Source organism: Euphorbia lathyris, chromosome 5 (assembly GCF_963576675.1).
Source record: "Euphorbia lathyris chromosome 5, ddEupLath1.1, whole genome shotgun sequence".
NCBI classification, from domain to species: domain Eukaryota; kingdom Viridiplantae; phylum Streptophyta; class Magnoliopsida; order Malpighiales; family Euphorbiaceae; genus Euphorbia; species Euphorbia lathyris.
Genome location: NC_088914.1, coordinates 59,451,877 through 59,596,055, shown reverse-complemented (window position 1 = coordinate 59,596,055; position 144,179 = coordinate 59,451,877). Strand labels below are relative to the sequence as shown.

Sequence of the window (144,179 nt, the reverse complement as noted above, 5' to 3'; positions counted from 1 at the left end):
TCAACAACTTGTCAGCTGTGAACTCAATGTATGCAACCTCCGCTGAGGTTCATCAACTCCTTACCCAGCTAAACGCTGAGCAGACCAGAACGCGTGAGTTAATCTCCTCCTCTTCCCAGTGTTCCATTGAGGAAATAAGTGAGGCAGTCCGCCTACTCAACTTGAGTAAGGAAGAAATGGAAACTGACCAAGTCAAGACGAATGAACTTTTGCAATACTCCCGAGCCACCTTCAAACATGTGCGCCACACGAATTCTCAACGTCAGTTCTATGATTCAGCTTTGCTCAAGATGTATCATCAAGCTTATGTCATGCTGACTGACACTATCACTTGGGTAGGAAAATCCCAAGAATATATTTTGAGTATGCTCAGTGCCTCTATCAGGATTCTCGGTTCTGTCTTAGACGATGGTGTTCCTATTTTCGATGGTCTAAGTGAAAGCACGAAAAGGCTTAAGGCGTATTCCGTGAGATTAACTCGTGCTGCTCTCAATGACACTTTCGTTCCTCCTCCGCCCGATGCTGGCAAAATAGGGGAGAAAGAACAAGCTGGTAGAACTCAGCACCACTCAAGGGAAACATGAGGAGCATCTAGTAGTCAGCAACAACAAAAGGGAAAAGGTAAAGTTAATCCTGCCCAAGTCAATAGGAAGAAATAGTTTGGCTAGATTTGCTAGTTTTTATTCTTGACTTGTAATCTTTTTTGTGTTTTCCTTATCTGACGTATTTTGTCTTGCTGACTATCTATAAACTTATGCATCTCTTATTCAAATTGACTAATCTTATGTGATGCTTACTTACAATGCTGATCTGTCTTAAATTAAACAAACAAAGAAGGAAAATACTCAGTACACATTAGCTTTGATACATTTTTTTTCTCTCTATAACTCTGATACCGAAACTGACCATGTATCAAACTAAGTAAAACATGTACTGAATTTTTCTGAAAAGCTGACCTAGGCTCATCTGAAATAGATCTTGGAAGGTCTAGAATTGAACTAAGTCTGCATAAGCATATCTTAATTTTACTCAATTAAATCTTAGAAGGTTTAGAGTTAAGTTAAGTCAATAGATGCAACCTTTACGGGGGAGTAATTTCAGAAGCATAAAAAGAATTTCAATCGTGGGGAATCTCGTACTGAGTTCCATCAATTAAATATTTTGCCAACATCAAAATGGGGGAGTTTGTTGAAACACCTTTCCACATGATTTTGATTTGACAAAATTATTTAAGTTAATCCATGATTAAGGGACAATTAAATTTAAGTGCTTTGATTTAATTGTACTAATATGTTTGTTCAATGTTGAGTGTAAATATAAATGCAAATGGAAATAAAAAGTAAGACAGGACGAAGTCAGTATGAGAAAACAGCACAAGCTGAGTGGAGTATAACTCAACGTGATAGAAGATCTTGAGAACAGAAGCTTAAAGATCAAACAAATCAACGAAGCTGAGTGGAACGCAACTCAGTGTCAAAAGTAGAGAAGTCTTCTTGAGAACTGTGTCTTGCAGAACGAAGTTGTCCATGGAAGTTGAGTAAAAGAGAACTCAGTATTTGTATTAGCAACAATCGAAGACAACGGCTATCAAAGACAAGCTGAGTGATCTCCAGGATAGCGCGAATGATCCGTTTGCTAAAAGACAAGATCCGACAACTGTCTGCACCAATAATAAAAACCTTGGAATTACGCAAAAGCCAATTTCAAGATGCATGGGTCAACTGTTCTTTTGCTAAAAGACAAACTGGCATAAAAAGACGAAACCTGCGAGAAGAAGACAAACCTGACGTCTGCGGAATTCAAACAATAGGATTGGCCTGCAAATCTGAAGCTGACCAGAGCCTTGTCGCAAAAAGGAGCCGTTTGGATTCAACGGACAAATCCAGAATTCAAATGAACAAGTCTTCAGAATACAACTATAAAAGGACAAGTATACTTCTTGGATCCTTTACCGATTGCCGAAATACAAGAGAACAAAAAGCATACATACAAAGCACACCAAAACAAGAAAAAGATCTTACACCAAACTTCCATATCTGTGTAAATGCTAGAGTGATTTTCTTTCTAATCATCTAAAGTGTTCTTTGTCTGAAAAAGGACAATTTTGTATCAATCGTAGTATTGAGAGAGTGTGCTGAGTGCTCGGTGTTAAGTACTCAGTGGTAGAGAAATCTAGGTGTTCGGTATAGCACTTAGTAGGAGTTGAGTAGACGAATAGAGGATGGTACTCTTGCATATTCAACTGCCTTATAAACAGTTTGTGCTCTACCTTTAAAGAGCTCAGTATTGGATTTAAAAAGCCTGGAGGGATTCTGGGGACTGGACGTAGGCGGAGAGGCCGAACCAGGATAAGTCGTGCTGAGTAATCTCTAACTCTCTTTCATATATATATATATATGTATGTGTTGCTTGCTATATTTGCTCAGTATATAAATTGCTTAAGCTGACACTGAGTAAATCAGAGTGCTGAGTTGGAAACTGACTACAAAAGTGTCATTTCCCAACTCACAAGTAAAACAGTTCTAGTCAATATCTGACTAAAGCCGTTTTACGCCTCACTCGGCCGCGCTGACCAAAGCTGAGTTGCGAAACTCAAAGAATTGAATTAAGTCAGCGTAATTAAAGCAGAAAAGTTACATTAGTTCCTAACCCCCCCTGGAACTAATCACACGGGACCAACACATATAACCTTATGCCTAAGGATTTGATCTTTAGTATGGACCTCTCCATTTGAGTGGGAGGAATTTTGAGGAAGAACGAGGATCTGATTCAGTTCAAGACCTTGGTCAAGTACAGGAACTTTATGTCAAACCTCAAAATGTTTCGAAGTAGATAGATCCTAACTCGAGTGGGAATGTGATTCCCGACTTTAACAAGAATATAGAACAAAGAGAAAGGATTTCAGGCTATGATGACATATGCGATATGTTCATCAAGACTCGAAACTGTGTCAAACTAAAAGATAAAAAGTTGGATGTTAATGGTATAGTATCAAAGGCACAACTTTTTTAGTTACTCAAGATAACGCAGAGCCCAAAAATGTTAAAGACTCTTTTGCCCCGAGAAAGACAAGTGGATTATATGCAAGAGAAATAAGCTCTATAAGATCGAACCAAGTTTAACAGTTGATTGGTCTATGATGCACCCCGAGTTGACGCTCAAATACTCACTAAGGGATAAGTGTACCCCGTCGTTATCAAGTAATAAATCTGGAAATTCCAAGTATCGAATCCACATGATTTATACCACAATTACCAAACTACTAGGCTTCAAATGTTATCTAGGCGGTGGAAAGTTGAATTTGGGTTTTGTTGTCCTCCGAATAGACTCTAGCAAGTGCACTAGATACAAGTAATAAAATGATAAGTAGAGTATCGTCTCCACAGGGATTGATGACCAAATTTTACTAGAAAAACCTTGCAGAATAGGGTGTTTGTGGTGTGTGATTTCCTTTAATTGAGAAATATTGTGATGTGGTAACAACAATACTAATCAAGAGATTCGGTGTAATAAAATGAGTTTTGATAATGATAAAAAAGATAAAATAGGCTAGGCCACATCGGAACAGGTTACTTTCAGTCTCTAAACATCCTATTTATTCATGAATGACATAAAGTGAAGTCAAGGTCTCTACTTTAAGGCTCACTTAAGTCAACTCTCGTGTGTTCTTAAGATTCTAAGATGTACTACAACGTTAAGCGTCCTTAATGTTGGTTCTTTCTTGCATTACGATCGAAACATCATTTCTGTTAAGAAAACCCTTGATACAACCCCCTAACATTCCTGTGTCGGGGTTTGGACGTTTGATAAAAGGTTCCGTGAAGATGAAAGCAGTTCTCTATCATTCATCTAACACTAAGATACATGCATTTAGCAATGGAGTGAAAGCTTTATCAAGCACAACAAAATTTAGCATCATTCATTCATAAAAAGAAAATAGAAGACTTACATAACCAACCCTTGTTGGCCGAACCCATTCAAAATGACTACTCACTCATACTACCGAGTGAGCAGTCTGCATTGTATCTACCAGACTCCATCAATGGAGTCATCTTCTTCTTAGAGAGCTTTTCTCTCTACCAAAAACTTCTATCTTTCGTTCTCCAAAAAGGTATATGTCCTTTCCCCCCATTACGTCTATAAATAGGAGGGAAAAACAAACGGTACCGAAAGTATTTGATAAAATATTACAAAACCAAATAAATTGTTCATTGATCCTAGATTACTTAGAAGTGGTTAAGATATTTTGACCCTTGAACACTCAAGGGTCGATCACTCATTTCATCTTGTTACTTTTGGCTGCTCTTTTCCTGCTGCTCCTTCTTGCTCTGTCACATCGCTATCCATCATCAGACACGCAGCGTTTGACCGCTGGATCATAGGTTGCTCATCTCCTCATGGTTTGTGCAAAACAGGCTACTTACAGTCTGTTTGACTTAATCTTTCCCAATCTGCATAAAAACACTTATAAGACTTCTTTTACGTAACTTTACCCTAAAAACACCATTAATTCATCACAAATAATGTGTTAAATTGTAGTCAAATTCATGCCTAACAGGTTTTTGTTTTAGTTATTCTACTTCTAGGTTGATCCAAAGCAAAACATATACTCTGAGAAAAGAATGGAATGATACGATAAAATAACTTTCAATCTAATTAATCAATTTAATCAAAGAACTAATTTGAATTTGCATAAACTTAAGGCAATTAAACCAACTTATCTTTATAGGGTCCCTAGCATGCAATTCCTTTGTTACAAGTCGTAACTAGCTCTAAGGTTCACGAATTTAGGTCCTTTTACTGTGATGTTGTCAATATCACAAGTTTCGATATGGATAGACGAATTAGACTCGCAATATGAACCAAGTTTATATTTGGACTTTTGAATGATTTAATTCAAATTAAGCAAAGTGTAAATAGACAGCTAAGAAACTCAATTGAAATCAAAACTGAAATTTAGATTAAAGGTGAAGAACAATGTGTCACAGATACAACCAACTCAGCATTCATGGGAAGGACCTCAAAGTAAAGAGAGACTAAAGGGGATAGAAATCCCTTTTTGGAACCTGTTGACTCAACCAGTCGTCTTTCTGAAATTGGAGGATGGAACTTGAGAATCCTTGAAGCTGGAGATAAAAAGAGCTTTGATGCTTCAATGGAAGATGGAGGATTTGAGGGATGAATTCTCAAGGGGATACAGAGTAATTGCAATGACAATAGATGAATTTACAATTGAAATACAGTCTATTTATAGGCTAAAATAGACCCTAAACACTCAAGTTAATGTTACAATTCAAATAAGAAAGAGACAGAGTGAATCCCACTAAAATGGGGAAAAGAATTAGTCTTTTTAGACTAATTCACGAGTCCAGTATGTCGAGCTGCCCCCAAGAGTGGTGCCAGCCCCACCTAATTGGCCAGCTCACTGAGTTGCCCCCCAAAGGTCTCGGAGTGCATTTTCCTTCCCCATTTCATGCGTGACTGATGTGCCTCAGGTGAGGCTCACTAAGGGATAAGTGTGCCCCGTCGTTATCAAGTAATAAAATCTAGACAAGTCCAGGTATCGAATCCACAGGATTTATTCCTGCAAGTATCGAGCTACTCGGGTTCTAGTGTTATCTAGGCTTTGGGGGGTTTAGACTTTGGTTTTGATTAAGTTAAACTACTCCTAACTAAGTTATTCTACTCCTAAGTGATCTTTCACTAATGTAATTACCCGAAGGGATATGGAATGATACGATAATGATGAAAATAGGTTGTTTAGACAACTGATTAAAAACCTAATCTAGTCACTTGTGTTCGAGGCAATTAACCCTACTTACCTTCTATGGTTCCTAGTTCGTGATTCCCTTGTAAGGCCGAAACTAGCTCTAAGGCTCATCAATTTGGGCTTAATCATCTATAAGGTCGTCAATCTTATAGGCTCTGACTAGGTCAGATTCAGCTCGCAATATGTGCCAACTTAATATTTGGATTTATGAATGAGTTAAACCAATCAAACAAAGCGTAAGACAAAGATTAAATAGATAAATCAATTGAACAAAACAAAAACTATATTATCATTAAAGATGAAGAAAATTGTCACAGAGATACAATAAGCCTAGGATTCATAGAATGTATCAAGAGCTAAACAACTTATGAAAAGAGTAAGAAAATCCCTTTCAGGGAACCTGTCTACCACTGTAGGCGTCTTCCTAGGACTTAAGGAGGAACCTTGAATAATCCTCGGTGAGCGGAGCTTCGAATGTTCTTCAATGGAGGTTGAAAGAGATGGAGGAGGTGGAGAGGATTCTTCAAGGGGGAAAGCTAGGGTTTTTACAATGAATGAAAGATATCTAATTTACATAATGAAAGTCCTATTTATAGTTGCGGTTTGAGTCTCAAATCTGACCGAATTCGTTTCCTATTATAGGTGGGAAGAGTGGGGTCAAAACATGATGTCGTGGGGCCGGGAATTAGTCAAAAGACTGATTCCCATAGGCCAGCTCGTCGAGCTGGCTTCTAAAGGCCAGCTTGCTGAGCTGGCAACTGCCAACTCGCCGAGTTGGCCTAAAAAGGCCAGTTTTGATGAGCGGTGATGCCCAAATGCCCCGCGTGACTGTTGGGTGTCCCCAAGACGTGATTTTCGCCCAAACTTGTTCATGTTTTGACCTGCACATGCACGTAAACTCCAAATGACATTAGTTCCAAGGCTAAATTGATCCACCAATCGCTTGTTTTGAGTAAACACTCTGTTTGGTGCGACTTTTGGTGGATCATTTAGCCATAATAGATAATTGAAAGTTAACATACATGCTAGTTTGGCAATATTTGCCCAAAAATGATCAGAAAACGAACTTAAACCACAAAACCCCATTTTTGCCTACCACAAGTCAGAATTTTCCAAGATCAATTCCGCTCGTGCCAATCGACCGCCGTGCTCCGAAGACTTCAAGCCGAGATAGCTATTGTGGCTCCGAGTTTGTCGTTGAATTTCAATTTATTTTTATTGCATTTTAATTCCTTGTATTGATTTGTTTTCCCCAATTCAATTGATTATCTATATGTTTACTATAGAAATTTTTCAATTGTAATTAATTTCATTTTTATTCTTGCTTTGAACATATGTATTCAAACCTTGATTCCTATCAATAAAATACCAATTTTTCACCAAATCTTGTGTCAATTTCGCACCTTTAATTACTTTATTTTACCCGTCTTCAATTTATTCGCAATTGCTTAAATAAGAATAATTATCTAGCAAAGTTTCTATAACGGCGCTAGAGACCCAAGAGAGACTTTTTCAATTCTTGCGTCCCTCGCCAATCGCTTCGTTTACATTTCAAGTTTTAGCACGCAAATCTATAAACTTAACGTCTTTAATAATTGAGAAATAATTTCTCTAGCATGCTCGCACCCTAACCACGCATGACAAGGTTGAAAATTAGCATATTCGTATCGCTAACAATTTTTCGCACGCCCAGTGGGACCTTTTGTGTTAAAAAATGTTAAAAAAACAAAAATAAATGTTTAGTAATTCTTTACTTTTACCTATGGAAAATGGAAAAGAAAAGTGTCAAATATGACAGTCTTTTTTATAAACATAATGAAAAACAATAACTCCGTTCAAAAATGTACTTTTATCAACTTAGCCAAAAAATTTAAGACCTGTTTTTATACCATGCACATATTTTTCGCACTCAGTTTTTAAATAACTTGTTATTCATGCTTTGCTTTTTATTCCATTAATAAGTATTTATTTATTTTTTTGTTCTTTCTTGTTCAAACTCGATTACTAACTTAATTTCATCATTTTCACCTATCAATACTCACGGAGGATGCCTCCTAAGAAGAACACCGGGAAAGATCCAACTCCATCAGACTCCGAAGAGAGTCAAAATCATAACCGAGATCATAACAATGAATCCGGAGTACCCGAAGGCTTCGTAGCCAAAACGGTGAGCAATTTCGAAGGTGCGAACCAGCAACCACCTTGATAACTCGGGGAAAAATCCTTGATCGGAGCACTTCCCTGTGAGGCGCCGTTGGGATCGGCCGGGGACACTCCGATGCCAAAGTCAGTAAGGAAGATCAAGAGAGCAAACTGAATTGACAAAGAGTAAGTGAATGTGTACCTTGATAGCCTGATGTATAGGCTATATATATAGTCATGAAGTTGTAACTTGCAGTAACTAGAAAGTCTCCATTAATGTCCCATTAATGGCGGTTACTGGTTACCTTTAAGCTGGCGGTTAGCTAATTGATAGCTCATTAATGGCCTTTACTGCCGGGGCGGCTCAGCCATTTCTAATGGCGAATCGAGGGTTCATGGAGATTCGCCTCATAGGTTCGCCCGCGGGTCTCTTGTGGTAGGTCCTTGGCGAATATCCCTTTTGATCCTTGGGATAATATCACAATGTTATCAGAAGCCCCCCTAAAATGTCGAGAATGCCTTTTAAGGCGTTTGATCTCCCAGGCGTGCTTTTATCACCTTGAATCAGGAGATTTTGATGATGCGAGTGACAAAGCTGATACTGCTGTGATTGACAGCACGGTCCCTGCTATGGTAACCTCGACTAAGGAGAATGAAGCTCCTCCAGAAGGCGTATCTAAGAATGTGAACCTTTTATGAAGGTTTGAACCTTTGTGAAGGCTTGAACCTTTGTGAAGGCTTGAACCTTGGTGAAGGTTTGTATGCTTGGTATTCCTTTTGAGGGAATCAAGCTACCGTAAGCGTTTGATCTGCTTCCTATCTTTGAGGTGGATCAATCTGCCATAGGTATAGAAAACTCCTCTTTTTGAGACAAGTTTTGAAGGATGTAAAGATCTCACCTCTGAGAAATGTTTTAATCCTGGCGGTGATCAGGGCTTGATCCGTCGTGTTTTTGAAGGATGTAAAGATCTCACGTCTGAGAAATGTTTTATTTTTCTATCTTGGAGGAAAGTGGACCTGCCCTAGATGGGGGATCATATATGGAAATGATGCGCCTTTTGGGGCTTCCTTATGCGGGATCTTATGAACAAGATCCGCCCTATGTGGGATCATATATGGATATGATGCACTTTTAGGGGCTTTTGCTTCCTTGTGGATAGGTGGCCAACTGTATCCATTGTTATCCTCTAGGGGCTTCTTGAGAGTTATATTTCCTTTAGAAAGGGAATAACCCGCCCTTTATGGGACCATTTGTTCCTACCGCATAGGATTATGATTCGCCTTAGGGACTTCTTTTCTTCAGTTCTGCCATATTGAGGAGAATGACCCGCCCTTAGGGATCAGTAAGAATGATCAGCCATTTAGGGACTTTTGTGCATTTTATGGAGGGTTTTGGCACTCTAGGCACTTGCCTTTTTAGCCTTTACTCATTTTCCAAAGTGTTTTTACTTTGCATTTGTGAAGGCGAGACTTCGTTATTTCTATGATGAAGACGTGAATTCATTACTTTGATGAAGACGATGCTTCATTGTTTGGAGATGAAGACGAGGCTTTATTACTTGGATGAAGACGAGGCTTCATTACTTGGATGAAGACGAGGCTTCATTATTTGGAGATGAAGACGAGGCTTCATTATTTGGATGAAGACGAGGCTTCATTATTTGGAGATGAAGACGAGGCTTCATTATTTGGAGATGAAGACTAGGCTTCATTATTTGGATGAAGACGAGGCTTCATTATTTGGAGATGAAGACGATGCTTCATTATTTGGATGAAGACGAGGCTTCATTATTTGGAGATGAAGACTAGGCTTCATTATTTGGATGAACCCTTTGCTTTCCAGAACTATTTTTACTAATGCATTATATCTTTTAGCAAGTAATTTTCTAGAATCTGGTTTAGGATTTCTCTGATTGTTTAGGGTAGGTGGCCAGCCGTACCCCAATGTGTGAACCTTTGTGAAGGTTTGAAGCTGTTCTATTCCTTCTAGAGGAAGTAAAGCTGCCTAGGGGATCAACTTGCTACCTATCTTTGAGGTGAAGCGATCCGCCCGTAGGACTTGTGAACCCTTCTTTGGGAAGGGAGTGAGAGAGTGTAAAGTCCTTGCGTCCAAGGAATGTTTTAACTCTTTCTCGAATGGTGATCATCTAAAGATGGATCCGCCCATGAGAGTGTTCTCCTATCTTTGAGGAGAAAGTTGAGGGTGTAATGATCTCATGTTTGAGACGATTTTAACCCGCTTTTGATGGTGGTCAATCCTTTTCCTGTCTTTGAGGAGAGAGTTGAGCTCATTTGAAAGCTCCTGAGGGTTTGTGCTTCTTATCTTTATGGAAAGGGGATCCGCCCGTGATGGGATCAATTGTCCTATCTTTGAGGTAATTGATCCACCTATGGAACTTTTCATTCGCCAGCCACTGGGCGTATATCAGCACTAAAAGCTAGGCAAATGAATATAAGAAGTATGGCGAGAAAGAATAAATTATAAAATATAGGATACTATAACAGTTTAATGCACATATAAGAATATGTAAAAATACTGATTTTTAGGCCCATGGTTCCGTCTTTTCTGAGCAACTAGAACCGCATCCTCAATGATGTTTAACTTATGAGTAATCACATCTAGGCTTACTCCTGTGGGGATCTCATTCTCCTATGTAAATACGCTTTCAGACTCAATGAGAACTTTTTTAACATCCTCTTTGATCTCAAGTTTTAATCCTTTGGCGATCCGCACCCGCTTTCCATCAGCAATAAGGAGTGTTTCTGTGTCGCCCAAAGCTGTAATGACAAGTTAATATTTCTCACCTTCGTCCTCTTTGGATTGTGGGCGGATTGATAGTGACGCCGAGTATAAGTCTCTTTAGCCACCTTTTGGTTCCCGCTAATCATTACTCCTCCTTTGCTGGTGGGAATGTACATTGTCAAACGACAGATGGAAATTAGGGCTACAACCTCTGGCCCTTGGTCTGGATAGTGTGACCCGTCACTCCAATGATGTCAACAATGGTTGTTTCTATTTGGATCGGATCAACCTTTAGTTTGGCGAATGCACCTTTGGTGATGACATTGCGAGAACTGCCCGTGTCTTTACTCGCTTTATTTTATCTCCCATCCTTGAATTGCCATTGTTACTACCAATGCATCTGCATGTGGAGAGATTACTGGACCTGTTTCTGCAAAAGGAGCAATGGAGGGATGTTTTATCCAGAGCGGATATTTTTGCTTTTTCCACGGGTGGCTGATACACTGGTCCATCTGTTATGACATTAATGACACTTTTGAATTTATTTTTGGGATCTGTCTTCTGCTTGTCATCTTGTTATTTGTTATTCTAGACAAAGCTATCTAGTTTGCCAGCTCCCAGCAAGCTTCAGTGTGGTGGCCAACCAATATGGTGGCCAACCTGTAGTACGCTTTGGCGTTTCTTCCAATGGTTACATGCTCCCCTCCTTTGGGTTCGGGATATGTAATGTCCCGCTTATATTGAATCTTTTCTTTTATATTGTGGCAAGTTGGAAGCTTTAAACATTCTGTCTGCTTCGTACCCCAGGATCCGTGCTGTGAATGGCGAATTCATGTTAACTTGATGGCGTACCTTTCTGCATTGTTCTCTTGTCTATATAGAGCGGTATGCCCTCGTCTTTCAATCTCATCATCCGTGTGTTCAATGTTGAATCGTGATGGTAAATCCGACTCTTGATCTTGATATCGATCATGTTGAGGTTATGCTTGGAGCTATGGTTTAACACGGATGGATGTTGTCACAACCGTGGGAGCCATTTTATCTAGCTTCGAATATCTTGTCTCCGCATCCTTCAATATTTTGCTAACATAATAGATGGAGAACTGCTGACCTTCTTCTTCTTGAATAACCACGGTGCATATAGCTTTATCCATGACAGATTGATACAAATGCAGGTCTCCCCTTCAGATTGGTCTGCTCATCAAGGGTGGTTCTGCTAGGAATTGTTTTATACCTTGATATGCTTGTTGACAATCTTTATAGTACGATGATCCGCCCGTTCAACCTCTGGATCTTTCTCACCCATAGTGGGGCTTTCATTTAGGCGCTCTTTTCACCTTTTTCCTCGCATGGCTTTTATTTAGGCGCTCTTTTCACCTTTTTCCTCGCAAGGCTTTTATTTTATCTGGATTTGCTCTAACTCCTTTTTGGCCAATGACATAGTCAAGGAATTTTTCTGAAGTGACTCTGCATATACACTTCTTTGGATTGAGCTTTATTTTTCATATCAGTGTTTGCACTGGTTGTAGTATTAGCAACTCCCTTGTACCTGTGGGTTAGCACTGAAAGAACTCCAGAAGTGGGGCATATTCTGTCCATTATTAAAATATTGTGGTAAGTCATAAAAGCTATATTCACTTACCTTGGGGATCAATGGCTTGATCCATGGAACATACTTCATAGCAAAAGAATGTTCGCATTTGCCTTGTTAGCAAATATCATGTATGATGCAATTCTCTTTATGGAATTTTTAGTTCATCTTGGAATCAACTTAATAATTCCTTCACGTTGGTCCCTGACTCTAGAATGAGCTTAGTTAAAGGATAAAACCGAAGAATTTTAATCGTGCTTGTTTTAATAATAATATCACGTATAACGGTCATAACCATAAAGATTGTTACTGCACATGAATATCATAATGAATTCTTAATAAGTAACCATAATGAGAATGGTTTAAGAATAATGTCCTTTTGTATTTCAATGCGCATTAATATCCGAGATAGCATATTTATTTTAAACGTCATAAAAGTTATGACATTCTATATTGGGTAAGATATCTTACATAGTTGCTATTTACTTGCAATTAATATTGTGCATTCATACATTAATGGCATTCAGAGATCATTAAAGCCTCATTTGAATGAGGTATAATTAAAGAAAGGTAAGTGATAATATAGTTATATATAAAATTACTCTTATATTATTTCATTTGTACGAATAAAATAAAAGAGAAAGGGTAATTTTGGAAGAAAAATACATGTACCATGATTCTCCTCCAATTTGGAGTGTAAGGAAAATTACTCAAAATCCACTCTCACCTACCTTCACATACAATCCTCCAATTTTTAAGGAATTCTCATGTATATCTTAAGAATTTCGCATAAATTAATGTTCTGATCCGAAACCGACACTTGCACTATTTTGTAGTTAGCTCAAGACATGAAAGTTTTGTTTATCCAATTTGGTAATTCATCAACCCATAATGGCCTTAATAGTTAGGGACAATTACAGGATAATTACAAATAGACTCAATATTTTCAAGTCTCTTGTGTTGGTAACAGAAATTCTAACAATGTCAAATAAACAGTTTTTATATGAATAGACACATCCTTGTAAAAAAAGGGAATGAAATAACTGTTTGACAAAACAATATTCAAAAATATGAATTTCTGATATTAAAAGTACTATATAGGAGAAAAGCCATATATAGATGGTGAATTGTACAAAAAACCAAATATGATTTTTTTGTAATTTCTTCTAATAGTTATATGCATGTTCATCCAAAAGACTGATCAGACCTAAATCATATGTAAGTGATAAAATCACCTTGAATGGATGAATTTTTTATAAAATTCCAAGATTACTGATCTTATACATGCATCTTGTACTAATTCAATGATAATGACATATTATACTCGTCATGCATAAAAATATAAGGCATATTGAGCATGCAAGATTTAATGAAAGATTTGTGTCTATTACTTTATCTTTCACAATTTATTAGATTTATCATAATAACATGTAATGATATTCATAGCACTTTATAAGAGTGAGGGATCTCAATTTTCTTTAATTAAAAATGGAATAAGAAAGGGGAGGAAACTTATCTTTTTCATCATAAAATTCCAGATTTAATGTAGAAAACTCTTTCCCACCAATATATGGAGAACTGTATCTTTGGATAGATTTGTTATACTGATTGAGCCAAAGTTTGAGATTGTGATTTCTATTCTGTTGACTCCATTGTTTTGTTCTTTGTGAAACTCTATACAATCAAGATTTTGTGATCTTCTGTTTGTTAGAGCTCCACGCTCACCGCACCAATTGATAACTCGGGGAAAAATCCTTGATCGGAGCACTTCCCTGTGAGGTGCCGTTGGGATCGGCCGGGGACACTCCGATGCCAAAGTCAGTAAGGAAGATCAAGAGAGCAAACTGAATTGACAAAGAGTAAGTGAATGTGTACCTTGATAGCCTGATGTATAGGCTATATATATAGTCATGAAGTTGTAACTTGCAGTAACTAGAAAGTCTCCATTAATGTCCCATTAATGGCGGTTACTGGTTACCTTTAAGCTGGCGGTTAGCTAATTGATAGCTCATTAATGGCCTTTATTTCGGGGCGGCTCAGCCGTTTCTAATGGCGAATCGAGGGTTCATGGAGATTCGCCTCATAGGTTCGCCCGCGGGTCTCTTGTGGTAGGTCCTTGGCGAATATCCCTTTTGATCCTTGGGATAATATCACAATGTTATCACACCTCAAGCATCACCCCTACTCGACATGACTGCGATCTTTGCGAGCATGGAGAAACATATGAACCAATTCCTAAATGGGTTCTACAAACCATTAAAGACTAGTCATGAGGCTATGTGCAATTCGACCAAAGCTAGCAACGAAGCGATTCTTAAGGCTAACAATGAGACTATAGCCAATTCAAGCAAGGTCCCAACCCTAGAGGAGAGAATTGTCGATTTAACCGGAGAAATCGGTAAAATCCGAGAAAAATGTGCCGAGCTTTTCTCACAAAAGTCAATATCTCAAGGACCGGCAGATAATGAAAAGGGAACACCGGTCTCAGGTGCCGGTGAAAGGTACATCCTGCCACCAGCTCGAGAAGAGAATCTCAGGTTCAATGAGCACGGCGATAGAATCAGCCCAGAACCCGTTCAAGTGCCACCACCTCAACAACATTTTAGGTCTCATATCGGGCCTAGTAACCATACCGAATATTACGAGGAAAGCTATACTCGTAATATGGGGGGCAATAGGAGAGGAACTAGCTTTCACCCACAACGGATGATGCACACACATATGGAGCCAACTAACAACTTAGGAGAGGCTCGGCAAACAAAAAACATCGTCCAAAAGATTTATAGGCCAACCGTGAGGGAGGTGTATCGACCCGAGTTCCAAAAACCGTATCCACGGTAGTATGATCAACTATATCCTTTACCTCATAATTTTAGAGTCCCTGCTTTCACTTTGTTTTCAGGAGAAGAAGGGCAATCCACTGTAGAGCATGTGGCACGCTTCACCTTTCAATGCAGTGGTTTGAGCATGGACATGAATTTTGACATGTTGCGCTTATGCTTATTCCCAGGATCACTAACAGGATCGGCATTCTCTTGGTACACCACTTTGCCAGTAGGGTCGATTCATGGATGGGAACAAATGGAAAGGCTTTTCCATAACCAATTCTATCGAACGGAGCCCGAGGTTTGTGTTGCGGAGCTTTCCCGAATGACGCAGCGACATGGGGAATCAATTAAATTTTTTATCAGCCGATTTAAAAAGATGCGACATCGATGTCGAATCAATATCCCCGAGGTCGAATTCGTAAAGATTGCCCAACATGGAATAGAATTCGAAAACTGGAAGAAATTTCAAGGAATCGATTTTCATGACTACTATGAATTGGTGGCCAAGGTTTCAGAGTACGAGGAATTGATGAGGGAAGATCATCGACGCAAGAAGAACTCTATAGGAAGCTATCAAGGGGATGTATAAACATATGAGGTAGCCATCGCCGACTTAACGAACATCGGATCTCGAACATGTCCTGTGTTGTTAAAAAATCCTAAAACACCAGAGGTAGTCAAAAGGATTCCAACCACTCAATATACTTTTGACGTCTCAAAGACGGAAGAGATTTTTTATTACTTGTTAAAAGAGCAGTTCATCACATTACCTCCTAGACATGTGATCCCATCCAAAGAGGAAATACGTGGACGAGATTACTGTAAGTATCATCACAACTGGAGCCATAATACTCAAGCTTGTTTTGGTTTTAGAAATGTCGTGAATGATAGGATTAACCGAGGGATACTCCAATTCCCAGAAAAGAAGGAAAGCATGCTGATCGATGATGACCCATTCCCAGTAGCCAACATGATCAATGCCACTTCACTAGTGTGGGGGGCAAAGGAAAGCAACATTGCAACCTGAGGACTAGGCAGATATAGGTACCAAAGGCGATGCCATCTAAGTTGGAGGAGAGTTTAAGGCAATCACAAAATGCAAAGAAAAGAGATGTGCAACAATAACGACCGTGTTTCGTGACACCTTCGAGCACGTCGCCCATCGATCAATGGCAATTAAATAGCCACAAGAAGTTCCCAAGGCCTCTCTCAAAAAATGCGAAAAGAAGATTAAGGAAAAGAGAGCAGAAAAAAGAAATAGTCGAAAGGAATCACCCAGCGTTAACTCTAATAATGTGAAAGGAGGAGGGAAAAACCAAAAACCTCCAGATTCGGGTTGGAGATTTCATCATACGGATAGATTGTGCAGCTACCTCTTTAATCTTACCTTCGGATTTTAGAGGTGAAGACACCAAGAAGGAAGTCCCCAAACTCGAGGAGCAAGAAGACATAGTACCGAAGGCATCGGGTGAAGAGGGTATGAAGAGGGTTTACTTTGACAAGCCCACTCCAAGGATGACTTGCCATATTAAACCTTTATATGTCAAGGCTCATGTAGATGGCAAACTGATCTCTAGAGTGCTCATCGACAATGGATCAGCCATTAACATCATACCGATGAAGATGGTCTTAGCCCTAGGAAAATCGGAGGAAGATATAATCTCGTTAGAGGTGTCGGTTTCAGCCTTCACGGGAGAAATCACGAAGACATATGGTGTCCTACCTTTGGAGCTCACTGTTGGCTCTCACACTTCCATGGCTGCTTTCTTTGTGGTAAATTCAACTGCAAGCTATCAGGCGCTTTTGGGAAGAGATTGGATTCACTCCAACTCATGCATCCCCTCGTCATTGCACCAACTTCTTCTATTTTGGAAGGGAGACGATGTGGAAGTTATCTGGGTGAACGAGAAGCCATTCGAAACCTATTCAGATGTAATCAAAGCCAGACTTTATGAAGAATCTATTGGCCCAATCCGAGTTGGATCCAACTACAAAGAGCAATCATGCGGTGAAGAGATTAAGAATATCTTAAAGCCAACGGTAATCGTGCCTTGCTGAAGGCCATTCCGTAATGAACCGATAATTGAAGAGATTCCATGATTAAAACAACATCGGGAAAAGAAGCGGTAGCTTCAGCCGCTATATCAAAACTGAATGCACAACAACTAACGGAGAAACTGTACCAAGAAAATGACATGAGGGTCTCAGAAGTCGAAACCCCCAAAGGAACAACAAAACTAAATCCTCAAGGAGAAGAAATCCAACTACAAGATCTGAAAAGGGCAAACCCAAAGTTAGAAGACAAAGGTTCCATGGCAGTCGACCCTCTAGACGAAGTAAATCTAGGAACGGAAGAGGAACCTTGGGTTACCTTTGTTAGTAGCTTACTACGCCCATCATTAAAAGAAGCCATTATCAGTTTGCTTCATGAGTTCAAAGACTGTTTCGCTTGGAATTTATGATGAGATGCTCGGGTTGAGTAAAGATGTGGTGGAGCATAGGTTGCCGATCAAGCCAAAATTCAAACCCTTCAAGCAACCAACGAGGAGGATGAGCAAAGAGGTTGAAGGCAAGGTGAAGGAAGAGATAGAAAAGCTTTTCAAAGCTAAATTCATCAGACCAGCAAAGTATGCAGTATGGCTATCTAACGTCGTGCCTGTAGTGAAAAAAGAACGGTAAATTACGCGTATGCATAGATTTCCATGATTTAAATCTAGCTATGCCAAAAGACATCTATGTGATGCCTATAGCCGATATATTAGTAGATGTCGTGTCTACAAATGAATTGATATCTCTTTGTGATTGCTATGCGGGATATAACCAAATCCCCATTGCTGAAGAAGACATTGAAAAAATGGCATTTCGATGCCCAGGGTTAATTGGCACGTTCGAATGGGTTGTCATGCCATTCAGTTTAAAAAATGTTGGCGCCACATACCAAAGGGAAATGAATGCCATTTTTCACGATCTACTCGGCACCTCCATGGAAGTATACGTAAACGACATCATTATTAACTCCAAGCGAGAAGTGGAACATGTCGACCATTTGAGGAAAAGTTTCGAACGAATGCGAAAGTATAACCTGAAGCTCAACCCTCTGAAGTGCGCCTTCGGGGTCAAAGCAGGGAACTTCCTCGGATTCTTAGTCCATCAAAGAGGAATCGAGATCGACGATAATAAGGCAAAAGCAATCAAAGAAGCGCAACCTCCAAAGAATAAAAAAGAGTTGCAACGATTCTTGGGCCAAGTAAACTATTTGAGACGCTTCATATCGAACTTGGCTGGAAAATCCAGAGCATTCTCAAATCTGTTGAGGCTCAAAGATGAAGAAAGCTTCAAATGGGACGACAAGCATCAAGCAGCGTTCGAGGATATCAAAACTTACTTGTGTAATCCACCTGTGTTGATGCCACCAAGGGAGGGCACTCCACTCAAGCTCTATATTTCAGCAACCAATGAGTCAATTAGGTGCCTACTTGCCCAAGAAAATGCAAACCACCATGAACAAGCCATCTACTACCTAAGCCGAACGTTAGGGGTGAGCAAAATAACCGGTAACCGATTACCAAACCGATAACCGAACCGAACTTGGTATATAAATATAAAAAATATAATTTTATTTTTACATATATAAATAACTTATAAAATATAAAATCTAACCCATAAAAATATACTTTTATGTTTATATATATAAATTTTGGTTCATTAGTCTTTAATTTCATCAATTGTAACTTTTATATAAATGCATTATTTGAAAACCAATTAAATAAAAATATACAAAAATTAAATATTATGAATTTTCGGTTATTCGGTCGATAACCAAACCGAATCGAAACTTATTGGTTAAACAAAATTCGGTTACTAATCTTATTCGGTTCGGTTCGGTTATGAAAATAACACAAATTTCGGTTTGGTTAATCGAAAGTTCGGTTTGGTTACTAACCAAACCGAACCGATGCTCACCCCTACCGAATGTTGCTATCAGCAGAGACGAGATACATCCCAGTTGAGAAGACGTGCTTAGACCTCTACTTCGCTTGCACGAAGTTGAGACATTACTTGCTCAAAGCGAGAGTTTATGTGATCGCCAGCACAAATTTGATCAAGTACATGCTAAACCAGCCTATCCTCTCGGGAAGAATAGGGAAATGGTCACTAGCATTGGCCGAGTTCACCTTGACGTATCTCCCACAATCCTCAGTAAAAGGGAAAGGAATTGCAGATTTTGTAACCGATCACCCAACCAACTTCCAATATCCCGAAGAGGCGGAACTTCCAATCCATCTGACACACAAAGAACCTTGGCAGTTGAAGTTCGATGGTTCAAGCACATACAGTTCCAACAGAGCAGGAGTGATCATCACAGCTCCATCCGGGACTAAAACGATATTAGCTGTAAACTTGGATTTCGAATGCATGAACAACCAAGCTGAGTATGAAGCTCTGATCATTGGTTTGGAAATCTTAATCGACCTAGGAGCAAAAGAGGTCAAGATTTTTGGTGATTCACAATTGGTCATCCGGCACCTAATAGGAGAATACAAATGCTTAAGTTTATCTTTATTACCTTACTTCGCATTTGCAATCCAACTTCTAGAAATGTTTGATGAGGTCAGTTTGGAGCATATTCCAAGAAATGACAACTAGGAAGCTGACGAGTTAGCCCAAATCGCTTCTAGAATGAAGATCTCCAAAGAGACAACATACAAAGTCGTCATTATCAGAAGACAGGGTCATCCTTTTGTGGCGGACAGAGGCGTCCAGTTTGAGTCATTCGACATTGATATTAACTTAGCTCAGGATTGGAGGAAACCATTTATTGATTACCTCAATGACCCATCCAAAAAAGTAAAATATTCACTAACGTTCAATCTCGAAATTACATGTTGATGGCAGGTGATTTGTACCAGAAGAGCTACGACGAGATGCTGCTTAAATGCCTCAGCTTTCCAAAAGCAATGGAGGTCATAAAGCAAGTCCATGATTGCACGTGCGGAGCTCACCAGTCCGGAAGAAGAATGTGGTGGCTCATTAATCGTCATGGGTACTTCTGGCCAATGATCCTACGAGATTGCATCACATATGCGAATGGTTGCAAGAAGTGTCAACTGTATGGCCAATACAACGAGTTCCCTCAGAAGAATTACACTCAGTTGTGAAACCATGGCCTTTTAGAGGATGGGCTATTGATCTAATTGGGAAAATATTTCCAGCTTCGTCAAAGGGCCATTGTTTCATCATAGTTGCCACAGATTACTTTTCTAAATGGGTAGAAGCAGCACCGATGAAGCAAGTCGGCTAAGCGCAAGTAATCCAGTTCATCAAGGATAACTTAATTCACAGATTCAGAATTCTAAAATCCATTACCACAGATCAAGGAACCATGTTCACAGGTGAAGATATGAACGAATTCGTGGAACAGTACGGGATCAAATTGATTCATTCCACTCCATTTTACGCACAAGCAAATGGTCAAGCTGAGGCGTCCAATAAGATTTTGATCCAAATCTTGGAGAAGATGCTAGAAGACAATCCTAGAGAATGGCACAAAGTTCTCTCAGAAACACTTTGGGCTATGCGATCGTATAAGACACGGGCGACTAGAGTAAGTCCATTTTTCCTAACCTTTGGCCATGATGCAATAATACCATTAGAAGTCATCGTGGCTTCACTACGAGTGATGCGTCAAAACGACTTAGAACCGGATAATTATGTGCAAGCCATGACCATGGAACTCGAAGACTTGGATTACAAAAGGCAGAAGGCGCTCGATTACATGATGATTAGAAAAAGAAAGTGGAAGACGTATACAACAAGAAAGTAAAAAATAAAAACTTTCGAGAAGGCGAGCTAGTATGGAAGCTAATTCTACCAATCGGGACAAAGGATCGTGAGCTTGGGAAATGGTCGCCCAATTGGGAAGGACCATTTCAAATCTACAAGGTGCTTCTCAGGAACGCGTATTGGTTAAAGAGCTTGGGTGGAGAACCACATATGAGGTACATTAACGGTAAATATTTAAAGAAATATTTTCAAAGTACGTGGGATGTAATTGACGTAGGAACTGATAATCAATAAATCATCTCAATTTTCAAAAATAAAAATAAGAAATTACATATGCTGGAGAAACCCCCAGCTCAGCGAGCTGGAGCTCAGAGCCCAGCTCGGCGAGCTGGAGCTCAGGGACCAGCTTATGAGCTGGAAACTTCTAGCTCGGCGAGCTGAAGCTTAGAGGCCATCTCACACACACACAAAAAATGTATCTCTATGCTCTCGGTTTCTAGGTCTAAGTACATTAATAAAGCACGTTTGGGGGGCAATCATGTATAAATCATTTTTCTCTCGTGTGTTCTCCAACCTTGAACAATTCATGTATTGCAAAAATGCCTTATGAGGCTGCTACTTTATTTCTAAAATCAATGAAAGAATAAGTGTACATAGTCATGAGTAGGGGTGTGCAAAAAAACCGGTAAGCGATTACCGAACCGATAACCGAACCGAAAAGTTACTTTGGTTCGGTTATTTTAACATTCTGGTTCGGTTTGGTTGTAGTTTTGATTTTATTTGGTTATCGGTTATCGGTTCGGTTAGTAAAAAAAATTATTGGTATAACCGATAACCGAACCGAACTAATATAAATATAAAAACTATAATTTATCTTTATAAATATATAAACATACAAAAAATTAAAGCCCAACCCAACCAAGAATAAAACCTTGATAACATAAAAAAAACAATGGCCCATTATCTTACCTCATTCAACCATTTACGATTTTGAAACCTAATTTTTCAGCATATATATAGCAGTCACAACATAATTCCTCTCCTAAAACCCTAATCTTTAAGGCAGTCACAGCCGCACTTCTCTCCACTCAAAACGTCCGTTTTTTCTTTCCCCTTCAATGGCGTCACTGCAGCAGTTGCGCCATTGAAGACATTTACTTCGGTCATCTCTTGCTCAGTCTCGCCTTTCTCGGTCTCTCTTCCTCCTCCATCGCTATTTTTGTTATTTCCTCAGTCTATTACGATTCTGTCGATTCTGTCTCTTTTGAGATCAAAAAAAGGTTAGATTTTGATTCCCTTTTTATTCTCTAATTTCTGACTTTGTTTTATTTTAATAAAATCATGTAATCTAAGTTCTTATGCATATTTTATTTGTTTGGTTTTGTTCTTGTATAAGAGTGACTATGAAGCATGTATTTGATTTGGTTCTATTTTTGTCTGAGATTTCATTGTTTTATTTTTGTATAAGACTATTGGTTCTGTTTTGTATAACTTTATTCTCAAATTATAAGTTTAAGTTTAAGTTGTTTTTAACTTTTGGTAGTTTGTTAAGTGATAATTATAAGTTTGCTGGTATTTGATTATTGATTTGCACTGATCACTATATCTATGTTATATATTTTATTTGTTAAAGTTTGTAATAGTTTGTTCTCTTTATCAGAGTATTAATCTTTTTTTTTGCGTGTTTTTTTATCATCAGAATGTCTGCTATTGGAACTGTTGGGAATCAAAATCAAGAGCAGCCCCCACTTGTTATTCTTGCAAGTGATGTTCCTATAGGAGATGTTGCTGGAAATGTTGATGCCACTCAAAATGCTACTGGAAATGAGAAGCAGCCATCTGAATCTACCCAAACTGATGGAAATTCCAAGGCAAAGAGTAAGAAGAGGAAGCAAGTCAAGTCTAGATCCATAGTTTGGAAGCACTTCACTAAGTATGAAGATAAAGAAGGCCGTGTCAGAGGTAAATGTATCTATTGTGAAAAGGTGCTAGCTTGTGATACTAAGATAAATGGAACAACTTCTTTGCATAATCATGCCAATTCTTGTCTAAAAAATCCTAGTAGTATAGAAGCTCGTCAAAAGCAACTGTCATTACAATCAATTATGACTTCTGGGGCAGCAGATAATGATAATGTTGGGAATTTAAGTTGTTGGAAGTTTGATCCTGAATTGATTAGGGAGTCTATTGTCAAAATGATTATTATTGATGAACTACCTTTTAGATTTGTTGAAGGGGAAGGGTTTAGAAAGTTTATGGCCATTACTTGTCCTAGGTACAAGGTTCCATCTCGTTATACATTTAGTAGGGATTGCTATCAAATGTACATGGATGAAAAGTTGAAATTGAAAACCTACTTTAAGAGGAATGGTCAAAGAATTAGCATTACCACTGACACATGGACATCTGTGCAAAGATTAAATTACATGTGCATTACTGCTCACTACATTGATAATGATTGGAAATTGAATAAGAAAATTCTGAATTTTTGTCCAATCTCATGTCATAAGGGTGAGTCAATTGGGAGGGAAATTGAAGAATGTCTACTTGAATGGGGTGTTAAAAAGGTGTTTGCAATTACTGTGGATAATGCTAGTTCTAACGATGTTGCTGTTGCTTATTTGAAAAGAAAGTTTGTGAATTGGGGGAGTGCAATTGCTAGTGGGAACTATTTGCATATGAGGTGTCTTGCTCATATTACTAATCTTGTTGTTGTTGAAGGTTTAAAAGAAGTTAATTTGTCTGTGAAAAGGGTGAGAAATGCAGTTAGATACATTAGGGCGTCTCCTGCTAGATTGAAGAGGTTTAAAGAGTGCATTGAGTCTAAAAAAATTGAATGTAAAAGAACACTCTGTTTGGATGTTCCTACTAGGTGGAACTCCACATACCTAATGTTATCTACTGCTGAACAATTTGAAAGGGCGTTTGATAGATATGAATATGTTGACCCTTGTTTCAAAATTGATTTGAGGTGTGAAGATGGCACTCCATCTTGTGTTGATTGGGATGTTATTAGGAAATTATCACTCACTTTGCAGTTTTTTTATCATAGCACATTGTGCATTTCTGGTTCATCATATGTTACATGTAATACCATTTGGACAGAGATTAGTGATTTATATGGTGCATTGCTTGAATGGATTAAGAGTGATGATGTTGATTTGAGTCTTATGGGGGATAGGATGAAGGGAAAATTTGACAAGTATTGGGGGGATCCAGATAAAATGAATAAGTTGATATGGTTTGCTGCTGTTTTAGATCCTAGAGAGAAATTTGAAGTTATGGAAATAGCCTTTTCTCATATTTATGGTATGGAAAAAGGGAAAGTTCTGTTTCTTACTATCAAGACTTCAATGTTCAATTTGTTTCAAGAGTACAAAAATCAGCTCAATCCACCACAAATTGAAAATTTAAGTGTGAAAGAGGTAGGTAGTGGTGGGAATAAAGTGCCAAGGAATTTTTATAAAAGCATATACAAGAAGCAAAGAATTGAGGGTGGTGGTAGTGATACTAGAAAATCTGAGTTGGAATTGTACTTGAATGAAGAGTTACAAGATGATTCTTCCGACTTTGATATTTTGATATGGTGGAAGGTCAATTCAGCTAGGTTTCCCATTCTTTCTCAAATGGCACGAGATATATTGGCTGTCCCAATTTCAACTGTTGCTTCTGAGTCCGCCTTTAGCACCGGTGGAAGAGTACTTGATCCATATAGGAGTTCTCTATCTCCTAAAGTTGTGGAGGCTTTGATATGCACCCAAGATTGGCTCAAAATTTCAAAACAACATATATTTGTGGAAGAAGACCTAAGTGAGATGGAAAAACTTGAATCTAGTATTTTTCTACATTCTATTCTATCTAGTTATTTTAATAATTCTCTTATATAGATTGTATTTTACTAGAATTTACTAACAATTCTTTGTTTTTTTTTCAGAGTTTGCAAAAGCTAACATTGGTACTGATGGTGCGTGTTCGCCTGCTTTAAGTAGTAACAAGAAGAATATTTAAACTTTAAATTTTGTTGTTTCGTTTTTTTATCTTGCATTTATTGATTATGTTCTAATAATGTTTTATTGCTTTATTTGATTTGTATTAGATTCTGATTTATCTTTATATTTCATTACTTTGTTGAAGTTTAATGAACTTTGTATTAATACATTTTTATAAATTTTTCAGGTCCAAGTCGAGTCAACTAGGACGGGTCAATGGTCTTTTTTGAGATTGCAAATGCAGGAAAATGTTTTTTGGCTGCAAATTTTTGTTAATATCACACTCTTGAATATTAATTTTTGTGGATGAAAATGTCCAATGATACTATATGGGCTGCATATTATTTTTTTGTGGATGATAATGTCAACATCCATATGTAGTTAACAGGTGCTAAATATTAACTTTTGTGGATGAAAATATCTATAGTATAGAAACTAGAAGTATTTAGTTCAGTGACATTGAACTTTGGATATGGATCACTTATTTTGGTTGATGTGTGACTTTTGTTGAATGAAAAGTTTGGTAATTAATTTGACTTCATCAGTACATGCTTTTTTATGTTTTTTGGTTGTTTGGTCACTGCAGTGGCTTTTCATTTTTTATAAAAATATAGAAGAGAGTTTTTTGGTTATTTGGTTGGTAACCGAACCGAACCAAAAAATTTTGGTTTGGTAAATTTCGGTTACTACTCTTATTTGGTTCGGTTCGGTTATCAAAACAAGTGATATTTCGGTTCGGTTAACCGATAGTTCGGTTCGGTTAGTAACCGAACTGAACCGATGCACACCCCTAGTCATGAGCTCAAAAAAAGGGGCTCCAAATAAAAAAAGGAAAAAAAATATAGGCGACCCGTGAATGTACCTCACGGAAATAAATAGAAATCAAGCTTCGGATATTGGGCCCAAGACTCACAAAGCTTGAGGGCAGCCTTCTTGTGTTGCTCGCTTTGTCGGTGCCATTCCAATATCTCATCATAGTTTTTGGCCAATCGATCTTTCTCACGGCCCAACTCTTCCTCCATCCGTGGGAAACAAGCTCTAAAGCCAGAACTGGCTCTAACCATTTCTTCTTTAGACGCTCGAGCTTCAGCCACTTCCTTCTCCAATGCCACAAGACGCTCCTCTACATCTGCAATTTTGGCTAATCGTTGCCTATCCGCTTCCTCAGCATCAACCAAAGTATTGAACTTCTTGCTATAGGCCTCAAGCTCTGCCATGTTTGATCTCTCTCGAGTTGCAAGACCCGCTGCCACGTTTTTCTCAGTAACATAGGACTGATAGCAAAATAATACGTGGTTCTTGGCAGATTTCAATGGCTCAGTCTTGAAAGGATGAGCACACGCACCCATCATAAGGTCAAAATCAAGCATTGCTTTTTCAATACGGGTGGGAGTCCAAGAGTCAAGAGGAGAGGCGATAAGCTTACTAAGATTGGCACGAGCATCACTCAACGAGTCATCACTAGGCAAGGACGAATCAATTGTAGCAGTAGACGGTCCTTTCAAAAATGAAAAATCCAATCCGGTAAAAGGATTATCAGCCTTAAGACCGATAGGAACCAACAAAGGACGCACAAGAGTTGATTCCTGCCATATTTGAATAAAAATAGAAATTCAATCAATCAATCCGACTAAAGCATCTCAAGCATGGTTCATAAATAACAAATTAGCAAAATCATACAAACCTGAGACAATGGCGCAATAATCATCCGGTTTAGAGAAGATGCAGAAGGAAGATGGGCTCGTGCTGGAAGTTGCAATGGAGTCATACCCACCTCAGTCGAGCCAGCAACAAGGGACAAGGTTCCAATCGAGGAAGTCACGTTCCATCGGTCCCCTAGTTGATCCAGCTTATCATCCTCAAAACCAAAATATAGGTCTTCATTAGAGTCCTCTTCCTCTCATTGTCTCACGGAAGGCCCTACAGCAGTAGCCACCAGCTTTCCCTCATCCAGTATAATTGCCTTTCCTTTACCCTTTTCGTTTGCGTTAAGCACATTTGGGGCTAGGAGAGTCAGATTATTGTCCTTTCCTGAGCTACCGCTTGAATCTGAAAAAAATAAAGCAAAATAGCTTACCAACAGGTGGGATACAATGCTGAAAAATGGTCTCCAACAAGCATCGAATGAAAGTTGATCCGACCCAAGCAGAACTGGTCCCTGATCATATCCCGCATCCAGAACCACAACAACTATGTCTTTATTACTAGCCCCACACCGCTGAGAAGAGGTAGGAAATGGGAGTTGCCCCGGGATAGATTGGAAAAAGCCTAATTGGCGTGCCCAAAGACAAGGTGCATATAAGGTCAGACCAGTGTTTGATGATCGAGAAATTCTAATTCGGTTCACCCCATGGTATAACCAACTTGTTGCACATACCGTCATCCACCGTTCAGCACCTTCATAGGGGGCAGTAGACAAGTAAAAGAGGGCCCAAGACGGTAGACATGAGTTATCTTTTTCCCAAAAAAGAAACAACTTGTTATGAGTAGATGACACTAAAGTACGAAGAAACCTCACAACCACACTAACAGCTAGACTCGAAGAACTATAGTAAAGGTCTACACTAAGATGGCCTGAGGTCCCCGTTGATGAATCAGTGGCCAAATGAGGAAAGTAGATGAAAAGCCAAAGCTGCAACAACCACAAACCACCCCGAGGCTTTATGAATGGCCTGTCCTCAATAGTAAGAGCTAGACGGTGGAATGTTTTCAGGGAGCAGAATCAGGTGGCAAATCGGCTTACTGCTGAGGGCCATGAGAGGGCTTTGGGCGTCTCTGTTTTCTATTCTCCTCCTGATTTCCTGTTATCTTTGCTTTCTGAAGATATTATGGGGGTTAGCTTTCCTAGGCTAATCCCGGGTAATTTGTTGTGGTGCTTGTTTTGTCTTTACTTTCTTTTCCCTACTAATATATATATATATATATATATATATATATATATATATATATATATATATATATATATATATATATTTGTTTTTATGATAGCAATTGGACACATGTCCTATTGCATGTCTTGTTTCCCACATAAACAGACATATGTAATAAACATTTGATTGTCATATGAGGGATATAGATTATTTTTTTCATATGGCTTTCTCATTTCTAAGAATTGATTCAACTCATTATATTCTTTCTTCATAATTTATCCAGTTGTGTAATTGTTCTTGATGCTCGGAGATCCGGTTTAGAGAGTCTTAGAATAGGCTCGTACGCGACAATTCTAGACAGATTTTGAGACTCGGGTTGTGTCTTTCTTCGTTTAATTGCCGAAGTAAGTAATTTATCAACTGCCTTTTATGATTTTAAGTATATATACATATATGTTAAGTGATCCTTAATTAGGGAACGAACTACAGTGATCCGAGCTGCCTCCGCGGGATCTTTATGGTCCTCGGGCTTCATCTCTGTGCGGGGAACGGTCCCTGCAAACACTCTGATGGTCAAGACAATTAGTTATTCGAGATATCTTACAAAGGAAAATAATCGGACAGCTTTGGGGATACCCGATTGAGTGAAATGAGAGATCCAAAAAATGCCCCATTTACCTTTCCTATGCTTGGGATATTTATACTTAGTGAGCCTAGTTGCGTGGGCCTTCCTGGGTCTTGCCTTCATTGGGCCCTGCATTTCATATCCCGAATCAAGTAGTCCCCCCCCGAGGACATCATACGAGTATTGTATGTGAGTTGTGGAAAAACTAGCATGTTTCGTGCGATCGACCTCTTTGTTTGAGGGTCCGCCCAAGTGCTTGCTCGCTGGAAAGACTGTTGGGCTTCTGCTTTTTGTTGTTGCCCAACCATACCATTAAATGCTTATCATAAATGCTCTATGCATGCACCGTTGTCTGCCTCGATTGGAATGTTGCGCCGCTCTGCTATAAAAATGGATGTGAGAGATTGAGTCCCATTTTCTTGCATTTTTTGCGATTTGCAAATCTTGTTCCTCTTCTTCCTGCTCTACCATGTTTGTCCACTGCTTGCTTTTCCTAGTCACGGTGAGGCGCCTTTTGTTCGGGTTTTCGGTTGACCGGAGCCGACGTGGAGTGTTTGTGGGGAGTATTCTGTCTGCTTTGAGCGAGGTCAGTTACTCGCCACTTTCGTCTTTTGATTTTCATTGATTTTTGTTTGTGGGGGGGAGTTTATTATGTCAGAGGGTTCTTCTCGGAGAGCCTTGAAAAGACTGCCGCCTGTCATTCTGGGTGATTTCGTGCTTCGCGATACCTCTCGCGCCCGATCTTCAAGACCAAAAAGGCGGGTTGATTTGGAAGGGGAGAGTGGGTCTCAATAGTGAACAATGGTAAAGAGGAGGCAGGCGGCGGTGCCACGTTCTGAGCCGAGCGTAAGCTGTCCTAGTGGCAGAGTTGCGCCGGGTGTCTATGAGATTATTGTGGTGGTTCCCGATGGTTTGATAGGGACAGACGAGAACCTCGAGAGCTTGTATGATAGAATGAGGAGTAAGGTGTGGTCGAGATTACCGGGTGCCGTGGGGTCTGATGGTGTGCATTTTGGGAGATCCCATCGACCGAAGAGGCCAGAATCATATGGGGTGGAAGATGCTCATAGTATCATCGTGTCGAACGACTTGACTTCCATATCAGTGGCCTATCATATAGGAGAGTCGTATGAACTAATAGTGTTGCGTGAAGAAGATCGTGCCTGTTATATCGGCGAACCTAATGAAGTGGTGCTATACGAGGAGCAGTTTGAATCTGGGATGTGGCTGCCTCTGCTGCCGTTTTTCATAGAGGTACTAAAGGAGTATGATCTGTGTCCTGGGCAAATCCACCCGAATGGTTGGAGGATGATGGTAGCGTTTTACTCCTTGTGCCGATCAACTGGATTTCGAGCTACCGGGCTGGTATTTTGCCAATTTTTTCGCACAAACAAAGGTCCTCGCTCTCAACATGTGACGTTTTCTCACCAAAAGTTTAAGGTGTTAGGTGGGCTGAAAGATAAGATCAATGAGTACCGTCATAGATTTTTTATGGTTCGGAAGCTGGATGGCAACTTCCCATTCCAAGTTGTATGGAACGATGACCCAATGGAAGCTAGTCGCTGGTTGGTTCCTCGGGAAATGCTGGCATCGGAGGAGCAATTGGTAAAATATCTTAAAGGTTTGCCCTGCGACAAGGATCATAAACAGGATGTTGACCGGTTGATCGGTCATTTTTTGGCCTCCGGCTATTACATATGGAATCGGTGGCGGATGGCGCAGATTTCGGGGTGGTCCGGCGAGGACTTTGAAAAGTGAAAAAAAGGTTATCGATTTACCACTGGTGAGCTGGCGGAGTTGGAATCGATCACCGTGAGTTTTGCGATAGTAGGTGAGGTGCCTGGGTCACTTGTTCGGGAGTTTTAGCGTCTAACTTATGTTGTTTGTAACCATGTTTTATCTGTCTTTGTTTGCTGCAGAAGCCGGGGACCCTAGAGTGAGTATGGACTTCGATCCTGATGAGTTCGGAGTTGGGATAGAGACTCCACTGGAAGCCTTTGCTGGTGCGTCAGCTTCTCTGGCCTCATTTTCGTCACTTGAGGATGCGAACCAAGTTGTTCAGAGCATTGGAGGGGTCCTAGGAGCTTGCGAGGAAGGGGAGATTGCGGTGAACATCCCGCAGGGGGTGCCAGTGCAAGAGTTAGTGAACAGGGGCGTCAAGGAGGATGTAGAAGTAGTTGACATCGAGGGAGTCGATGAGCCTGGCGTTCAGATAGATGCTGCCGAGATCCGAAAACGGAAAGCTGCTAAGGGGAAGATGTTAGAGGGTATCGAGAAAGAGACGGGGAATAACGAGGTGGTCGCTGGCGAGGGGGATGGTGAAGGTTCAAAGTGAGCCCGAACTGACATTGTCACCGATCTGGCCACTGATGTGGTAGACATGATCGGGGACCATCCGAAGATGATGAAGAAGATGGAAGCCAAGGTGGCTAAGTTTTTGGAATTCATCTACCAGTTGCCAATGGATGCTGATATGGTGACATCCGATCTTCCCCGTGCCATGGCTCGAGTTGCGAAGATCCCTAGGGAGTCTCGTCGGATGTCGGGAGCTTCTAAGATTGATTTGGGTGTAAAGACTCTGGCTGCAATTGGCTTGGTAAGTTCTTTTAATATCCATCCTTTACCTGATTTGTGTGGACTATTCTGTGTAAACTGCATTCTCAATCGTCCTACCCATCCAGGTTACGTCAAATGCGAAGAGGATTTTTGACATGTGCTTGAACGACGAACGTTCCTTTCATAAGATGGAAGCTGCTCTGGAAATTCGGTTGGTTAATTGGAGGATGCAAATGCGAAGATTATCAAAGCTAGCCAGATGCTGGAGACAAAGGAGGCTGAAAATGTGGGTTTGCACGACCGGCTGAAGATGTCAAGGGAAGAGCATGCGGTGCTTCAGCGGAAAGCAAATGAAGATGCAAAAGAGCTTAGAGTTTAGAGAGTTCTTCTGAGGAGTGCCGTGTTGTAGGTGCGCCGTGTTAGGGCCACTCTTCATGAGAGGAAAGAAAAGTTGACAGAGGCTATCGCTGATCGGGCAACTCTGGTGTCAGAGAATGAAGAACTGCGGAGGGAGCTCGAAGTGGCTTGGAAGGAGGCTTCTAACTTGCGAGCACTCGCGGAGAAACGTGAGGAGAGGCTTGTGAAGATGGACCGAATAATGGTCATCACGGCTGTGCACGAGGCCGGTTACACTGTCCCGCCGGAGGTGGTGTTCGGACAGAAGATCTATGATAAATGGGCACAGGCCAAAGCTGTGGAATTCTGCGGGTGTTTTAAGAAGTAGATGGACGGTCGATGATAGCTTGCCTTAATTATGTTGTTTTGTTGTTTTGTAATCATAAACGTCGTACCTTATGTATCAACTTCAAGATTTCTTGGTCACTTCCCTGCCCTTATCTTCTTATTTTGCCAATGTGACTTGTTTGATGTGATTGTTACTTTTCATCTAGAGGTGCCTTTCATGTCGTGTCGTTGCTTTATACTATAAATGATGGCTTTCTCTACTTTTGGAAGTGTGCTTTTATCCATTTGTGTCTGTGTTATTTTGTATAATGTCTCTTCGGGATGTCGTAGACTCGGCGAAGGTGCTTGAGGTTCAACGAGCTATCTCGGCGATGCCTCATTGATGCGAGTAAAAAGAGCAATCATTTGAGGGAGATCAATCATGGAAAAGAGCCTTAAAGTCTTAGTTTTCAACCAGAAATGGAAGAAACAGGCAGAAATTACAGTTCAAAGCAGGAATCCTCACGAACAGCCTTTCAGTAGAACAGAACAGCTTAAACAATGGTATTAACGGGTCATTTGGAAGGAAACGGATAAACGCGCGGGTCGAGCAAGCTACAGGAGAGAGAAAGAGAGATTAACGTGGAAAGCAAGACAGCTTTCCATCTTGCGCCAAGTGTAGGAGGATTGTTTACTTGTCCTTGTTTTTACCTTTTTGTGACTTTTTACCCTTGTAATTAGGGTTGATGTAAGGGGAGTATAAATAGGAGGAATATTATTGTAATAGGTACCTCGGCATTACCGCCACCACTAGTTTTATTCTCTGTTTTTATTTTCTGTTTTGAAGAATGTTTTTGGGAAGAACAGGCTGTTCACTCATGACAATGAGTGAGTAGTTCTTCTGCAGGCCTAGCCAGCCATTTAGACGGCGACTGTAAGTATCTTTTATCAATGAATGAAGTATTTTTATCCATGATTAAGTGTTATTAGCATGCTTAAAGAATAGATTAAGATCGAGTCTATTTTATGGTTAATGCTTGTTTGTATGTTAGCACAAGGACACTTGGTTAATATTACTTACTTAGTATCTTTGGAAATGGGACACCGGACCTTAGTGACCGATGAGGGAGAGACCCAACTCAGGAATATAGATCTACTTCACTTAGCGATAAAAGGTAGGCACAGTTGTTCGTTAGGCGTATGGCTAGATCTGTGCTTGTTCATCTTGGATTCATTTATCTTATTATTTCGTTGTTTTTATTTATGTTAAAAGCTCACACTATTCACCCACTCAAGAATTGTTTCTAACACTTAAGGTAACTTATTCTTCTCACTAAAGTCCAATCCCTATGGAATACGACACTTGGTCTTACCAAATACTACACATGACCTAGTACACTTGATAGCGCCCACATTTAATACACCACTCATCCTTACATCTATTGTCCGCTGGTGACGGACCATGCGGTCGACAGGAAAGCTCGCTATGCTTCCCCGGTATGGTGGAATCGGGGAGTGAATTCAAGAAGCCGTAATGTTGATAGTGAAAGTTCAGTGCTGTATACTGGCTCGACGACCGATTCTTGTGAGGTCATTGTCAGCGCGTTGTCTACTACTGAGAAGCAAGTGTGGTCACAGGATGGGATTGGGTTTCTTAATCCGGATGAGATCATTGTACCTGTTTGGAATCCACATCCCGCTTGGATCAGGAGACTGCTGGCGGATGAAACAGATCGAGTGATGAACCTGCCTAAAAAAGTGGAGTTTCATCGTGGGGGTCGGATGCTTCGTCGTCCCGTCCCTATGGGCCGACATTCGTCGATCCCGAGAAACCCCGTAGTTTAGTTTTCTTGGAGTTTGCTAGCCAAGGCTTCCTGGGGCCGATCCCGACGGATCCCAGTCATCGCGTGACTCATATGGGGAAAGCCTGTTTGTACCACCGTTAGAATGGTCATAACACTGATGAGTGCTCTGATTGGCGAACAGTCCATCAGGCGTTGATGGATGACGAGGCGATTTCAAACCCAGACTATATCTCATTCCGTCTTGAATAGGTGTTTTTGCGCTTAGTAACCTCTACCGTAATTTTACTTAGTACTGCTTTTTTCTCTTGTCGTAAATTTAGGCAAGGTTTGTATTTTTCGTGCTTTCTGTCAACTCGCTGTTATAACTGTGCTTGTTTATGAATGTATTCGTATGGTCTATGTTTGTCTCATGTTCTTCATATCGCGAGTTATCAGGATGCTCGATGAACCGTGAGTGTTATATTGACAATAATCTGGGATTATAGGATTTTAGTCGTATGAGTGAAGCGAGTAGCGTGTGAGACGCCCCGCGAAGTGATCACTGGTCATAACCCGGTGCTATAAATACCGTGATCCATCGAGAAGCTCTCCGACACATCAGAATTGAGATGCTCGATGAACTTTGAGAATATTAAATTGACAATAATGTTGTTATTGAATTTTATTCATGAGTGAAGTGAGCAGCGTGTGAGACGTCTCGCAATGTGATTGTTGGTCATAATACCACGATCTATCGAGATGCTCGATGAACCTTGAGAATATTAAATTGAAAATAATATGTGATTATTGAATTTTATTCATATGCGAAGCGAGTAGCGTGTGAGACGTCTCGCAATATGATCGCTGGTCGTAATACCACGATCTATCGAGATGCTCGATGAACTTTGAGAATATTAAATTGACAATAATATGTGATTATTGAATTTTATTCATATGCGAAGCGAGTAGCGTGTGAGACGTCTCGCAATGTGATCGCTGGTCGTAATACCGCGATCTATAACGTCTCGCAATATGATCGCTGGTCGTAATAACGCGATCTATCGAGAAGCTCGATGAACTTTGAGAATATTAAATTGACAATAATATGTGATTATTGAATTTTATTCCTATGTGAAGCGAGTAGCGTGTGAGACGTCTCGCAATGTGATCGCTGGTCGTAATACCGCGATCTATCAAGATGCTCGATGAACTTTGAGAATCTTAAATTGACAATAATATGTGATTATTGAATTTTATTCATATGCGAAGCGAGTAGCGTGTGAGACGTCTCGCAATGTGATCGCTGGTCGTCATACCGCGATCTATCGAGATGCTCGATGAACTTTGAGAATATTAAATTGACAATAATATGTGCTTATTGAATTTTATTCATATGCATAACTCGGATAGAGTGTTACAATAGTTATTGGTAGTATTTTCGCAATGTCTGGACATCCCAGCTGTTATCGAACACCGCGCCCTCCAGGGAAGCCAATCCGTTGAGCAGTACTGTATGGATTTTGTAAGGTCCCTCCCATGACTGGCCCAATTTTCCTTTTGCTAGTGGGGACTGAGCGGCTGCGGCGTCTCGGAGAACGAGGTCTCCGACCTGGAAATCTCGGGGGCACATTCGTTTATCATGGTATCGAGCCAAGCTCTGCTTGTGGGTCGTTATGTGGAGTAAAGCGTTGAGATGCTCTTCTTCGAGCCTGTCTCCGGCCTCTATGAGAGCCTCACCGTTGTCTTCGCTGCCGTAATTTTTGGTTCGTGGCGATCAGAGGATTACTTCGGTTGGTGCCATGGCTTCCGTTCCGTAGGTAAGGAAAAAAAGGGTCTTTCCTGTGCCAGAATGCGGAGTTGTGCGTTAAGACCGTAACACAGAGGGGATATGATCTGGCCATGCTAGTCCTTTGTCAAATAACTGAGCCTTGATTCCTCTAAGAATAGTCCAGTTGCTGACTTCGGCGAGACCGTTGATTTGCGGGTGAGCTACAGATGTGTATCGTCCTTTAATATTCCATGCGGAGCAGAAGTCTCGGAACTGAGCACAGTCGAATTGTCTCCCATTGTCAGTGATAAAAGAGTGTGGGATTATGAAACGGTGGATTATCGCCCGTTTTAGGAAACAAATGACATTGTCGGTAGTGATCTTGGCGATGGCTTCCATTTCTATCCACTTGGTAAAATGATCAACCCCTACCACTATGAATCGCTTCTGTGCGGGCGCTATCGGGAAAGGGCCGAGTAGGTTGATCCCCCATACGGCGAAAGGCCATGGTGTTATGATGCCTTTGAATGGTGCCGCCGGGGTGTGGTATGTATTTGCGTGCACCTGGCATGCCTGACAATTGCGGACTATCCGGACTGCGTCGGAATTTATAGTTTGCCAATAGAGTCCCTGAAGACGAGCTTTCTTCGCAATAGATCTGGCACCTTGGTGCGAGCTACAAACTCCTTGGTGTATTTCTTTTAGGCAATGGTCGCCTTCTTCTTCCGATATGCACTTCAACCAAGGCTGGCAGGCTGCCTTTCTATACAAAGTGCCGTTGCACACGGTGTATCGCCAGGATCGCCGAACAACGAGGGATGCCTGAGTTCTATCTTCTAGTAGAGCTCCATTCTCCAGATAATTTATTATATCGCCCCGCCACCCTTCGATTACTGCGTTGGCCGTGTCAATGTGTAATAAGCAGTGCCTACCAATCGCTGGGGTGGTTGACGTTTCTATGAGGGTATTCGGGTCAGTAGACTGTTCGCCCGCAGGGAGGGCGGCAGTGTTCTAAAAGTCGTAAGGCGCTAGTCGGGCGGACAAGACCTCAAAAGATTAATCGGGGATTAATCGGATATGTACTTTTCTATTTTTTTCTATTTATAATTAAATAAATATAAAATATAAACACATTTAAAATATAAATTATCACATCTAAAAATAATATTAATAAATATTATAAATATTTGCTTTAAATAAATAATAAAATATCCATAAATATTCATAAAAAAATGTGTCTACTACCTTCTCCATATTTATCAAATAATTCTTTATTTTCTTCCTCAAAATATTTAATATTCGTAACTTAATATCGGTACAAAAATAAAAAAATAAAGTGTCCACAAAATAAAATAACCTTGGCATCCATAAAAGTGCACAAAATAAAATAATACTAACATCCATAAAATTCCACAAATATACTCCAATATATGTTGAAATTAGTTTAGTTTGGGTTTTTTTTTTAATTTCCAATATATGTTGAAATTAGTTTTATTTTTTTTAGTTGTTGTTGTGATCATTAATTATTTGTATTATTTATTTTGTAGCAAATTTTTTATAATTTTATGATTTGATCCGATTTTTAGCCGCCTAACCCGACTTGACCCGATTTTTAGCCGCCTAACCCGACTTACCTGCTTAACCCGACTTGCCCGCCTAGGCCGACTTGCCCCGATTTACCCCGACTTGAACCGCCTAGGCGGAAATATATCGGACCCCCGATTTAACCCGCCCAGTTATAAAAAATCGGACAGTGTTCTGAATTTCGCCGACTAGTCGGTCGATTAGTCGGTGACTTGGCCGACTTTTAGAACACTGGAGGGCGGCGATGCCATCTGCCTCTTCGTTCTCTTTGCATGGGATCAGGACCAGGGTGGTTGTTACTCCCTTGTTTTTGAGATCTTGAAGCAAGGACTGGGCGAGCTCTAGGTATAGGCACATGATGGGGTCCTTGGCCTTATAAGGGCCATTGACATGACACACGACGAGCTTTGAGTCGGAATATATCATTAGGTGTCCTGTGACCAATGTTTTGGCCAATCGAAGAGCCGCGATCAAGGCCAGGGCCGGTCCTGACAATTTAGGGGCCCTAGGCAAAACAAGTAGTAAGGGCCCCTTTAATATATATAAAATTTACTAATTGATTTTGGCTTAAGGTGTAAAAATACCCCTAACGTTTTGGATCAGTAGCAATTTTACTCCTAATGTCTAAAGTGGTGCAATTTTACCCCTAACGTTGGAAGCCAAGAGCAATTTTACCCCTAACATTGATAAATTGGTTAATTTGATAAATATTTCATCAAACTGTTTCTCGATTATGAATCTTGTCATAAACTATACTATCTTTTGTATGAATTGGACAAAAAAATTCAAAAAATTATTAATCTCCAGTTCTATTATTAAATTATAAAACACATGAAATCTTTTTTTAGAACGGATTGATATGCAATTGGTGCAAAATGAGAGACAAAAATATCTGTGTTTTATAATTGTGTCTGAAATTGACCTAAATTATCAACGTTAGGGATAAATTTGCTCTTGGCTACTAACGTTAGGGGTAAATTTGCACCATTTTAGAAGTTAGGGGTAAAATTGCTCCTCACCCAAAACGTTATGAGTAATTTTACACCTTAACCCATTGATTTTTATTCATATCATTGTATAAATTAATTTTTAATTTTCAAATTTAATCAAGGTAATAAAATGAAACTTGTCTTCTTACTCTTGACTACCAATAACATTTATATATTAAAAATACATCAAAAAAATATTAAAAAAAATGACAAAGATGAGAATTGAACCCATACCCTCTTAAGTGGAAAGTCAATGCATTACCATTATGCTAATTTGAATTTATGTATAATACTCAAAACATATGCACTTTATTTACAAAGATAAATTTTTGTTAGGCCCCCTTCCTGCCTTGGGCCCTAGGCCGGCGCACCCCGGGCCTAGGCCCAGGACCGGCCCTGATCAAGGCCTCATATTCTGCCTGATTATTCGTGGTTGGAAAAGTTAGTTGCATGGCGTAGCGTAAGCAGATGTCGTTTGGGCCATGAATGGCGATGCTAGCGCCTGCTCGCCCTGGGCCACATAACCCGTCCACACTCATAGTCCACTGGTCTCCTTCGCTATCCCCACTTGGTGGTGTGCTGCTCATTGTTGGCCCTGTGAATTCTACGAGAAAATCGGAAAGGACTTGAGCTTTGATCGTTGTGCGGGCTTCGAAACGTACATCGAATTGGGATAGTCGGATAGACCAGTTGGTTATGCGCCCGGAGACTTCGGGTTTCTGGACCGCCTTCTTGAGTGGGTAATTAGTTTTGACTATGACGGTGTGAGCTTGGAAATATGGCCATAGGCGCTTGGATGCCTGTGTGATGGCGAATAGAGCCTTTTCGACCGCCGAGTACCGGATTTCTGCTCCTTTGAGCACTTTGCTCATAAAATAAATGGGGTAAAGCTCGGTACCCTCTGTTTGGGTGAGAACCACGACTACCGTCTCTTCGACAATGGTGAAGTACAAATGGATGTCCCTGCCCTGTCTGGGTGCCGACAGCAATGGTGGAGTGGCGAGAAACGTTTTAATGGCATCGAACGCCGCCTGACAGTCAGTCGACCAGGCGAAGGGATGCTCCTTTTTATGGCCTTGTAAAAAGGGAGACAATGCTGTGCTGAGCAAGAGATAAAACGTCGCAAAGCGATGATCCGTCTGTTGAGTCTCTGCACGCCCTGGAGATCGAGGGGCGCTTTCATCGCTAGGATTGCCTCGATCTTCACAGAATTTGGTTCGATACCCTTCTCCGACACCACACAACCAATGAATTTGCCTGAGCGAATTCCGAAGAAGCATTTCTCCGGGTTGAGTTTGAGGTTGTATGTCCAGAAGATTTCGAACACCTCCGCCAGGTCTCGCGGGTGATCGCTTTCCTCGGCGCTGAAGACAACCATGTCGTCTATGTACACTTGTACTATTTCGCCTATGAGATGAGAAAACATTTTATCGATTAACCTCTGATAGGTGGCTCCTACATTATTTAGGCCAAAAGGCATCACGTTGTAGCAATACGTGCCCTCATACGTTATGAAAGATGTGTTCTCGGCGTTGGCGGGGTCTAGCGGGATCTGCTAAAAACCGACGATGGCGTCGAACTGGGATAGAATTTTCCATCCCACCGTTTGATTGATGAGCTGATCTATGTTAGGGAGCGGGTAGCAATCTTTAGGGCACGCCTTATTCACATCAGTAAAGTCTACGCACATGCGGTACTTCCCGCTGTCTTTCTTTACAAGCACAATGTTGGAAAGCCAGTGTAACACTCTGGTCCAATACCATGTAGATATTGTCCGGTTTGGCCCAAATCCAACACCTTGGGCCTCACGGCTTTAAAACGCGTCTATATGTATTGGATTCACATCTTACTAATAAGCCCCAATCACTCCCTCTCCATTTCCTATATGGGATTCAGTTCATTCCTGCCCCCATCGCCATCCCTTAAGGCCGCTCCTTGCTCAGGCCTTCTTACCCCGGCGCCACCCACTCCAGACCGGGTCATTACAGGCCCACCAGGTTCCGCCTGGTTCGTCCCCGAACCACACATCGTACGTGGAGAACCTGGCTTTGATACCAATTGTAACACCCTGGTCTAATACCATGTAGATATTGTCCACTTTGGCCTAAATCCAACACCTTGGGCCTCACGACTTTAAAACGCGTCTACATGTATTGGATTCACATCTTACTAATAAGCCCCAATCACTCCCTCTCCATTTCCGATGTGGGATTCAGTTCATTCCTGCCCCCATCGCCATCCCTTAGGGCCGCTCCTTGCTCAGGCCTTCTTACCCCGGCGCCACCCACTCCGGACCGGGTCGTTACAGGGTGTAACACCCTAGTCCAATACCATGTAGATATTGTCCACTTTGGCCCAAATCCAACACCTTGGGCCTCACGGTTTTAAAACGCGTCTACATGTATTGGATTGACATCTTACTAATAAGCCCCAATCACTCCCTCTCCATTTCCGATGTGGGATTCAGTTCATTCCTGCCCCCATCGCCATCCCTTAGGGCCGCTCCTTGCTCAAGCCTTCTTACCCCGACGCCACCCACTCCGGACCGGGTCGTTACAGGCCCACCAGCTTCCGCCTGGTTCGTCCCCGAACCACACATCGTACGTGGAGAGTCGGCTCTGATACCAATTGTAACACCCTGGTCCAATACCATGTAGATATTGTCCGCTTTGGCCCAAATCCAACACCTTGGGCCTCACGGCTTTAAAACGCGTCTACATGTATTGGATTCACATCTTACTAATAAGCCCCAATCATTCCCTCTCCATTGTCGATGTGGGATTCAGTTCATTCCTGCCCCCATCGCCATCCCTTAGGGCCGCTCCTTGCTCAAGCCTTCTTACCCCGATGCCACCCACTCCGGACCGGGTCGTTACAGCCAGTCCGGGTAATGGACCTCTCGAATGAACTTCACTGCTAGCAGTTTCTGGATCTCGGCCTTGACTGCCATTTGCTTGTCTCGTGCCTGCACGCGCTTCTTCTGCTTTGGTGGTTCGATTGAAGGGTCAATGTTTAGCTTGTGTGTCGCCTGATCGGGTGATACACCGGTAATGTCTTCAGTGCTCCAGGCGATACGGCCTTTACCTCGTCGACCAGCTGGGTTGGCATTTTGGTGCCAATCTTTAGCGCCCTGCTTGGTCCGACCAAGCAGTCTTCGACCGGCTCAATGGGAGTGGGATTGTACCCCCCTCATATCCATCAAGTCGTCTTCTAGGTACAGAGCTGCTGGCGGTTGGGTTGCCTGCCATTACAGCTTTTTGGCTAGCAATCGGTCCTCGTGAATCGTGATTTCATCATTCTGATGCGGTAGGGTCAGGGAAAGGTCGAAGACATTGATTGTAGCTTTGAGATCCGCTAGCAGTGGCCTGCCAATGATAGCGTTGTACGCCAGTGGTATATCCACTACCACCCACTCGGCGACGCGCTCCACTTCCCTGCCGTCCTAGCTCAGAATCGTCGGGAAAGAGATGATCCCTCTGACGGGGACCTCAATTTCGGATAGACCCACCAAAGGGAAAGCTCCTGCGCGGAGGGCAGTGCGGGAGCTCTTCATGGCACGGAGCGCCGTCTAGGTTAGCAGGTTAACCGAGCTTCCTGTGTCGACTAACACGCGATGTACGTTAAAGCTAGCCATACTAATTGTGATAACGAGAGCTTCCGAGTGGCTGGCTATAATGTTAAAATCTGGTCTGTTGCTTTTCTTTTGCGGGAGGTCCCCGGAGGGCCGCAGTGCGCCGGTGCCCCTTCCCTAATGACGTGGATCTCTCCTTGAAAATGTGGTCTCTTCAGGTCCTCGGTTCGGCCGGCCTCTCGCTGCTTCAGGCTATGCTCCCTTTGCCTGAGGAGCCTTGGCGGGGCTCCCTGCTCTGTGATTCGGTCGATTTCCTTCTGCAGCTGATGGTAGTTTTCCGTGGAGTGACCGGAGGATTTATGATACTTGCAATATTCTTTCTCGATGTGGGTCTTTCCTTTATCTGCTTGCGGGGCCTGGTGCGTGTATCTGCGTGCGGGGTTCTGAGTGACGAAGTGCACATCCTTACCTCGGGATTTGTCACCTCTTCGATCCAGATTAGTTGCTTCGGCCCGCGAGGGGTAGGGAAAAGGGGCTTCCTCTTTGCGGCTCTACCCTCCGTCACGGACGTCACCCGTCGCTTTGCTCTTCTCCTCCTTTCGAGAGTCTCCTCTGGCCTTATCTTTCTCTAACTCCTCATAGCCTGCGGGATGGTCGCAGTCGTCGTATCGGACAAATGTTTGTGCCATGGTTATGAGCTCCTCGAATGATCAGGGTATTTTTCGGAAACACTTCTGTTTGAGGGGCTCGCAAGACGTGCCCTTTGCGAGAGCATCGTGCACAACTTCCAGGTTGAGGCCTTTGACCTGAGAGGCCATGTGGTGGAACCTGGAGAGGAAATTGCACAGTGGCTCAGTTGTCCGTTGTTTTAGACCCTTGAGGTCTGAGCTGATTTTTCTCACATTGGCGGCCGCGATGAATCTGGAGAGGAAAAGATCCTTCAGTAGGTCAAAAGAGTCAATGGACTCAGGAGCTAGTCCCTGATACCACTCATGTGCACTCACGGACAGCGTAGTGGGGAAGACCTTACACATGATGTCCTCATCTTTGGAATAAAGGTTGATGGTGCTCATAAAAGATGCTACGTGGTCGTTTGGGTCCTCAGTTCCCGAGTACTGTGACAGGCGAGGAGCCTTCCAGTCGTGGGGAAACCTCGTCTCAATGATCCGTTGCACTAACGGGGTTTTGCTGGATGTGATGCTTCCCCCCATCACCCCTCCGAGTGCGCGCTTATCCAGGAAACGCTGAATTTTTAGTTCCAGCAGATCCTCGCCACTAGGGGCAGGCTGAACCTCGAGGTTCAGGGTTCTTCCTGCGGACGCCACATTTATGCTGCCTCAGGGGCCCTTCGAGGCCCATTTTTAGGGAAGTGGGTTCCCGTGCCGCCACAGACGCTGGAGGTGGCCCCGCGGCCTCCTTAAGGTATTGCCAGATTTTGGCGTTTTCCTCCTGCAGATTTCTTTGTTGTTCCATGATCTTCGTTTGTGCCGCCGTGTGAACGGCCTGAGTAGTCTGGAAACCTCGTATCGCGTTGAGGAGCTGCGAGGTGTTATAAGCTTCTTCCTCTACCGGGTCAACCTCCTCCATTAGAGGGCCCAGGTTTAGCGGGGAGATCGGGATGGTCGGCGTGCCATGGAGCTAGTTGTCCTAGAGTCTTAGAATAGGCCCGTACGCGACAATTCTAGACAGATTTTGAGACTCGGGTTGTGTCTTTCTTCGTTTAATTGCTGAAGTAATTTATCAACTACCTTTTATGATTTTGAGTATATATACATATATGTTAAGTGATCCTTATAAGTTTTATTTTTTTTAAGGTGAATATTTGATTTTAATTTTAAGGTGAATATTTGATTTTAAGATGGTTAAATTAGTGTTTTTTGATAGCTTATAATTTATGAAATAAAGTTTATATATGATGATTTATGTGTTTATTTTTAAGAAATTGAAGTTAGTATTGATAAGTATATTTTTAAATTATTTATTAGTGATTTTAGTTCAATAATGATTTATGATTTGAATATTTTGGAAATTGATTGAGAAAGGTGCTTGAGAAATTTTATGATGTTGATTTATGAGTTATATATATATTTTTACATATATATCTCTGATTTTAAGTTACATTATGAAATTATAATATTTTTAGTATCCATCAAGAATAATCTGGATAAGTGGCTTTAATTAAAGTCCGTATTTAGTGAGAAATACGGCCCGTGTACACAGTTGAAAGACCTAATAGGGTATGCCAAAGAAGTGTTGAGTAAGACCATGCAGGGTTAGGCAAAATTATGAGATATCTCAATTCTATTATATTGTGGAGATTGATACATACGGGGATTATCTCTCGGATGGATACGATTTGTGAAATATTTATTGAGATACGATTTGTGAAGTATTTATTGATATACGGTTTATGAAGTATTTATTGATATACGGCTTATGAAGTATTTATTGATTTATGGTTGATTTGGGTAAACGATTAATTGCAAACTTATTTATTTTGTATAGTTGAGATTTTAAAGAAATAAATATATATAGTTATTTTGAACACAAGTTTTGGTATTAAATATTTTAATACAATGATTTACGTTTTGACAATGCGGGATAATTTGAGAAATAATGTTTATAACAAGCTTATGATATTTTAAATTGCATATTTGGTTAAAAGTACTATTTTGAGTATTTTATTATGGTTTAATCCATAAAATGTTCATTTTTAAGAATATGAATTTTATATGATGCATTTTGAATATTTAAACTATAGATATAGTTATTTTGAGTATAAGTATTTTATGTGGTTGATAATTGCTTACTAAGATTTTTGTCTCATGTTTTTAAGTGTTTTAATGTTTTAGGCGAGAAAGAGCAAGACATGGGAGAAGTTACGGGTTGATAAACAAGGTTGAAGTATCAAGTCATCGGTTTTATCTTTAGTTAGGACATTTTACTTTCATTTGGAGATTTGATTTATTTGGGTAATACTTTGGGACTTGAATAGAGTAGAAATATGAATTTATTTTATAATATATCTAAGAGAAATTCTTGAAAAGTATGATATTTATGATATTTGGATAATTTGGAGATTACTAAGTGTTGATTGCGATCTTTCTATTTCACGCCTGATGCCGATTAGGGTCATCTAGGGTCGGGTGTGACAGTTTGGTATCAGAGCCTAGGTTAAATTTTTCGGACCTAAGGTTGATAGTAATTGAGGAATATCGATATTTGGTGATAGCTAAGAAATAATTGATAGTAATTTAGGAATATGGATAGTTAGTGATAGTTAATAAATAATTTGGAATTTTTTGAGGATTTAGTAACTAGTTAGTGAGTTGTGAAAATAAGAATTGATTGTTAGCAATATCTAGGTGTATGAAAAATAATAAATTATTTGATATTTGGTGATATGGGTTACATACTTGATATTAAATATGACTTGGAATTAATATTTGAGAGCTTAATAGTTAGCTTACAGGCATGTATATATCTCAGATTTGCAATAAGGATTAAGAGACTTTGGAATGACATGATAAGTTGGTCTTCTTTAGGAATATAGGAAATTGATAAAATGATAAATCGAAGATAATAGATATGGGATTGAGAAAGATAAAATATGGAGATTTTTTTTTGAGAATAAAATACGGAGATTTCAATGGTTTTGGTTGATTAATAATATGGGGATCAAAAGGGAAATTGAATGACATTATAGATTTTATTGACTTTTATGTGTGTAAAGATATCGTTTGGAGTTTGTAAAAACATTGATTATCATAATTTAGGTACTCTATATTCCTTGTTTACATGGTTTGGAGAAAAGATTGAAGTTTATTTAGATTGATAAATGGTATACTCAGTGGTGATTAAAAAAAATAGCATATTAGCTCAATTGATTTTAAGGAATTAAATTGAGAATTATACGAGTGATATTGATATTAAGATTTATGAAATGAGTCTTATTGATATGAAATTGTATTATAACAATAAGATTTACATTTGATTGATAATGATGATTGAAGTTAAATCATGATTGGAGTGAAAAATTATAGATACAAGTTTTGTTATTATGATGAAATAAGATTATATATTGATGCAAATCATTGATTCGGGTTATTTGAAAGATGTAAGAAAATATAATATCATACATATTAGTGGTTCAAAAGTGATTTTTTTTTTCCTTATAGAAAAATCTATAGAACTTGGAGATAGGTGAAATATATTTGATATATATGCAATGGATGAATCAATTGTGATTTAAATTTATTAAAGTGATATTTGGTGTAATACTAGGAAGATATGAATATAAAGTGTATCATATTATATAAAATTGAATAAATGATATTTGAAGTTTTGTTGTAGATTTATTGGTGATGGAATTAAATTAGACTGAAGTTTAGAGTTACTAAGAGTTATACTTAAATGATTGTTACAAAGATGTCGATATTAATAAATGATGAAGTTAATGGAATGAAACATTAGAATTTGTGGTCTCATTATAATTATGACGAATCTTCGTAATTTGAAATAACTTCGTGATCTTGAAAAAGGTTTCGGAAGAAAATTAAGATAGATTAAAGAATATGAATTTCGATGACGAAATTCTTTAAGGTGGGGAGAATTATCACATCCGTGTCCTTAATTTTAGTTATGATACAATAATATTAGGTTAAATTATAGTTATTTATTGATTAGTGAGTTAATTTGCTTTAAGTATAAAATTAAACGTTTACAGTAAGTTTTAAAAGAAGTTAATTTTTAGAGGGACCAAACGAATTATTTCCAATAACACAAACCAAGATTTGTGTTTTGTAGTTAATTTATATGGTTAAAAAAAAGATTAAAATAAATTAATTTAAACTTTTTCATTTACATTGTGTTAAGTGTCAAGTTGCATGATTATTAGATATTGCATGTTTAACACATGTAATTAGTTTAATAAATGTTTTATTTATTAAATTAGTTAAAATACTTAAATATTACATGTTTGACACATGTAATCATTTTGATAAATATTTTATTTATTTATTTATTATTTAAATTTTTATACTATTAAAGTTAACTCAATATTTTTATATTAATTCAATATTTTATGTAAAAATTAAGAATTTAGAAAGAAATGGTTTAAAATTAAGAATATCTTACTATAATTATTAAATGATATATGGTATATAAATGCATTAGTAATCAAATTTCATTTTAGTGTTATATAGTTTATCTTGAAAAAAAATATATAATAACAACTAAACAATGATACTTGAAGTTTAATATATATATATAAAGTTTAATATATATATATAGAATAGATCTAATGTGACAGATTTTTTTTATGGTGAAACAAGTTTTATGGTGTGACAAGGACCAATTTTGTAATTAAATAGGGTAAAATGACAAATTTGTAAATAAAAGGAAAGAGAAGATTGCTTTATTTCTTTTTTTAAAATGCATTTTTCTGACTTTTCCAACCTCGTTTTTCAAAAATTTTATACCGTTGGACTCGTCTTAATTAGACGGTCATTTTAAGATCCCAGAAGCTCAGATAAAAAAAATTTCGGTGAACAGAATTCGGCGATCCGTTTTTCTGTGAGAAAACAAATATCCAAAACATTTTCAAAAAATTCCAAAAAATGCAAAACATCATTCTGAGAAATTTTAATTCACTCAAAGTGAGTTTCCTTACGGTTTAGTCCCAAATCAACGGGATCCGACGATTAGGTGGACGTTTTCCGTCGAAAAAAAAGTGCTCAGAAAATTCTCAAAACATTACAAAAAATGTAAAACATTATTCTGAGAAACTTTAATTCTTGGATCGAAGTGAGATTTCTTACGGTTTAGTCCCAATAAATTATTGAAATATGTAAAATGGATAAAATTAAGGAAAATGATTTATTGATTTTTAAGGGTATTTTTTTTATTTTCAATAAATTTTAAGGATTAAAATTATTTTCTAAATAATATAACTAATTTAAATTTAAAGATACTATGTTAAATACTAAAAAAACAACAATGAAATTGAAGACGATAGATAATAAAATTGATTTGGAACAATTGGTTGATTTATTATATTGGAACAATATAAGTATTATGATGGAACAATATAACTATTTTGTTGGAACAATTGATACACTGATTTATTCTGTTGGAACAATATAAGTATTATGTTGGAACAAATGGTACACTGATTTGGAACAATTTTGTACACCGTCGGAACAATATAAGTATTCTGTTGGAATATTTTAAGAATTCTGTTGAAACAATATAATTATTTTGTTGGAACAATTGATACACTGATTTGAAACAATTGGTACACTAATTAGATCAATTTGTACACTGATTTAAAACAACGTGATGACGTCCAACAGTATGTGCTGGTTGTTCCAACACTTCCTTCTAACCGTATAAATAGAGATAATTATAGGGATATGGTATCAAAATAGATCTAAGTTATTTGGGAAGTATGAAATAGTATAAAATAGTATAAATTTAGATTTAACGTTTAAAAAAGAGTACAAATTTAGACATTAATAACGGAACGTAACACGTCATTCATATTAGTTCGTTAAATTTTGTTAATTATATGTGAAGAAAATCACAACTTAAAAGAGTAATATGAATGACATGTCATATTTCGTTATGGAGACCTAAATTGATACTCTTTTTTAAACGTTAAATTTACATTAATACTATTTTGTACGTAAAATCTAAATTGATACTTCCAAAACCTTTAGACTTATTTGAGTACCTTATCCCTTAATTTTATATATTTTTTTTGGTAGGAAAAAGTTTAGCCCTAATTTTATATTTAAATTTTAATATGGAGGATTTTTTAAACGTTTGTTAACTTGTTTTTTTTTTGAAGAATTTTTTTATTAACTTGTTTATTGCTATATTTAAGTAATAAAAAATAATAATATTTATATTCCACATATCACAAGTCTACTTTTAGGAAATTGGCAAGTGGCTGACAAAATAAATGTTTATTTTTAATAAAAATAAACCTTTTCCTAGAAAAATAAAAAAACAGCAGTAAAAATACGGAATCTTTTCTTAATGTCGCCAGCATCAACGGTCGTGATTTTTTTGATGAATTAAACGGTCGTGATTTTATAACCTACTATTTTCTAATAATCGAATCTTAATAATATATAAAATAAAATTCATCCCATTCAGCAGCCTCCATTGTCTTCTTTCGCTCTCTTCTGCTTCTTCCTGCTCCTCCCCTTCCACAGATACCGAGGGACTAAGCACTGACTCATACAGAGACACCTTCCTCCTTCCGATCAGCCATGTGTGGAATACTCGCCGTCTTAGGCTGCCTAGACAAGTCTCAAGCTAAACGCTCCCGTATTATTGAACTGTCTCGAAGGTAGCGAATTTCTTCATTTTCACTGATTACTCGTATTCTCCATCTATCACTCAGCATTTCTTCATTTCCCTTGCATTAAGCTCGATTTGTCGACAGTAATAGGGGCTTACGTTTCCATTTCTCTGGCATTTCATTTCTGCTGTTCAATTTTTTTTTGACATCGTAACAACATCGCATGAATAACTGGTTTTATCTGACAGCGAGTAGTTGGAAATCTTATCTATTGTATTGATTTTGGATAAGTATAGGTTGCAGCATAGAGGTCCCGATTGGAGTGGCTTGCATTGCCATGAAGATTGTTATCTTGCTCATCAACGATTGGCTATTGTGGATCCTACTTCTGGTGATCAGCCACTTTATAATGAAGATAAGACAGTTATTGTTACGGTACTTTTCTCTCTTTGTCCGGCATTGGCTTAAGTTGATTCTTACTGTTGTATTCAGAACATGGGAGAATAGAAGGAGATAAGAATGTTATATGCATATTATATGTTAATAGATAATATGATTGATTAAAAGTTACTACAAGTCAATCCAAAAGAGGCCAGAGAGAAAATATTTTCTGTAAAAATTGTTGTCATTTTGAAGACATGGCCATGCCCCCAAAAAAATACTTGAAATTTCCAGAATAAATGCTCAAGGATAGAATTATATGGAGTTTTTCTAAAATTTGGTTTGCAAAACTTAAATTTTCAGGTCAACGGAGAGATTTACAATCATAAGCAATTGCGGGAACAGTTGAAGTCTCATAAATTCCGCACTGGTAGTGACTGTGAAGTGATTACCCATCTTGTAAGTACTTTAATACTTATGTAAATTAGGTTGTGTATTTTATATTATTGGCATGATTATGCACTCCTAGGATCACACAAGCAACCTAGACATAGCTGCACAACCTAATATGTAAGATCCAAGCTGCCTAAGCTACATATTGGATGTTTATTTATATTACTTCATGCTTTTATGTACTTCCTCTTTTCTTCTTGAAATGAGTCGCATTTATGCAAAATGTAAGAGCTTTGGGAGAAGGAAGTTGAATCATAGATGTTCTCATATCCTTTTATGTTATTAGCTGCCCCATAAAAATTTGGATTGTGTTATCCCTTACTTCTGTTCATAAATTCCTCCTTTCTTTGCTCCAGCATTGACTTTATTTATCTTTGCTAGTATGAAGAATATGGAGAAAATTTTGTGCACATGTTGGATGGCATGTTCTCCTTTGTCCTTCTTGACACCCGTGACAAAAGTTTCATTGCAGCTCGGGATGCCATTGGTATTACTCCACTTTATATGGGTTGGGGTCTCGATGGTACGTGTGGTTCTCCTGTTCAATGTGCTTTATACTTGTTTTGATTGGTAATCTAAGAAACTCTAGGGAGATTTCTGTCGTTTTGCAATATTCTTGCGTGCTATTTAAGCTTTAATGTATGGTATAAAATGGAATTGAGAAAGTAATAGTGACAAGAGATACTAATCCACCAACTGGACAGTTCCCTTGTTTCATAATTGTTGACATAGTCGGAATTTTCTTTTACTTCTTTTGCTTTCTGCTTTCTCTAAATTTTTAATATTTTATATTCCTTGAGATGTTAGGACCATTAAAATGCTAGTTCATTATTCCTATTTTAGTATCAATGTCTATTTTATCTTTAGATGAATGTTTACATTTTCTTTTCCATTTCTCCAATTCCCTATGTATATAAATGTTATTTGACGTTTTGAGCACTTTAAACCATTTGGTTGATTAGATTATATGGATTATCCATATATAAGGCAAGATTTAGGTGCCCTGGAATGTCTCTTCATAAACACAATGATATTTTAATTGTAGCAATGGACAAAGCTTCTATTTATTGAAGATTCTATGATTTTTGATCATTATGTTGCTTCATTGAAAATTTTAGTCAATGGTGCTCGTGCTTTAGAATAATTGGGAATTCAGGATTTGTACTTGAGAACAAAAGATAAAAATGCAGTAGTTTGAATAGAAGTTGAGGTATATTTAATGGGAAGAACAAAGATTTTGTGGCTTGAGTTCTAGAAAAACCAGTTGCAGGTATCTTTGCACAATTTTAGTGGTTCAGTTAGTAGACACAATTTTATAAATATGTGCAAACATGCATGCGTTTCCAGTGCTAATTTAACTCTTCTTTATTTTTCAGGGTCAGTATGGTTTGCTTCAGAAATGAAAGCGTTGAGTGATGATTGTGAACGATTCATGTCTTTCCCGCCTGGGCACTTGTATTCGAGCAAACAAGGTAAAATATGTGGTAGTTGCAATACTTCGCTTGCTGTTTAACTAAAGAGTCCTATTATAGCTTGGTCCTCACTCATAGATCTGTTCGAGGCATTTGTGAAATTTACATTTTATTTTGGTAAAAGAACTTCCTTTTACTGCTTTACATTTAGGCTTCTTTTTTAAAGTTGTCCCCTGTTTTCATGTAATTGATTATAGATTGAGTTGTATCATAATTAAATTACAAGGAAAAATCGGTGAAAAATGTCATATATAGAGCAAAATATGCATGTTAAATTCCTTGTTCCTTCTATCATGCTCTAGGATAGGAAAGTTTAAATTGGAAAGGCTTTGGGAATTTCTATTCTTTCATGTCATATCAGAGTAAAAATCCCTTGTAGCGTTAAGATGGGACTATGCTGTTTTAGAGTATTGCATTTCTTCGGCTTCTAGATTCTTTTAATCTCCACTTAATTTATACATGAAATTGCTGTTATCAGCCTTTGTCTGATGTCCGTGCAGGTAGTCTTAGAAGATGGTATAACCCACCATGGTATTCAGAGCAAATACCTTCAACTCCATATGATCCCCTGGTTCTACGGGAGGCCTTTGAGAAGGTCTGCTGCGAACTCTCTTTCTGATTTTTGTTTTCATTTGTTATCATGTCTTTACACAATCCTAAAACTGCGCACCCTATAATGAGGGGTATGTAGGATCCATCTTTCACAACGAATATGTTCAACAGAAAAGATAAAAAAAAGGCCTAACATGTGACCATGCACCTTTTATATGTTCCAATAATCTTAGACACTGCCATGTCACTAGTTCAATCCATGGTGTTGTAGCAGTGAACTAGGGTGATTTAATAGCTCTAGGTTCTGCTTGGATGAGTGAAAAGGAAATAAATAGGAGAGCTTTTGAGGGCAATTTTTTTTTTATTTTCCATGCTTAAGGAGAGATGATCATGATTAGTGTTTTTGCATTTTTTTGCCAACTGGTTTATATACAATGACTAGGCCATTCAGCATGGGATGGACGTTAATTAGTTATGCTTATGACAAATTTCTCAAACTGCAAGTACTGTTTCTTGTATGGCTTGGAAGTTTTTGCTGCCTTTATTTATTACTCCCTCCATTCTCAAATAAGTGTCGATTTAGATAATTGTTTTTATTCTTTTTTAAGTGTCGTTTTCGTTTTTCAATAAAATTTAGTATAGTTTTTTGGTCTAAGCATTTAAATCTTGTCTTGATTTATGTGTTTTTTAAGCTTTCAAAGTTTTTTCTCCAACCATTATAGGAGAGAGAATTTTTATTTAGTTAATCCATGTAAATTTATTAATTTAAGTGCATATTAATTGTATTTCTTAATTTGTGTGAAAAACTCTAAAACGACACTTATTTGAGAATGGAGGGAGTAGTATTTAAAAAAAAAAACTTGTTTCTCACTTGGGTTGGCACAATTTGACTACTAGTTAAATAAAAAAAGAAAGAAAAAGATTTATCTTCTTCGTGGTTTTATTTATTTATTTCATTTTCTCCTTGTCTCTTCTGTTCTTTGTATGAACATTGAATGGAGAATTTGTAAGTAAGGTGTAGCCCTTTCCTCCATAGTTGTTAAAGGCGCCCTTCGGGCCCGCCTCAGGCGATGCTCAAGGTCCTGCGCCTAATAAGTCGTAGGCAAGGCTCTGTTTAAAAGACTCTCGTCTTGTGCGCGTTGTCTGGGCTTCACAGGCTCTCCGAAAGCGTGCCTCTTCTGAGTTTTGATTAATGATTAGGTTTTTAATTCTTTTTACTGCTCTCATTAAAAATAAAAGGTTGATTAATCTCAACTACTTATCCTATTTAGGAAACTTGAATCTAAACTGTTGATTAAGTAAAAAAGAATAAGAAGAGACTAAAAATAGAAAGGAAGAAGAGTAAGAGCTCGTAAAGGAGAGGAGCTCCTTCTGCAGTGCGACACAGGAAACCAGCAGAGGTCTGCTGCAGTCCTAGTATCTTAGTCTCTCTTGTCAACACTTAACTTGGTGTTTTTTATGTTTAATGTTATTATGTTTTTGTGGTTGTCTTTGTTTGTGTGGTTACAAGTGTGTCTTTTGATTCATCATAAATTGTGCCTGAACTACTAATATAGTATTAGTGACAGTAGTATGAAATATTGATAATTAGATTTTTTATCTTTCTTTTTCTCATTTTCATAGTCTTTGTTCATCCGGCTAGGCTCTAGGACTCCTAGCGTTTTGAACAAAGTTTCCTTTTTAAATTCAGCTTCATGAAAAACAGATTTTTGTTTTGCAAAAAGTTTCATGCCCTCACCCTATCTGGTCATTTAAAAGTTCCATTTTGGAGAGTTCAGAAAAAGGGAAAAAAAAAAAAAATTCTAGCTCATTGATTTAGTGATTTCTGCTGTTTCTTTAACTAAATTTTATTGTTATCTTATCTGATTACACCGGTAAGTGATCAATCGCTGCCTATTTCTATGATTTCATTCTAATGCCTATTATGATTAAGATTATAACTTGGTAAAAACTTTCTTCTTTCCAATTCCGTGCAGGCTGTGGTGAAGAGACTTATGACAGATGTACCTTTTGGTGTACTTTTATCTGGAGGACTAGACTCGTCACTTGTTGCTGCTGTGACTTCCCGTCAATTGGCTGATTCAGAAGCTGCTCTCCAGTGGGGATCACAATTACACACCTTCTGCATTGGTTTGAAGGTCTTCACTCCAACTCTAATCTTATCCTTACCTTCTATTTCACTGTCATAATATTTTGGTCTTGATTCTATTAATATATTTGTTAATGTCTAAGGTGAGATGTCCAGGAATGTTGGATAGGTAAAGTCTAGCATGTCATGTTCTCTCTCATGTTTGTAAATCTTTTACTTAATTGATCGACTATCTACATGATAAGGATGTTGACGTGGTCATTGGTATTTGACCTCTCTACTGTGCATTTACTTATTCTTAAAATTGAATTTGAAGGTGATTAAATTGACTTGTCTATTGATCCATTACACTGTTTTGTGGTCTCTAGTATCAATTCAAATAACAGAGTAACTAGAGTAATAAGATTTCCATATTTGACCTGCACACATATTGGAACTTTAGCGCTCTAAACGATGTTTTCCCCAATTAGAATAATGGGGAATTGTTCTAAATCATGCCAAAATGGTCTTGTGATGGTCTTAAGTGTTATTATTACACATCATGATATAGGAACTGTAGTGGAGAAAGGGAAAGAGGGGGCGGGGCAAATAGACAACTTAGGGTGGGACCAAGTATTGCTAGAGATAGAATGTGAGTGTTTGTCTTTGTGGATAAGATGGCCACAAAAGATATTTGGTCTTGTAACATGGATTTAGATATAAATTCAGTGTAGACTAAGATGGAGCATAGTATAAAGGAAGTAGCGAAGGAAGTTCTAGGGGAATCTATAGGTAGCATGCCATCGGGTAAGGACACATCTTGGTGGACCGAAGAAGTGTGACAAGCAATAAAGAGTAAGCGAGAATACCATAAAATATTGGGGAAATGCTGACGTGATGAGAACTACGAAAAGTATAAAGAGGCCAAAAGAGAAGCAAAGAAGGTCATACGAGATGCCAGAGCAAAGGTGAATCGGGATGTGTATACAAGATTGGATACGAAGGAAGGGGAAAGAGACATATATAGTATTGCCTGTATGAGAGATAGGAAGACGCGAGATCTTGGAAAAGTTAAATGTGTGAAGGATGTGGACCAAAGAGTCCTGGTTGGAGATAAGGATATCAAGGAACGATGGAGGTCCTATTTTGATGACTTATTTAATGGAGATCGCGAACAAGATGTTGGAGATATAAGTATCCTTCACGATATGATAAATCGTGACTGCATGCGGAGAATTCAAAAGGGTGAAGTCAAAATGGCATTAAAAAAAGATGAGAATGAAGAAAGCAGTAGGACTTGAGATTTGGAGATGTTTGAGAGAGTGAGGGATTGAATGATAGACGACTTTCTTCAATAAGATTTGGAGAAGCAATAAGATGCCATCATAATGGAGGAAAAGTACCCTAACCCCTTTGTATAAGAACAATGGCGATGTCCAAGATTGTGCCAACTATCGAGGAATCAAACTAATGAGTCACACTATGAAACTCTGGAGCGAGGGATCGAACAAAGGCTAAGGAGGAGGGTGAAGATCTCGGAAAACCGATTTGGCTTTATGCCGGGAAGATTAACTATGGAGGCCATCCATCTACTGAGACAATTAATGGAGCACTATCAAAATAAGAAGAAAGATATGCATATGGTTTTCATTGACTTGGAGAAGACATATGAAAAGGTACCAAAGGAAGTACTTTGGTGGGCCTTAATAAGGAAAGACATTTCGCGGAAATATATTGACATCATAAAGGACATGTATGAGGGAGCGTGCACGAGTGTACGTACAGTGTGGGGAAGACTGAAGAGTTTCCTATTACGATTGGAGTGCATCAAGGTTCCGCACTTAGCCCATTTCTTTTTGCCGCCGTTATGGATGAATTAACGAGTTCACTTCAAGACGGTATACCATGGTGCATGTTGTTTGCAGGTTGATGAGACGAAAGAAGGCGTGGAGAGGAAGTTGGACCTATGGAGACAAACTTTGGAATCTAGAGGCTTTAAGTTGAGCCGAAGTAAGACGGGATATTTGGAGTGTAAGTTTAGCGGTGACAGAAGTAGGGAGGCTGGGACAATCACCCTGGATGAGAGGGATTGGAGGGTTGTCCAGGGCTCGGATTGCTTCCGTTATTTAGGGTCTATTATTCAAACGGATGGAGAAGTGGATGGAGATGTTGCTCATAGGATTAAATATGATTGGTCAAAGTGGAAGAGTGCTACGAGTTTCCTTTGCGACCCGACATGCCTAATAGATTGAAGGGAAAATCCTACTGCACGACAATTAGATTAGACCTGTATTGTTATATGGTATAGAGTGTTGGGCAGTGAAACACTGTCACATTCATAAGATGTCGGTGGCGAAGATGCGTATGTTGCGATGAATTGTGGCCATGTAAGACGAAGAGCGCTTGATGCGCCGGTTAGAAGGATTGAAGAGTGGCAAAGGGATGCAATGGTGAGGGATAGGGGAAAGCCTAAGCAGATTTGGAAGAGGGTGATTGAGAGTGATATGAGTTTATTGGGGATTGAGGAAAATATGGTAGTGGATAGGACGGAGTGGAAGGAGAGAATTTATGTCACTGACACGACTTCATTTCACGGTTTCGTATGACGGTTAATTTTAGCCGACCCCGAATCATTTCGGGACTAAGGCTTTGTTGTTGTTGTGGTTCGTTATATATGTGAGGTAATACTCCCTCTTTGAGGTATCTTTTGAGGTGAGTTAGGCCTATGTTTACATGGTACCAGAGCCTTGTATTTCAATCCACTCCTTGGCTCTGAGAATGAGGTGGGTGTTAAGTATATATAGCTTCTTATATATATATGAGGCAATCCTCCCCTTTGAGTTACCTTTTGGGATTGGTTAGACCTATATTTACATGTACCAACTGTTTGTAATGATTAACTATTTACATCAACATTTTGTAATAGTCTGTGAGGGAGTGAGAAAGAATGTTGCGGCAACCTTATGCCTTGTTATTGATCTTCCTGAATATTATTCTATGGGCTTGTCATGCTGGATTCCTTCAAATTTATTCATTTTTCTTTTGCTTGTCTGCCATTTAGGGCTCTCCTGATCTGAAAGCTGGAAGGGAGGTAGCTGACTATCTCCAAACTCGTCACCATGAGTTTCACTTCACTGTTCAGGTAACAGCTGGCTACCTTTTTTAACTGATAAACAAGAGGGTAGATTCATGACATTGATTTCTGGTGATTTAAAAAAAAAAAAAATCTTAATACCTTTCAGGAAGGAATTGATGCTCTTGAAGAAGTGATTTACCATATCGAAACATATGATGTGACTACTATTAGAGCTAGCACTCCCATGTTTCTTATGTCTCGAAAAATCAAGTCCTTAGGTGTTAAGATGGTAATCTCTGGGGAGGGTTCAGATGAAATATTTGGAGGTTATTTGTATTTCCACAAGGCACCTAACAAGGAAGAGTTCCACCAAGAGACATGCCGAAAGGTAGTGTTCAATTTTCTTGTTTATTTGTGCAATAGCATGTAGTCACTCGTGTATTCAATATGCTTTACTCTGTATAGACTGCTTAAAGTCTTGATTGCACCTTTGTTAATTTAACAGATCAAAGCTCTTCATCTTTATGACTGCTTACGGGCCAATAAATCAACTTCAGCATGGGGTCTTGAAGCTCGTGTTCCCTTTTTAGACAAAGAGTTTATCGACACTGCAATGAGCATAGATCCTGAATGGAAAATGGTAAAACCATATTGAAACTTGGCTTACTTTATATTTTATATGTTTTGATGTTCAACTCTAGAGAAACTGCTCTATTATATGATTTAAACCTTATGGACTCCAGTAGAACAAAACACATAAAGTAATATAAGTAGGGGTGACACCTTGTAAATGGGCCGTGTTCGTATCATGTCGAATCTGGGGTTCGTGTCCAAGGAACCAATCCTAACCTGCCTGAACCAAAAAATTTAGTATCATTATCAGGCCAACCCAATAATTTTGTGTCGGGTTGATGTCGTGTAAAAATATGGGAGGACATAGTAACAATTTTAAATATTCATGTCATTTTCAGATCAGTAGATCAACTTGACCCGACCCTAAATTTGACAAAAACCTATTTAACAAACCCCTAATCCGCTAATTCTGTGTTGAGTTTGTGTCCTCTTCATTAGTTATATGCAATTTTATTACCTCTGTTAAGAGTTGTTACATAACAAGTCAATGTAATTAATGAATAACATGCCTAAGGCTGTTGAAGGGTCGCTTAGGCTAATGAATAACATGCCTAAGGCTGTTGAAGGGCCGCTTAGGCTGCTGGTAGGGTCAATATGTCTTCTTGATTGTAGGAGTAATATCAGGAGCTACTTGTATATATATACATATATATATATATCCGCTTAGGCTGCTGGTAGGGTCAATATGTCTTCTTGATTGTAGGAGCAATATCAGGAGCTACTTGTATATATATATATATATATATATATATATATATATGTATATGTATATATATATATATATATTGCTCCTAAATAAAAATATATCGACGTATTCTCTTAATCTACATGTTATCCCATGGATTTCTCTATTTTCATGGACTATAACAAGAGTATTTTGTAAAAATATGGAAGGATATAGTAATAATTGTAAATATTCATATCATTTTCAGGTTATCAGGTAAACTCTATCCCAACCCAAAAAGTTGTCACTATCAAGTCAACCCTAATTCAACCCAAAACCTATTCAATAAAAACTAACCTGCATTTTCGTCTTGGGTCCATGTTATGGTCGAGGGCTGTATGTAACATTGCCACCACTATATAACCTAGTCATATAGGAGGACGTGCTCAAGTAAAATCCAGACCTAAGTAATTATTTCTGATGTTCCAACAGTAGACTCTCGAAACCATGGTTTAAACATTTGGGCATATGCAACTGTTTCCAAATAGTATAAAATCTTATCCGTAATTTATACATTATCTCATTTTTTATGTCAATGCTTAAATAATATGATTCATTGTCCTTCCATGGCTTGCTTATATTTGTAGTTTGGTATTCTAATAAGAAATTCAGAACATGAGAGCTATTCTATTGAAGGTGCTCGCTTTAAAAGTCAGGCATGCTGGAATCTAATTGGAACGTTCTAGTGTTGTCAGCTCCTACATAATATGGCGTTTGAGTAATTTTATTTGAATTAAGTGTCAATTTGCCCTCCAAAGTTGGCAGACAGGCTCAGTTTAGTCTAAATCGAAGTTTAGGTATCAATTCAGTCCTAAAGTTAGCAATATTTGACAAATAGCCAAAATTAGACAAACTTTTAGGTATTGAAATTGATTGTATTTGGGCTAATTTGTCAAATATTGCCAACTTCAGGGCTGAATTGATACCTAAACTTCGATTTGGGTAAACTGAACCTGTTTGCCAATTTCAGAGGCCAAATTGACCCTTAATTCAATTTTATTTCCACCTAGAATGTCGACGGAAATTTGATGTTTGATTTTTGTTTGTTAGATTATGCCCAAGTCTTACTGCTAGTTCATGAATACTGGAAAAGATACTTCAGAAAAATAGGCATTTAATGGCTCTTATTATATAACTATATATACTTCGATTTCCTTGTAGATCAATCGTGATCTTGGAAGGATAGAGAAGTGGGTCTTACGCAATGCCTTTGATGATGAGAAGAACCCATATCTTCCGAAGGTAACTTCCTCCTCATGCAACATTTCTACTGGTTTTCCAACCATATTATACATCGTAGCATGTTTTGGACAACTTAAATTAATCCGTTTCTTTTTTGTGCATTTCAGCACATATTGTACAGGCAGAAGGAACAATTCAGTGATGGAGTTGGGTACAGCTGGATTGACGGTCTGAAGGATCATGCAAACAAACAAGTACGTATCCACGAAGTTAGGGGTGTTCAAAATTGGGTGGGTTATTATAACCCACCAAATTTTAACCCATTCAACCCATGAAAGGTACTGTTTATGGGTTACAATGGGTTAGATGGATTGAATGGGTTATCAATCTTATATTCTATGATTTATCACAAATCTAGCAACCCATCTAATTCTCTTTATTTTCACTTTGTTTTTTTTATTTCTCTCAATTGAATTTAAAAAAAATGCTTTCATTCATAATTTGATTTTTTATATATTTTTTAAATTGAAAAAATGAAAATTGTAAAAATGGAGAATTGATAAAACAAAAGAAAAGTAGAAAATTCAAAAACGAAAAAAATTGAAAAATCGGGGAGAATGAAGAAAAAACCGGGAAAAACCTAAAATTGGAAAATAAAAAACAGAAAATTCTAGAAATGAAAACAAATGGAAATGAAAAAAAATGAAAAGCTAACAAGAAATAGAAAAGCTACAAAAAAACCAGAAAAACTTAAAATGAGAAAAAATTGAAAATAACACAAAATAATACAAAATCTAAAAAATGTTTGGATCAAATTTGATACTTGTCCCTATAATTTGTTATTATTTTTCATTATTTGAGATTTGTCTGTAGAATGAAGTTCAAGTATCTCCCACTCCGCTTCCAAGCCTTGCAGGGACAGTTTCGGGGAATAAAATAAAAAAAATTCAAGGATTTTTTCGCCCTCACCCCTACCGGCACGGGTCCCCACAGGTGACAGGGAATCCCGGTCCAAAAAAAGTTCAAATTTTCATTACCCCTATATGTAAGAGGGGGAGTTTGGCCATAGGCAAACTCATATAAACTAGTAACTTATATTACTGGTTTATATACTAGTACCAGTTTATAACCACTGCTAATCTAACTAGCTTTGTCCTTTTCTCAATAATCTAATTTATAACCACTGGTAATATCAGTACCAGTTTATAACCACTGGTAATCTAACTAGCTTTGTCCTTTTCTCAGTAATCTAATCTATCACACTTCAGTATTTTAAGTTCACAAATTCTATTTCGTAAATTTAGGACTACTAAGTCAAAATTCAAATTAGAAATTTCATAAAATGGGTCTAACCTGAAGTTAATTGAGCTCAATGGTTTTTGTCTGACTGGTGCAAAAAATAATGCTATAAAGTTTAAATTTCTATGGAAAGTCTTCAAATTTATATTACTGCGGTTGAATTTTTTTTTTGTCATGGAAGTTCCGGTTTTTGGCTTCTCTTATTGAAAATGAAAATAAAAATTCATAAATTTGGGATTCTGGCAGAATTTTTTTTGGGATATCCACAGGGATTTATCCGTTGAGGCAGGGGGATCCCCATGGTTCGGAGTACGGGTGCACGTGGTCACCAGTCCATTAAGGTTAATTTGGTCGGTTAACCATTTGATCGTGTTTTTAAAAACACTAACCATACACTAGTCCACTATATTCAGTTAACCATTAATCGGTTAACCAATTATTTTGGTCGGTTAACCTTTTATTTCGGTTTCTAACCATTAGTAAATAAAAAAATAATAATAAAAGAATTTGTGAGTGGGTCGACGGGGCGAGTTGAAGAAATTAACTGCGGAGAGGGAGATGTGCGTGCATTGTGTTTGTGTGGTTTTACATAACACACTAATTATTTAACCCTTATAGTTTTACATAGTACACTAATCAGTCCCTGGCTTCTTTAAAATAATTATATGATTCCTCAGTTTTGATTCCGTTAAATTGTTTGGTCTATGTATAAGATTTTCGTCTACAAATATGTTAAAGAACAATTCAACAGATAAAAATAAATTTATAAAAGGCAAAATTGCCCCTAATAAAACTTCTGGCTACAAATTTTTGGAAAACAAGTAATAAAATCTTGTCTTTGTTTCTATATCCAGGAACATAAAAGAAAAAGGAAGCTGTATAAATTGAAATTAAAGAGACAATACAAATAAACTGAGGGTTATTTCCGTATTTTCATCTCATTTAATCTTAATATTTGATAGAAGGACTAAACCATTGAAAGTGAAAAAATTTAGAAACCTTACAATTAAATAGTAGACTGATTATGTAAGGACTAAATAATTGTTTACCCATATAAATAAATATATTTTTATATTTTTATAATATTTAATTGATATTCGGTCAGTTTTGCTTAACCGCGGTTTTTAGAATACCAAAACTGTAACCGTAACTATTAACCACTATTTTTTAAAATTAAAAACCATACACTAGTCCGCCGGTTTCGGTTAACCTTGCCTTCAGTTCGGTTTTGGTTTGGTTTTTCGATTTTTGGATTTTTGTGTGCACCCCGTTCAGGGATAATAACCCCCGCCCCACCCACGTTTATGCTTTGGAGGAAAAATGTCCCCCTGGCTAACAACTAATAGTTAACAGTAATTACAACAACTATCAGCTTCAAAGGACCTAAGCTTCAAAGAATCACACTCCTTATGGTACTTGAAAACAAAGTTTAGCATATTACTACAGTGAATTTTGGTTTCACATATTTAAATCGAATGAAACGTTAATTTTTCTTTGTTAACTTTTTTTTTTTTTTTTTTTTGGGTAGAAACAGGAAAGGAAAACAAACAAACAAAGAACAACTAACCTGGGATTAGCCTAGGAAAGCTAACCCCAATCCTATCCTCTAAAAGAAGAGAAGAGAGAAAGATAGGGGGATCAGAAAGGGTAGTAACACCTAACATCCCCTCGTGGCCAGCCACAGCCAAGCGATCCGCAACTCGGTTCTGCTCTCTAAAAATGTGAGTGAACTTTAAGAAATCAAAAGACGAGCAAAGCCTTTTAATAGCTTTGATAAGGTTGCGGCTATTAAGACAAATAACATGATTATCAGAAATCATTTTGATGGCCTCCATGTTATCAGACTCCACAGATAACTTCTTAACACCCAGGCTTTTAGCAAGCTTGATACCAGAGAGAATACCCCAAAGCTCCGCAGAGAAGGAAGAGCCCAACCCCAGATTCTGGGTGAACCCAGAAAGCCAGGCGCCCCCCGCATCTCTAAGAACACCTCCGGCAGCAATCTTACCATTGATAAGGCAGGAGCCATCCGTATTCAACTTCACAACCCCATCTCTCGGCCTGCTCCATCCAACGAGATGGACCTCTTTTTTCTGGGTAGATCTGGCTAGGGAATACCCTTTGAAACTCTCAATAATAATAGAGAGTTTTTTCGAGAAGAACTCAGCTAAGTTAGGAATAAAAACAGTTTTGTTACCAAAAATCTCCTCGTTTCTCCACTTCCAAATTTGGTGACAGATGATAGCAAAGAAAATGTCACCATGCTCCATGTTAGTCAGCAGTTTTCCCTTAATACCATCAGAGAACCAGTCATTCTCAGAGTGGGCCAGGAAGGAAGAGAGAATGTGGTGTGGGAGAATTTTCTTCCAAACCTCTTTACTCTTAGAGCAATCCCTAAGAGTATGGCACAAAGTTTCATCCTGGCCTCTGCATCTACTGCAAGCTCCTGAGCTTGCCAAATGGATTTCCAAGTATCTGAGGGAGGATCTGACCTGATGAGGGTAAAAGCTTCAAAGGCAGATTTGCAAGAATAAACTCCATTATTAGTCAGGGCCCAACAATGCCTATCCATGTCTTCTTCTTGATTACTAACCTTCACTCCCCGAATTCTAAGGAGAGTCTCCAGGCTAAAGAAGGTATCAAACTTAGACCAGATCCAGTCCACCACATCGGCAATCCTCCAGTTACGGATATCACTAGGCGGGGGGGAGCTACACACATCTAATAACGGTTTATCACCAATCCAGGTATCATACCAGAAACTGATGGTCTTACCATTACCCACCTCCAAACCAACCCCCAAGCAGAACTCAGCAAACACGGCGCTAAGCCCTTTCCAGAGGAAGGAACAATTGACCACTCTCTCCTTAGGGCCCCCAAAGATTTTGTCTTTCCGATACTTACCACAGAGAAGGCGCACCCAAAGAGAGGAGGGGCATTGCCACATTCTCCAGAGAAGCTTCATTAATAAGACTTTGTTGTAAATATATAAATATAATTATTAGATAGGTAATATGATGTGTAGGTAAAAAAAAAAAGAATTTGGTTATATATAAAAAATAAAACTATTATAAAAAAAATGAAACTAGTTATAATAGAAAATGTCATAAGACAAAATGCAAAACTAACACCTCGGTCGAAATTGTTATCACTCTATGGTTTTACTAATAATAACCTACCTCCATAAGAGTAAATATTAAAATTGTCAACCGTATTTAAGATTGTTACAGTCAAAGACAGAGCTAAAAAATTTAATGAGTTGATTAACAGAAATCAATGTACTATATATGATTTTCAAATGTTAAAAATAATAGTTGATTTTTAAAAAATTACTAGTTACTTTTTTTTAAAGTAAAATTGCTAGTTATTGTATAACCATACAAAAATGTAGTTTATGGTATAAATTGCATTTTTCACATTAGATGATTAGAATAATGACAAAAAATTAAGACAGAATAATAAATTTATTTTACATTGGATATAGAAACGGTTATTTAGGGAGTGAAATAAGTGATAAAAAATCCGTTACCTACTTCATTTGACTATATAGGAATTCATTATATAGACGATAGACCTTGGTAAAAAAAAAGATCGGAGGAAGGAAGCAAACAAAAAAGTCACCATGGAAAGCATATTCTAGCTTTCCCCTTTAACAAGAGATGGTTTTATTGAGAGAAAATATGAAATACAGAAAGAGAGATGAGAGAAGGAGAAAGTTAAAAACAAGAAAGAGAAAAATAGGTGCTTGAATTGCAAGAAAAACAGTTGGCTACCTGTTGTCTCCTCTCTGATATGGTTCTGGAGCTGAATTTTTGCCATTAAATATTTACAGGCATGAAATTTCTGTTGTTGATGTTACGAAAATCTTTTACATCTTCATTGGAAAATCGAGTACTGTAATGTAATCTGTTCTTGTTTTGAGTGCTCGATTTTCCAATGAAGATGTAAAAGATTTTTCTAACATCAACGACAGAAACTTCATGCTTCTTAACATCTTGGCAAAAATTCTGCTCGGTACGAGGCAGTAAGTGGCCAACTATTTTTCTTGCAATTCAAACTCCTCTCTTTCTCTTTCTACCTTTTCATATTTTCTCGTTAAAACCATCTTCTAGTTCGCTACCTGCTGCCTCAGATATGGTTTATGGTTCCTGTAGCTGAATTTTTGCCAAGATGCTGATATTAAATATTTATAGAGAAGTAAGAAGCATGAAGTTTCTGTTGTTGATGTTAGGAAAATCTTTTACATCTCCATTGGAAAATTGAGTACCCAAAACAAGAAACAGATTAGATTACGTTAGACTTCTCTAGATGGGAAAGTGTGCTATTCTCTTTGTCGAGTCTGTTTAGTTCACTCAAAATCAAACAGACCCGATGAAGAGGATGGTACACTTTCCTATCAGAAGTGGTGTAACGTAATCTAATCTGTTCTTGTTTTGAGTACTCGATTTTCCAATGAAGATGTAAAAGATTTTCCTAACACCAACGACAAAAATTTCATGCTTCTTACTTCTCTGTAAATATTTAGTAACAGCATCTTGGCAAAAATTCAGCTCCAGAAACCGTATCTGAGGTAGCCAAAAACCATCTTGTTATAAGGGGAAAGTTAGAATGTGCTTTCTGTGGTGACCTTTTTGTTTGTTTCCTTTCTACAGTTTTTTTTTTTTTAATTACTAGTTATTTTTTCTTTAAAGTAAAATTACTAGTTATTGGATAACCATTTTTGTAATAATGTAGTTTATGGTATAAGTTGCATTTTTCACATTAGAATAAAGACAAAATTAAGAGAGAATAATAAATTCATTTTACATTGGATATATAAACCGATTATTTAGAGTGAAATAAGTGATAAAAAAACCGTTACCTACTCTATTTGAATACATAGGAATTCATTATATAAATGATAGACCTTGGTAAACAAAAAGACCATAGAAAGGAAACAAACAAAAAAGTCACCACAGAAAAATATGAAATACAGAAAGAGAAAGAGATGAGAGAAGGAGAAAGCTAGAAACAAGAAGATGGTTTTACCGAGAGAAAATATGAAAAGGCGGAAAGAGAAAGAGTGAAGTTTGAATTGCAAGAAAAATAGTTTGCTACCTGCTACCTCAGATATGGTTCCTGGAGCTGAATTTTTTCCAAGATGCTGTTATTAAATATTTACAGAGAAGTATGAAGCATGAAGTTTCTGTCGTTGATGTTAGGAAAATCTTTTACATCTTCATTGGAAAATCGAGTACTGAAAACCAGAATAGATTAAATTACGTTAGACTTCTCTTGATGGGAAAGTGTGCTATTCTCTTCGTCGAGTCTGTTTAGTTCATTCAAAATCAAACAGACTCGAGGAAGAGGATAGTACACTTTTCTATCAGAAGTGGTGTAACATAATCTAATCTATTCTTGTTTTGAGTACTCGATTTTCCAATGAAGATGTAAAAGACTTTCCTAACATCAACGACAGAAACTTCATGCTTCTTACTTCTCTGTAAATATTTAATAATAGCATCTTAGCAACTCCAGGAACCATATCTAAGGCAGCAGGTAGCCAACTGTTTTTCTTGCAATTCAAACTCCTCTCTTTCTCTTTCCGCCTTTTCATATTTTCTCTCTTTATAACCATCTTCTTGTTTCTAGCTTTCTCCTTCTCTTTCTGTATTTCAAAATTTCTCTTGGTAAAACCATCTTCTTGTTACAAGGGGAAATCTAGAATGTGCTTTATGTGGTGATTTTTTTGTTTGTTTCCTTTCTACAGTTTTTTTTTTTTTTTTAAATGCAGAAAGAGATGAGAGGAGAAAGCTAGAAACAAGATGATGGTTTTACCGAGAGAAAATATGAAATGACAGAAAGTGAAAGAGAGGAGCTTGAATTACAAGAAAAACAGTTGGCTACCAGCTGTCTCAGATATGGTTCCTCGAGCTGAATTTTTACCAAGTTGTTTTTAAATATTTACAGAGAAGTAAGAAGCATGAAGTTTCTGCTGTTGATGTTAGGAAAATCTTTTATATCTTCATTGGAAAATCGAGCACTCAAAACAAAAACAGATTAGATTATGTTACACTACTTCTGATGGGAAAGTGTTGCAATTCAAGCTCCTCTCTTTCTCTTTCCGCCATTTCATATTTTCTCTCGTTAAAAACATCTTCTTGTTTCTAGCTTTCTCATTCTTTCATCTGTTTCTGTATTTACAGTTCTTTTACAAAGTTTTATCGTTTATATAATGAATTCCTATACACTCAAATGAAGTAGGTAGCTGTTTCTTCTCATTTATTTCACTTGGTCCCAAGCTCGGACAAAGGAGGAGGGTTGTGGCGGCCAACGTAAAACTTAGCCACATCTTATGGACATGAACAAAAATATGAATATCGTGGGGGGCGTTCGCTACTCAGCGATGCGCTGCAGTCCATAGACCCGGGTGTAGTGAAAAATGTGCAAAGGTTGCTAGGTTGTCGCGCCGAAGCAACGCACCACCTCGGTGCTCATGGGTGGTGTCAAACGTGCAAGGGTACCCGCATGATGGAAGCGTGCAGGTAAATAAACTAGTCCACAGTAACGGTAATGGTAGGGGTAGTAGGTTACGCTTTGGGACATGGAACATAGGCGCTCTTTGACAGCAAGATTAGTTGAAATTGTAGATGTTATGAAGAGAAGGAGAATAAATATAATGTGCCTACAAGATACCAAGTGGGTTGGAGCCAAGGCCATAGAGATAGCTCCTTGAGGTTATAAGCTTTGGTACTCAGGAAAGGATAAGGGTAGAAATGGAGTAGCTATTCTTATTGATCGGAAGTATATTTATGATGTAGTAACGGTGTATAGAAAGAGCGATTGAATTATGAGTATTAAGCTTGTGATATGGGATGAGGTTGTGATTGTCTTAAGTGCATATGCGCCACAAATAGGATTAATGCCTTTACAAGACAAGCTTTTTGGGAGGACTTGGAGGAAATGGTGCAACATGTTCCTAGGGATGAGAAGATGATACTGGGTGGTGACCTCAATGGACATGTGGGTTCTAGGCGAGATAGATTTGAGAGTGTTCATGGAGGTTTGGGAGATAGGAATGAAGCAGGAAATGCTACTCTAGAATTCACATCGGCCTATAACTTGAGTATCAGGAACACTTGGTTTATGAAAAGAACCTCCCACTTAGTGACTTATCGTAGTGGCGGTAATGCGAGCCAAATTGACTTCTTCCTAGTAAGGAGTGCTTGGAGAAAGAGTTATATTGATTATAAGGTGATTCCTGGTGAGAGTACGACAAGTCAACATAGAGTAGTGGTGCTCAATTTTTGAAGTAGGAGATGTATGAGAAAACGAATACTACAAGTGGAGACTAAGATTAAGTGGTGGAAACTGCAAGAGGAGAACTAACAAAAATTTGTGGATAAGATGGCCACAAAAGATATTTGGTCTTGTAACTTGGATTTAGATATAGATTCAGTGTGGACTAAGATGGAGCATAATATAAAGGAAGTAGCGAAGGAAGTTCTAGGGGAATCTAAAAGTAGCATGCCACCGGGTAAGGACACATCTTGGTGGACCGAAGAAGTACAACAAGCAATAAAGAGTAAGTGAGAATATTATAAAATAGGCCTAATACACAAATAACCCCCTAAACTTGTCCAAATGTTGCAACTGCCCCCTCCAATTTTCAATTGTAACAACTTACCCCCCTTAAACTTGTCCAATTGTAAAACATAACCCCAAAATTGGAATTTTTTTACCTCGTACTTGAAGCAACCGTAAAAACGTTTCCCCGGATTCGTATCACGCCAGAGATCTGATTATCACACTCCACGAGCGTTGCAACTTTTGTATTTCACGTGTTTCTTCAATTGCAGTCCATGTCAGCAATTTAAGGTTATGTTTTACAATTGGACAAGTTTGAAGGGTTATGTTTTACAATTGGACAAGTTTGAGGGGTAAGTTGTTACAATTGAAAGTTCAGGGGGGCAGTTGCAACATTTGGACAAGTTCAGGGGGTTATTTGTGTATTAGGTCTATAAAATATTAGGGAAATATAGGGGTGATGTGAACTACGAAAAGTATAAAGAGGTTTAAAGGGAAGCAAAGAAGGTCATACGAGATGCCAGAGCAAAGGTGAATCGGGATCTGTATACAAGATTGGATACGAAAGAAGGGGAAAAAGACATATATAGAATTGCCCGTATGAGAGATAGGAAGACGAGAGATCTCGGAAAAGTTAAATGTGTGAAGGATCTATACCAAAGAGTCCTGGTTGGAGATAATGATATCAATGAACGATGGATATCCTATTTTGATGACTTATTTAATGGAGATCGCGGACAAGATGTTGGAGATATAAGTATTCCTCACGATATGATAAATCGTGACTGCATGTAGAGAATTCAAAAGGGTAAAGTCAAATGACATTAAAAAAGATAAAATTGAAGAAAGCAGTAGGACCTGATGACATTCCTATTGAGATTTGGAGATGTTTGGGAGAGAGAGGAATCGAATGGTTGACGACTTTCTTCAACAAGATTTGGAGAAACAATAAGATGCCATCGGAATGGAGGAAAAGTACCTTAATCCCTTTGTATAAGAACAAAGACGATGTCCAAGATTGTGCCAACTATCGAGGAATCAAATTAATGAATCACACTATGAAATTTTGGCAGCGAGTGATCAAACAAAGGCTAAGGAGGAGGGTGAAGATCTCGGAAAACCAATTTGACTTTATACCGGGAAGATCAACTATGGAGGTCATCCATCTAATGAGACAACTAATGGAGCACTATCGAAATAAGAAGAAAGACTTGCATATGGTTTTCATTGATTTGGAGAAGGCATATGATAAGGTACCAAGGGAAGTACTTTGGTGGGCCTTAATAAGGAAAGACATTTCGCGGAAATATATTGACGTCATAAAGGACATGTATGAGGGAGCGTGCACGAGTGTACGTATCAGTGTTGGGAAGACTGAAGAGCTCCCTATTACGACTGGAGTGCATCAAGGTTCCACACTTAGCCAATTTCTTTTTGCCGTCGTTATGGATGAATTAACGAGTTCACTTTAAGACGGTATACCATGGTGCATGTTGTTTGCAGATGATATTATGTTGGTTGATGAGACGAAAGAAGACGTGGAGAGGAAGTTGGAACTATGGAGACAAACTTTGGAATCTAGAGGCTTTAAGTTGAGCCGAAGTAAGACAGAATATTTGGAGTGTAAGTTTAGCGGCGATAAAAGTAGGGAGGCAGGGGCACTCACCCTGGATGGGAGGGTTGTCCAGGGCTTGGATTATTTCCGTTATTTAGTGTATATTATTCAAACGGATGGAGAAGTGGATGGAGATGTTGCTCATAGGATTAAATCTGGTTGGTCGAAGTGGAAGAGTGCTACGAGTTTCCTTTGCTTCTTGGCATGCCTAATAGATTGAAGGAAAAATTCTACCGCACGAAAATTAGACTTGCATTGTTATATGGTACGGAGTGTTGGACATTGAAACATTGTCATATCACATGCATAAGATGTCGGTGGCGATGATGCGTATGTTGCGATGGATGTGTGGCCATACGAGAAAGGATCGGGTGAGTACTGAAATAATTAAGACAAAAGTAGGGTTTACATTTTTTGAGAATAAAATGAGGGAAAACTGACTAAGATGGGTTGACCATGTAAGACGAAGAGCGCTTGATGTGCTGGTTAGAAGGATTGAAGAGTGGCAAAGGGATGCAATGGTGAAGGGTAGAGGAAGACCTAAGCAAATTTGGAAGAGGGTGATTGAGAGTAATACGAGTTCATTGGGGATTAAGGAAAATATGGTAGTAGATAGGACGGAGTAGAAGGAGAGGATTAAGGAAAATATGGTAGTAGATAGGACGGAGTAGAATGAGAGAATTTATGTCACTGACACGATTTGATTTCACGGTTTCGTATGACAGTTCTTGTTAACCGACCCTGAATCATTTCGGGACTAAAGCTTTGTTGTTGTTGTATTTTAATGTGAAAAATTCAATTTATACCATAAACTACATTGTTACAAAAATGGTTATCCAATAACTAGTAATTTTTTTTTGAATGAATAACTAGTAATTTTATTTTGTTTTAATTTAAGGTTAAGGCATAAGAATTAAGAAATCTAAAAAGATTTTGTTATCTTTATATTAGTTATATCCATTAATTAATTTTTAACTATTCCCAAAATAAAAAGACAACTTAAATAGAAGTATATTTGGTAAAAATCAATTTATGTATATGGATTGAATCAAAACGTCATGTGTTGTGGAACAAAAAAAAATCTTTAGAAAGTCAAATATTATAGAACGGAAAGTATCAAAAAGCTAATTCATTTAACAATACAACAACAACAACAACAAAGCCTTAGTCTCGAAATGATTCGGCGTCGGCTAACATGAACCATCATATAAAACCGTGAAATCAAGTCATGTCAGCCACACAAATTCGCTCCCTCCACTCCTCCGTCCTATCCACTACCATATTTTCCTCAATTCCCAGTAAACTCGTATCACTCTCGATCACCCTCCTTCAAGTTTGCTTAGGTCTTCCCCTACCCCTCACCATTACATCCCTTTGCCACTCTTCGGTTCTCCTAACCGGCGCATCAAGCGCTCTACGTCTCACATGGCCAAACCACCTTAGTCGGTTTTCTCTCATTTAATTCTCAATAGATGTGACCCATACTTTTGTCCTAATTATTTCATTACTCACCCGATCCTTTCTCGTATGACCACACATCCATCTCAACATACGCATCTCCGCCACCGACATCTTATGGATGTGGCAGTGTTTCACTGCCAACACTCCGTACCATATAACAATGCTGGTCTAATTGCCGTCCGGTAGAATTTTCCCTTCAATCTATTAGGCATGCCGGGGTCACAAAGGAAACCCGTAGCACTCTTCCACTTCGACCAACCAGCTTTAATCCTATGAGCAACATCTCCATCTACTTCTCCATCCGTTTGGATAATAGATCCTAAATACCGGAAGCAATCCGAGGCCTGAACAACTCTCCCATCTAGGGTGATTGTCCCTGCCTCCCTACTCCTATGGCCGCTAAACTTACACTCTAAATATTCTGTCTTACTTCGGCTCAACTTAAAGCCTCTAGATTCTAGAGTTTGTCTCCATAGTTCCAACTTCCTCTCCACTCATTCTTTCGTCTCATCAACCAACACAATATCATCTGCAAACAGCATGCACCATGGTATACTATTTTGAAGTGAACTTGTTAGTTCATCCATAACGATGGCAAAAAGAAATGGGCTTAGTGCGAAACCTTGATGCACTCCAATCGTAATAGGAAACTCTTCAGTCTTCCCAACACTAGTACGTACACTCGTGCATGCTCCCTCATACATGTCCTTTATGATGTCAATATATTTCCGCGAAATGCCTTTCCTTAGCAAGGCCCACCAAAGTACTTCCCTTGGTACCTTATCATATGTTTTCTCCAAGTCAATGAAAACCATTAATTGTCTCATTAGATGGATGACTTCCAGAGTTGATCTTCCCGGCATAAAGCCAAACTGGTTTTCCGAGATCTTCACCGTCCTCCTTAGCCTTTGTTCGATCACTCGCTCCCAAAGTTTCATAGTGTGACTCATTAATTTGATTCCCCGATAGTTGGCACAATCTTGGGCATCGCCTTTGTTCTTATACAAAGGGATTAAGATACTTTTCCTTCATTTAACAATATTTGTCAAAAAAAAAAATCCATATTATATCTTATGTCAAATCCAAGGGTTAATTCTTTTGGCGAATTTCATATTGGTTAATGGTGTTCCACTCATTCTCTAACTTATCTGAATCCCAAGCCTGCCCGTCCAAGCCCATCTATATATTAAAAAAAAATTGAAGTCATAAAATTACTAATTAAATCCAAAAAGCAATTAAACTTTAAGTATTTATATTTATCATAATATAATTTATGTTTATAAAAATATATTATAATTTATATTTCTATAATATAATTTATAATTTTTATATATATATATATATATATAAAATAGTATATCGGGCCGGGCCGGGCCCGATGTAAAAGTAGTAAAACCCAAGCCCACGCAGTTTTTGGCGGGCTTATACGTGCTTGGACCGGGCCGGGCCTGACAGCATTTTCATGTGTCCAAGCCCGGCTAAATGGGCCTGGGCAGGCCGGGCGGGCTCGCCGGCCCATGCCCAGGTCTAAACATGAGTAATAAAGCAATTAATTTTTAAAATAAAAATATTACTCTGTTACATTTTCGTGAAACCTTACAGTAATAAATTATGAATGACAATTTTAATATTTGCTACGATGGAGGTAGGTTATTATTCGTAAAACTTTAGAGTGATAACAATTTCGACCAAGGTGTTAGTTTTGCATTTTTTGTATTCTGACATTTTCTTTTATAATATAACTAGTTTCATTTTTTGCATATAACCGAATTCTGTTTTTTTTTTAACCTACATATCATATTACCAATCTATAGTACCATCAGGAGTGTGATTCTTTGAAGCTTAGGTCTATTTGAATCAGCTGATAGTTGTTGTATACATAATGTCAATTTAACCTACACTATTTTGAATTAAAAAAAAAATAAAATAGAAAATGGAAGAAAGAAAGAAAATATAAGAAAAATAGTAAAGGAAACAAAACAAGTTTCAAGCCACTATAACCCATCCAAAAGAAATTATTCCAACTCATATAAACCCTACATAACCCATCCAATCCATAAAGTAGTATCCTTATATGGGCTGGGGAAAAATCCAATTGTAACCCACCCAACCCATGTTTGAACAACCCTTAAGTTTGTGGAAGGTTTCCTTTGTTGATTTTTAATCTCAATCATGCTTCAGTGGTTTCCTCATGCTGCTTTCTTTCTAAATGATTATGTTATATAGTCAGGGGCGGAGACAAGGAGGGGCCTGGGCCCGCCGCCGGAATCACCATGACCATGAGTAGTTTCAGCCCCTCTCTCCACAAAATTTGAGGCTGTGGTGGTTCCGGCTCCCTTGTTTCCAAGAAATTTAGATCGGCTGCTAATTAGCACCCCAAAATTGGCACAAAGTCCTGTTTTTAAATCCAAAATTCCAAATTTTTTTTTTCATGTTAGGCCCTCTCTAAATCAAGAATTCCAATTTTTTTGGCCTGTTAGACCCTCTCGAAATCCAACATTCTAAATTTTTTGGCCTGTTAAGCCATTCTTAAATCCAATTTTCTATTTTTTTTTTGGCTTATTAACCCTCCCTAAATCCGATTTTTTCTATTAGACATAACTTTTTTTACATGTTAAGATTCTTAAACACAATATAGCTTAATTTTGAAAAGTTTTACATTGGTTCTTGACCACTCTGATTATAACAGGTATATATAAGAATTTTTTTTGAACAAGTTCAATTTAGCAAATCTTTTTTTTTTAACACCACGTGTAATCGGCCCCTCCAACCGAACAATCCTGTATTCGCCACTGTATATAGTTACTACGCTTTTTCAAGCTTATTTGAATATGAGAAGCTAATTGTTACTGGTGTGAATGGACAGGTTACAGATGCAATGTTGATGAACGCAAGCTTTATTTACCCAGAAAATACTCCTACAACTAAAGAGGCTTATTACTACAGAACCATTTTTGAGAAATTTTTTCCTAAGGTATAACATTGTTCGTGAGCTTATAATCTGTAATTGCTATCTGTCTAGAGGTGTAACATTGCTTTTCAATTTCAGAATGCTGCAAGGTTGACGGTTCCTGGGGGTCCAAGTGTTGCGTGCAGTACAGCGAAAGCAGTGGAATGGGATGCAGCATGGTCAAAAAATCTGGACCCTTCTGGCCGTGCTGCCCTTGGAGTTCATGAAGCTTCATACGAGGAAACAGCGAGCACCAACACAGCCAATCTGATGAATGCTTCCCCTCAGACATTACTAGAAGGGTTTGTAGAGAAGACTACTGCAGTTGTATAGAGAAGTTGCCGCCGATGACAGAGGTACTCTTTTTCATTCTTACCTTGTTCTAAGGAACAAGTATTATTATTCTCTTGCTTATTTTATCAAATTATGATAGTTATAATGATCTTCAATTCTCGAAATATCATTGTATTTCTGATTTTGTGACAGGTTCTTGTGACGAAGGATTGTGAAGTTGAGATTTACATCAGTAGTCTAAGAGCTTGTTGCAAATGTTTGTAGTGTATGTTTTGTAAGTTTCTTTTGCTTAGTAGCTCCCTAAGAATAATAAAATTTAGTTAATGTTCCGACTTTGTTGATTTTCTTTTCTCATGCTTTTTCCTGTTTTGGACATTCAACATGTTGATTATTAGACAACTAGGGCCAAACTTAGCTTAAGGTTGCACTTGTTCCATTCTAATCATGCAGCATTTTAAAAGCAGAGAGAGAGAACGAGTGTTAGAATGATAATGATGCAGGTATTTATAAAACATGAGCTAAACTAGAAATGTAAATAAATTAGACTTCCTATGATGATTATGCTATTTTTAGTTGTAAATAGATTAGTATCGAGGTTGGGTTCTTAAATTAATCTCTTTTTTTTTTTTCCTGTGCATCAAGCCAATTTAATTATAAGCAATTAAATAGAATACGCATTAAGTTCTATGTGAAATATTGGTAAAAATCAACAAACGACCCTAACTTTTTGATTAGGTCTAGGTATGTATTTTTATTAACTATTCAATATTGGTGTATCTTATAATTAATCATGATAATCTGGAGATGTTCAAATCAAACAAGTAACAAGTATTTAGGAGTGTAGGAGTAGAACAAGAAAAGTCCAAAAAAACAACAACGAAGATAGCTACAAGCCTACAATAAAAACGAGTTGAAAGAAAAAAGGAACTGCGAGTTCCTATCGTCCGCAGCCCTGGAAGGCAAATCAAGAACAACGCCAGAGGATTGCTGCTCATTTTGGCAGGGTTTCGTTTTTAAAAGCTGATGTCGGGGTGTTTGATGTTTGGATTTTGAGTTGAAGTTAGGCCCCTCTCGTTTCTCTTCTGAACGGTAACGTCTTCTGTTTTTGTTTCCTTCGAAGAAAGAGAAAGCATGGGTTTTGTTTTTCTTTCTCTGGTTTTCGAGCTATACTCCCAACTACTGGGAGTCTGAGTATTGGCCTACCCTCTCCAATTCTCTTATTTTCCTCTGGGGACGGCCTGCCCTATGCAGCAACTAATGTACAGTTGATGGGGAGGTGGAGGTAGTACATGAGCCACTTCCCTACCCCGAGGAAGGGGATGTCATTATTGATAAGAGTGGAAAGATCCCTAAGATTTCACTTTGGTCGAGGGCTCATAATCTCGTTGTAGGTAACATGAAAACTATTGTTATTTTGCGTTTGATGGGCAGTAGCATAGGCTATTGTAGTTTACAATTTCAAATTATGTGACTATGGAAACCGGAAGGCATTTTTTACATGATTGATTTGGGGAATAATTATTTCATGATTCGTTTAGGGTCTCAAAGCCATTACACTGGCCCTTGGATGCTTTTTGGATTTTATCTGTGCAACCCTGGTACCCCCAATATTTCCTTTAAGATAGATTCCATTATAATTGTAAAAAACTTCCATTCCTAACAAGTATTTCAACACTCCTTGATCCTTCATTCTAAAATAAGTCCTAACGAATGCTCTTGTCGATCGTTTACTGTCTTTACTGATCATAAGCGTTTACGACACCTTTCGCAACAGCGAGTGGTTACGATGGACCAACAAAATTGGTTAGCCAAAATGACGAGATACACATTTACTGTTACTTACAAGTCGGGTACCCAAATTCAGGCAACTGATGCCTTTTCTCGACAGAATGAAGACTGCTTTTAGCGATTTGCTTTCTTTTCCAAGTTGGGCTGATGAGGCCTCATTTGTCGCAATATCCCAATAGGACCTCCACTTGCGTGCATAACAGCTGCCTTAGTCGTTGATCCTTCTTCCAAGCCTCAGTTTCTATTGAGAAATGAGGTGCTTTACAGGGGATGCAGGCTGGTCATTTTTGCCTCATCCAAATGGATACCCACCATACTCGAGGAGTATCATGATAACAAAACCGGAGGTCATTCAGGTTACTACCGCTATATATGCATATTGTGTCCAATTTTTATTAGCAATGGATGGTGAAACAAATTTGAGACTATGTTCTTCAGTGTGCAATCTTTCAACTGTTTAAGGCTTCAACGTGCACCTAACAGAATTTTACAACCTCTGCCTAACCCTAGCAGATTTGAGATGATATCTCTATGGATTTCGTCATCAGAATGCCTAAATCTAAAAGTTATGATGCTATCATGGTTATTATTGATCGCCTCTCTAAGTAGATCCATTTCATACTCCTAAACATCCATATAAAGCTTGCCCCACTGCTGAATTATTTGTTCGGGATATAGTTTGCTTGCATGGTTTCCGCTCCACTATCATTAATGATCAGGATCTTGTGTTCATGAGTCACTTTTGGCATGAGCTCTTCTATTTGCAAGGTACTAAACTCTAATATAGTTCCTCTTACCACCCTAAACTCTTACCACCCTAAAACGGACGGGCAAAGTGAGGTTGTTAATCGGTGCCTTGAGTCTTATTTGCACTGCTGATTAGCCCTGATTTTGGTCTCAATGGCTTCCATGGGCTAAGTTTTTGTTTAACACCACCTACCATATCTCTACCGCCACCACACATGTCAATGTAATTTATAACAGACCTCCCCCAACTATTCTTTGCTTCCTGCCACATGATGTTCATGTTGAATTTGTCGCCCGTGCTCTTCTTGATTGTGATGTGGCATTGAAACAACTCAAGGACCACTTGTTGCGTTCCCAACACCAAATGAAACTTTAGGTCGATAAACACTATTGTTCAACTTCTTTTTCTGTTAGAGACTGGGTTTATACAAAGCTCAAGCCTCATCATCAACAGTCTATGAATTGTTGAGTTTTTCCTAAGATTTTTGCGCGTTTCTTTAGGCTTTATCCTGTTATATCACAAGTTGGTCATGTTGCTTACAGGTTGTAGCTCCCCCTTCTTCCCACATTGATCATGTCGTCCATGTTTCTCTTCTCAAGAAAGCGATAAAGGACCAAACTAGCTCCACGGTCTTACCTCCTGAACTTGCACTTAATGATTCTAACCCCATCTACTTCTCCCGAGAAGGTTTTAGCCACTCGCACAATTCCGAGGCATGGTGCTTCTGTTTCTCAGTGGTTAATCAAATGGCTGTCTAAGGGGGTTGAAGAAGCCACGTGGGAGGATGAGTTTGTGATGCTCAACGAATTTCCTACTCTAAGTCTTGAGCACAACACTATCTAAAGCGAGTGGTATTGATAGAGATCCTGCAATTGATGGGGCCTTTTAACTCGACCAACCCATGTATCAAAGGAGTTGAGAGTTTATAGGGGCAGTATAGTTTTATTATTGTTAGTTTGTTTTGCAAAGGGGTGAGGTGGCATAATTAGTTATAACCTTTTTTTTTTTAAGTTGTCAAGTCTAGAAGTTTGTTATTTAGAGGGAGCGTCCTTGGAAGGAAGGTAAGGTGGGTTTGGGTATCTTTGGAAAGTTTTTTCCTATAGAGGCTTAGCCTTTTCTTGTATTCTCTCTATCCAATTAGATTAATAATACAAATCATCTTCCCCTATTTTATTTGTTCATTGATCCGTGTTCTTACAATCTGAGTTTCTATCACCTTTGATTTGGATTTTAGTATATAAGTAGAATCAACAACATACAAACCACCCATCATACACATGTACAATGAGGAAGAAAAGAACAAAACAATTTAGATATTGGCAAAACACATCATTTGATCCGTGATCTATCCAAAATTTGTGTATTTGGCCCTAATCTATTATTTAGTTACATTTAGCCATTCATCTATCCCAATTAGTAAAACCACACCAAATTGGATGAAAGTTAACTTATGTCGATTCTTTTAAACATAAATAATCTATTATGGCATTAGTAAAAATTCTAAGATATTTTACACACAGGTTGCAGAAAAATGATTGTCTGCTCTTCTCTTTCATCTTCTTCCTCTCCGCACTCTTCTTTTCTTTTCTTTTCTCTTCTCCTTTGTTTTGTTTTCTTTAGTTCATGTTTCAATATAATCAGTTTTATAACTAAACAAAAACAAAACCCATAAACAGTTTTTAATCATCTCAATCTCAAATTAAATAATTTCTTTCTTTATTATTTACTTATTAATTAGGGAAGATGCTACAGTGATTCGATTAGCTTTTGAGTGTCCTCGCGTCTCCTGTAGGGGTGGCAACGGGGCGGGGCGGGGGCGGTTTTGCATCCCCCATTCCGCCCCCAATATTTTTTTGGGGAATCCCCAAAAAAATGTTCGGGGATTTTTTGGCACCCACACCCGCCCGCATGGTTCTCCACGGGTTTCGGGAATCCCCAATCCCCAAATAAAATTTAAAAAATTTCTCAAATTAAAAAATTACTCAATCCTTAAATTTAAAATTCACCACGTGTTACTGGTATAAAATATCAGTTTAGAGCAGCAATAAAACAAAATTATAAAATATAACTTTAGAGTAACAATAAAACAAAATTAAAGTACTGATATAATAAAAAAAACTCAGCATTCAGTATCAGTACTGATATAATAAAAAAACTCAGCATTTGATACTGATATATCTAAATATATGTGAGATACCAAGAGTAGTAATAAAACAAAATTAAAATACTGATATAATAAAAAAAATCAGTATTCAGTACCGATATATCTAAATAAAGATCAGCAATAAAACTAAATTAAATTGTTGTAAATGTAGATAATAGTACTAGTTAACTTATCACAATACTGATTATTTTTTTAATCACATTTAAATACTAATTATCTTAGATATATATATATATATATATATAATATTTTATTTTATTGTTTGGAGATTTTGCGAGGATTTTTCGGGGATTTTACGGTTGGTTTTTCGGGGGCGGTTTGCGGATCCCCACGGTTCGGGGATAGTAATATCCACCCCCGCCCAATTGTAATGTTCGGGGCTAAAATCTCCCCCGCCCCCAGCCCCGCACCCAAAATTTTCGGTTTTTTCCCGACCCTATCGGTTCGGATCCCCACAGTTTTCGGTTTTTTCCCGCCCCATTGCCACCCCTAGTCTCCTGGTTATTGTCCCTGCGCGGGGAGCGGTCCCTACGGATACTCCGACGATCAAGACAGTTAGATATCCAAAGAGACTTATCTAGGGAACTATTCGAAGAGAGATGGGGTTACCCGATAGTGTAGTTAAGAGTGAGCCGGAAAGATCAGATCTCCCTCTTCTCATTGTCGTGGGTAATTATAGATGGCTTCATGGGCCCAGCTTCTTGGGCCTAAATCATATTCCGCATCAAGTAGTCCCCCTCGCGAACAGGTATGGCGAGTATTCCATGCGATCGGCGATCTTAGTGTCTTCAATTGCTTTGGTAATTTCAGCGAGAATCGGAGTAGCGGATAGCTGACCGCTGTGATTCTGAAAAGACACCTCAACTTCCGTGCCTTTTACTTTAGGCGCCACTGTTGTAACATTAAATGCAATATTGATTGCCCCCTGCACGTGCCGCCATACGCATTGGGAACAGTGTTTTGCCGGCTACTTTATTTCTGTCTCCCTATAAATATGGGAGGGTTGATTTCTTTTTCCTTCCTTGTGATTTTTTTGGACTTCTCTTGCGCCTGGGGATTTTATCTTTGTGAAAGGGGGTTTGCCGTTCTGTGGAGCTCATCTGATCGCAAATTGGAGGATTTCGGCGGTGCAGTGCTTTTCTTTGTCGTTCTTGGTGGAGCTAGCTTCTAGCCGAGTTTCGCTGTGCTTTTGTCGAAGGTCAGTTATACCTTATTAATTTTGCTTGTTTAGTTTTTCTATTTGCTTTGGGGAGAGGGAGTATGTCAGAGGGTTCTTCTCGGGGAACCTTAAGACGTTTACCACCTGTAGCTCCGGGTGATTTTACTCTTCGTGACGCATCGCGGACTCGGTCGTCGAAGAGGAAGAGACAGATCGAATCGGAAGGGGAAAGCAGTTCCCCTGCTGTAAAAGCGAAGAAGAAGAAAGTGGTCGTGGTTAGGGCTGTCCCGAGTGCGGAGAGACCTGTGGGTGGCGTTGGCCTGGTGTCCTTGAGGTCATTGTAGTTGTGCCGGATAATTTGATAATGTCGACGCGCCATATGGGTACGTTGTACGAGGATATGAGGTCCAAGTTATGGACGAGGCATCCAGGTGCTGCGGGGACCGACGGCAGGCGCTTTGAGCGAGCAGAGCGCCCGAGGAGGCCTGAGTCGTTTGCTATTGAGGATGCCCATAACATAATTGTTCCTGCAGACTTGGCATCTATCTCCGTGGTGTATCGGATAGGTCAGCCGTACGAACTGGCTGCTTTGGAGAAGGATGATCGGGCGCATCATGCTGGTGGGGCTAACGAGTTAATGGTTTATGAGGAGCAATTTGAGTCGGGAATGCGGCTCCCTCTTCTCCCTTTTTTGTGGAGGTTTTGAAGGAGTATGACCTTTGTCCAGGTCAGATCCACCCGAATGGATGGCGGATGATGGTAGCTTTCTATTCGTTGTGTCGGTCTGCGGGGTTCTGGGCGACTGGGCTTGTATTCCGGCAGTTCTTCCGGCCAAATAAGGGACCGAGGTCACAGCATGTTACATTCTCTCATCAAAAGTTTAAAGTCCTCGGGGGTCTCAGAGATAAGGTTAACGAATTTAGGCATCGGTTCTTTCTTGTCCGGAAATTGGATGGGGATTTTCCATTTCGAGTGGAATGGAATGGTGATCCTATGGATTCTGGTCGATGGTTGAGGCCGCGGGCGATGTTGGAATCAGAGAGTCAATTGGTGAAATATCTGAAGAATTTATCGTATGGGAAAGATCAGCAGCAGGACGTGGACGAACTCATCGGGCATTTCCTTACGTCGGGTTACTATATCTGGAATCAGTGGCGGATTGCCCAGCTACGGGGATGGGTGGTATCCGACTTTGAAAAGTGGAAGAAAGGATACAACTTCTCCGCCGGTGAGCTTGCGGAATTGGAAGCTATAACCGTGAATATTGCTGTAGTAGGTGAGGAGCGTGAGGGATCTGGTTGTGAATGTGATTTTCCTCCTTCGTTTTGAAAGTGTGTGCAGTCTTTGCTTGTTTTGGTGTATTTGCAGGTGATGGGGATCCTCGGGTGAGCATGGACTTTGATCCGGATGAATTTGGCGTGGGCATCGAGAACACCGAGGAAGCTTTTGCTGGTGCTTCGGCCTCTCTGGCCTCATTCTCATCTCTCGAGGATGCTAATCAGGTAACTCGGAGTATGGGCAGGGTTCTTTCTGTTGTCGATGACGGGAATGTGGTGGCGGACGTCCCCGAGGGGCTTCCTGCAAAAGAAAATGAGCTGGTCAAGGCCGGGGAGCCGCTCGAGATTGTTCCTGATGATATCGTGATGGATGAGGGCCAGATTGAGGCTGCGTTATCTCGTAAGCGAAAAGCGAGTAAAGGGAAATGAGTGATGGGGAGCGAACAGGGAGGGTCAGCTGCTCCTAAGGGTGCTGGAGGTGCTAGCGAGAGTTCAAAATGAACGCGCTCCGAGGCCGAATTACTGGAAGATCTTGTCGACAGGGTGGGCGACCATCCTGAGTTGGTGAAGAGGATGGACATGAAACTGGCGAAGTATCGCGAGTTCATTATGGGGTTGTCAGTCCATTTGGATATCACGACATCGGACTTATCCCGGGCAATGGCTCGGGTTGCTAGGATCCTAGGGGAGCTATTTCGGATGGATGGTGTTTCGAAGCTTAATCTGGGTTTGGAGACCTTATCGGCCCTTGGTGTGGTAAGCTTTTGTGCAATATGTTGATTTCTTTCCTTAGGCTAGTGCCATTAATTTATGTTGTTTGCAGGCTATTGCTGATGCGAACATGGTGTTCGATATGTGTGTGAATGATGAGAAATTATTTCGGGAGATGGAGCAAGGTTTGCGGAGTGCTGTCGCTGATTTGGAGAAAGAGAAGGTGAAGTTGGCCAGTGCCAACGAGCTGCTCGAACGTCGCGATGCGCAGATTGCTAGTTTGTCCGGCCAGCTGGCGGATGAAAAGAAGAAGAATGTTGAACTGCTACATGGGCTATCCCGTGACGCCGAGGAGCTGCGGCGCCGTAGACTGCTACTGAGGTTGGCTGTGTCCTGGGCTCATCGGGTGAAATCGATTTTGTCGGACAAGACTCGGGAACTTGCTAAGGTAGGCGAGGAGAAAGGAAAAACTCAGGTGGAGAATGAGAGACTCCGTCGGGAACTTGAGGTGGCGCGAAAAGAGGCGGCTGATTTGCGGGCTTTTGCCAAGCAGCGCGAGGAGAAACTTGTAAAGATGGACCGGATGATGGTGATTGCTGCCGCGCATGGTGTTGGGTATGAGGTTCCTCCTGAAGTGGTATTCTCATCGGATGTCTTCGACAAGGAGGCCCAGGCCAAGGCTGTCGCTTTTTGCGGGCGCTTCAAGAAAAAATAAAATAGCTTATCCTCTTGTTATGTTCCTTTTGTAATGATGTATTTGTACTTTTTGGATCTTTTGCAAGATCTTTTTGAAATTCTATCAGTACACTTCTGTCATTGATTGGATGCCTACTTTTCTTGAATTATCTTTCATGTCAAATCTCTCTTTGCTATAAATGGGGGCCGATTTTACGGTTGATTTGGGTGCTTATTTTTTTTGCTAAGTTGTACCTTGTTATTTTGTTAACTATCCTGTTGCCCTTATGTCTCTTCGGGATATCGTCGACCCTGCGTGGGTGCTGGAAGTACAGAAAGAGATATCGGCGATGCCACACCCTTTTGTGTATTGTCCGCCGAATGAGGATCATGATCTCGAGCGAAAGGTTCGATATGCCTCCCCGGTGTGGATGAGGCGGGGTTCAAGCTCTCAAAAAATAACTGTGGAGAGTGAGAATTCCGTGCCTTATACTGGGTCGGTGACGGATTCTTACGAAGTAGCTGTAAGTGCGTTTTCCTCGACTGAGAAGAAAATTTGGTCGCACGAAGGTATCGGCTATCTCCATCCTGACGAGACAGTTGCTCCTATACTGAATCCTCATCCTTCATGGATTAAGAGGCTTCTGGCCGATGAGCTGGAGAGAGTGATGAACTTGCCCCATGAGATGGAGTATCGACGAGTGGGGCGCCATGCTTCTCTGACGCGTCCATATGGCCTGACGTTTGTCGATCCTTTGAAGCCTCGAAGCGTGGTGTTTCCTGAGTTTGCTAGGCAAGGTAGCCTTGGTCCCGTTCCGACCAATCCGAATCATCGTGTGACCCACGTAGGCAAGGCATGTTTGTACCATAGGCAGAATGGTCATAATACTGATGAATGTGCCGACTGGCGAGTCGTGCACCAAGATTTGATGGATGATGAGGCCATCCCTAACCCTAATTGCGTCAATGCCTTGCCTTAGTGGGAGTTGGATTCTTGTTAGGTTTTTTTATCTGTATTGCAATAGATGTATGAGTTGTGGATCTGTGTTTAATGGAGTTTGGGATGCCGTTTGTGTTGATCTTCGGAGTTTATTTTCTTGATATGTAGTTATAATACTGATGTGCTTATGTAGCTTGATATTTAGCCAATTCGTAATAGCATAGATTGCGCGCGAGGACCCTATTGGGTAGCTGATGCCTTTGGTCAATTAGTAATAACATGGGGTTGATTACGTGATTGCCACGAGGCGTTTGAGGAGCCTTGTTTGTTTAGCGAGGACCCTATCGGGTAGCTCGTGGTTTGGGCAATCGGTAATAATATGGGTTTGATTACACGATTGCTAAGAGGCGTTCGAGAAGCCTTTGTTTGTTAGCGAGGACCCTACCAGGTAGCTTGTAGTTTGGGCAATCGGTAATAACATAGGGTTGATTATGCGATCGCTAAGAGGCGTTCGAGGTGTTCTAGAAGCCTTTGTTTGTTAGCGAGGACCCTATCGGGTAGCTCGTAGTTTGGGCAATCGGTAATAACATGAGGTTGATTACACGATTGCTAAGAGGCGTTCGAGGTGTTCGAGAAGCCTTTGTTTGTTAGCGAGGACCCTATCGGGTAGCTCGTAGTTTGGGCAATCGGTAATAACATGGGGTTGATTACGCGATTGCTAAGAGGCGTTCGAGGTGTTCGAGAAGCCTTTGTTTGTTAGCGAGGACCCTACCGGGTAGCTCGTAGTTTGGGCAATCGGTAATAACATGGGGTTGATTACGCGATTGCTAAGAGGCGTTCGAGGTGTTCGAGAAGCCTTAAGAAATGCTTGGAGAAAAATATCCGACTTGAATTATCATTGATGAGTTACATGCGCTATTGATAGTATTTTTTCAATGTTTGGATGTTCCAACTATTATCGAAAACCATTCCATCTAATGAGGCGATTCTGTAGGCCCCGTTATGGAGGACCATATCGATCTTGTATGGCCCTTCCCATATCTGTCCGAGCTTGCCCTTGGCGAGCGGGGATTGAGCGGCGACTGCATCTCGGAGCACAAGGTCCCCAACTTGGAATGTGCGGGGTCGGACCCGTCTATTGTGGTATCGAGCTCAGCTTTGTTTATAGGCCGTGATGTGGAGTAAGGCATTAAGGCGCACTTCCTCCAGTCGCTCGCTGGCTTCGGCGAGTTCCGCGTTGTTATCAGCTTCCTCGAAAGTGATCTGTCGAGGAGAATGAAGGACGACCTCGGATGGTGCCATTGCTTCTGCCCCATAGGTTAGGAAGAAAGGAGTGCGTCCGGTGCCGGAGTGTGGGGTTGTGCGGTATGACCACAATACCGCTGGGATGTGGTCAGGCCATGCTTGTCCCTGGTCAAAAAGGCGTGCTTTTATTCCTCGCAGGATTGTTCGGTTGCTTACTTCAGTGAGTCCGTTGCTTTGAGGATGCGCCACCGAGGTGTAACGACCTTTGATACCCTATTCCGTGCAGAACTCACGGAATTGATTGCAGTCAAATTGTCTCTCGTTATCTGTGATGAAAGAATGAGGGACTCCGAATCGGTATATTATTGCTCGTTTGAGAAAGTTGATGACGTTTTCGGCGGTTATCTTAGCGATAGCTTCTGCCTCGATCCATTTTGTGAAGTGATCGACTGCTACCACTACGAAACGCTTCTATGCTAAGGTTATCGGAAAAGGGCCGAGCAGATCAACACCCTATACGGCGAAAGGCCAGGGTGTGACGATGCTTTTGAGTGGAGCCGCCGGCGCATGGTGAGTATTTGCGTGTACTTGACATGCCTGACAGTTACAAACTAGTCGCATTGCGTCGGAGTCCATGGTCTGCCAATAAAGTCCCTGTAGGCGGACTTTCTTCGCAATTGACCGAGCACCCTGATGCGAGCTACATACGCCCTGGTGTATCTCCTTTAGACAGTGATCCCCTTCTTCCTCGGATATGCAACGTAACCAAGGGTGTTCGGATGATTTCCGATAAAGGAGGCCATCATGCATTGCGTATCTCCAGGATCGCCGAACTATGAGAGATGCCTGCGTCCTATCTTTTGGTAGGGTTCCGTCTTCTAAGTACCTGATTATCTGACTTCTCCAATCGTTTTCCGCTGCATCTGCCATGTCGATCTGCAAAGAGCACTGTGCTTGGATGGCCGGAGCCTTAGCGGTTTCAATAAGGGTTTGTGGGTCACTAGACTGCTCACCTGCTGCGAGAGCGGCAATGGCATCTGCCTCTTCATTTTCTTCTCGCGGTACGAGCGTAAGAGTGAAAGTGACTCCCTTGCTTTTGAGGTCCTCGAGCAGGGACTTGGCGAGCTCTAAGTATTGACACATCGTTGGGTCTTTTGCTTTGTAAGTGCCGCTGACATGGCTGACGACGAGTTTGGAGTCTGAATAAATGGTTAGGTGCCCTGTTACCATTGTTCTGGCTAACCGGAGGGCCGCGATCAGAGCCTCATACTCCGCTTGATTGTTCGTGGTTGGGAAATTTAGTCGAATGGCGTAATGTAAGCGGAGGTTGTCGGGTCCCTGAATGGCGATACTCGCGCCTGCCTGGCCCGGGCCGCAAGAGCCATCTACGCTTATGGTCTATAGATTTCCGTTGATATTTTCTGCCCGGGTGGGGTCATTGGTCGACGACCCGGTGAATTCGGTGATGAAATCGGACAACACTTGAGCTTTGATTGCTGTGCGAGGCTCAAAGCGTACATCAAACTGAGACAGTCGGACTGACTAGTTGGTGATGCGACCGGAGACCTCTGGTCTCTGGACTGCCTTCTTGAGAGGGTAGTTAGTTCTGACGATAACCGTGTGTGCCTGGAAATATGGCCGCAGGCGCTCGGATGCTTGTGTGATGGCGAAAAGAGCCTTTTCGACCTCGGAGTACCAGATCTCTGCCCCTTTGAGTACCTTGCTCAAGAAGTAAATTGGATACATTTCCGTGCCTTAATCCTGAGTGAGAACACTGCCACAGTTTCGTCGGCAATGGTGAAGTATAGTTGTATGTCTCGTCCCTGCTTTGGTAGTGATAGTAGGGGCGGTGTGGAGAGGAAAGTTTTCATGGCATTGAATGCTGCCTAACAGTTCGTAGACCATTTGAAGGGATGATCCTTTTTTATTGCCTTGTAAAAGGGGAGACAACGCTATGCCGAACAGGAGATGAATCGTCCCAAGGCGATTACCCTTCCGTTGAGTTTTTGAACCCCATGTAGGTTGTGTGGAGCTTTCATTTCTAAAATTGCCTTGATCTTCACAAGATTAGGCTCGATACCCTTCTTCGAGACCACGCAACCAAGGAACTTGCCGCTGCGAATGCCGAAAAAACATTTCTCCGGGTTTAGCTTGAGGTTGTAATCCCAGAAAATTTTAAATACCTCCGCTAAGTCTCGCGGGTGGTCGCTCTCATTAGTGCTTAGGACGACCATGTCGTCTATGTACACTTGTACCGTCTTGTAGATGAGGTGAGTGAACATTTTGTCTATTAGGCGCTGATATGTGGCTCCTGCATTCTTCAAACCGAAGGGCATTACATTGTAGCAATACGTGCCTTCATGCATTATGAAGGAGGTCTTTTCAGCATCGGTCGGGTCTAGAGGAATTTGCTGAAAACCAGCAATGGCATCAAACTGGGACAGGATTTTGCGACCGACTGTCTGGTCCAGAAGCTGATCTATGCTAGGCAGCGGGTAGGAATCCTTGGGGCATGCTTTATTAACATCCGTAAAGTCTACACACATGCAGTAATTTCCGCTGGCTTTCTTTACAAGTACAACATTAGAAAGCCAATCGGGATAGTGGACCTCACGAATAAATTTTACAGCTAACAGTTTCTCGATCTCTGCCTTGACAGCTGCCTGCTTGTCCTTCGCTTGTACCCGCTTCTTTTGCTTTGGAGGTTCGATGGAAGGGTCGATGTTAAATCTATGGCCGCTTGCTCGGGTGAGACGCCTGTGATATCTTCGGTGCACCAAGCGAATACATCCGAATGCTCAGTCAGGACGACCTTTATTTCGTCGGCTAGAGGAGGCGGGAGCTTGGTCCCAATCTTCAGTGTTTTTTTCTCCCCGACGGGGCAGTCGCTGACTGGTTCAATCGGCGTGGGATTGTACCCCCTCATATCTATCAGACCGTCTTCAAGATAGAGTGCCGTCCGAGGTTGAGTCGCCTCCCATTGCAGTTTCTTGGCCAAGATGCGGTCTCCTTGGACGGTGATTTTGCCGCCCCGACGCAGTAGAGTCAAGCATAGGTCAGAGATGTCAACTGTAGCTTTGAGGATAGCCAGCAAGGGTCTTCCGATAATGGCGTTATAGGCCAAGGGGATGTCCACCACCACCCATTCGGTGGTGTCCTCTACTTGCTCGTCGCTCTCGGCGAGGATCGTTGGCAGAGAGATCACTCCCTTCACGGGGACTTCTATTTCTGACAAGCCAACCAGGGGAAAGGTTCCGGCACGGAGGGTCGTATGAGTATTCTTCATAGCGCGGAGTGCTCTCTAGGTAAGCAGGTTTACTGAGCTCCCCGTGTCCACTAGTACCCGGTGCATCTTAAAGCCGGCGATGTTAATGGTGACCATGAGGGCCTCCGAATGGCTGGTCCAGAGTGGTGGCTGTAGCGTCAGGGTCTGATCAGCTGCTTTTCTCTTACGTGAGCTCTTCGGATGCGGACAGAGCGTCGGTGCTCCCTCTCTTATGACATGGATCTCACCGTGGAACCTTGGTCGCTTTGCCTCATCTGTTCGGCCGTTGTCATGCTCCTTCGGGCTTTGTTCTCTCTGCCTAATGGTTCTTGGTGGGGCACCTTATTCTGTGATCCGCTCGATTTCTTTCTGTAGTTGATAGCAGTTCTCCGTGGAGTGTCCGGAGGATTTGTGGTACTTGCAGTATTCCTTCTCGACGCGGGTCTTCCCTTTGTCCGCCGGCGGAGTCAGGTGTGTGTATCGGCGAGCCTGGTTCTGAGTGGCATAGTGTACTTCCTTTCCACGGGATCGGTCCCCCCTGCGCCCCGGGTTTGCCTGCTCGACTCACGCCAGGAAAGGCATGGGGGCCTCCCTATGTGCCCGGCCTCCGTCTCGTGCTTCTCCGGTCGGCCTGCTCTTTTCTTCCTTCCGTGCATCTCCTCTGGCCTTGTCCCTTTCCAATTCCTCGTACCCTGCTGGTCGATCACAGTCGTTATACCGGACGAAGGTCTGTGCCATGGTTATGAGCTCCTCGAAAGATCGCGACATCTTCCTGAAGCACTTTTGCTTTAGGGGCTCACATGAGGTTCCTTTCGCTAGGGCGTCGTGAGCTACCTCTAGGTTGAGGCCCTTGACCTGAGAGGCCATGTGGTGGAACCTGGAAAGGAAATTGCGCAGTGGCTCGGTTGCCCGCTGTTTGAGCCCGTTGAGGTCCGAGATGATCTTTCGTACCTTTACTGCTGCGGCGAATCTAGAGAGGAAGAGATCCTTTAATAAATCAAAGGAGTCGATGGAATCGGGGGTCAGTCCTCAATACCACTCTTGTGCACTTGCGAAAAGTGTAGTGGGAAAAACCTTGCACATGATGTCTTCGTCTTTGGAGTAAAGGTTGATGGTGCTCATAAAAGAAGCTACGTGGTCGTTCGGGTCCTCGGTTCCCGAATATTGGGATAGTCGCGGGGCCTTCCAGTCGCGTGGGAACCTTGTTTCAATAATCTTGTGCACCAGCGGAGTTTTGCTGGAGGTGATGCTTCCCCCAATTACCCCTCCGAGCGCCCTTTTGTCCAGAAATCTCTGGATTTTCTGTTCCAGTAGGTCCTCGTCGCCGATGGCCGCCGAAACTCCGGATGCCGCACCCCTAGCTCCCAGCGCAGTCGCGACGGGCTCGGGCTGCCTCTCAGGGATCGCCTCTGGGACCATTGATCTGCTCGTGACGGGGCTCGCTTGCGGCGGCATTGCGGCCTCCTTGAGATATTGCCAGATCTTAGCGTTCTCCTCCTGCAGGTTTTGTTGCTGCTCCATAACTTTCATCTGAGCCGCCGTGTGAACGGCATGGGTCGTCTGAAAACCCCGTATGGCACTGAGGAGTTGTGCCGTGTTGTACGCTCCTTCCTATTCGGGATCCACCTCCTCCATCAGCGGGGCCAGGTTCCTAGGAGAAATTGGGGTAGACAGCGCTGGACGTGCTTCGCCGGTTATGGAACTGGTCGCTGCTGCGCTCAGTACTCCGGCAGGTGTGAGCTCAGTTGGTGTCTGCATCTTGCTGAACAGTTTGAAAAATCACTTGTAGTCCACGATCACCGCACCAAATAATTATGGAAGATGCTACAGTGATTCGATTAGCCTTTGAGTGTCCTCGCGTCTCCTGGTTATCGTCCCTGCGCGAGGAGCGGTCCCTGCGGATACTCCGACGATCAAGACAGTTAGATATCCAAAGAGACTTATCTAGGGAACTATTCGAAGAGAGATGGGGTTACCCGATAGTGTAGTTAAGAGTGAGCCGGAAAGATCAGATCTCCCTCTTCTCCTTGTCGTGGGTATTTATAGATGGCTTCATGGGTCCTTGGGCCCTGCTTTTGGGCCTAAATCATATTTCGCATCACTTATATTTTAAAAAGGCTTCTTATTTTCGTGTTTGCTTTCCTTTTTTGATGGTTGGTTTGGATTTAGAACTACTTCTCGTCACGGCCATCAGCTTCATCACATACCAGGCCACTGAACTCCAAAGACCAAGTCCCTAGCAATGATCATGGATCTCTTCCAGATCTTTACCTAGTCGCTGCTAACTCAAATCCAGGTGATTTAGTGGCTCTCCACCCAAAAGGACGCCCACCTGGCTCCAAAAGGACGGTAGCGGGGGATTTATATACTCGGTGGTGCCGGAACTATGACTAATGTTATTATCAGACAACGGTTGCGGTTGGAGCGATCATTAATGTAACATCGGAAGATTGGAGATATTATCTTTATCTGACTCTTTTTTGCCTCCTCCAGCCTCTCCCGGAGCAACTACTTTAACTGCTTATTTGGGATGAAATATATTTGTAGAGTCAATCAGTTTTTGTAATTTTTACTAATATCACAATAGATTGTTTGTGTGTAAAAGAATCAACGTTAGTTAACTTTCCATCCATTTCAGATGTCATTTTACTAATTGGGATATAAGGGGCTAAATGTGATCAAATAATAGGACAATGGCCAAACACATAAATTTTGGATAGATTAGGGGCGGAATGATGTGTTTTGCCTTTAGATATTTTGTAAGTCCACTAATTGATGACAAATCAAAAGAAAAATGCGACAAACATAAAATAGAGGATAAAGTGAATTGAGCAATGTTTTTAAAACCGAACCGAATCGGACAGATAGGTTTGAGGCCGGTCTTCGGTTATGTCTATATTGGGCCAGTTTTATTGAACCGACAAGAATCGGGATCAACTAGTGAACCGGTATCAAACCGATGAACGAGAATAACCCGGTTCTTTGAGATTTTTTTTAAAATACTGATGCAATATATTTGATTTTTGTCTGCAATGATAAGAATAACAGAAGCACAAACATAGGTAGAGGTAGAAAAGGGCAACACAGAGATTAAAGAAGCAAGAAACAGTAGAGGAATAATGATAGTCGAGGAGCAGAAGAGGTAATAGAGAATGAAGAGAGAGGAGAGGAGCAAAGCGGTAAAGTTAAGAAATAAGAGCATCTCCAACCGATTTTTAGTGAACTCTCTAAAAATAATATAAAAAATTGACTCTTAGTGATTTAAGAGTGACTAAAATATATTATCTCCAACAATATTCGCTCCTTATTTATTATTTTATTAAGAGACTCATTAATAATAAATTATTATTAAAAAATGAAGGTAGGAGACACTAAGAGGTGGAGAGAGGCTCTCTATTAATAGAGAGGATGGAGAGACTCTTAGTGATTTGAGGAGCCACTAAGAGGCTATTGGAACTGATTTTTTATTCTCCCTCCTCAAATTTTAATTTAAGAACCAATTTAAGAGGCTGTTGGAGATGCTCTAAGATTGGTTTAGGATTTTCGATTTTTATTTGAAAAGGTCGATACGAGAGGAGGTGGAAAAGTCGAGAGAGAAGAAATGAATGAGTTAGGTTTTTCTAGATTTCATCAATACGTTAGCTTTTGTTATCAACAAAGAAAAAAACCAATTAAAAATAATAAAAATTATAAAACTAAATCAAATTGGAAACTCTTTACATGTTAAACCAATTACAGAACATATTATATATCTTAGACATTGTGACTTTCTCAAAATATTCTTCATATATATATATATATATAACTATTTCTAAGTTCCTTACTCTTTCTTCTTTCTCTCTTCGTTTGCGAACTCGAAGGCACCGCTAAAAACCATATTTGTGTATCTATTGTATTTCTACTATTTTTTTCGATTGATTTTAAGGTTCTGCGATTTTTTTATTATGTTTTACGTTTTGCCCAGGATACTACTTATCGCATATGATTTTTATCTGCATTTTTTCACAAACTGCGAAGCCTGAGCAAAACTGCAAAGGAAAATACTACTTCACGAAAATGAGTTTGCTTCGCAGTTTTCACAAACTACGAGGCAAACTCATATTCATGAAGTAGTATTTTCCTTCGCAGTTTTGCTTAGGCTTCGCAGTTTGCGAAAAATGCGAACTAGTATATTTTGTAATTTGCCTAAAATATACACAAGTAAACAACATGTATAACCAAAACAAGCATCAAACCAAAACAATAGTAAACCTGTATATAACCAAACGATATCAAAACAAAATATTACCAAAATTTATAATAAGATTTCAACAAGAGTCGCATCAGTGTCGTTTGGAATATAACTAAACCCTGAACCCCTGTATAACCAAACAACATCAAAACAAAATATTATCAAAATTTACAACAAGATTGCAACAATAATTCAACAAGAGTCACATCATTGTCGTTTGGAATACAGTTAAATCCTAAACCCTCAACCTTAAACTAAATACTTCCTCGGTGATCAGTTCTTGGATCAGTAAGTAGACGAGGCTCATTGAAGGAAGTTTGAAGCTGATTAGTGAATGTACTAAGAGTATGCCTTCCAGTAATGGTATGAGCATCAGCGTACTACCCTAAATCCAAAAAGTCAACATTTGCTCTCTAGTTAATTTGGTCTTCGCTTTATTCATCACATCCCAATCACCCCCCACTGTGATTGATGCCTTTGTATTCAAACTAAACGGATACTTGAATTTGATGACTTTGTATTCAACCTTCACACAAAAAATTAGTAATCTTAGGGAAATAATGAAAGAAATGTTTCGCGGTAAGCAAAACTGTGAAGCCTGCGAAGATAAATACAACTTGACAAACATGAGTTTGCTTCACAGTTTTAAGCAAACTCATTCTGCAAAGTTGTTTTCTAGAGAAAATACAACTTCAGTACATGAGTTTGCTTCACGGTTTTCGAAAACTGCGAAGCAAACTCATTCTATGAAGTCGTTTTATAAAGAAAATACTACTTCAACTTCGTGGTTTTTGAAATCTGCGAAGCAAACTCATTCCGTGAAATCGTTTTCTAGAAAAAAATGGCTTCCATACTATCATTTTGAACTATCTCTAAGTTCCATTTTGTAAAATATAGAAAAATGAAAAAGCACAACTAAACCATAAACCAAAATTGCACAAATAGATAACACGAAAATATAAAATCCTACAAACATTGAAATCGCAGAAATACAGTAGATATTTACCTTCTTTCTGCCTTTTGCCATTAAAATTGACAATAAACAATACGATAAACGCAAAAAATTCTGCATAGAAAATGGTGCCTTTGAGTTCAAACAAGAAAAAAGAAACTAAAAATAAAGAAGAAAGAGGAAGATGAAACGATGTCTTTGATTCGCACAAGAAGAAAGAAACGAAGAGAGGAAGAAGAAAGGATGCCTTCGGTTCAACACCCTATACGGCGAAAGGCCAGGGTGTGACGATGCTTTTGAGTGGAGCCGCCGGCGCATGGTGAGTATTTGCGTGTACTTGACATGCCTGACAGTTACAAACTAGTCGCATTGCGTCGGAGTCCATGGTCTGCCAATAAAGTCCCTGTAGGCGGACTTTCTTCGCAATTGACCGAGCACCCTGATGCGAGCTACATACGCCCTGGTGTATCTCCTTTAGACAGTGATCCCCTTCTTCCTCGGATATGCAACGTAACCAAGGGTGTTCGGATGATTTCCGATAAAGGAGGCCATCATGCATTGCGTATCTCCAGGATCGCCGAACTATGAGAGATGCCTGCGTCCTATCTTTTGGTAGGGTTCCGTCTTCTAAGTACCTGATTATCTGACTTCTCCAATCGTTTTCCGCTGCATCTGCCATGTCGATCTGCAAAGAGCACTGTGCTTGGATGGCCGGAGCCTTAGCGGTTTCAATAAGGGTTTGTGGGTCACTAGACTGCTCACCTGCTGCGAGAGCGGCAATGGCATCTGCCTCTTCATTTTCTTCTCGCGGTACGAGCGTAAGAGTGAAAGTGACTCCCTTGCTTTTGAGGTCCTCGAGCAGGGACTTGGCGAGCTCTAAGTATTGACACATCGTTGGGTCTTTTGCTTTGTAAGTGCCGCTGACATGGCTGACGACGAGTTTGGAGTCTGAATAAATGGTTAGGTGCCCTGTTACCATTGTTCTGGCTAACCGGAGGGCCGCGATCAGAGCCTCATACTCCGCTTGATTGTTCGTGGTTGGGAAATTTAGTCGAATGGCGTAATGTAAGCGGAGGTTGTCGGGTCCCTGAATGGCGATACTCGCGCCTGCCTGGCCCGGGCCGCAAGAGCCATCTACGCTTATGGTCTATAGATTTCCGTTGATATTTTCTGCCCGGGTGGGGTCATTGGTCGACGACCCGGTGAATTCGGTGATGAAATCGGACAACACTTGAGCTTTGATTGCTGTGCGAGGCTCAAAGCGTACATCAAACTGAGACAGTCGGACTGACTAGTTGGTGATGCGACCGGAGACCTCTGGTCTCTGGACTGCCTTCTTGAGAGGGTAGTTAGTTCTGACGATAACCGTGTGTGCCTGGAAATATGGCCGCAGGCGCTCGGATGCTTGTGTGATGGCGAAAAGAGCCTTTTCGACCTCGGAGTACCAGATCTCTGCCCCTTTGAGTACCTTGCTCAAGAAGTAAATTGGATACATTTCCGTGCCTTAATCCTGAGTGAGAACACTGCCACAGTTTCGTCGGCAATGGTGAAGTATAGTTGTATGTCTCGTCCCTGCTTTGGTAGTGATAGTAGGGGCGGTGTGGAGAGGAAAGTTTTCATGGCATTGAATGCTGCCTAACAGTTCGTAGACCATTTGAAGGGATGATCCTTTTTTATTGCCTTGTAAAAGGGGAGACAACGCTATGCCGAACAGGAGATGAATCGTCCCAAGGCGATTACCCTTCCGTTGAGTTTTTGAACCCCATGTAGGTTGTGTGGAGCTTTCATTTCTAAAATTGCCTTGATCTTCACAAGATTAGGCTCGATACCCTTCTTCGAGACCACGCAACCAAGGAACTTGCCGCTGCGAATGCCGAAAAAACATTTCTCCGGGTTTAGCTTGAGGTTGTAATCCCAGAAAATTTTAAATACCTCCGCTAAGTCTCGCGGGTGGTCGCTCTCATTAGTGCTTAGGACGACCATGTCGTCTATGTACACTTGTACCGTCTTGTAGATGAGGTGAGTGAACATTTTGTCTATTAGGCGCTGATATGTGGCTCCTGCATTCTTCAAACCGAAGGGCATTACATTGTAGCAATACGTGCCTTCATGCATTATGAAGGAGGTCTTTTCAGCATCGGTCGGGTCTAGAGGAATTTGCTGAAAACCAGCAATGGCATCAAACTGGGACAGGATTTTGCGACCGACTGTCTGGTCCAGAAGCTGATCTATGCTAGGCAGCGGGTAGGAATCCTTGGGGCATGCTTTATTAACATCCGTAAAGTCTACACACATGCAGTAATTTCCGCTGGCTTTCTTTACAAGTACAACATTAGAAAGCCAATCGGGATAGTGGACCTCACGAATAAATTTTACAGCTAACAGTTTCTCGATCTCTGCCTTGACAGCTGCCTGCTTGTCCTTCGCTTGTACCCGCTTCTTTTGCTTTGGAGGTTCGATGGAAGGGTCGATGTTAAATCTATGGCCGCTTGCTCGGGTGAGACGCCTGTGATATCTTCGGTGCACCAAGCGAATACATCCGAATGCTCAGTCAGGACGACCTTTATTTCGTCGGCTAGAGGAGGCGGGAGCTTGGTCCCAATCTTCAGTGTTTTTTTCTCCCCGACGGGGCAGTCGCTGACTGGTTCAATCGGCGTGGGATTGTACCCCCTCATATCTATCAGACCGTCTTCAAGATAGAGTGCCGTCCGAGGTTGAGTCGCCTCCCATTGCAGTTTCTTGGCCAAGATGCGGTCTCCTTGGACGGTGATTTTGCCGCCCCGACGCAGTAGAGTCAAGCATAGGTCAGAGATGTCAACTGTAGCTTTGAGGATAGCCAGCAAGGGTCTTCCGATAATGGCGTTATAGGCCAAGGGGATGTCCACCACCACCCATTCGGTGGTGTCCTCTACTTGCTCGTCGCTCTCGGCGAGGATCGTTGGCAGAGAGATCACTCCCTTCACGGGGACTTCTATTTCTGACAAGCCAACCAGGGGAAAGGTTCCGGCACGGAGGGTCGTATGAGTATTCTTCATAGCGCGGAGTGCTCTCTAGGTAAGCAGGTTTACTGAGCTCCCCGTGTCCACTAGTACCCGGTGCATCTTAAAGCCGGCGATGTTAATGGTGACCATGAGGGCCTCCGAATGGCTGGTCCAGAGTGGTGGCTGTAGCGTCAGGGTCTGATCAGCTGCTTTTCTCTTACGTGAGCTCTTCGGATGCGGACAGAGCGTCGGTGCTCCCTCTCTTATGACATGGATCTCACCGTGGAACCTTGGTCGCTTTGCCTCATCTGTTCGGCCGTTGTCATGCTCCTTCGGGCTTTGTTCTCTCTGCCTAATGGTTCTTGGTGGGGCACCTTATTCTGTGATCCGCTCGATTTCTTTCTGTAGTTGATAGCAGTTCTCCGTGGAGTGTCCGGAGGATTTGTGGTACTTGCAGTATTCCTTCTCGACGCGGGTCTTCCCTTTGTCCGCCGGCGGAGTCAGGTGTGTGTATCGGCGAGCCTGGTTCTGAGTGGCATAGTGTACTTCCTTTCCACGGGATCGGTCCCCCCTGCGCCCCGGGTTTGCCTGCTCGACTCACGCCAGGAAAGGCATGGGGGCCTCCCTATGTGCCCGGCCTCCGTCTCGTGCTTCTCCGGTCGGCCTGCTCTTTTCTTCCTTCCGTGCATCTCCTCTGGCCTTGTCCCTTTCCAATTCCTCGTACCCTGCTGGTCGATCACAGTCGTTATACCGGACGAAGGTCTGTGCCATGGTTATGAGCTCCTCGAAAGATCGCGACATCTTCCTGAAGCACTTTTGCTTTAGGGGCTCACATGAGGTTCCTTTCGCTAGGGCGTCGTGAGCTACCTCTAGGTTGAGGCCCTTGACCTGAGAGGCCATGTGGTGGAACCTGGAAAGGAAATTGCGCAGTGGCTCGGTTGCCCGCTGTTTGAGCCCGTTGAGGTCCGAGATGATCTTTCGTACCTTTACTGCTGCGGCGAATCTAGAGAGGAAGAGATCCTTTAATAAATCAAAGGAGTCGATGGAATCGGGGGTCAGTCCTCAATACCACTCTTGTGCACTTGCGAAAAGTGTAGTGGGAAAAACCTTGCACATGATGTCTTCGTCTTTGGAGTAAAGGTTGATGGTGCTCATAAAAGAAGCTACGTGGTCGTTCGGGTCCTCGGTTCCCGAATATTGGGATAGTCGCGGGGCCTTCCAGTCGCGTGGGAACCTTGTTTCAATAATCTTGTGCACCAGCGGAGTTTTGCTGGAGGTGATGCTTCCCCCAATTACCCCTCCGAGCGCCCTTTTGTCCAGAAATCTCTGGATTTTCTGTTCCAGTAGGTCCTCGTCGCCGATGGCCGCCGAAACTCCGGATGCCGCACCCCTAGCTCCCAGCGCAGTCGCGACGGGCTCGGGCTGCCTCTCAGGGATCGCCTCTGGGACCATTGATCTGCTCGTGACGGGGCTCGCTTGCGGCGGCATTGCGGCCTCCTTGAGATATTGCCAGATCTTAGCGTTCTCCTCCTGCAGGTTTTGTTGCTGCTCCATAACTTTCATCTGAGCCGCCGTGTGAACGGCATGGGTCGTCTGAAAACCCCGTATGGCACTGAGGAGTTGTGCCGTGTTGTACGCTCCTTCCTATTCGGGATCCACCTCCTCCATCAGCGGGGCCAGGTTCCTAGGAGAAATTGGGGTAGACAGCGCTGGACGTGCTTCGCCGGTTATGGAACTGGTCGCTGCTGCGCTCAGTACTCCGGCAGGTGTGAGCTCAGTTGGTGTCTGCATCTTGCTGAACAGTTTGAAAAATCACTTGTAGTCCACGATCACCGCACCAAATAATTATGGAAGATGCTACAGTGATTCGATTAGCCTTTGAGTGTCCTCGCGTCTCCTGGTTATCGTCCCTGCGCGAGGAGCGGTCCCTGCGGATACTCCGACGATCAAGACAGTTAGATATCCAAAGAGACTTATCTAGGGAACTATTCGAAGAGAGATGGGGTTACCCGATAGTGTAGTTAAGAGTGAGCCGGAAAGATCAGATCTCCCTCTTCTCCTTGTCGTGGGTATTTATAGATGGCTTCATGGGTCCTTGGGCCCTGCTTTTGGGCCTAAATCATATTTCGCATCACTTATATTTTAAAAAGGCTTCTTATTTTCGTGTTTGCTTTCCTTTTTTGATGGTTGGTTTGGATTTAGAACTACTTCTCGTCACGGCCATCAGCTTCATCACATACCAGGCCACTGAACTCCAAAGACCAAGTCCCTAGCAATGATCATGGATCTCTTCCAGATCTTTACCTAGTCGCTGCTAACTCAAATCCAGGTGATTTAGTGGCTCTCCACCCAAAAGGACGCCCACCTGGCTCCAAAAGGACGGTAGCGGGGGATTTATATACTCGGTGGTGCCGGAACTATGACTAATGTTATTATCAGACAACGGTTGCGGTTGGAGCGATCATTAATGTAACATCGGAAGATTGGAGATATTATCTTTATCTGACTCTTTTTTGCCTCCTCCAGCCTCTCCCGGAGCAACTACTTTAACTGCTTATTTGGGATGAAATATATTTGTAGAGTCAATCAGTTTTTGTAATTTTTACTAATATCACAATAGATTGTTTGTGTGTAAAAGAATCAACGTTAGTTAACTTTCCATCCATTTCAGATGTCATTTTACTAATTGGGATATAAGGGGCTAAATGTGATCAAATAATAGGACAATGGCCAAACACATAAATTTTGGATAGATTAGGGGCGGAATGATGTGTTTTGCCTTTAGATATTTTGTAAGTCCACTAATTGATGACAAATCAAAAGAAAAATGCGACAAACATAAAATAGAGGATAAAGTGAATTGAGCAATGTTTTTAAAACCGAACCGAATCGGACAGATAGGTTTGAGGCCGGTCTTCGGTTATGTCTATATTGGGCCAGTTTTATTGAACCGACAAGAATCGGGATCAACTAGTGAACCGGTATCAAACCGATGAACGAGAATAACCCGGTTCTTTGAGATTTTTTTTAAAATACTGATGCAATATATTTGATTTTTGTCTGCAATGATAAGAATAACAGAAGCACAAACATAGGTAGAGGTAGAAAAGGGCAACACAGAGATTAAAGAAGCAAGAAACAGTAGAGGAATAATGATAGTCGAGGAGCAGAAGAGGTAATAGAGAATGAAGAGAGAGGAGAGGAGCAAAGCGGTAAAGTTAAGAAATAAGAGCATCTCCAACCGATTTTTAGTGAACTCTCTAAAAATAATATAAAAAATTGACTCTTAGTGATTTAAGAGTGACTAAAATATATTATCTCCAACAATATTCGCTCCTTATTTATTATTTTATTAAGAGACTCATTAATAATAAATTATTATTAAAAAATGAAGGTAGGAGACACTAAGAGGTGGAGAGAGGCTCTCTATTAATAGAGAGGATGGAGAGACTCTTAGTGATTTGAGGAGCCACTAAGAGGCTATTGGAACTGATTTTTTATTCTCCCTCCTCAAATTTTAATTTAAGAACCAATTTAAGAGGCTGTTGGAGATGCTCTAAGATTGGTTTAGGATTTTCGATTTTTATTTGAAAAGGTCGATACGAGAGGAGGTGGAAAAGTCGAGAGAGAAGAAATGAATGAGTTAGGTTTTTCTAGATTTCATCAATACGTTAGCTTTTGTTATCAACAAAGAAAAAAACCAATTAAAAATAATAAAAATTATAAAACTAAATCAAATTGGAAACTCTTTACATGTTAAACCAATTACAGAACATATTATATATCTTAGACATTGTGACTTTCTCAAAATATTCTTCATATATATATATATATATAACTATTTCTAAGTTCCTTACTCTTTCTTCTTTCTCTCTTCGTTTGCGAACTCGAAGGCACCGCTAAAAACCATATTTGTGTATCTATTGTATTTCTACTATTTTTTTCGATTGATTTTAAGGTTCTGCGATTTTTTTATTATGTTTTACGTTTTGCCCAGGATACTACTTATCGCATATGATTTTTATCTGCATTTTTTCACAAACTGCGAAGCCTGAGCAAAACTGCAAAGGAAAATACTACTTCACGAAAATGAGTTTGCTTCGCAGTTTTCACAAACTACGAGGCAAACTCATATTCATGAAGTAGTATTTTCCTTCGCAGTTTTGCTTAGGCTTCGCAGTTTGCGAAAAATGCGAACTAGTATATTTTGTAATTTGCCTAAAATATACACAAGTAAACAACATGTATAACCAAAACAAGCATCAAACCAAAACAATAGTAAACCTGTATATAACCAAACGATATCAAAACAAAATATTACCAAAATTTATAATAAGATTTCAACAAGAGTCGCATCAGTGTCGTTTGGAATATAACTAAACCCTGAACCCCTGTATAACCAAACAACATCAAAACAAAATATTATCAAAATTTACAACAAGATTGCAACAATAATTCAACAAGAGTCACATCATTGTCGTTTGGAATACAGTTAAATCCTAAACCCTCAACCTTAAACTAAATACTTCCTCGGTGATCAGTTCTTGGATCAGTAAGTAGACGAGGCTCATTGAAGGAAGTTTGAAGCTGATTAGTGAATGTACTAAGAGTATGCCTTCCAGTAATGGTATGAGCATCAGCGTACTACCCTAAATCCAAAAAGTCAACATTTGCTCTCTAGTTAATTTGGTCTTCGCTTTATTCATCACATCCCAATCACCCCCCACTGTGATTGATGCCTTTGTATTCAAACTAAACGGATACTTGAATTTGATGACTTTGTATTCAACCTTCACACAAAAAATTAGTAATCTTAGGGAAATAATGAAAGAAATGTTTCGCGGTAAGCAAAACTGTGAAGCCTGCGAAGATAAATACAACTTGACAAACATGAGTTTGCTTCACAGTTTTAAGCAAACTCATTCTGCAAAGTTGTTTTCTAGAGAAAATACAACTTCAGTACATGAGTTTGCTTCACGGTTTTCGAAAACTGCGAAGCAAACTCATTCTATGAAGTCGTTTTATAAAGAAAATACTACTTCAACTTCGTGGTTTTTGAAATCTGCGAAGCAAACTCATTCCGTGAAATCGTTTTCTAGAAAAAAATGGCTTCCATACTATCATTTTGAACTATCTCTAAGTTCCATTTTGTAAAATATAGAAAAATGAAAAAGCACAACTAAACCATAAACCAAAATTGCACAAATAGATAACACGAAAATATAAAATCCTACAAACATTGAAATCGCAGAAATACAGTAGATATTTACCTTCTTTCTGCCTTTTGCCATTAAAATTGACAATAAACAATACGATAAACGCAAAAAATTCTGCATAGAAAATGGTGCCTTTGAGTTCAAACAAGAAAAAAGAAACTAAAAATAAAGAAGAAAGAGGAAGATGAAACGATGTCTTTGATTCGCACAAGAAGAAAGAAACGAAGAGAGGAAGAAGAAAGGATGCCTTCGGTTCATACAAGAGTTAAGAAACGAAGAGAGGAAGATGAAACGATTTGGGTATTTTGAGAAAATCACAAATAGATAGTCTACATATGTAATGTGTGTAATTGGTTTAAATATGTAAATGGACCTCCAAATTGACCTATTTTTGTATTAAAAATACTAGAATCAAGTACACGAATATCATAATTAAGTATAAAATTACAACTAAGTCATATCACCAAATTTAATTCTTAATATATCATTATTTTCTATATATTATGATTTTACACCATAATTTAAAAATTCTAGACCCCAATTCATAAATTATAAACTCTAAAAAATATATTCTAGACTTCTACTTTATAAATTATAATCCTTAAAATATATTAAAAGTACTAATTTTACTAGTTTGACATAATTCAAAATCATTATTTAATATAATTGTAGATAGTTTTTTAAAGGGAGAATTACTAAACTAGCCCCTTTTAGGGGGTTAGTTTACATTTCTAGATCCTTTCATATAAATTACCAAAATTAACATATTTCAATAAATTCTTCCAACTTTGCCCTCGTCTTCTACCTAAACATAACTTTGTGTCTTTCCCCTCTCTCTCTCTCTCTCTAAAGAACAGAACAATCTACAGAACGACTACGAATACTACAACAATCAATCAAACCCACAGTTCATACAACAAAATTTCTACAATCATATAAGTTTTTCATTGGTTTTTAGTTTCATTGAAAAGATTTAAAGCTTAGTCCATTCATCGTTAAGATCTAGCAAATTGTTTCTGTACAACCCAATGTATATTGTTTCTCTTCCTTTTTCATGTTTTTCCTGATCGTGCGAACCCTAAAAACAGTGGCATTGTTGTTTGAAAATACATTTTGGTTGGAATATCAGTTTCAGATTTTTTTCCCAACAGTGTCGATATCTGTCAATATCTGATCAATATCGACAGATATGACGATATTTGTTAAATTTCAGATATCGACAGAATATCGACAGGATATCTATCGATATTGTATTTGTCGATATCCTGTCGATATCTGAAATTTAACAAATATCGTCATATCTGTCGATATTGATCAGATATTGATAGAAATCGACAGATATCGACACTGTCGGGGGAAAATCTGAAACTGATATTCCAATCAAAATGTATTTTCAGACAACAATGCCACTGTTTTTGGGGTTCGCACGATCAGGAAAAACATGAAAAAAGAAGAGAAACAATATACATTGGGTTGTACAGAAACAACCTGCTAGATCTTAATGATAAATGGACTAAGCTTTAAATCTTTTCAATGAAACTAAAAACCAATGAAAAACTTATATGATTGTAGAAATCTTGTTGTATGAACTGTGGGTTAGATTGATTGTTGTAGTATTTATAGTCATTCTGTAGATTGTTTTGTTCTTTAGAGAGAGAGAAAGGGGGGGAGACAAAGATACAAAGTTATGATGAGGAAGAAGACGATGACAAACTTAGAAGTTATATCTGTTGAAATATGTTAGTTTTGGAAATTTATTTGAATGGAACTATAAATGTAAACTAATTCTTTAAAAGTTACTAGTTTAGTAATTCTCCTTTTTTAAAAGTGAATTTATATATAACTTTTCCAAAATACTAATATGATGATGAGTAACACCTCTTGGAACCCTTGAAGTTATTATAAAATAAATGATTTTTTTAAACAATAAAATAAATAATTAACTATAGTAAATTAGTGAAGCAAATGGAATTGTGACTTTACTAATAAAACCATTCTATACATGGAATAAATAAATAATTACATTTATTCTTTCAAGCCCTGATACATCACCCGTTTTCTGAAATTGTGCATAAAAATATATTGGCTCTTTAAACTTTATTAGTCTCTCATCAGCTTTCTAAACTTGCTTATTTCGTATCACTAGCTCCTTAAACTTGTCCATAAAAATAGATTAGCTCCAGCAACTTTGCAAGTATCTCACCAACTCCCTAAAGTTGTTTATTCCGTAACAACTAAATACAAAAACCATAATACTAACTCACGATCCTCATCCATTTGATCTTTCAAACCTACAACACTAACTCTTATAATAGGTTGAAAGGTAGGAGAAGAGAAAAATTTACCTCTCAAATAGATGAAGATGTATTTTTAGAATTTAGTTTATAAGTTTTTGTATTTAGTTGTTACGGAATAAATAAGTTTAGGGAGCTGGTAAGACATTTACAAAATATAAAGAGCTAATCTATTTATATGGACAAGTTTAAGGAGCCAGTGATACGAAATAAGCAAATTTAGGACGCTGGTGAAACACTGACAAAATTCGAGAAACCAATCTACTTTTATTGACAAGTTCAGGAAACTAGTGATGTATTAGGCCTTCATTCAAAAAAAAAATATTACATTTATTCTTTTTTAATTTTATTAATTAATTTTTAATCTCTTTCATTATATATGGAAGTTCTAACTATTTATAATTATATATATCGAATTCATAATTTTTTATATACTTTCTCCATTTCCTTATATATGTCATTCTAACAATTTAGTTTTTTCTCCAAATATAAATCATTCTAGAATTCCAATAACTTTTTAGTTTAGTTTTTTAGTCTAAATATTAAATTTTTTTATATTGATACATATGTTTTTTAATATTCCAATACTTATTTCCCAATAGTGATATGAGAGAATTTCTTTTAGTTAACTAGTGTATTTCTTAATTTGTGTGAACCTAGAATAACTTATATAAAAGAACGGAGTGAGTATTTATTAATTTATAAATATATATAATGTAATCTAGTTAAACCAAGTTCACTCGTAATTAGGGGTGCCAACGAGCCTGTGTAGTTCGCAAACAGTTCGAGTTCGGCTCGGCCAAAGCTCGGTCCGATTGGACTCGGCTCGAGTTCGAGATCGGCTCGAGAATTAACGAGTCAAAACACGAGCTTTTTTAGGTTCGACTCGAAAGCTCGCGAGCAAGCTCGATTATTTTTTAATATATATTTTGCCAATTCTTAATTATATAGATATATACATATTTCAATAATTTTAATTTTTAAATTTAATTAAGAGTCATAAGTTATAAGTCCATTAATAAATTATCACAATTTTTTTGACCCATACATAATTTATCCAAATCCAACACGGTTTAAACTTTGACCAACCATAAAAATATTTGAATTGTTTTGACATTTTATTTTTATTTTGTTTATCTAATAACTTTTTATTTTTTCTTTATTCTGAAAATTATTTGTTAAGTTGGATAATAACAATATTAAATTTGAACCTTAAACTCGAGCCGAATCACGAGCTTTTTTCAAACCAAGCCCATTACAAGCTCGAAAATGTAAAACCAAACGAGCTCGAACTGGCTCGACAAGAATCGAGCTCGAGCCGAACTTGTGTCGAGCTCGAGCCGAGCTTAAAAAATCCAAGCTCCATGAACTTCGAACTCGAGCCGAGCCGAACCTTTTTCATTCTCGAGCCGAGCCGAGCCAAATCAGGTTCGGTATCGGTTCGGCTCGTTGGCACCCTAGCTCGTAATATTCCAGGTTTGATAAGGAATTGAGGGAGTAGACACCAATTAAGGAAGCTGTGGACCCATTAATCAAAGTAGACACCAATTGGAATGATGCCAACACATTAGATTTATCGGTATCAGTAGAGTCAATAATCCAACATGAAAAGATGTTGATAATATCGAAGATGACATCATCATTTAATCTGTCATCATTCAACAAAAGAGACATAATAATCTGCCATCATTCAACAGAGCATATTTAAAACTTTATCTAAAGGTTAATCATTCAACTCTCAAATCCTATGCATTGCATCTCTGATTTTTCCTTCAAGGGTAGAATCAATGAAATGAATAGAATATACGATAAATCATTCCTTTTCAAAATAATCATTTTGGGAGTTAGGCCCTGTTCAGTTCAGTTCAGCGATAAAGAAACAGAACCATAATTGTTTCATTGTTGGTATCCCACTTTCAAGAAAATATGAACTCCATAAGGTAGATAACCAAATTTTATATTCATCTAGAGAAGCATAAAGAAACAAAATAGACTCCCTATGTAACATTATAAGAGCACGTGAGTGAAGTATTGTTTTAGCTCAAGTAATATTCAGTGTACAAGTTACCTCTTTAAACTTTATTATACTAATACTATCATTTGGTAAGCATTCAGCATATATACACCATGGTTACAAAACCAGTGGAGAAGATGCTTCCTTCCTTCCACTTTGACTTTCATCAAACAAAACAACACTTATTTACATTGGCATTCATGATCTTTTTTTCAATATTTACCACCGGCAGATTCCACCTGCTTCTCTTCTGCTTAAATCTAGTATTTCCTCGTACTTTGAACTGTATACAAATCCCCACAGCTACACTTGATAAAAACATAACTGCTTTAATGCTAGTGATACTGTAATTGTACGAAAGCAAAAAACATGCCATGCCGGATTCACATTCAAAATGGGACATGCTGAACTTAAGGAGGCACTTCACGTACCTCAACTTCTTTAACTTTGAAGTCTTCAGAATGTGCAAGGCAAGGATTCCCATAGGTCTCTGAGACCGAGCTTGAACCATTTAACCTTTTGATCGAAAATTAATCAAATCAGTATCGGTGTTAAGTGACATTGCATTCCCCTTTACTAAATTAAACTTTTGGGAAATGGTCCTGCAATTTTCATGGACTTAAATGGTTGTAGAACAGGTTAATAAATTACAGAGAGAGAGGAAAGGAAGGACTCACAGATCACCATCCAAGTAGAGTGCAAAGTGGCCACCCCCACCAATTGCCAGAAAGTCAGGGGAGCACAAAGTGAAATATCGATTCGCACCTGTTTCAACACTGCATTAATGCCTGTTTTGAAAGCCTGTGATTTCCTTCTATAGGAAATTGACATCTCTAAATACAGTACATAACATGTCCCTTTAAAAACACTGCATATAGTTAACTATCCAATTGTTCATCCAAGTCAGCTACAGCATAATAATCTTTTTGTTAACATATTCGAACCAATGTGCACCCAATCAGTTTCTTTGTTATGGACACAGATGATATAAAAATAAACAGATGCCTATATAATGTACTTAAATGAAAATTTTACCACTGTAACCAGTAAATCAAGCTAGTAAATCCAATTGTAGGCCAGATGAACAAATTGGATAAGCTAATTATCATTACAATTCAGTAAGGGAGATACCTGTGGGACGGAATATATCAGGACGGCCAGGAATGTTGGTGAAGACAAAGGTATCATTTGTACCCTGTTCAAAGGACAGTGTCAAAATAATTGTTATTAAGGAAATGGCCACTAAAGGAATTACAAAGCTACCTGATATCTCTTGTTGTTTGGCCTTAGGGGTGCCTCAACCAAGCCACCAAATACAGCACCTTTTTTGTCTCCAACAACCTGAAAGAAAATTAACACAATAAGAATAATAATAATAACAGCATTGAGAAGAAAGAAACACATTGTCTTCTCAGCAAAATAGAAATGAAGGTTATAGAGCAGTACCAGCAGACTTAGTCCAGGCCAAAGCGTGCTCCTTCTATACAAGGTTGAAAGTGATATCCCATGCCTCCACGTACTACAAAGAACCATTCATATGCGTGCCACAATGAGAGTTAATGATGAACAAAAGCATTATCTTAAAGCCCACAGCAGGTAAAGGTTGAAGTTGTTGAACCTGTAAAGCAATAACCACTTCCTCCCTCGAATTAATGCTGGAAGTGAACCATAAAGAGTGCTTCTAACTTTATCTGAAAGAAGCAACGATGGCTCAGAAGCAGCCGGAGTATCTCCCAAATCAGTTTCCTCTTTTGCATTCTTCATATGTTTCAGCTCAAGTCCATCAGAAGTATCATCACTTTCATCAGTTATTCTCAAATCAGAATCACCCTTACGTTCTTGACCCCGATTTCCACCAATTCTAGCAGCGTGGTAAATGGTTCTAAGAGATTGTCTACTCCTAGAAAGAAATCCCTTTCTGCCACTACTTTCTTTCCTTACACTCTCAGATGGCTGATTGACCATTTCTTCTGCATTATCATTCTTCTCATCTGTATTTGAATTGTCTCCTCCAGCTTCTGAGGATGACAAGAAAGAATAGAGAAATGCAGTAAAGGAAGAAGTATCAGGTCCATCAGCTAAATTCCCAGTATCCTCCTCGGTAATTGATTCTAGCTGCCTCTTTCCTGACTCATTCTGCTCTTCCTGTCCATGATAACAAGTTCTCAACAGCCTATCATTTATCAATAATAAACACCAATAACAGTATAACTATTAAGAAGAATCCTTCCTTCATTGATTTCATAATTAGTTGAAATTGAAAACTTGCAATCAGAGAAGAAGGCCCTAGAGCCAGGAAAAAAACCCTAGTGAATCATAAAGACGTGGTATACAACATAAAACGCCAAATTTGGTAACAAAATCTAAAGTATCATCGTAAAAGTTGTGAAAATCTAAATGGAAAACAAAATTCTGAATCCCTAATAAGTGAAGAGAAACCGTGAAAGAGGTAAAAGGTAGGTAGAGAGATGGAAAAGGGAACTTACAGCGGGAGGAGGAGGGGGCTTGGAAGGTTTATCAGAGATAGGGTTAAGAAAGACAGTGGTAAGATCAGACACAAAGTGAACAGCTTTATTCCTCAATAACTTTGCTTTCCCCATATTGATGATTTATGGTTCCCGCAATTGGGATAATGGATTCCACCTCAAATAAGAATCTTTATCTACATACAGAATCTGCTATCAGCTCTTCTTCTGCAAAACAAAACAAAAAACACTCGTCTCTCTAGAAATGTAAGAATGAAAAGGGCAAACCACGGTAGAAGAAGGAGAAGAGTAATTTTGAAGTTAGTCCTTGAATTCAATTGAAGAAAAGTTGCCTCATGCCTCTGATGGAACCTTTCAAGCTACTAACAAGCGGACAAGATTAGATGAGCTCTTACCAAAACACGCAACAAACGGGATTTGTTTTAAAATGTGAAGCTGACCCTATCTTCAATGAAAAACCCGTCAGACTACTAAACATCTAAAAGGTCTTGTTTTGGAAATATAATTTCTATACTAGAGTTGATTCGGAAATATTTATCTAGAAGAGATTTCTTTTTTAATAAATACAAGTATATATCACTTTATTTAAGGAAAAAATAGAGTTAAAAGAGAAATTAAATCTCAACAAATCTAGAGCTGGTACAAAATCTTTTTAAAAAACAGTTCATAAAGGGTAAAAATTCTATAAAAGGTAAACACTAAAAAAAATTACAAGATTTTAAATGAAATGCTCATATTTCTCACAAATTCATTCACAACTGCCGAAAGACGTGTGTAATTCAAATTTCATTATTGAAATTCTTTAAGATAACTTAAATTGTGTAAATTAAATAATTTATGTTGCATTGGTAATGAGTTGTAAAAATAAATTAGATGTTGGTACTAAATTCGAAAATAAACAAATGGATTTTTTTTTTTTATGAACGACAGATATATCAAGCGAAATAGAAATCCAATAAGAAATATAAATTCCAAATAAAGTAAAAACAGACATAAAAAAAATACAAACACATAAAATATATGGAGAAAATAATATATATACATATAGGAGGAAGAAAAAAAAAGTGACTTTTTTTAAAAAAAGAATGAAGAGATAATATTTGAAAGAGAGAGAAGCGAGGCATATAACTAGAAGAACTTGTTTTAATCGAATGGTTAAAACATTCATATTGCAGTAACATGGTCATCCTAATTGATACTCAATTATTAAAAATTATAGGAAAAAGTATAAAAAATAAACGTTGTGGTTACGTCTGTTTTCGAACTAACACTCATGTGGTTTAAAAGTTTGTAAAATGGTACCTTGAGGTTTATTCCGTTAGCAAACACATACCAAATTGACTAACGGTGTTAAAAGTCAAAGGGAAAAGAGTTAATTTGGTCCTTATATTTATTTATTTTTATAAATTAACCACCCTTATATCTAATTATCACAAATAAACCTAAAATAAAAAATAAAAATCAATTATACCATCTTCTCCATCTCTTTAATTTCTTTTTTTTTCTTTTTATTATTATTTTCTCTCTTAATTTTTCTCTCTCTAAAATCAATTGAACCACCAAACAAACAAGCCATTATTCCACCTCAGACTGAAGCAATCACAAACAGGATAGTCGGAACCTAGTAATTACAAAGACATATATTTCCAAATTGTATCTTAAAGAACATATGTTACTAAATTAAAGTTTTTCCGTTTTGAACTACTCAGTGGTTATATGCCTCTAGAGTATGCAATAGATGGACACTTTTCCCTTAAAATCTGATGTCTCCAGCTGGTGTTATACTTTTGGAGATCGTAAGTGGTAAGAAAAACCACGGATTTCTACATTCCGATCACAAACTGAACCTCCTGGGGCATGTAAGCACAGAACCAAACTGCTTCTTTCGGGTTAGGATATGCAAAAGCACCCTAAAAACTGATTTGTTTTTGTTTAGGCAGTGAAGTTATGGAGTGAAGAAAAGGCGACTGCTGGAGAACGAGTTTCCCGTTTCTGAAGTGCTGAGATGCATACAGGTCGGACTGTTATGTGTCCAGCAGCGACCAGAAGACAGACCAACAATGGCTACTGTATCTATCTATCAGTAACTATGTTGTTTTATATTTATGGGTTTCGTATCTTTGGAATTTAGTATGGAAAAATTGCCACATGGCAGCTTGAAAAATGCTAATTCGGTTTGAAGTTTTTCAAAACAATGGAATAATGGAGTGGAATAATGAGGTGTTTGTTTGGTGGTTCAATTGATTTGAGAGAGAGAAAAACTAAGAGAGAAGAGAAAAAAAAAAAAAAAAGAAATTAAATAAATGTAGAAAATGGTATAATTGATTTTTATTTTTTATTTTGGGGTTTTTTTTGTGATAATTAGATAATAAGGGCGTTAATTTATAAAAAGAAATAAATATAAGGACCAAATTAACTCTTTTCCCTTTGACTTTTAACACTGTTAGTCAATTTGGTATGTGTTTGCTAACAGAATAAACCTCAATGTACCATTTTGCAAACTTTTAAACCACATGGGTGTTGTTCGAAAACAGACGTAACCACAAGGTTTATTTTTGTACTTTTTCCAAAATTATATATTATCTCCGGTCTGGATTTAATAGTAATTATATATAGAAAATTAAATATAATTACATTGTTATGTGGGTTGAGATCTAAACCTATCCGCCAAGAAACTCTCATCTTCTTTTTCATCTAGAATTTGGGTTTTATTCCAGTTTTTAGTTGTATGTAAGTCACTTCTTTGTTTGTTTTGTTTTTTCTTTATTGAATAATTTCTTTTTTATTAATTTGCCACGGTGAATTTGGTAGTCTGTTCTTCATTTGTAGTTTTTTCTTATTTCTCCCTTTATGGATGATTGTGATATGTCTCCCTGTATTAGTGGTTGTCGTATGTCTCCCTGTTATCATGTTTTCCTTCATGAAAAAACAGTTTCAAACACTGTTTTGGAGAAAAATATTATGAAGTTGATTTTGAGTGGAGTGCGTTTCTCGCCTCGATGTGTTAAAAATAGTTTCAAATACTGTCTACTATTCACGATTTATGATATTGAAGATGCAGATTCAAGCTTTTCTCATGTACTTCTGTATTGTAATTTTTTAATTACTTATGTCAAGATTTATTATTTTTCCTATCTTTCTTAATAAATAGATAAATGTAGCTTGTTAAAATCGTCCGTAGAACTGACAATAATAACAAATGTTATCATTTTTTTCAATCATTGTGCACAACAGGGGATCTCCAAAGTTTATTTCACAACTTCTCTCTTAAATTTTAACAACAAGCATAAAATAAAAATAACCTTGCGATCTGTTAGATTTGCAAATACAGTCCTGCAGTTTTAAAACTTGCAAACAGAAGATCTATGTTTTGTTCATTTTCAATTAAAGGACAGTGGAGTTAATTTTTCGATAAAAAAACTTATATTTTAGTTGATTTCCAAAATTCATGCCTTACATACGTGGTAATTTACAAAGTTATTTATTGAATGAGGTAAAAAAATCCCTTGAACTCCTTAATTTCTCATTAAAAATAAAAACCTCTAACTATTACATTTATATGTTAATGCTAGGTTTGCCCACCAAGTAAACTTAATGACCAAGAAAATAGTGAAACAAGTGTCTTGATCTAAGCCCTTTGATGAGGTGAATGGTGGTGATTTGCTTGAGGTGTGATTAGGTGTGATGATAAACACAATGGCTTGATGAGGTCCTTCTAGAAAGTGTCACTAATCTGGAGATGACAAAAATGCCCCTGGCTAGTGCGAAAAGATGCATGTGCCCCTGAACCTTTGCCTTGCGTGTAGATAAAGACTTCAAGTCTTATTAATGTTGGTCCCGTGTAATTAGTTCCAAGGGGGGGTTAGGAACTAATGTAACTTTTTCGCTTAATTATACTGACTTAATTTAATTCTTCAAATTACTTTACTCAGTTTTGGTCAGCAAGGCCGAGCGAGATGTAAGACAGCTTTAGTCAGAGGGTGACTAGAACCGTTTTACTTGTGAGTTGGGAATTAATGCTTAAGGTCAGCTTCCAACTCAGCACTCTGATAACTCAGTGTCAGCTTATACAATTTATATCCTGAGTAATTTAAGCAAGCAACACATACATATATATATATATATATATATATATATATTAAGAGAAAGAGTCAGAAATTACTCAGCAGACTTATCCTGGTTCGGCCTCACTGCCTACGTCCAGTCCCCAGAATCCTTCCGGGCTTTTTCAATCCACTACTGAGCTCTTTAAAGGTAGAGCACAAGCCGTTTACAAAGCAATTGAGTATGCAAGAGTACCGTCCTCTATTCGTCTACTCAACCCTACTGAGTGCTATAACCAAACACTCAGATTTTCTCTACCGCTGAGTACTAAAACCGAGTACTCAGCACCACTCTCTCAATTTTTACAATTGATACAGATTTGTTCTTTCTAGATGAAGAACACTTTAGATGAATACAAATTCAATCTAGACTTTTACACAGAAATAGGATTTGGGTGTAAGTTTTGCTTTTTCTTGTTTGTATGTGCTTGTATGTATGCTTTTCTTTTTGTACTTCGGCAAAAGATCCAAGTGATGAACTTGTCCTTTTATAGTGAAATCTGATGCTTCAATCATTTGAATTCGGATGTATCCGTTGAATTCAAACGGTCTTCTTGCGTCATTCACTGGTCAGCATACAGTTTTGCAGGCCAATCCTGTCGTCTGATTTTAGCAGGCGTCAGGCTTGTCTTCTTCCGCCAGGTTCGTCTTCTAGCACCAGTTTCGTCTTTTAGCCAAATGCCAGTTGACCCATGCATCTCGAAAATGTCTCTGGGCGTAATTCCAAGGCTTCTGTATTGGTGCAGACTCTTGTCGGATCTTGTCTTTTAGTAAACGGATCATTCGCACTGACCTGACTCAGCTTGACTTTATTGACGTTGCCTTTGTTCTTTATTTATATCGGAGACTGAGTACCATTTCACTCAGCATCTTCGGGTAGCTTCGTCTTCAAGCGTTTGTTCTGAAGAAGACTTTTCTTCTATTATGTTGAGTCGTGTTCTACTCAGCTTCTGTAGCTCATACTGACTTTGTCCTGTCTTACTTTTTTTTTTGTTTCTATTCTCATTTATAATTATACTCAACATTGAACAAACTCATTAGTATAATTAAATCAAAGCACTTAAATTTAATTGTCTTAATCATGGGATTAACTTAAATAATTTTGTCAAATCAAAATCATGTGGAAAGGTGTTTCAACAATTAAGTGTACTTTACTCTTCCATTTGTTCGAGAAAGGAAAACCAAAAGCCTCAAGGCTCTTTTCTTCTTCCTCTGTTCGATTTTCTTCTTCTGTATGAGAAACCCTTGTTGTTTTGTTGAGAAAACTCATCTGTTTTGTGTTTGTATCTTTAATATCCTCCCTCAAACTAGACTTGATACTGGTTCTTCAAGCCTAATTTACTCAAAAGGAACCTTAACTGCGACGAGTGTTGTGCTTTGGTGAACAAATCGGCGAGTTGCAAGGCGGGCGGAATCTACATGAGACGGATGAGGCCGGCCTGGTCTCTTTCACGAACGACGTGACAATCGATGTCTATATGCTTCGTTCTCTCATGGAAAATGGGGTTCTGGGCGATATGCATGGCCGATATGTTATCACAGAAGAGAAGAGAAGCGGTGGCCGGCGGTGAGTGAAGGTCTCGAAGGAGATTCGTGAGCCAATGGAGCTCGCAAGAGGTGGAAGCCATGGCACGATACTCTGCTTCCGATGAGGAGCGTGATACTGTGTTTTGCTTCTTCGATCTCCATGAGATCATGGCGGATCCGAGAAAAACCGCATACCCAGTTACCGATCTTCTTGTTTCTGTACAATTTCCCCAGTCAGAGTCCGTAAAAGCCTGTAGTTGAAGATCGTTGGTGACGGGAAAGAACAGACCTAGACCAACTGTCCCCTTAAAGTAACGTGACACCCTCTGAGCTCTACTTTGATATTCTGTTGTTGGCTGTACAAGATGTTGAGATAATTGATTTACGATGAAAGAAATGTCTGGTCTTGTATGTGTAAGGTAGAGTAATTTACCAATAAGCTGTCTGTAGGGTGTATTATCTGGCAACAATGTTTCATTTTGGCTAGGCTTGTAATTTGGTAATGCTGGGGATGAGGCTGGCTTACAGTCAATGAACCCCATTTCTTGCAACAGTTTTAACGTGTATTTCCTTTGTGACATGTGGAGGCCATGATTGCTGCGAGAAAACTAGAAGCCAAGGAAGTAATGTATGGTGCCCATATCCTTGATGCTAAAAGTGTCATTCAGATGCGTTTTGACCACGGAGATGGCATGCATGTCGCTTCTTACTAGTATAACGTCATCAATATACACCAAAATTGCGGTCGTGTGCCCTGCTTCCATTTTGGTAAATAAGGAAGGGTCGGCTATGGACTGGATGAAACCCATTTGTTTGATGGTTGCTGTAAGCTTGGCATTCCATTGTCGTCCAGCTTGTCGGAGCCAATAGAGGGCTTTGTTGAGCTTACAAACTTGCTTGCTGTGTTGTGGTTCAATCCCTAGAGGCAGAGCCATATAAACGTCTTCGCTCAGATCCCCGTGTAGGTAAGCGTTGTCAATATCTAGCTGGTGTATATACCAATTTTTGTTTATGGCCAGAGTTAGAAGCATTCTAATCGTTGTAAACTTTGCAACAGGAGAGAAAGTGGCCATGAAATCAACTCCCTCCTGCTGAGTATACCCTTTGGCCACGAGCCTGGCTTTGTACCTCGAGATGCTTCCGTCTGCTTTATGCTTGACCTTATAGACCCATCTACATCCTATGGGCCTTTTTCCCTCAGGTAAAGTGACCAAGTGCCATGTTTGATTTGCTTCTAGGGTTGCTAGCTCATTTTCTATAGCTTTTAACCAATTCTGATCTGACTTAGCTTCTTGGTATGTTGCAGGCTCTTTGTGACAGGCAAGATTGAGGGAGAAAATTCTTTTGGTAGGGGAAAGTTTCTCATATGAGAGGTGCTTTGAAAGGGCATGTGGAGAATTTGTAAGACAAGGCAATGACGAACCTTGTATTAAAGCTAAGTGATAATCCCTGAGATAGGTTGGTGTCTTTTTGGTTCTCTGTGGTCTTTCACTGGTTGGTTGAATATTTGTGAATTGTGTTTCTGTGGGCTCATGATTGTCTATCTGTATTACATCCACATGCTGCATAGTGTCTGGTATCCCTATTTGTATGTCTGTGTCTGGAGTTTCATCCTCATCGTTGATCATGGTTGCAATATGCAAAGAGTCTAACTCTTCTTCGCTGCAAAAATTCTCCGTTCCTTGGTTGGTTTCCGAAAAAGGAAAACATTGTTCAAAAAACTTGACATGCCTGGAAAAGAAAAATATGTTAGTGCTTAAGTTTAAGAGTCCGAAACCCTTTATGCCATGTCTGTATCCCATGAATGCACATCTGATTGCTCTTTCTGTAAATTTGCTCTTGTGTCTATCCAGTGATGATGCACAGGCTAAGCACCCGAATACCTTGAGGTCTTTTATATTACTTTTCTCTCCATACACTCTTTGATAAGGGGTCTGCCCTAGGATTGGTGTCGAAAGCAACCTGTTTATGAGGTAGACTGCATGACTTACTGCCTCCAGCCAGAACTCTTTAGGCAAGGAACTTTGAAACATGAGTGCCCTTATGGTATTCATAATGTCTATATGTTTTCTTTCTACTCTGCCGTTCTGTTGTGGTGTTTCTGGACATGATGTTTGATGTATGATTCCGTTTATTACAAAAAAAAATCCTTTATGATGAACTCAGGGCCATTTTCCGTTCTAATCATCTTTATATCTTTGTTGAACTGTCTTTTAGCATATATGCAGAACTGTTGTAATGATGTGCTTGCGTCCCCTTTCGTTTGCATTAATGTTACCCATGTATACCTGCTATGGTCATCAAGTCTAGTTAGGAAATAACACTTGCTAGAGTGTGATTCTATAGCTGGACCCCATATGTCTACATGTATTAGGTCGAAACACTCTTTTGCTATACTATGGCTGTTTGAGAATGAAGTCTTTTTCTGTTTAGCTTTTTGGCAAATGTTGTTGGTCCCGTGTGATTAGTTCCAAAAGGGGGGGGGGTTAGGAACTAATGTAACTTTTTAGTTTTAATTACGCTGACTTAATTCAATTCTTTGAGTTTCACAAATCAGCTTTGGTCAGCGCGGCCGAGTGAAGCGTACGACGGCTTTAGTCAGATACTGACTAGAACTGTTTTAATTTGTGAGTTGGGAAATGACACTTTTGCGGTTAGCTTCCAACTCAGCACTCTGATTTACTCAGTGTCAGCTTAAATAATTTATACACTGAGTAAATATAGCAAGCAACACATACAAATTTATATTGAAAGAGAGTTAGAAATTACTCAGCACGACTTATCCTGGTTCGGCCTCTCCGCCTACGTCCAGTCCCCAGAATCCCTCCGGGCTTTTTAAATCCAATACTGAGCTCTTTAAAGGTAGAGCGCAAACCGTTTACAAGGCAGTTGAATATGCAAGAGTACCGTCCTCTATTCGTCTACTCAACTCCACTAAGCGCTACAACCCAGCACTTAGATTTTGTCTACCACTGAGTACCAAATCGAGTACTCAGCACACTCTCTCAATACTATGATTGATACAAGATTGTTCTCTTTCAGACAAAGAACACTTTAGATGATTACAAAGAAAATCACTCTAGCATTTACACAGGAATAGAAATTTGGTGTAAGATCTCTTTCTTGTATTGATGTGCTTTTGTATGTATGCTCTGATTCTCTTTTTGTTTTTACAATCTGCTAAGGATTCAAGAAGTATACTTGTCCTTTTATAGTTGTATTCTGAAGACTTGTTCATTTGAATTCTGGATTTATCCGTTGAATCCAAACGGCTCCTTTTTGAGACAAGGCTCTGGTCAGCTTCAGATTTGCAGGCCAATCCTGTCGTCTGAATTCCGCAGGCGTCAGGTTTGTCTTCTTCTCGCAGGTTTCGTCTTTTTGTGCTAGTTTGTCTTTTAGCAAAGGAACAGTTGACCCATGCATCTTGAAATTAGCTTTTGCGTAATTCCAAGGTTTCTATTATTGGTGCAGACAGTTGTCAGATCTTGTCTTTTAGCGAACGGATCATTCGCGCTGTCCTGAAGATCACTCAGCTTGTCTTTGATAGCCGTTGTATGCGATTGTTTGCTAATACAAATACTGAATTCTCTTTTACTCAGCTTCGTTCTACAAGACACAGTTCTTAAGAAAACTTCTCTACTTTTGATACTGAGTTGTGTTCCACTCAGCTTCGCTGATTTGTTTGATCTTTAAGCTTCTGTTATGGAGATCTTCTATCACGCTGAGTTATACTCCACTCAGCTTGTGCTGTTTTCTCATGCTGACTTCGTCCTGTCTTACTTTTTATTTCCATTTGCACTTATATTTACACTCAACATTGAACAAACATATTAGTACAATTAAATCAAAGCACTTAAATTTAATTATCCCTTAATCATGGATTAACTTAAATAATTTTGTCAGATCAAGATCATGTGGAAAGGTGTTTCAACAAATGTCACATGGCGTTCTTTTAGATGAATCAAAGTCATTACAAGGTAAGTTGAGGCCTTTCATCCTTTCGTAAGAGGGATGGCCAAAACGCTGGTGCCATACATTTGCTTTAATTGAAAAAACAGAACAATGACTACTAGGCAATGGATATTTTAAATAGTAAAGGCCTTCATGCTCCCTAGCCAAGCCAATCCTCTTCCAACTTGTTGTGTCCTGTATCACACACATGGACCCACTTATCACAATGCACAGTTCACCAGTATCTAGTAATTTGCTAGTTGATATGAGGTTGTAATCGAAAGCAGGTATGCATAAGACATTATGCAAAGCGAGTTGTGGACTTAGAGTTACAGTACCAACATGTTTTGCCTTAACCTTTTCTCCATTAGGCAGATTTACCCAACATTTGTCTATTTTTGTGTACGAAGTGTATAGTTTTGTGTCACAAATGATGTGGTCCGTGGCTCTCGTGTCTATTATCCAGCATGATGAAATAGAATTAGGGTTTAGGCTTTTACCAGAACTATCTCCCTTGACAAAGGTGTTGATGCTGCTGCCTGAGGCCGGGGCCTTTCCTGAATGGCTCAGTGGCAATAAGGCGACTAGCGTCTAATACTGGTCTTTGGTTAGAGTGAACGGTTCTGCGTTTGCCTGCCTATTATCTTCTTCACCAGAATCCCCGTTGTCTCTGCCCTGATTCACTGCTGAGTTGGCCTTGGGTTGATTAGTTCTGAAAGGATTCCCCTTATTTCTATTTCTATAGTTTGGCGGATAACCATGTTTCTTGAAACATATATCTTCAGTATGGCCCATATTCCCACAATAAGTGCACAAAGATGTATTTTTGCTGTTGGTTTTTCGATTTGCATACCTCGAGTTATTTCGATTGTTGTTTTGCCTGCCTTGTGTGTTTGTGAAACCTGCGAATGGATTGCTTTCATTTTCCTCTCCTTGTTTGGCAGGTGCAAATCCAATCTGTCGTTCGTGTTGAATAGACAGAGCGTAAACCTTGTTGAGTGACGGCATCAATTCCATAAGGAGAATCTGGGAACATACATTGGAATAGGACTCATTCAGTCCCTGTAGAAAGGTGATCACTTGGTCTGCCTCTTGCTGATCTCGCAAGATCTTGAAGGCTCCGTAGCTGCACGGTGTCCGGCAGGTACATTTGGGCATAGGTCGTAGGTTTAACAGTTTGTCGTAGAGTATTTTGAGACTAGTGTAATACTCCGCAACATTTCTGTTACCTTGTTTCAGGCTATGGATCTCCCGCCTGAGCTCCAGAATCCTCAACGAGTCCGCCTGAGCAAAATGCTCCCTCAAGTCAGCCCATATCTGATCGGCCTTATCCAACCACATAATACTTCGAGCAATGGAGGGGGAAATGGCATGGTGTATCCATGAGATAACCATATTGTTGCACCTCTCCCATTGATTGTACATGGCATCTTCTAAGGCCGACGCCTTGATAGTTCCATCGACAAATGAGAATTTGTTTTTGGACATGAGGGCAACTTTCACGGCCCGAGACCATTGATGATAGTTGGATCCGGAAAGCTCTTACGAAACCAGGGATAGAGCTGGAGTTTCATTTGGTGGAAGGTGATAGGGGCTGCTGGAGTTGATAATAGGAGCGGCCATTGATGCTTGCTCAAAAGAAGATGATTCAGTTTGCTCTGATACCATAAATGAGGTAAAAAATTCCCTTGAACTCCTTAATTTCTCAATAAAAATAAAAACCTCTAACTATTACATTTATATGTTAATGCTAGGTTTGCCCACCAAGTAAACTTAATGACCAAGAAAATAGTGAAACAAGTGTCTTGATCTAAGCCCTTTGATGAGGTGAATGGTGGTGATTTTCTTGAGGTGTGATTAGGTGTGGTGATAAACACAATGGCTTGATGAGGTCCTTCTAGAAAGTGTCACTAATCTGGAGATGATGAAAATGCCCCTGGCTAGTGCGAAAAGACGCATGTGCCCCTGAACCTTTGCCTTGCGTGTATATAAAGACTTCAAGTCTTATTAAGTGTACTTTACTTTTCCATTTGTTTGAGAAAGGAAAACCAAAAGCCTCAAGGCTCTCTTCTTCTTCCTCTGTTCGATTTTCTTCTTCTGTATGAGAAACCCTTGTTGTTTTGTTGAGAAAACTCATCCGTTTTGTGTTTGTATCTTTAATAAAAGTCAATTTTTTTAATTTCTCCAAATAACTCATTTTGGGGTAAATAGTCACAATAACAACTTTTAATTGAATGCCTGAATTTGCAAACTGCACAAACCACAGATTACATATGTGTGAAAGAATTGTTGATTCACTTTCTTAACAGCCAAATTAAGGTGATCGCCATGCCAAAACATCCAAATTCCGCCACTAAAACCCCCAGTGCAAATTATGACGACTCCCACGCAAGAACTTAGTGCCGCTTGCACCAAAGCAATTCCAAGAAATAACCTTCATTACAAAAATTTGGGTGCGAGAAAACCCATATGGTTCAACGCTTATGCAGGGAGGAACCTCCTACATTCAAATTAACTCATGCGTTGACGCCTTGCTTGCCAACCAACCTCGGTTCTCTCAAATTCACCTTAATAGCACTGCATGTACCTGTTGGGAACTAATGCAATTACGATAAACGAAACACAAACAAACATACAAGAATTGTTTACCCAGTTCGCCACTCAATTTGAATGACTACGTCTGGGGGCACTACCAAGCCAGGATATTTACTATAATTTTCGAGATCCGGATTACAAAGAAAGAGGCTATATTTATACTCCTCAAGAAACCTTGATCGCCCAAATTTTTTTAGGCCTATCTATTAGTCTCCAAAGCCCAACAGTATCGCCTGAATCAGGGAGCTGAATCTGATCAATCAATGATGTTGACCCAAATACCATTGGAATCACCCCAACACTAGTAGTTGCACAAACATTACCCCACGGTTGATTGGCTCTACCCCTTTTGGCTCGGCTAAGTATCACAACACTAGCTTCGAGGTTAATCACTAGATCGATTATCTCACTTCGTAGCTCCCCAAAAATGTTGTGGCTAGTGATATCACAGAGTGGCTTGTTCAAACTTGCTCCCCTCCTATTACCAATTTTTATACCCGAAGCAGCAACATCACCTTTTGGAGCAGTAAAGTACCCATTACTCTTTGGCCTATTTTCCAATAACATCATATGTTTACCCCCTCCCTCGTAATGTCCCATCATTTTTTACACCCGAATTCACTAACGTTAAACCTGTTGAAGTAGTCGCAGCCCTAGCCTAAGTCATTGTCTCTTTAGTTATTTGTATGTCCAACTTTGAGTTATATTTTCTCCTTGGCACCATCATCCATGGTCCATATTCGGAGTCATTCCCAACCGAAGAGCCCACAGTAGCAGCAACGTTTAGACTAACCATTCTCGAGTCTGATTCGGCAGGTGCGGTAGAATCCTTATTGCATTCACTAAAACCTGAAGGTTTAATGCTTGGAAAGGTGCAAACAATTTTTTGAGTGATCATAACGCCTGGTACACATCACATGTATGCCCTCGTATTCAATTCGGTACGTGAAGTGGTTTACCTCAAACTCAGCAATTAATGGTTTCAGTAAGTCAATCTCGACCAAGACATGGACAAATCTCCCTCTAGTGGCTTTAATGGTGTTTTTATCAACTTTGACCGCTTTCCTAATGGAATTTGCAATGGCCATGATGAAATCTGTATCATATAATTGGACAGGTAAATCTGGGAAGCGGACCCACACCATAGTCGAAGTAATGGTAGCAGAAGTTGCATGAAACTCAGACAACCATGTTCGAACCGAAAGGTAGTGTCCCTAAATGATCCAAGGTCCATCCCGAACAAATCATTCCCTATCGTTAAAGTCCCTAAACTAAACAAGATGGAAACCGATATCCATGATTTCCACCTCCCCATTCGGTTTTCACAGCTCCAAAACACGTTTTTGAAGTGAAATATAACCAAGGTTTCGTCCTAAGACTTTAACAATAAAAGTCGTCTTCCAAGGGGCAGCCTATTCATCCAATAGTAAGGTGTCACAGTAAAACTCAGTTTCAACGGGTTTTCATAAGAAACAGTAATTAATCCTTCAGCCAAGAGGTCTTTGTGAACATGTGTATCTCCCACTAGTTTATTGCCTACCAATGAGTCCCTATACGATGCAAATTTCACCGAGGCCATGGTGGTATCGCCGCCGTCATCTCCAATAATACTTTTCATACTCACTCCATATTTATTTTTTCTATCATTCAAATTATTATATATTATTATATTTACCAATAATAAGAGGGCATATAGTCTCTCCTGTCTGTAGGAGTGTCTCTTATGTATTTTTGTTTCTTGTTAGTGTGTTGCTTTTATGAGTTTTCTCCATAATAATTGGTTATATATTTCAGGAAGACATATCAACTTGTTGGAGTGTCTCACTATTTAAATGATCTCCTAAGTTTGAGAATTTAGAAAACCATATCATTATGGAGATGGTTTGGTAAATTTTGTTATGATTATCTTTTTCATTTTTTTCATGAAAAATGTATGAATTCCCACATGGTCATCATCAAAAGATGTGATTTAATGTCTCCTTTCAAAAAAAGGAAAGATATGATTTAATGTCATTGTTTGATCGCGTGGTGATTATAAAAAAAAGATAGGCTTAATATATTATTTATCCACTAAATTTATCTAAAAAGCTTGATTGGCTTCCTAAATTTTTAAAATATTTCGATAACCCTTAAACTTGTATAAAATATCCAGTTAGTTTTCTGAACTTACATAAAATGTAATCAATTAATCACTCGGTTGTACCATGACGCCTTGAAAGTTACCAAAGCCAAATAATGTACTAAGCCGAAAGATATGATTTTAATAACTCTCCTTATTTGATCGGATGCAATTATTTATTATATCAGGAAGGACACCAAACGCCATTTCGTTCATAATTGACTGGCATTTCTAGTACATAGTACTACCATTTTCCATTCCTCACATCACATTTTCCATACAGAGTTTCTGAATATCAATGGCGACCCTCAAAGTTCCAGCCCATGTTCCACCTCCATCTGAGGATGCTGAGCAGCTTCACAAAGCTTTTGCAGGTCTGAATTATTCAAAGATCCATTTGGTTTTCAGTCTACCTTCTCATGTTTTCATATCATATTTTGCTGATACTCCTGCTCTCTCATCATTCTATTTTCCACTTGTTTTTATCATCAATCGATCTTTTTTGTCATTCAACTGATTTTATTTTATGTCATTGGGTTGTCTTCTCGGTTTAATCAATTTAATTTCATCTGATTTTTTTTTTTTTCAGAACACAAAGGGTTTCCGTGTTTTATCTTTCATCTGTAGCTCTGAGTGCTGTGTCTCTTCCCGCTTATTATCCACATTTGTTTCTTGATTTTCCATTTTTGAGACTTCATATATGTACTATATTTTTGACACTTTTGATTTTGATCTTATTTTATAATTCTCTGTTTGGGTGAAAGTCAGAATTTGTATTTGTTTTCGGATGTTTAGTTCAATTCAGTTAGCAGCTTTCTGTAAAGGCGTGGTGCTTGGTTAATTATTTATTTTGTTGAACTTTGGACTCAATGATTCAACATTAATCTGTTAGTCAAAGTAATTTCTGCATTTCTGTAGCAGTTTCCCCTCTTCTATCTGATTGGATGATCCAATACTGAGATGTTCCGTTCTTTTTTTCAGGATGGGGTACTAATGAGGAATTGATCATCACCATTTTGGCTCATAGGAATGCTTCCCAACGCAATTTAATTCGACAGGTTTACAAAGAAGCTTATGGGGAAGATCTCCTTAAAGCTCTAGACAAAGAACTTTCCAGTGACTTTGAGGTCAGATTTTCTTTATCTATGTAATTTTTGTTCAAATAAATCTTGCTGTGAAGGTGAGGCAAGAAATATGTTTTAGCTACCTACACTTTATGCTGGTTTTTCTTCTTTCAAATGGGAATTATGCCAAACCTGAATTAACATTCAGACAGCTAATGCTTGATTTCGCGAATCTTTTACCTTATGCAGAGATGCATATTGTTATGGACACTGGATCCTGCGGACCGTGATGCATATTTGGCTAATGAATCGACCAAAAGGTTCACTTCAAGCAACTGGGTCCTCATGGAAATAGCCTGTACTAGATCTCCACATGACTTATTTAAGGTCAGACAGGCATATCATACTCTTTATAAGAAATCCCTTGAGGAAGATGTTGCATACCACACAACTGGAGACTACCGCAAGGTATTGTCTTCTTCAAAACTCAGGGATATTATGTTTATTATGTTGTGAGGAGTTGGACTGCAATTATAAGAGGTCCCTTATGGAAGATGTTGCCCATTACAGAACTTTTTGGCTCACATGGAGTTCACTTATTATGTCATAATTGGAACTTCAGTATTTCTTCCAAGTATCCGTGATTAATCAGAATAAAATGAACATGTGAATAGACATCTTAAGTTTTTAAACTGCATTAAATTGTCCCTATTTCCCCTTTTATTGCTTTCCTTGGAATTGCAAGGAGTTGTATACTTCCAAAGCTTATCTGTATGCCTTCACTGCACAATTCTTTCTCTTTTTCTGTGCAGAAATGTTTGTTATTCTTGTTCTAAGGTGAACTTGTTTATTTTATTTTCACATTGCTCTTGTGCAGCTGTTGGTTCCTCTTGTGACTGCATACCGTTACCACGGTGAAGAAGTGAACATGACATTGGCAAAATCAGAGGCTAAGATACTTAATCAGAAGATCTCAGACAAAGCTTATGCTGATGACGAGATTGTAAGGATCCTGACAACAAGGAGCAAGGCTCAGCTTAATGCAACTCTCAATCACTACAACAATTCATATGGGAATGCCATTAACAAGGTATCAACATCAAGTATATGACTTTCTTTCAACTAACAATTCTCACTTAAGACTTAAAAGATTCAAGGCTTTGCTGCATGTGTATGTCCTGTATATTTGCTGTGTAAACTTCCCATATGCATATATATCTAAACGCATCAAAGGAATCCATTTGCAGAGTTTGAAGGTCGACCCCGAAGATGAGTTCCTCAAGTTTCTTAGAGCAACAATCAAGTGCTTGACCTTGCCAGAGAAACACTTTGAGAAGGTTCTGAGGCAGGCTATCAACAAAATTGGCACTGATGAATGGGCTCTTACTAGAGTTGTTACTACGAGGGCTGAGGTTGACATGGCACGCATCAAAGAGGAATACCATCGCCGTAACAGTGTTCCTTTGGATCGAGCCATTGCTGGAGACACTTCTGGAGACTATGAGAAAATGCTTCAGGCCCTGATTGGCCATGGAGATCTTTGAGCTATTCCTTTAGAATGCAGATTAAGCTATTGTGTGTGCTTGTTTGTTGTTTATGCTGGAGTATCTTGTCATGGATTAACCTGTTTTGGGTGCATTGTTGGCTTCTTGGAAGTGTGTAATGGACTAAGTATGAAATCAAATCAATAAACATGTGCTATGCAGTTATACTTTGCTTGTTGCATATCAATAACCATTGTTGCATTGCATATGCTAGTAATGGGGATAAAGTTCCAAATTTATATAAATTTTCCCTTTTTTTAAGCAACATCACAGTTTATCAGTAAATAGGAAGTGTGTATTTTAGAAAATTGTATTTGTGCCGATATATGTTGATAGTAATTTTAGGAAATTGATTGTAAATTGTGTTAGTATTATAGTAAACTAGAATCTAATGCTGAATGTGTTGTAGAAAAATAAATAAATTTTTGAAAAAAAGCTCTGTTCCCAAGCATTCTGATTGTCAGTGAAAACACATGTCTGGGGCCAAGTACCATGTCAGTTCGCAAATTTATAGTAATCTCTTGAGTTGGTTACAGGATCCGATGCTCTATTTATTTGTTTTAGGTGTAAAGTGACCCTCAAACCTCCATTTTCTGATCTTCTCATCTCTTTCTCCTCTTTTGGGCTCACGAGAATTTTTTTTTTTTTTTTTCGTATTTTCAATACCTTTTATGGTTATTTTTTCTTTTTGTAGTCGTTTTAACGACTTTATGGACTTTATAAGGTTTTTATTCTTTAAACTGCAAATTTATGTGATACACTTTTATTTTTAATTCAATTTTATCCCTCCTTAACTAAATTTAATTATTTACATTAAAACTTTTAAACATCAATTATATTTAAAATATTTATTTTAATAGTCAACTTTATCAATCAGTCCTTTCATATCTTCTATTAGGTAAAAGTAAAATCCTTCTCGTTTAAAAACGTTATAAGTAAAAATCGAATCATTTCATATATTAAACTTGCAATTTCTAAGAAATCCAACCATAAAGTGCTTAAAATAGGTATTACCAACAAATGAAATAATAAATAATAAAATAATTATTTTTAAAAAATAATTATATCTATGTTTGATTGATGAAAGGAGATAAAATGAAATAATTAATTTTTAATTTAAAAGATTATTACCGTCTAGTATAATTTTTTTTTATTTTAAAATTTTAATTATTATTATCAATTATTCAAATATTTAATATCTACTATTTAAAAAAAATGTACAAAATGCAAAAAACATGAAAAATATAAAAAACAAAAATACATTTCTATTCCATTTTTACTATTTTATGCGTTTTTATAATTTTTCATGTTTTTTTACCATTTTTGTGTTTTTTACATTTTACCATTTTTTATGTTTTTCTATTATTATTATTATTTTGTATTTTTACCGTTTTCCATATAAAATATGAAACATAAATAGATGATAAATATATGAAAGGTAATTTTAGAATTAAAAAAATATTAGTCATGAAGGTAAATTACACAACGACCACTGACCTTTAGGCCCTGTTCTTTATTACTTAATTTCAATAACAATCAGTTCAGTTCAGTTCAGTAGTAATCAGTTCAGTTCAGTTCAGTTCCAGTATTCAGTTTCAGTATTCAATAATTTATCATTATTTATTATAATTATTATATATTATTATTATTTATATATAATTTATTATTATTATCATTATTTATTTATAATTTCAGCAATTTATTATAATTATTATAATTTATTATATATTAATTTATCTATTTTCATTATAATTATATTTATATATAATTTATGCTTTGTCATTATATATATTATCATTATTTATTATAATTATAATTATTTGGTGCAACTTATTTGCAAATTTTGCGAAAAGTAAATAAATATTATATTAATACGTTTACATTACAATGCTCTAAAAAAATTAACTGGCTCAACTACCTTAATATCTCAAATAGTGCAATTTTATCCCTAATATTAGAAGCCAATAGCAATTTTACCCTTAACATTGATAAATTGAGTCAAGATTTTGTATTCATATGAAAATTCATATTTAGACGTTAGGAGTAAAATAACCCCGGACCCAAAACGTTAAAGGTATTTTTGTACCTTAATACTTAATTGTAATAAAAAGTTAAGAGTGTGTATTCATATAAAAATTTGTATTTAATTTCATAGGCTTTAAATTATATATAAATTTGTGTTTGTATGTAATTTATATTTTTAATTTAAATTAGACTCATTTTAATTTAATGTCATAGGATTTTATCGAGCCTAGATTTTATTTGATATTTAATTTAGTTTAATCTTTAATAATATGTTTATTTATTATTGATATTATTTTTTTTGGTAGAAATATTATTATTATTATTATTATTATTATTATTATAAGCTTATTAATGTCCAATATTATCATTAAATTATTTTAAAGTCTAATATCATCATTATTGTTACGTTCGATTAAATTCGGTTAAGTTCGGTATCATTCAGTTAAGTTCAGTAGCATTCAGTTAAATTCAATTCAGTATTCAGTATCATTCAGTTCAGTTCAGTTCAGTTTTTTTCAGTAATAAAGAACAGAGCCTTACTCATTTACATGGAATTGTCACTGAACTTTGAAATAGTAATATAAAAATCATTCAATTTTACACTTTTTTACATTATAGGCACCACACTTCAATCAACGTCTCAAAATGATTGCTGCAAACTTTAAAATAAAAAAAAATCCAAGAATGGATGATATTTTAAACAATTTTAATTCTTCAAAATTTTCGTTTTGAAATCATTTAGGTTTTGTTTGATTAAAAGAGAGTGAATTTTTCAAGAGAGAACAAAAGTTGGTGATTTAAAAAAATAAAACGTGTTTCGTAATAAATTTTGTTCTAAACAACTTTAATTCTTAAACATTTTCATTTTAAAGTTGTTAACAATCATTTTAACTTCATTTTGAGGCCATTAATTATCATTTTGAGGCGCTAGTTAAAATTTGGTAGCCATAGTATTAGAATGTGTAAATTGAATGACTTTTATGTTATGTTTTGAAGTTTAGTAGCAGTCAATAGCTTGGGAATTTATTAGGCCACAACTCATTATTTTCAGTCTGCAGGTAATCTAATTCTATTAACCTACCTATTTCTATTAAGTTAGGTTAGTTTTGTGCAACTCAACTCTACCATCGACAATAAAAGAAACAAAGCAAAACTCTTGATACAGATAATACAAGTAACTAAATTAGCTATCGTGTCTCATGTTTATCTAAAAGCCACAGCCATCATACGATCAAAAGGGCAGTTTAAGACTCAACAACAATAAAAAGAAATGAACACTCGCACAGTAATAACTTAAAAAAGTAACATAATTTGCATGAACCATTTTTAGAAGTTAGATTGGCCCCTGCAGTGCACTTACATTACAACAATGCAATGCTGCTGTCGCCACCAGGGGCCTGCCGGACACCACCAAAATAGTCCCTGGATTCTGACTTTCCATCAGCAAAGATGTTACTCCCACTAATTTCTTTTAGTTTAGCACTGCTTAACGGCTTTTCAGCTGATCCTGGAGGAACATCTCCCTTGAATATATCATTGCCTGTTAACTCCTGAAACTTCTGGTTGTGTATTTTCTTTGCTGACTTAACAACTGGATCTTCACCGAACAGTATGTTACTCTGACCTCCTGCAGGCTGTATAAATAATGATGTAGCATTTGAAATAAGCAACTTCCAACATGAATTGCATAATAGGATCATCAAACACAAGCACAAGCAGAAAATATGCCACTAAACCAGGCAAAGGACAGCAAGGAATTATGTGGGGAATATAACCAAAATTGAATCTAATTAGATAAGGTAAGCCTATCATTTTTAGGAAATAATTCTGTAAGATTGATCAAGACTAGCCAGGAACTTCTTTGAGCATTATCCACAATACAAAAACAAAAAAAAAAACTGTGCATAACAAAAAAGAGCAAGACTGGTCATATATCGAGTACTTTGCATCATTTTGACATGCAAAAGGGAATCGAACTGCAACTCAGTCCATACAAACTTTATGTTTTGAGAGTCGTTTCTGTAATCTTACAATACACAAGCCCATATAGCCAATTAGATACTGGGATAAGAAAATACGGGTGAAAAAATAAAGAATGACCTAGGATGAAGAGAAATTCATACTCACATTAGAAACTTTTACAGAAGTGCGTATGTTACGTGTGACAGGTTTCTCAATTTGTTTCGTCTCTTTTGATTCCAAGGTGCGTGCAGCTGCTAAAGATCGAGGCACAATTTCAGGGGATGGAGCAAAGATATCATGCCCACTGATCTCCTTGAATTTTGCATTTGATATCTGCTTTTTACTCTTCATGTCTGCATCTTGCAAAGTCCCACTTAACTCTCGCTGCTTTGCTACTTCAGGGAGAGAGGTAGGTTTTTTCGGGGAAATAATTTCCTCAGTACTAAATGATATTTGGCTCATTCCATTCATTGCTTGCTGAAGATGCAAATTTGAAAGCATATAAGAAGAATTATAATTATCATTAGTCTTTAAGTGATGAAGGATTTTTATCCTAAATCCTGTGGTCTGAAATAGAATAAATACCTGATACGTGCGTACACTAGTTTTGTTAGCACTGCCAGGATGAGATCCATCGCTACCTTTAGCTGCAAATATACCACTGCCATTCATCTCCTTTAGCTTGTAACCTGAACAAGGCTTTCTGGAGATAGCAAAGGGAAGAACTAAGATGGATTGGACAGTAGATAGGCATACATGTTAATATGTTATGAAATCCATTGCTTAGAGACACACCTTGATGCTCAAATATACAACCAAAAAGAAAAAAAGGCAACTTTTATGGTGACTTTGTTGGAACAAAGTCAACTATATTTTGTCTGTAACCGTATGGGATGATGCGAGTAGTTTTCATTTGAAGGTGATATGGGCAAAGTACATAAAAGCACACAAATATAAGGCAATTATAGAATGCACACATAGTAATATACAGGAGAAGCACAAAATGAAGTGACTCGGCTTAGTATGGCGTTCAGTTGATTCTCATAATTCATGAAGTCTATACCAGTTACACAGCATCCAGTTCTTATGAAGCTATCATATCAGAATGTTTTCATACATTAAAGATATGAGAAGTTAGGCATATTCAGATTTTTCATAGCTCAATTGCATAGAGGATTAACTTGGGATGGAACCCCTAAACAATTTTGATTCTTTCAATAAGTCAATTAGCAGATCATCTAAACAAAAGGCCTCAGACAAGATTTGAATAATTACAATCATGCTACCTCACCAAAACCTTCATACCTTCTTTTTTCCCTCCATTAGACACTTCGAAAATAGTCGTAGCAGACAAACATCTAGACTCCAACTAATGTCCAACTCTTCATTGCTCTTTTCCTTCATTAATTCTTATGCTTACTGGATAAACAATGCTCCCCAAATAAAATGAACTTTTTCTTTGTTTATTTGTTCAATTTTAAAGGGAAAATGCAAATTATTCATAATTGAATGAAGCAAAGGAATAGTTATTAATCGAACTTCAAAGCCCAATCAGCATTTTGAGTTCAAATGGAATCTTTAAGCATCTAAGTCACAAACTGATTCTACAAATACAAATTATTCTTCTAACACAAAGAATCCATCATGAGAACGAGCTATTAAACTAATCTCCACATCTATTGAATCCTTACTTCTCCTCATGTTTAAAAACAAATTAAGACTGCTTTACTAGAATAAAAAGAAGGAATTGAAGTTCTAAAAACTTTGTAAACAAACTTGTTTAATTTGTAAACCAGAACATTCCAACAACCTCGCGAAAAAAATGATCCGAAATTTAATTTTCCTCATTGTTTAACTAATTGCGTTATCCAAAATTCAAATTCCTTGTTCAAATCATAATAAACCAAGGAAAAAAGAAAAAGAAAAGCAAATGCAGTGGTAGATCTGATTCCAGAAGCTGAAATATCACAAAATCCTAGATACTCAAAGCTCATTCAGTTGATCTTTCTAATAAAAGAAAATTCCTTACTTCTTATTCAGAGTCTCTGTTTCTTCATCAGTGGCCTGACCTCCATAAAGCACCTTGCTCATCTTACCCGCTGGCTGATAATGCACCAAACAGAAAAAAAAAATAAGAAAAAACGAAATTAATTTTGGGTATAATGAAACTTAGTCTGGTTTTGTTGAGAACATAATATACCCAGTGATCATGAGAGCGTTGGGTGGATGCAGTGGTGGGGGTTTCCGATGGACGACCCTCCGTCCACGTGAGCAGATCGGCGGTGGAAGCGTGTGGGTCTCTGACAGGTGGGTAGCTTCTCTCCATTTCTATTTCTTGTTCAGGTGTGATGAGCGAGTGGAGTTGCGAATGGTAGAGCGGTGTTTTAAGAGATATTTATGAGAGAGAAAGAAAAGGGGAGAGAGAGAGAAATCTGATCTTTTTTATTTTGGTTCTAATTCTTAAATTTAATTTAAATGTTTAAACGGATGATTAATATTGACATGTGCAAGAAAATTTACCGAACATTTGAAAAAAATCAGATGAGGAGTCAACAAATATATATATATACTTTTTTTTTTACCAGTGACAGCCGAAAAAATATAAGTTTAGGCCTTATTTGTTGGAAAATATTTGAATTTTCTTTCGGAAAGGAAGATATTGAATTTTCAAAGAATGGATTTATTTTTTTAAAAGATAAAATATTTTTTTTTTATCTTTTTTACTGATTTAATTTTTTTTTTTAAAACTTATTTTTCTAAATAAACAAATATTAGAAAATTAGAATTATTTTTTTTTGACAAACAAAGACCTTAATTCTAAATAAAATTGATATGATTTGACGACGGACTTATAGTTTTTTGTGATAAAAAGAAAGACTGAGTAGTTCGTGTTATAGAATTGCAAAATTTCACATTATCTTATAAGGAGTAATTTCGTCTAAAATAAATTCTCTTTGCGCTCTTTTTTCTGTACATCTAATCCTATAGAAATGTACAATCTTCTTCAAAAAATTATCCATGTGGTCTATCTCTACATCCTCTCCCCAATTTGGTCTAACTTTGTGTTGGGGTTTTTCCCTTTGTGGCCTCTCTTCTGTCATTGTCTCCCCATGCATTTTTTAATCATATCTTCCTTATCTTTTCCTCTATTTGCCATTCTTACCGTATCCCATTAAATCTGCAAATGACAGACTCATCATTAGAAGCCCAATGCATAGGTAGTGTTGTGGAAATTAATCAAGAAGCTATTGGGTCTTTGTGGATGCCTGATATCAAATGCAAAAAGTGTGGAAACATGGGACATGTGGAAAAGATATGCAAATCTCAGCAACATAAAAAGGCAAAAGTGACAACCGAGCAATATGAAAAGATATGCAAATCTCAGCAACATAAAAAGGCAAAAGTGCCATTGCTAGAAGATAAGCTAGATGATTGTGTGGCTTGTCAATAGGGCAAGCAAGTAAGAAAACCGTTTCCTCAAACAAAGCATCACATAAGCTTCAATTAGTTCATACAAATGTTGTAGGACCTCAACGGACTTCATCTTTAAATGGTAATAAATATTACATTACATTTATTGATGATTCTACCAAATTTTGTTGGATTTACTTCTTAAAGTCCAAATCCGAGGTTGCTAATATATTTTGGAAATATAAAGCATTAGTGGAGAATCAAAATGGTTGTAGGTTGCGCACAATCAGATTAGATAATCGGACATAATATACAAAAAAGATGTTTGAAAAATTCTATGAAGAAGCTGGCATTGAACATCACCTCCGGATTCTTATACTCCGCAGCAAAATGGCATGAGTGAGAAAGAAAATAGAAGCATCATGGAGATGACAAGGTGCATGCTACATAAGAAAGAACTACCAAAACTTTTATGGGCAGAAGCTTCAAACACCTCAATATTTCTATTGAATAGGCTGCAAACTAGAGTTTTGAAGCATAAAACACCGTTTGAAGGGTGGTTTAGTTTAGACCTGGCAATTATCGTGTTCGAGTCGTGTTCGTGTCGTGTCATTTCGGGTTCGTGTCAAAAAGAGTAAACCCAAACCCAACCCAAAAACTTTCGTGTCAAAGTCGTGTTAACCTGTTCGGGTTAGTGTCGATTTCGTGTCGTGTTTTCGGGTTACATGTAATTTTGTTATGCATATATATTAATAATAACTCTTAAAAATATAAGAAGATATGGTACTGTTTTTAAACATTTTATATCATTTTTAGATTAGTATGTTAACAATAATTATCGAAAAGTTCGATAATATCATGTTAGAGGGTCATGTAATGTGTTTATAACAATTTAGGAAATTCAAATCAATATTTGCAATTAATAATTATAATTTTATTATCTTTATTAATAAAGTGACATAAAAAAACACTAGAGAATATAACAATAATTTTCAATATCCGTGTCATTTCGTGTCGTTTTCGGGTTCACTTATCAACACTAACCCAACCCAAAAATTAGCGTGTCAGTTTCGTGTCAACCCAAAAATGACCTATTACCTATTTAGCTCAACACTAACACTAAAAATTCGTGTCGTGTTCGTGTCGTGTAATCGGGTCGTGTGTCATTTTGCCACCTCTAGTTTAGTTACAAACCATATTTACATAATATAAAAACTTTTGGTTGTGTCTGCTTTTCTTATATTCCACACCTTAAAAGAGATAAGCTTGACAAAAAGGCAAAACCTGGAGTTTTTATCAGATACAACGGTCTTAGCAAAGCTTATAGAATTTATCATCCCCAAAATGGAAAAATTATTGTGAGTAGAGATGTAAACTTCATGAAAGAAAATCAATGGAGTTGGGAAGAGCAAACTGAAAAGGAATTTTCAGAATTTCAACAACAATTCGATGATGGTGTTAATGATGTTCTAGTTAGAGGTACAAGACTCTTATCTAAAATTTATGAACGAAGTAATGTTGCCATCTTAGAACTTGCAAAATTTAAGGAAGCTGAAAAAGATGACAAATGGATTGAAGCTATGAAAGAAGAGTTGAAGATGATCGAAAAGAATGATGCATGGGAATTGATGGATAGACTACAACACAAACAGCTGATAGGCGTCAAATAGGTTTATGGAACCAAAATCAATCTAGATGGTTATGTAAATAAATACGGGTAAATTACATACGTGGTGTACAACCTTTACTCCAAATCACATTTTGGTGTACAACCAAAATTTTGTCACACTAAACCGTACGAACTTCAGGTGACCTCCCACTAAAGTGTATAGCCGGTTTTTATGACCGGTCAACGCTGGTCAACTATGTCACATCAATATTTTTCACTTGTAAAATTAAAAAAGTGGGACCCATTTTTTTATGGAATGACTAATATAGCCTTATTTCTATAAAATTACTAAAATAACCTCATCTTCTCCCTTCAATCCCTTTCTCCCATTTCTCTCTCACTCCTCTCTCTACCATTTCTCCCTCTACGTTTTCTCTCTCTCTCTCACTCCTCTCTCTATTAAATTTTCACAAATTCAACAGTAATTAAATTTAAAAAAATTTATGAAAAGAAATTAATTTAGTTGAAGTACATTATTTGTAATATTCTGGATTGCCCACTCATAATTTCTCAACAGAAAACTTGCTGTGTTCAATCCATTCCAGTTTTTCTGATCGTAAACCACTTCATTCCATCCATACATAACAAAATTAGAATCTTTATACCTCTCCCATGGTACCTCGAATGCCATATCTGTGAACATTGCATCACTATCCATCCACCATAAGAACTCGATCTCTGGATTGAAAGTAATAGCTTCCTTATCAATGGAAGTTTTGCCCAAAAACCAGCCATTTCTGCATCAAGCAATGCCATGTTATAGAAAATCTCAATCCCATGAAATCTACAGTAATCGATCTTGTTCTTAACCGCTTTCAACAAGTAATGATATCCAATTGGATTCTCACACGGTTTGGGCGACGATCCCGGCACCAACAACACTCTCGGCTTTGGTTTGCAATTGAAGAACCAATCTCCACACTCAGGCCTTCAGACCCAAGAGAATTTCCAGTTCCAATAGTAGCCACGACCTCAACACTCCAGCAAAAGGATTACTCCTATCATCATAATCCAAAACAGACGATAATAACATATGAATTCTCCAGAAACTAGCCGTTACTAGCCGTTTAAACCTCCTCTTCACTTTTTAACCTTTTACCCACAGTTACAGTCACTATCCTTCCCTTTTCACCTTACGTAATCCTCACACATTCATCCAGCCAATTACAGCTCACTGATCTCATCACAATTAGCCACATCAGCCTTCTGTTATTTCCCCTTTCAATCAACGGTCCAGATCATCTGAGAAAGACCTTCTCTCTCTTGGCAGTTACTCCTGCTGGCGGTGCTGCTCCCCTTTTTATATCGTTGCTTTCTCAGCTCTTCTGCTTCATGGAGAAAGCTCATCTCCTTCATTCATATGTTTATTTTTCTCTCTGTTACAAATCTGTAGTTCATTTCATTTGTAATTAGTTTGAGAATCAATATAACACATTTGCAATTCATTTAATTGCAAACTTATCATGGTATCAGAGCGATAATTCGACATAATTAATCAAAATGGCAAGAGTTCTTAAGCCAGAGGATATGCCGAGGAGTCCGTACTTCCTCCCGGCAAATGAGTCACCGGCGTTAACGCTAGTATCTCAGACTCTCACTGGGTTAAATTACCATCAATGGTCGAGGGTGATGAAGTTAGCCCTCATGTCAAAGAACAAGTTCTCGTTCGTTGACGGAACGATTGAAGCTCCGGCGAAAGATGATGAGATCTATCATACTTGGCAGAGATGCAATACTATGGTTGTATCATGGATACAACGTGCAGTTTCGGAGCAGATTGCTCAGTCAATAGTTTATATTGACAATGCTTATGATATCTGGACAGATCTTAAGGATCGTTTCGCCCAGAGTGATTCATTGAGGATTGCAGAGTTAAAGAAAGAAATTCATAGCTTCAGGCAGGGAAACATGGGAGTTACAGAGTATTTCACCAATCTGAAGGTTCTATATGATGAATATAGGAATCTGAGGCCCTTACCCAAGTGCAGTTGTGATCCAGTATGCAGCTGCGGTGTTATCAAAACCATAAGGGATCAACATGAAGCAGATCAGGTAATTACCTTCCTCCAAGGCCTAAATGAAAAATTTGCTATAGTCAGTTCACAAATCTTTCTCATAGAGCCTTTGCCAGCAATGAATCGTGTATTTGCACTAACAATCCAGCATGAAAGGCAGATCAGTATCACTGCCAAGCAACCCATTACCACAGACAATGCACCTTTTGCAGGATCTGTTAATTTTCAGCCAAACTTTCAACATAAACCCTCAAACAAATTCAAAAAGAAGAACAGAAACTCTCCAACCTGTACATACTGTGACGGATCAGGGCACACAGAGGAAATTTGCTATAAGAAACACGGATACCCTCCAAATTACCCATACAGACACAAGAATTCAAACAAGCCAAACACTAGGGTCAACTATGCAGCTAATACTGGGGCAAATGATGGCTATGCAAATGACAGTGATGATGATTGTGGGTCTGTTGTACACAAGCAAGAGCAACAACAATACATCCTAACTAAGGATCAGTATCAACAACTGATGCAGCTGATTCCACAATCACAACCATCCAGCAGCTCTTCATCAAAGAGCAGCAATGTGGCAAGCATCAACACTCAAGTCAATTACTCTGGTATAATTCTAAACACTGCATTAGGAAAATTGCCACAACACACATGGATAATAGACACAAGGGCAACAGATCATGCTGCTTGTGATTTAAAATTGTTTTCATCATACGAACGTGTAGAAGGACATAATGTGCAGTTACCTAATGGAGATACAGTGGGGGTACCTTACATTGGTACAGTTATTGTTCAACCAAATTTGGTTTTGAGCAAAGTGTTGTATGTACCATTGTTTAAGTACAACTTGATATCCACTAGTAAGTTGACTCAAAATGGAAATTTATGCATCATTGTGACTGGTGAGTGCTGTATTATTCAGGATCGTATAAGACAGGAGGAGATTGGCTATGCTAAAGAGCAAGGAGGCTTGTATTACCTGGTTCAGGACAGATTGAAAGAAGAGCAAAAAGTGCTTGCGGTATCAACTATTGACCCATCCTTATGGCATAGGAGGCTTGGTCACCCTTCAAAACAAAGAATGCAGAAGTTAGAAGTGTTATTTCCATTTTGTAATTTTGATTCTAGTCACCCTAATCCCTATGATACATGTCAATTAGCAAAGCAAAGGAAGTTGCCATTCACATTAAGTGCAACTAACTCTGTAGCCACATTTGATATAATACATGTTGACATTTGGGGGCCTATAAAAGAATCATTTACAGAACAAAATTACTTCCTAACTATTGTTGATGATTACAGCAGATTTGTTTGGATTTCCTTAGTGAGGCATAAGTCTGACATAAGGTGCTTGCTGCAACAGTTTTGTGTACATGTGAAAACACAATTTGATAAGCAAATCAAGGTGATAAGGTCTGATAATGGGCTTGAATTTGAAATGACAGATTTCTACTATCAACATGGCATGATACATCAAAAGACATGTCCTGAAACACCATCACAGAATGGTGTGGTGGAGAGGAAGCACCAAGATATAATGAATATAACCAGGGCCTTGTTAACACAGAGCAAAATGCCAAAGCAATTTTGGCCATTTGCTGTTTCACATGCTGTTCATTTGATAAATAGGCTACCTTCCACAGCTATACAAAATCAGACTCCCTTTCACAAATTGTACAACAAAGAGCCAGACCTTACAAATTTAAAAGTGTTTGGATGCTTGGCATATGCATCAACACTTGACAGGAACAAAACCAAGTTAAGTGACAGGGCACTGAAATGTGTTTTCATTGGATATCAAACAGGAGTGAAGGGATACAAGCTAATGGATTTGGCTACTCACAAAATATTTGTGTCCAGAAATGTTGTATTTCGAGAAAATGTTTATCCTATGGAAAATTTTGACACTATGTCTAGAACTTGTGATTGCAGTGATGAAGACCTAGATACATTGCATTCCTTCATACCAGAAGATGAGGAAGAAATGCCAGATGACACAGAGGAGTCAATAGAGGTTCCAACTGCTCACATTGAAAATGAGCTTGACCATGATGCCACTCTCACAGAGGAAGAGAATACTGCCTCACCTGATCCCCCAGTAAGAAAATCTTCTAGAAATAAACAAATGCCAAATTATTTGCAAGATTATCACATCTCCTTACTCACTAAGAGCCAGCAACCTGTCCTACCAAACACACCACATCCACTTTCAGCACATTTGTCCTATAGCCAACTGTCAACACCAAAACAAGCCTTTTCAATAGGAATAACCTGTCAAAAGGAACCCAAAACTCATTTTCAGGCTTCCAAGGATCCCAAGTGGCAAGATGCAATGCATCAAGAGTTGATGGCATTAGAATCAAACTCAACTTGGGAAATCACAGGACTGCCAGAAGGTCACTCATACATAGGTTGCAAATGGGTGTTCAGGATAAAGTACAAGTCTGATGGCAGCATTGACAAATACAAGGCTCGGTTAGTGGCTAAAGGGTTCACTCAGATAGAAGGAGTGGATTTTAAGGAGACTTTTGCTCCTGTTGCAAAATTCACAACAATCAGGGTGTTGCTAGCTGTAGCAGCCATTTATAAATGGGAAGTTGAGCAATTAGATATTAACAATGCATACTTACATGGGGATTTGGATGAAGAAGTGTACATGGCCCTTCCTCCAGGAATGAAAGCAACAGGTCCCAGGCAGGTCTGCATACTCAGGAAGTCTCTCTACGGGCTAAGACAAGCTGGCAGGCAATGGAACCTGAAATTAACCACAGCTATCAAACAAGCTGGCTACAATCAAGGTCATTCTGATCCTTCACTGTTTACCAAAAGAGAAGGTAATGTTTTTACAACATTATTGATATATGTTGATGATGTAATTATAGCAGGAAATAGTGCAGCCAGTATTGCAGAAATGAAGGCATACCTACACAAAAGTTTCAACATCAAAGACCTAGGCCCATTGCAGTTTTTCTTGGGTTTTGAGTTTGCTAGAAGTGAGACAGGTATTCATATGTGCCAAAGAAAGTACATCCTCGAATTGTTGAGTGAGCACAACTTCTTGGGCTGCAAACCAGCACTCACACCATCCACACCTAATGCAATTTCATCACCAACTAATGCTGCTTTGCCTGACATAACTTTCTATCGAAAGCTTATAGGCAAATTACTCTATGTTACTCACACAAGACCTGAGATTTCACATATTGTCAATAACCTCTCTCAACATCTCAGCAAACCAACTTCAGATGATTTAACAAAAGCCTACAGAGTATTGCGATATCTCAAGGGATCACCAGGTCTTGGACTCTTTTTTAATTCAAACACACAGATACAAATTCAAGCCTTCTCAGATTCTGACTGGGCCACCTGCCCAGAAACAAGGCGATCGATCACAGGATACGCAGTCTTCATCGAAACATCACTTGTGTCCTGGCGTTCCAAGAAACAGAGCACTGTATCCAGGTCCTCCTCTGAGGCCGAATACAGAGCAATGGCTTCGGTTTCATGTGAGCTTCAATGGATGTCTTATCTATTCAGAGATCTTAACATCACACACACCAAATCAGCCCTACTATTTTGTGACAACACTTCCGCAATGCACATAGCCCAAAACCCAGTTTTTCACGAGCGCACAAAACACATTGACATTGATTGTCATGTGATTCGTGAACGCGTTCAATCTGGCCTCATACGCTTAATGCCCATTCCCCCAGCCTTACAAATCGCAGACCTTTTCACCAAACCTCAACATAGCCCGCAATTCACCTATCTCCTTTCCAAGCTCAGCATGTTTAATCCTTACCTTGCTTAGCTTGAGGGGGGGTAATAACATATGAATTCTCCAGAAACTAGCCGTTACTAGCCGTTTAAACCTCCTCTTCACCTTTTAACCTTTTACCCACAGTTACAGTCACTATCCTTCCCTTTTCACCTTACGTAATCCTCACACATTCATCCAGCCAATTACAGCTCACTGATCTCATCACAATTAGCCACATCAGCCTTCTGTTATTTCCCCTTTCAATCAACGGTCCAGATCATCTGAGAAAGACCTTCTCTCTTTTGGCAGTTACTCCTGCTGGCGGTGCTGCTCCCCTTTTTATATCGTTGCTTTCTCAGCTCTTCTGCTTCACGGAGAAAGCTCATCTCCTTCATTCATATGTTTATTTTTCTCTCTGTTACAAATCTGTAGTTCATTTCATTTGTAATTAGTTTGAGAATCAATATAACACATTTGCAATTCATTTAATTGCAAACTTATCAGACGAAACCGACTCGAATCAAAATCATGAACTCCTGTAAGCGACCATTGCTGCTTTTTGTTGGATTTTCTTTTATAGTGTTGATTTATTTAGACATTTAATTATAATTGTGTTTTAATGTTCAGTAATACTAATATGTCTCTTTCTCTCCATTTTTTGTTCAAGTTTGAAACTCCAAGGAAGAAGGGAAGACTAGTGGAGAAAAGAAGAAATTTAAGAGAAAGAGGAGAAGGGAGAGGGAGAGAGAGGAGGGGAGAGGAGAAAAAAGAGGAGATAATAACAGAAAAAAATAAAAAGATGATATATATATATAGACAGCAGTGTCAATTGCTTGTGGTTCCGCCCACCTAGAATTCCGATTCCCCTAAGATCATTGCTGTTCGAACTGTACGGGTTTTGGTCAATGGATACTGGGAGGTTGTGTATGGTGGGATCTACCTAGTTTCTGTTTTAGTTTTTTCTGGATATCCTAGTTTTCAAATGCTAGAGAGAAGAGTGAGAGAGAAATTGTAGAGAGAGGAGTGAGAGAGAACATCTAGAGAGAGAAATGGGAGGGAGGGGTTAAAGGAAGAAGATTATAGTATTTTAGTAATTATATGAAGAATAAGGTTATAATAGTCATTCCATAAAGAGTGTACCATTTTTTTAATTTTACAATTAAAAATGCTGACGTGGCATAGTTGACTAGCGTTGACCGGTCATAAAAACCGGTTGTACACTTTAGTGGGAGGTCACCTGAAGCTCGTATAGTTTAGTGTGACAAAATTTTGGTTGTACACCAAAGTGTGATTTGAGGTAAAGGTTGTACACCACGTATGTAATTTACCCAAATAAATACAAGGCCAAATTAGTAGCGAAGGGTTATGCACAAGTGTTTAGTGTGGACTTTTCAGAAACATTTACTCTAGTTGCTCGACTTGACACAATCAGAATGTTATTGGCATTAATTTCCCATAAGGGATGGAAAGTTTACCATTTAGATGTGAAGTCTGTTTTTTTTAAATTGTTACTTACAGGATGAGATATTTATAGAGCACACAGAAAGATTTCAAGTTAAGGGACGGGAGGAGAAAGTCTACAAGCTAAAAAAGGTACCATATGGTCTTAAACAGGCTCCTAGGGCCTAGTACAGCAGGATCAGTGACCATCTTCAGAATCTTGGATTTATCAAAAGTCCAAGTGAAGCTACCATGTATGTGAGGCAGACATATTCTAATCTAACCATAGTTTCTGTTTATGTTGATGATTTACTTGTCACATGCAATGATGAGAAGTTGATAAACCAATTTAAAGTTGAAATGTTCTAAGCATTTGAAATGACAGACCTAGGATTGATGACATTTTTTTATGGAAATGGAGGTGAAACAAGATGATGATGGAGTCTTCATCTGCCAAAATAAATATGTAGTAGAAATACTCAAAAAAATCGTATGGAGGATTGCAAAAGCACGATAACTCTAATGAACAATGAGGAGAAATTTAGCAAGGATGATGGAGCTGATAAAGTTGATGAGCATCACTATAGAAGCTTCATATTGGTTGCTTAATGTACCTTACTGTAACCAGACCAGATATTATATTTGCAGTAAGTATACTTTCAAGCTTCATGCAATATGCTAGTGAAATTCATCTTCAAGCTACTAAAAGAATTGTGAGATATGTCAAAGGCACTAAAGATTATGGTATTAAGTACACCCACTGTCAGAATGTTTTGTTTCAAGGGTATTCTAATACTGATTGTGGAGGCTCAATTGATGATTTGAGAAGCACAAATGGTTACTATTTCAGCTTTGGATCTAGTGTATTTTCATGTTGTTCGAAGTAGCAAACTATGGTGGCTCAAAGTACTGTTAAAGCTGAGTATGTGGTAGCTGCTACTGCTATCAATCAAACAATCTGGTTTAGAAAGATACTTGCAGATTTACACATGGAGCAAAATGATCTAACAAAGATTTATGTCGATAATCAGGATAGAATTTCAATTTTGAATGATCATGTTTCTGATAACACAACTAAGCACTTTAAGCTTAATTTTTTAGAGAAGTGCAAAGAGAATGTGAAGTTAAACTATTGTATTGCAGTACTGATGATAACAAGCATATATTTTTAACAAAAGCTCTTCCAAGAGGCATATTTGAAGGATTGAGGATTCAACTTGGCATATGCAGCTATTAAGGCAATGGGGAGTGTTGGAAATGTGCCATAAAGCTACAATTGGTTTTTAATATATTATGTTCTCTTTTAAATTTGTTTTTGTTGGTCACGTGTAACGTGACAAGGTTAGTTCCAAGGGGGGTTAGGAACTATTTAAAAAATATCACGTTAAGGCTGACTTCTTTTAGAGTTAAGAATTTTACTAAGTCTCTTAGCACAGTGATGCTGAGTAAGATCAGAGGCAAGTTTAGTTAACTGGTAACTAAATCTGCTTCTGTTGAGAGTCAGGAGATAGCTATTGAATCTATTCCTAAGCTCAGTGTTCAGATCACACAACTCAGCAGATACATTTTACGTTTTACTAGGCACAACACAAAGCAAGTAAATAAGGAGTAAGAGGTAGGAAAATAATAATACTCAGCAGTCTTATCCTGGTTCGGCCTCCTTGCCTACGTCTAGTCTCCGGAGTCCTTCCGAGCTTTTTGAATCCACTACTGAGCTCTTTCAGGTAGAGCACAAACCTCTTACAATAGTTACTGAGTGTACAAGAGTAAATTCCTCTATTCTTCTACTCAACACTATCTCTACTACTGAGTGTTATAACCAAGCAACTCAGTATCTCCTTCTAAACTCTAGAATTAATAAAGTGTTTGTTCTAACAAATTTGAAGAACGCTTTAAATGATTTAACAATCTAGGCTTTTACACAAAGAATATGAATGAGTGTAAGATTTGCTTTGCTTTTTGAGACAGAAACTTCAAGTTGCTATTTGGTCCGCGTTTCGACTTGGTGAAGATCTGCATCGAATGAAGCATTTGAGAGGCCTATTTATAGTGACAGCTAAGGCTCCAGTTATTTTAAATTTTGAAATAACCGTTGGAGGGAAACGACTTCTTATCGTTTTCACTTGGTCAGTGCTCAACGTTTTCGGCCAATAAGAACGTTGCATCTTCTGCCTTCTTCAGTTGCCAGGTACTTCTGGTCAGCAGGCATCAGATTGTCCCTCTTCTTTTGGCAAAGTCTTTCAGACAACTTCCTGCGTCTTCTGAAACTTTCCCAAAGTGGAACAACTTTGTCTCGAAGTTACTCAGGTCAACTGCTGACTTGTCTTCAATCCGTTATACTCAGCAGCTTCGGCATGAAGCAATTGAGAACTCCTTCTCGATTCTTCTTGCTGCTGGGCTGCGTTATCTTTCTGCTGGGCCGCAAGGCTTGATTCTGTTGACTTGGGCTTTGACCTTCTCTTGTGGGCTTTTAGGCCTTGATCTTTTAATGTCTTTAGTTCTTATAAATTAAATTACTCAACATTGAACAAACACATTAGTATG

The 144,179-nt window shown here is 38.7% G+C and overlaps 4 protein-coding genes across 6 annotated transcripts; 2 read left to right on the top strand and 2 right to left on the bottom strand.

Annotated features, from left to right (window-relative positions):
* Positions 1–48,418: 48,418 nt before the first annotated feature.
* LOC136228900 (asparagine synthetase [glutamine-hydrolyzing] 3) lies at positions 48,419–74,847 on the top strand. Of its 2 annotated transcripts, XM_066017393.1 has the most exons (15): positions 48,420–48,614; positions 48,863–49,001; positions 49,311–49,406; positions 49,782–49,923; positions 50,777–50,872; positions 51,373–51,467; positions 53,401–53,562; positions 56,554–56,634; positions 56,735–56,956; positions 57,074–57,208; positions 59,087–59,167; positions 59,275–59,361; positions 73,915–74,022; positions 74,098–74,354; positions 74,485–74,847. In XM_066017393.1, exons 1-14 carry the CDS (start codon positions 48,535–48,537, stop codon positions 74,329–74,331), a joined length of 1,758 nt encoding a protein of 585 aa, XP_065873465.1. In that variant the 5' UTR covers positions 48,420–48,534; the 3' UTR covers positions 74,332–74,354; positions 74,485–74,847. The 2 variants fall into 2 exon arrangements, with proteins under 2 accessions (XP_065873466.1, XP_065873465.1); XM_066017394.1 differs by lacking the exons at positions 73,915–74,022; positions 74,098–74,354; positions 74,485–74,847 and adding an exon at positions 66,180–66,621 and having other exon boundaries at positions 48,419–48,614.
* A 31,093-nt stretch (positions 74,848–105,940) lies between these two features.
* On the bottom strand, positions 105,941–108,936 carry LOC136230943 (uncharacterized). 2 transcript variants are annotated; one of them, XM_066020155.1, is made up of 9 exons: positions 108,834–108,936; positions 108,439–108,645; positions 107,571–108,097; positions 107,399–107,471; positions 107,216–107,293; positions 107,084–107,147; positions 106,630–106,717; positions 106,384–106,468; positions 105,941–106,255 (listed from the first exon to the last, which is right to left on the bottom strand). In XM_066020155.1, the coding sequence occupies exons 2-9, from the start codon at positions 108,550–108,552 to the stop codon at positions 106,172–106,174; spliced, it is 1,113 nt and encodes a 370-aa protein (XP_065876227.1). In that variant the 5' UTR covers positions 108,553–108,645; positions 108,834–108,936; the 3' UTR covers positions 105,941–106,171. The 2 variants fall into 2 exon arrangements, with proteins under 2 accessions (XP_065876227.1, XP_065876228.1); XM_066020156.1 differs by lacking the exon at positions 108,834–108,936 and having other exon boundaries at positions 105,941–106,260; positions 108,439–108,827.
* Positions 108,937–122,927: 13,991 nt separating this feature from the next.
* LOC136230574 (annexin D2) lies at positions 122,928–125,506 on the top strand. Its single transcript, XM_066019694.1, has 5 exons — positions 122,928–123,107; positions 123,715–123,860; positions 124,047–124,265; positions 124,675–124,887; positions 125,045–125,506. Exons 1-5 carry the CDS (start codon positions 123,032–123,034, stop codon positions 125,339–125,341), a joined length of 951 nt encoding a protein of 316 aa, XP_065875766.1. The 5' UTR covers positions 122,928–123,031; the 3' UTR covers positions 125,342–125,506.
* Positions 125,507–128,507: 3,001 nt separating this feature from the next.
* Positions 128,508–131,769, bottom strand: LOC136230462 (uncharacterized). Its single transcript, XM_066019525.1, has 5 exons — positions 131,529–131,769; positions 131,358–131,431; positions 129,914–130,031; positions 129,494–129,805; positions 128,508–129,000 (listed from the first exon to the last, which is right to left on the bottom strand). Exons 1-5 carry the CDS (start codon positions 131,652–131,654, stop codon positions 128,728–128,730), a joined length of 903 nt encoding a protein of 300 aa, XP_065875597.1. The 5' UTR covers positions 131,655–131,769; the 3' UTR covers positions 128,508–128,727.
* Between the last annotated feature and the right edge of the window lie 12,410 nt (positions 131,770–144,179).

Excerpts from the sequence above, each read along its gene's own strand:
- LOC136230574 (XM_066019694.1), top strand. The coding sequence starts at position 123,032 with ATGGCGACCCTCAAAGTTCCAGCCCATGTTCCACCTCCATCTGAGGAT. Across the intron at positions 123,861-124,046 it reads AACTTTCCAGTGACTTTGAG|AGATGCATATTGTTATGGAC; the intron begins GTCAGATTTTCT and ends TACCTTATGCAG. Across the intron at positions 124,888-125,044 it reads ATGGGAATGCCATTAACAAG|AGTTTGAAGGTCGACCCCGA; the intron begins GTATCAACATCA and ends ATCCATTTGCAG.
- LOC136228900 (XM_066017393.1), top strand. The coding sequence starts at position 48,535 with ATGTGTGGAATACTCGCCGTCTTAGGCTGCCTAGACAAGTCTCAAGCT. Across the intron at positions 49,924-50,776 it reads TATGGGTTGGGGTCTCGATG|GGTCAGTATGGTTTGCTTCA; the intron begins GTACGTGTGGTT and ends TTTATTTTTCAG. Across the intron at positions 50,873-51,372 it reads CTTGTATTCGAGCAAACAAG|GTAGTCTTAGAAGATGGTAT; the intron begins GTAAAATATGTG and ends ATGTCCGTGCAG.
- LOC136230943 (XM_066020155.1), bottom strand. The coding sequence starts at position 108,552 with ATGGGGAAAGCAAAGTTATTGAGGAATAAAGCTGTTCACTTTGTGTCT. Across the intron at positions 107,148-107,215 it reads CAAACAACAAGAGATATCAG|GGTACAAATGATACCTTTGT; the intron begins GTAGCTTTGTAA and ends TCCTTTGAACAG. Across the intron at positions 106,718-107,083 it reads TGATATATTCCGTCCCACAG|GTGCGAATCGATATTTCACT; the intron begins GTATCTCCCTTA and ends GTGTTGAAACAG.
- LOC136230462 (XM_066019525.1), bottom strand. The coding sequence starts at position 131,654 with ATGGAGAGAAGCTACCCACCTGTCAGAGACCCACACGCTTCCACCGCC. Across the intron at positions 131,432-131,528 it reads AACGCTCTCATGATCACTGG|CCAGCGGGTAAGATGAGCAA; the intron begins GTATATTATGTT and ends GTGCATTATCAG. Across the intron at positions 130,032-131,357 it reads ACAGAGACTCTGAATAAGAA|AAAGCCTTGTTCAGGTTACA; the intron begins GTAAGGAATTTT and ends TGCTATCTCCAG.